The 144,179-nt window shown below is 40.8% G+C and overlaps 1 protein-coding gene across 7 annotated transcripts; it reads right to left on the bottom strand.

Moving 5' to 3' along the window:
* Positions 1 to 36,252: 36,252 nt before the first annotated feature.
* LOC104590755 (FAM91 carboxy-terminus protein) lies at positions 36,253 to 132,537 on the bottom strand. Of its 7 annotated transcripts, none has more exons than XM_010249500.3 (12): positions 132,232 to 132,371; positions 131,979 to 132,166; positions 130,881 to 131,031; positions 125,355 to 125,472; positions 124,519 to 124,615; positions 101,263 to 101,369; positions 74,200 to 74,322; positions 68,881 to 69,034; positions 68,259 to 68,319; positions 67,244 to 67,626; positions 42,539 to 44,168; positions 36,253 to 36,964 (listed from the first exon to the last, which is right to left on the bottom strand). In XM_010249500.3, the coding sequence occupies exons 3-12, from the start codon at positions 131,006 to 131,008 to the stop codon at positions 36,709 to 36,711; spliced, it is 3,057 nt and encodes a 1,018-aa protein (XP_010247802.1). In that variant the 5' UTR covers positions 131,009 to 131,031; positions 131,979 to 132,166; positions 132,232 to 132,371; the 3' UTR covers positions 36,253 to 36,708. The 7 variants fall into 7 exon arrangements, with proteins under 7 accessions (XP_010247802.1, XP_088747404.1, XP_088747403.1 ...); XM_088891278.1 differs by having other exon boundaries at positions 131,979 to 132,101; XM_088891277.1 differs by lacking the exon at positions 131,979 to 132,166 and adding an exon at positions 131,155 to 131,225 and having other exon boundaries at positions 132,232 to 132,348.
* Positions 132,538 to 144,179: the final 11,642 nt, after the last annotated feature.

The raw sequence follows: 144,179 nt of genomic DNA, 5'->3' as shown, positions 1-144,179 counted from the left end.
CTAGGAAGCAACATGGCCTGCATAATGTTGATACTTATACGGCACTATCTACACAAATAGGAGCACTCAGTAAGAAAATTGATGAAACGCAGATAGCTGCCATGCATGTGCAGCCTCTTACTTGTGAATTGTGTAGGGGAGGCCACATCAGTACTGACTGCCATGTTGGCAATCAGTTTAGGCCATCTACTGAACAAGTCAACTATGTCAACAATTTGTCAAGACACTAGGGTTACCAGAGTCACCATACCTTTCACCCAGGATGGAGGGGACTAACAAAATAAGTATTAGAACCACAGTCTTCCCTAATTATTTGGACAATCGAAATTCAGATTTGAGCATGAACTATTGGAAATAAAAACTAGAAAAAGAAAATAGAAGCAAGGGTGATCATTAACCAAATATGCAATGGATGAAATCGCTAGGGCTTTTGGTCCACCTAACCAATGTAATGAATATTAATGGACTTGATTAAACAAGGTTATTTGTCATTCCCATAAGCTGAGGTCTTTCCTATTTTATTTAATATTCTCTCTCGAGATATACTAAAATTACGTCCATCAGGTAACCCATCAATCTCTCGAGTAGAGCTCTCAAGATGGAAATGCATTAAGTCCAAGAAAAACCATTAAATTCAGATGAATCATGTATATATATATATCTCTATATACCATTCAATTCACACTATGAATTATTCAGTCAATTATGTGAATTCCACTCTCGATTCATTCACATAACACAATTCAATTAAGAGGTGGCCAAGCTCTTAATTGCATTAAGCACAATAATTCATAGACTATATGGAAATCACAATCTTGGATAAATCATAAAGATAAAAATATATTCATTAACATGGTTAGGCTTTCCATAGTCCTAGGAAGAAACAAGTCAGTTCATGATAAAAGAATTAAAGAAAACAAAGGGAAAGAAATAACTCATGAATTCGCCCAAGGTGCTGAGATCTCCTCTTCTTGCCGCCACCTTCTTCTTGAAGTTTCTTGAATTCTTGATTTGTTTTCTCCTTTCTAGATAGATAGCTCAGTTCAGTTCGTGATCCCCACCAGAGATTGAGTGATCCTAAAGCTGGTCCGCCCCCTCCTTTATATAGCTTAAAGGGGAGGGGGTGGTCTCCTACTTCCTCTTCAAGTTGATCTTACAAAAATAGAAAGTCCTATCCTAATTCTACTCTTATCTCTTTATCTAATGAACTCAATCCCTTTATCTCTCTAAGATTACATCAAGAATTTAGATCTAGGAGGACTCTTCTCAGTTTCTTGTTCTTGGATTCGTATTAGACCTCCTTTGCGAATTGGGCTTCAGCCAGGCTTTTCTGCAAGTTGGGCTTCAGCTGCGAATTGAGCCTTCGTGCGAATTTTCCACGACTTCGGGCCCAGATTTGACTTTGACGCAAGCCGAATCAGCGAAATCCCAAAACATGAAAGTTGTGGCTTTGTCTCTTATCTTTCCTGTGGGTCTTGAATCAGCACAATCGGAGTTAGGATACGCGAGTTAGGCCCAGATTACTGAACGGTGCTGAAACTTTGAAAAATCATCTGATTTGATTTCTTTGCTCCTGGTGCCTTCTTTCATGCCCTGAACCAAAATACAAGGAATATGAGTCCTATTAAGTGCTAATTAATTATGGAAGATAGAATATTTGGGGATAAAAATGTGATAAATTCTACTCTCATCAAATTCCCCCTCACTTAAACCTTGCCCGTCCTCGGGCAATACAAAACTCAAGAAAAATTAAAACAGGAACAAACTAACTATCCTACTGATTTTTAAACTCAACTCCCTTTCATCTTTGTCCACAAATATTCTAGGTTAACTATTGCAAACCGTTGAATCAACACGACCAAGTCATACACGACTCATTCATCAGTCAATCCAATTTTTGCTACGGCCAACCAGGTAGTAAATCAGGGAAAACCTCTTTTTTTTTTTTTTTTTTTTTGAGTGAGAGAATTGTATGCTCCATCATACTGTTGAATTTGCTGGATAGTTGGTGCATTTTATGCTCCATCCTACTATTGAATTGCTTGGTTTGTAGCAGGATTTTATGCTCTATCCTACCATTGAATTACTTGGTTGGTATGTGAATTTTATGCTCCATCCTACCAATTGTAGCAATGGTAAAACAACTACCCCATTTACTTAAACCTGAATTTAGGACTAACTTAACTGGAAATGGCTTTAGATAAGTCATGTACCCCTTGATAGTACCTCATTTTTTTTTGTTTTAAAAGCAAATGCAGAAAGCACGACCTAAATCAAATTTTAAAACACAACCTAAATTCTACCCTAAATCCTAAATCCCCTCCCCCACACTTAAAACTTACATTGTCCCCAATGTGAGGTTAAATGCAAAGAAAGGGCCGAAAAACTAAACTAGAAATGTAAAAACAAAAAGAAAAAGAAAAAGCAAACTTCCTTATCATAAACCGGATCCTCTAACTCTCGTGGTCGCATCTTTCGGTGTGCTCCCCTTCCATCCATCATGGGCGGGTTCAAATATGGAATAGGGGCCTGCAAAACAGAGGGTAACGGTCTCTTATTAGAAATCAGCAACATATGAACCTTACCTTGTCTTGGCTTGCACCCTTCCTGGCCAGCCTTCAAATTGTTCAAAACCTCCTTAGCTTCCTCATTCAAGAAAGCTTTCAAGACTCTTTTAGGGTAGGGGAGAGGAAGTTTAATAGCATCTAAACTCAGTTTAGGTGTACTCCCTATGATCTCCTTTTACAGATCGGCCACATCAGCTTCCTTATCATCCTTCTGGGTTTCACCAATTGTCTTCCCGCTTCCTAAACCTATGGCATTTACTTGCTCTTTTTCATTCTTCTCCGTATTGTTGGGCAGCCGTTCCTCTTTTCTTTCCGATAACATATGCACAATCTGCCCCACTTGAACTTCTAAGTTCTTAATCGATGCTTCTGTTAGACAGTTTTGTATGCCCTTAGCTTCAATCCGATTTGATGTACTTTTGTTATTTAGTGGAAATAAATAAAGTGCATGTTTGATTCATGTTGTTTGGTTTAATTCTGTGTAAGACCCTAAAACTGGACACTTATAGAGACTCGTGTTAGTTTTAAATGTTCACAGCCATTGGATAAGTCTGGGGAGATTTATCCTGCCAAGGCTGATACTGGTGTGCCACCAAGTGTTGGGATGGCCTGTCTCGGCCACCAGGGTAAAACCCAAGGCACATGCAGTATGGGATTACTCGAATACTTGAACTGGACCAGATTTCTAGTATTGCCTTGGACCTTGGAGATAGATGGGCAAAACTGGAAAGTTACACTTGACCCCTAGAATCGATTATGACACTTCACTAGGTGTCGGATCGGGCTGTCTTTGATATGCCAATCAGTGAGATCCTTAGATGGGGATCAAAACCTGGGTATGTTGGGACAGTCTGAGAATTCATCTGAGTGGGTGATCATAGTGACAGGATCAGCCCCTTTGTCGGACAAAGGTAATGATCGGGAATGCACTCTCTCTGATGGAAACCAAACTGCTAGCAGTTGATTTCAATCGTTGGAATTTTGTTTTGCAAAATTAATATATTTATATATATATGTACGGTTTCAAAATGTTTGCAAATGGTTTTAATTCCCGGGATCCATGTGAGTGGAGAGTGCGGCACTGTTCCTTTCAGCCGAGGGAGAGGTCCTCTCTTGTCGAGCAGTGCTTGATCATTAAGGGTTGAGAGGTTAAGTGTAAGACCATTTAGGATAATACCTGATGGGCTAATCTTGCACCTGCCGATAGTCCCTGGGTTTTTATAAGATGGCTTGGCCCAGGGACCACTTAATGTAAGTGTTGGGCCCATAGGGTCCATATGATGGACTCAGGGGTTCATTGAGTTTTTCAGTAAATTCGGCTGGGTCTTGTAACAAAGGCTGGGCCGAACCCATGTGGCCCATGTGGCTGGGCCGACAGCAAGCCTTCCGTTCAGCCCCAAAGACGCCTAAACCCCAACATGAAAGAAATGGTAAAGGCAAAAATAATTAAGCTATTAGATGTCGAGATCATTTATCCTATTTCTGACAGTTCTTGGGTAAGCCCCGTGCAAGTTGTGCCCAAAAAAGGGGGTATGACTGTTGTTCTAAATGAGAAAAATGAACTCATCCCGAATAGAATTATCACCGGATGGCGTGTATGTATTAACTATAGAAAGTTAAATGATGCCACTCGGAAGGACCATTTCCCTCTCCCATTTATGGACCAAATGTTAGAGAGGCTAGTCCGGCATGAGTATTATTGTTTCTTGGATGGATATTCGGGATATAACCAGATCCCAATTGCACCAGAAGACCAAGAAAATACCACTTTTACTTGCCCATATGGTACCTTTGCATACCCGAAGGATGCCCTTTGGATTATGCAATGCCCCAACAACTTTTCAGCAATGCATGATGTCCATATTTTCTAACATGGTTGAAAAATTTATTGAGATCTTTATGAATGATTTTTCAATTTTTGTCTCTTCGTTTGATCCATGCTTGAATAATCTGGAACAGGTGCTTACTAGATGCGAAGAAACACATCTTGTGTTGAATTGGGAGAAATGTCATTTTATGGTGCAAGAAGGCATAGTGCTTGGGCACAAGATCTCTCATAGAGGTATAGAAGTCGATAAGGCCAAGGTGGAGGCAATTGAAAAATTGCCACCCCCATCATCTGTCCATTCTGTGAGAAGTTTCTTAGGGCATGTCGGCTTCTATATGAGGTTTATTAAGGATTTCTCAAAAATTGCCAAGCCACTATCTACCTATCTACCTTGCTTCAGAAAGAAGTGCCTTTTGAATTTTCACTTGAATGCCTTCGTGCTTTCAACACCTTGAAAGATAGATTGATCCATGCACCTATCATAGTAGCACAAGATTGGACCCTCCCATTTGAATTAATGTGTGATGCAAGTGATTCTGCTGTAGGTGCTATTTTGTGACAAAGAGTGAACAAACATTTTCAGCCAATTTACTATGCTAGAAGAACCTTAAATGGACCCCAACTCAATTACACCACCACAGAAAAGGAGCTGCTAGCAGTAATCTTTGCACTTGACAAATTTCATTCATATCTGATATTGTCCAAAGTTGTTGTATATACAAATCAGTTGGCATTACGGCACTTGCTTACCAAGAAAAATTCAAAACCAATACTGATCAGGTGGATCCTTCTACTACAAGAATTTGATATTGAGATTAGAGACATGAAGGGTGCTGCAAACCTGGCTGCTGATCATCTCTCCCGGTTAGACAAGGTAAGCTCAGAAGAGGAAATAACCAGCAACATCCGAGAAGAATTTCCGGATGAACAGCTGTACTCAGTTTAAGAATACACATCTCCTTGGTATGCTTATTTTGCAAATTATCTAGCTGCACAAGTCATTCCTCCTAACCTATCATATCAACAAAAGAAGAAATTCCTTTATGATGTAAAATACTATATATGGGAGGAATCCTTTTTATATAAATTATGTGCAGATCAGATCATAAGGAGATGTGTCCCTGAGGAGGAGATGGAGTCGATACTCCAATTTTGCCATGATAAAGAAGCAGGAGGTCATTTTGGAGCTAGCCGCACCGCAACCAAGGTTTTGCAATCAGGTTTTTATTGGCCTACATTATTCAAAGATGCCCATAGGTCTGTATCCACATGTGACAAATGTGGATAATTTGCAAAATTTTAATCTACGAATTTTGAGCGGATTCAATCCGATTTGATGTACTTGTTAGACAGTTTTGTATGCCCTTAGCTTCAATCCGATTTGATGTACTTTTGTTATTTAGTGGAAATAAATAAAGTGCATGTTTGATTCATGTTGTTTCGTTTAATTCTGTGTAAGACCCCAAAATTGGACACTTATAGAGACTCGTGTTAGTTTTAAATGTTCACAGCCATTGGATAAGTCTGGGGAGATTTATCCTGCCAAGGCTGATACTGGTGTGCCACCAAGTGTTGGGATGGCCTGTCTCGGCCACCAGGGTAAAACCCAAGGCACATGCAGTATGGGATTACTCGAATACTTGAACCGGACCAGATTTCTAGTATTGCCTTGGACCTTGGAGATAGATGGGCAAAACTGGAAAGTTACACTTGACCCCTAGAATCGATTATGTCACTTCACTAGGTGTCGGATCGGGCTGTCTTTGATATGCCAATCAGTGAGATCCTTAGATGGGGATCAAAACCTGGGTATGTTGGGACAGTCTGAGAATTCATCTGAGTGGGTGATCATAGTGACCGGATCAGCCCCTTTGTCGGACAAAGGTAATGATCGGGAATGCACTCTCTCTGATGGAAACCAAACTGCCGGTAGTTGATTTCAATCGTTGGAATTTTGTTTTGCAAAATTAATATATTTATATATATATGTACGGTTTCGAATTGTTTGCAAATGGTTTTAATTCCCGAGATCCATGTGAGTGGAGAGTGCGGCACTGTTCCTTGCAGCCGAGGGAGAGGTCCTCTCTTGTCGGGCAGTGTTTGATCATTAAGGGCTGAGAGGTTAAGTGTAAGACCATTTAGGGTAGTACCAGATGGGCTAATCTTGCACCTGCCCACAGTCCCTGGGTTTTTATAAGATGGCTTGGCCCAGGGACCACTTAATGTAAGTGTTGGGCCCATAGGGTCCATGTGATGGACTCAGGGGTTCACTGAGTTTTTCAGTGAATTCGGCTGGGCCTTGTAATAAAGGCTGGGCCAAACCCATGTGGCTGGTGTGTAGATCAATGCTTGGGTCCCACGCCATACAAAGAAGCCCCATTGGGCAGCAGATTGGAAACTAGTTAAACACTGAACACTTAATGGGCCAAAAGCCCATTTCGAGCTGGGCTGATATGATCACCCATCTATGGGGCGAATCTGAGATTAATGTTAGTAAAACGATAGGGCCTTTAAGATAACCCCCTATCCAAATACAGATTTGGATTGGGATAAATCCTAATTAGGAGGTTTCTTAATCAAGAAGAAAGGAGGAGAAACCCAAGAGAAATATATCAGATTTCGAACCAAGGGTTTTAGTCAAGAAAACTCCCTGCAATTTGAGATAAGATCTCATACAAAACTCCAGAGAGAAGAGAAGAAGTTCAGCCATCTTTGTCCTAGGAGTTCTCCTCCAGCCGCCGCCATTCCCTCTTGCAAGATTTGATCTTTGCAGCAATAGGGAGTCAAGAAATCAGTTCTTGACATTAGTCTTGCGAAAAAGACTAAGAAAGATTCAGTGTTCAGAGTTTCTAGAGGATTCTTGCGAAGGATCCAGTGTGTAGGACGCACCCTACTGGTTCCGTTCCATCCACAGCTGTGTCATCTTCAACAGGAGTGGATCTTGGTTTCTTCTTTGGGCGTGAACACCAACTTTGGGAGATACTGCTTCTCCGGATCAGGTATATAGCCTTTTGCTTTTTGGTTCAGATATGGTTCGATCATGGTTCAAATAAGATCCTTGAATATAGTATTCTAAATTCAGGGAATATGATTCCCAGTTGGGAGAAGGTAGGAAAATTTTTGAAATTCGCCCACCCATTCTGCAACCTTTTGGCGTCCATTAGATGGATCCTACCATTCTTTCAGTGGTATCAGAGCCACGGGTTCGAATCTTGAACCAAAAGAAAATCAGATCTGACCCTGCGCAGATGGATAGGAAATGTTCTGCCTAGATTTGCGCATATTGCTTTTTTTTTTTCAAGAAACGGTTTCTTGTTAAGCGCGATTGATCTGAAATTAATTTTTGTTAAATCCAAAATTTATTTAGAATTGTTCTTTATTTATTTAGAGTCTGGACTCTAGTAGATCCGCCATCCGGGGTAAAAGCAATTGGTTGCAAATGGATCTACAAGAGGAACAAGGGCCCCGATGGCAGGATTGAGACCTACAAAGCTCGTTTGGTGGCGAAAGGTTATACTCAAAAAGAAGGCATCGATTATGAGGAAACCTTTTCGCCCGTGGCCATGCTTAAATCCATTAGGATCCTGGTAGCTGTAGCACCGTACCATGACTACGAGATTTGGCAGATGGATGTCAAAATCCGCGTTCCTGAATGAAGATCTTAATGAAGATATCTACATGCAGCAGCCGCAAGGCTTCATTGCTGCTGGTCAAGAACACATGGTATGTAAACTCAATAGATCCATATATGGACTTAAGCAGGCTTCTAGGAGTTGGAACATCCGTTTTGATTCAGCCGTCAAAACGTTTGACTTTGAGCAAAATCCGGATGAGCCCTGTGTTTACAGGAAGTCTAGTGGGGATAAGATCACTTTTTTGTTGTTGTATGTGGACGATATCCTACTCATTGGGAATGATGTAGGAATGTTGACTTTGGTCAAAGTATGGCTGTCATAGCAGTTCTCCATGAAAAATCTTGGAGAAGCTTCATATACACTGGGTCTTCAACTCTATAGAGATAGATCGAAGCAGATAATTGGATTATCCCAAGCTGCTTATATTGACAAAATTGTCAAAAGATACAACATGGAGAACTCCAAGAAAGGAAACATTCCTTTCAGGCACGGAGTCACTCTCTCCAAGAAGATGTCTCCCCAAGACTTCTGAGGAGATTGAGGGCATGAGAGACGTTCGCTACGCCTCAGCCGTAGGGAGCATCATGTATGCCATGTTGTGCACTCGCCCGGACATTGCTCAGGTGGTGAGTGTGGTAAGCAGATTCCTGGCCAACCCAGGGTAGGAGCATTGGATGGTAGTTCACTACATGTTCTAGGGTATACCGATGCCAATTTCCAATCGGATCCAGATGATAGAAAGTCTACATCTAGGTTTGTTTTCACAATTGGATCGTGTGTTGTTTGTTGGAAAAGCAGCAAACAGGAGTCCACTACAGATTCCACCACCGTGTGGATGAAGAAGTTCGTTCATGAGTTGGTAGCCTCGCTTGTGGCAATGTACTCGGCCTCGGTCGTGGAGTCTACAGTGGACCCCTGTTTGCTGCTTTTCCAGCAAACAGCATACGATCCTATCGTGAAAACATATCCAGATGTAGACTTTCTATCATCTGGATCCGACTGAAAATCGGCATCAGTATACCCTTGGATCTGTAGTGAGCTACCATCGAATACCAGACAAAACTCTTTTGTCCTTCGAAGGTACTTAAGTATATTTTTCACAGCAGTCTAGTGCTCCTGCCCTGGGTTGGCCAGGAATCTGCTTTCCACACTCACTGCCTGAGCAATGTCAGGACGAGTGCACAACCTGGCATACATGATACTCCCTACAGCAGAGACATAGGGAACGTCTTTCATGCCTTCAATCTCCTTAGAGGTCTTGGGAGACATCTTCTTGGAGAGAGTGACTCTGTGCCAGAAAAGAACATTTCCTTTCGTGGAGTTCTCCATGCTGTATCTCTTGACTATTTTGTCAATGTAAGCAGATTGGGATAATCCTATTATCCGCTTCGATCTATCTCTATAGAGTCGAAGACCCAGTATATAGGAGGCTTCTCCAAGATCTTTCATGGAGAATTGTTGTGAAAGCCATACTTTCACCATAGTTAACATTCCTATATCATTCCCAATGAGTAGAATGTCATCTACATACAGAACCAAGAAGGTAACATTATCCCCACTGTACTTCCTATAGACACAGGGTTCATCCAGATTCTGCTTAAAGTCAAACGATTTGACAGCAGAGTCAAAATGGATGGTCCAATTCCTAGAATCTGGCTTAAGTCCATAAGTGGATCTATTAAGTTTACATACCATGTTTTCCTGACCAACAGCAACGAAGCCTTGCGGCTGCTGCCTGTAGATATCTTCAGTAAGATCTCCATTTAGGAATGCAGTTTGGATATCCATTTGCCAAATCTCATAATCATGGTATGCTGCTACAGCTAGCAGGATCCTAATCGATTTAAGCATTGCCATAGGCGAAAAAGGTTTCCTCATAATTGATGCCCTTTTTCTGAGTGTACCCTTTCGCCACCAGATGAGCTTTGAAGGTCTCGACTCTACCATCGGGGCCCTTCTTCCTCTTGTAAATCAATTTGCAACCGATTGCTTTTACCCCGGAGGGCGGATCTACTAGAGTCCAGATTCCATTGGTCTCCATTGAGGAAACAGTTAGGGAGAGAAATTAAGGCCCTTCGATCAGATTGAGGTGGCGAGTATCTCTCTGACGAATTCAGGGACTACTTAAAAGACAATGGGATAGTGTCACAATTAGCTCCTCCTGCTACACCTCAACTCAACGGTGTTTCAGAGAGGAGGAATAGGACCTTGTTGGACATGGTCCGGTCACTTCTCGTACGCTCAGAATTGCCCACATCCTTTTGGGGATACACATTAGAGACTGCTATCTACGTGCTGAATCGGGTTCCAACCAAATCAGTTCCGAAAACTCCATATGAACTTTGGACCAGAAGGAAGCCAAGTGTAATACACTTGAAGATTTGGGGTTGTCCTACACACGTTAAAAGAACAAGTGTGGACAAGTTGGAATCTAAAACCAGTCATTGCCTGTTTATAGGCAACCCAATGGATTCGGTGGGTTATCTATTCTATGACCCAAGTGAGCAGAAAGTGTTCTGCAGTCGAAACACCCAATTCTTAGAATCCGAATACATCCTGGACACCCATCGTCAGGAAATAGTTCTTGATGAGGAGAGCTCAGGAGCAGTGGGAGATGTCCCACAAGTTCCAGGTAATGACCAACCTAGAAGGTCCACCCGGGTATACAGACCACCAGTCCGATATGGTTATGACCAGGATAGTTACCTGGTGGAAGCCTTAACTAGTGAAGAGGATCCCGTGACTTACGTGGAAGCTATGTTAGACATAGACTCCCAGAAGTGGGTGGAGGTCATGAGAGCTGAGATGGACTCGATGGACCTCTGGAGTAAAAGCAATTGGTTGCAAATGGATCTACAAGAGGAAGAAGGGCCCCGATAGTAGGATTGAGACCTACAAAGCTCGTTTGGTGGCGAAACGGTATACTCAGAAAGAAGGCATTGATTATGAGGAAACCTTTTCGCCTGTGGCCATGCTTAAATCCATTAGGATCCTTCTTGCTGTAGCAGCATACCATGACTATGAGATTTGGCAAATGGATGTCAAAACCGCGTTCCTGAATGGAGATCTTAGTGAAGATATCTACATGTAGCAGCCGCAAGGTTTCATTGCTGCTGGTCAAGAACACATGGTATATAAACTTAATAGATCCATATATGGACTTAAGCAGGCTTCTAGGAGTTGGAACATCCGATTTGATTATACAGTCAAAATGTTTGACTTTGAGCAAAATCCGGATGAGCCCTGTGTTTACAGGAAATCTAGTGGGGATAAGATCACCTTTTTGTTGTTGTACGTGGACGATATCCTACTCTTTGGGAATGATGTAGGAATGCTGACTTCGGTCAAGGTATGGCTATCATAGCAGTTCTCCATGAAAGATCTTGGAGAAGCTTCATACATACTGGGTCTTCGACTTTATAGAGATAGATTGAAGCGGATAATTGGATTATCCAAAGCTGCTTATATTGACAAAATTGTCAAAAGATACAGCCTGGATAACTCCAAGAAAGGAAACGTTCCTTTCAGGCACGGTGTCACTCTTTCCAAGAAGATGTCTCCCAAGACTTCTGAGGAGATTGAGAGTATGAGAGACGTTCCCTATGCCTCAGCCGTAGGGAGCATCATGTATGCCATGCTGTGCACTCGCCCCGGACATTGCTTAGGCGGTGAGTGTGGTAAGTAGATTCCAGGCAAACCCAGGGCAGGAACATTGGACTACTATGAAGAACATACTCAAATACCTTCGAAGGACAAAAGAGTTTGGTCTGGTATTCGATGGTAGTTCACTACAAGTTCTAGGGTATACCGATGCCGATTTCCAGTCGGATCTAGATGATAGAAAGTCTACATCTGGGTATGTTTTCACGGTAGGATCGTGTGCTGTTTGCTGGAAAAGCAGCAAACAGGGGTCCACTGCGGACTCCACAACCGAGGCCGAGTACATTGCCGCAAGTGAAGCTGCCAAGGAAGTCAAGAGTTCAGCCATCTTCGTCCCTGGAGTTCAGAGAGAAGAAAAGCAGTTCAGCCATCTTCGTCCCTGGAGTTCTCCTCCTGCCGCCGCCATTCACTATTGCAAGACTCGATCTTTGCAACAATAGGAAGTCAAGAAATCAGTTCTTGACATCAGTCTTGCAAGAAAGACTGGAGAAGATTCGGTGTTCAGAGTTTCTAGAGGATTCTTGCGAAGGGTCCAGTGTGTAGGATGCACCCTGCTGGTTCTATTCCATCCACAGCTGTGTCATCTTCAGCAGGAACGGATCTTGGTGCATTCTTTGGGCGTGAACACCAACTTTGGGAGATTGATTAGGAGATGGCTGATCTGATCTGCAGATAAGATAAGGGTTATCCCTTATCACTTAAAGGGACATATAATCCAAATATGATTTGGATTAGCAACTCCTAATGGAATTAGGAGCTGATCCCTTTAAGATTATGAAAGAAAGAAAGGGGCGATATAGTTAGTGATGGATGTTCAATTCTCTTCAGAGCTGAAAATGACAAGAAGAGAGATTTCTGCACCCTGCGAATTCTATCTTGCTGCCTCCTTCCTGCCACCGCCATCACCTTCAGTTCGATCTCCAGTTCTTGGGAGAAATCAAGATCTAATCTTGATTCCAATCTTTTGGGAAAATATTGGTTGGAGCTGTACTCACCAGTCATCCAGTTGATTCTTGCATAGGGTCAAGTTCTTTTGGAAGAACATTGCTGATTCTGCTCCATCCTGCACTACGCCATCTTCAGTGGGAGCAGATTTTGGATCCTTCCTTGGGCGTGAACACCTCCATTGGGAAATATTGTTTCTCCATATCAGGTACATCCTCCCTCCTACTCCTTTTGGTTCTGATCTGATTTGGTTCATGGTTCAAGATTGATCATTGAAAATTTGTTTTCTAAAATAGGGAATTCGATTCCCTGCAAAGATGGGAGAATTTTTTTTGAAATTTGCCCTGTCCATTTCGCAAGACTTGGGCATCCATGTGATGGATATCCCATCCCTTCAGTGGTATTAGAGCCAGGTTCAAATCTTGAATCAATTTAATTCAGATCTGAACCTACGCAAATGGGCAGAAGGTGTTATACCCGATTTGCGCAGATATGGGTTTTGGGAAATTTATTCCCAAAATTAATGGGCGAATAATCTGAAATTAATTTTATATAAATCTGATTATTGTTTAGAATAGTTTTTTATGATTTTCTTGATTTATGGGCTGTTCGTACAAGAGGAGATCAAATTATTGGTTTGCGCAGGGAACCTGCAAGATTTGTAGTTTCTTGATTTATTCGTTACATTTGGTTTGTAAATAATTTTTTTTTTTATTTTTTAGACTCAATGTATTAGGTATTCGATCTGATGTAACTATAATAGAAATTAGGTTTTCTATTTATTTTATTTTTGGTTCGAAGATGGCAGCGCAAGGACGGAGATTTCGTAGATGGGACATTCGCTACCTGCGATTTGCAGTTTGTGAAACTGCATTCTATGATCTAACCTCTATTTTGTAGGATGGATTGTATGAACAGCCCTGGATTGACTGATTCTTGTTTTCTTTTATTAGTTCTTTAATTTCAGATTATTTTCTTGAATTAAAGATTTAATTAAAAATCAAACCCTAGACCCATTCGAACCAAGATTGGTTCAAATTGTTTGGACCGAATCTAGGGTTCGATTAAGGCTGTATATCAGCCCTAATTTTTGTTCAAATGGGCCTAATGATTGATAATTAATTGAATATTTAATTTGGCCCAACCTGTAAGGCCCAGTTTTAAATTGTTAAAACTGCCAAAAGCCCACTTCAAAAGAACAAGCTATATGGGCCAAACTGGGTAACCCTAATTCAGCCCATATACCTAGATGATATTAATTGTTAATATTATGGATTAAAATGGGCTTCGGATGAGCTTTTACAGATAATTAATTGATTGGATCAATTCCTCCCTGCATGTGATGTATGGATATGTGATGTGCTACGTTCATGGGCCATAAGTGCTTGGCCCATGTAAATTGGATAGTGGCTCTTGCACACACCATGGCTGAACTCACATCATTGCCATGGTGTCCCTCTTGGTCATTGGATGACCTCCCTCAATGGTGGGCCCCACACCTCCTGAAGAGGTTACGTGCGGAACGCAAGCCGATTAAGGCCCACCGAAATCTGGACTTTGGTTTGACCTAAAATAAACTAGGGCGTAATTCTTGTTCCCTCCAGTAAATATGAGTGCACGTGATAGGGAGATTCATATGATGAACTCTCTAAAGGCCTTCCATCATTAGCATGAGGATGGGTCCCTCAGTAATGAGGAAACGCACCAAAAAATGGGCTATCCATTTGCTGTTGGGCTTGTCTAAGTGCTTCATAAGATGATAGGGGCGTCATAGACCGATGTGGGAGGGGCTTCACCAGAAAATGGGAACTCTCTCACGGTACCTTGGCATTCACGAATATGATGGGTAAGCACTCATTGGACAGAAAGGTTTACCTAAAAACGGCTCTGAACCTTGTCTGACAGAGGCCAAAGGGAAAACTCATATGATGAGTGGATATGATCCTTCACAGAAAGGTGGTGGGGTTTTGCAGGTGAAACAGTTGGCTCCATGCACCCTACGTGGTTTCCCACATTTCCAAAGACAAATCGCTGTCTCCGTCCCTGAGAAGGAGGGAAAACTCAAAGATGAACAAATGAGAATGGTTGTGGACTGATATTTGCTGTTTTATCAGAAAATGGCAAACGGACAATTTGCAATGCTTCTTGACGACAACAAGCTTAAAGGCCCAAACTATGCCGACTGGTACTATAACCTAATTCTGGTTTTAATATCTGAAAAATTGGACAAGGTAGTCAAGTCTCCTGCCCCGGAACGTCCGGGTGATAGGGCTTCTGAAGCCCGTAGGAGAGAATTCCAAGATTGGGAGGATAAAAACTCCCTAGCCCGCTGCTATGTCGTTGCTTCTTTGGACAACTCAATACAGAGGCAGTTCGATCAGATCGAACTCGCTAAAGACATATTGGACAGTCTAAAAACAATGTACAAAGAGCAGAACCGTTCTACTCGCCAGAAGGTCTTGAAAATGTTCATGACCACTCAGATGTCCAAGGGGCAGAAAGTTCACGACCATTGTCTTCGGATGATGGGATACATTAACGAGCTAGAAGCCCTTGGATCCAGGCTAGATCTTGACACTCAAATAGATGCCATTCTGAACTCCTTGTCCTGTTCCTTCAATGGGTTCATATTAAACTACAATATGAACAAGCTGAATGTCAGTGTCCATGAGTTGAGCAATATGTTGCAAAGGGCCGAGGACTTACTTAAGAAGGATGAGCCTGTGGTGATGCTTGTTGAAGCTAACAAAATGGGCAAGAAAAAGAGGAAGGCAAGGAAGCCTCAGAAGAAGACTACCAAGCCCAAGAAGCAGAAGAAGGACAGGACAGCAGATGCATGTCACTTCTGCAAACAAACCAGCCATTGGAAGAGGAATTGTCCTCAGTACCTGGAATCCAAGAAAGGTAATTTTGAATCTTGTGTCATAGAAACTAACTTATTGGTGGCTTTTGCATCCTGGTGTATTGACTCCGGGGCTTCAACTCATGCGTGTAACTCACTATAGGGGTTCAAGGTAAGCAGAAGGCTGAATGATGGAGAAGTGATATTCTACTTGGGGACTTTTGCAAGCGTTGCAGCTATGGCAATAGGCACCGTAGAATTAATATTTAGACAAGGAAATATTTTTCTTAAAGATTGTCTTTTTGTGCAAAATCTAAGAAGAAATTTGATTTTTGTCTCAAAATTGTGTGCGGATGGATATTCTGTCTTTTTCAATAATACGATTACGATTAAAAGAAACAATAAATTCATCGCATATGGGGAATTGGAGAACGGTCTCTATGTTCTACATCCTTCTCTAGAAATTAACATAGCCAAAACTACATCGGCCGAAATCCCCAAGAAAAGAGCACGTGATACAGTTAATCCCACGTGCCTATGGCATTACCGACTTGGCCATATCGGTATTAACCGAATCACAAGACTGGTAAAAGATGGTCTTTTGGATTTTCTAACTGTAGAAGATCTTCCCACTTGTGAGCCTTGCCTTCAGAGTAAGATGACAAAGAGGCCATTTATCGGTAAGCCTGAAAGATGTACAGGCATGCTTAACTTTATACATACTGTTGTATGTGGTCCTCTAAGTGTTAGGACCCGTAACCAACACATATATTTCATTATATTCACCGATGACTATTCTCGGTATGGTTATGTGTACCTAATGGGACATAAGTCTGAATCCTTTGAAAAGTTCAAAGAGTTCAGACAAGAGGTTGAGAAACAGTTAGGGAGAGAAATTAAGTCCCTTCGATCAGATCGAGGCGGCGAATATCTCTCTAACGAATTCAGGGACTAATTGAAGGTAAATGGGATAGTATCACAGTTAGCTCCTCCTGCTACACCACAACTTAACGGTGTTTCAGAGACGAGGAATAGGACCCTATTAGATATGGTTCGGTCACTTCTCATCCATTCAGAGTTACCCACATCCTTTTGGGGATACACATTAGAGACTGCAATATACGTGCTGTTCCGGGTTCCAACCAAATCGGTTCCTAAGACTCCCTATGAGCTTTGGACTAGAAAGAAACCAAGTGTACGACACTTGAAGATTTGGGGTTGTCCGGCTCACGTTAAAAGAACTAATGCAGACCAACCCACTGTATGAGTTGTATGCCCTATTAGACAATTGTATGCCCTTAGCTCCAATCAGAATGATGTACTTATGACATTTATTGTAAATGAATAAAGTACATATTTGATTCTTGTTCTTGTGGTGTGTTTCTATGGAAATACCCTTAAACTAGACACTTAATGACACTCGTGTTTGTTTAAAATGTTCACAACCATTGGATAAGTTTGGGGAGATTTATCCTGCTAAGGCTGACATTGGTGTGCTGCCAAGTGTTGGGGTGACCTGTCTTAGCTGCCAGGGTGAGACACAAAGCACATGCAGTGTAGGATTACTTGAAACCTTGAACCGGACCAGATTTCTAGTATTTCCCTGGACCTTGGAGATTAGTGGGAAAAACTGGAAAGTTACACCTGACCCCTAGACTTGATTATGATACTGCACTATGTGTTGGATTGGGCTGTCTTTGATATGCCAATCAGTGAGATCCTTAGAGGAGGTCAAAACTTGGGTATGTTGGGACAGTCCGAGAATTCATTTGAGTGGGTGATCATAGTGATAGGATCAGCCCCTTTGTCGGACAAAGGTAATGATCGGGGATGCACTCTCTCTGATGGAAACCAAGACTCCCGGCAACCGATTTCAATCGTTGAGATTTGTTCTGCAAAATATATTTTATATGAGATATAAAAGTATATATATGTTATGGCTTCAAATTGTTTGCAAAAGGTCTTAATTCCCGAGATCCATGTGAGAAGAGAGTGCAGCACTGTCCCTGCAGCCGAGGGAGAGCTCCTCTCTTGTCGGGCAGTGTATGATCATTAAGGGTTGAGAGGTTAAGTGTAAGACTGTTGAGGGTAATACCTTTTGGGCTAATCTTGCATCTGCCCACAGCCCCTGGGTGTTACAAAGTGGCTTGGCCCAGGGACCACTTAGTGTAAGTGTTGGGCCCATAGAGTCCATGGGATGGGCTCAGGGGGTTGACTGAGCTTTCCAGTGAATTCGGCTAGGCCTTGTAACAATGGTTGGGCCGAACCCTTGTAGCTGATGTGTAGATCAATGCCTGGTTCCCATGCCATACAAGGAAGCCCAACTGGGCAGCAATTTGTTAGGCTAAGTGAGCACATACTATTAATGGGCCTAAAGCCCATTTTGAACTGGGCTGATTTGATCAGTTAAAGAAGGGGCAAATCTGAGATTGGATTAGCAGATAGGATAGGGTCTTACCCTATCCACTAAGAGAGTCCAAATCTGAATACAAATTCAGATCTGAAAACCTCATAATTAGATTAGGAGAGGGCTGATCTAATTTGCAGATAAGATAAGGATCTATCCTTATCTCTTAAGGGGAATTCAGATCCAAATATGATTTGGATCAGAAAATCCTAATGGGATTAGGAGCTGATCCCTTTAAGGTTATAAAAGGAAAAGGGGGAGAAAACAACACCTAGTGAGACTGAGCTGTTTTCTCCTTGCCGCCTCCTTCCTGCCGCCGCCATTACTGCTAGTTCGATTTCCTATTTCTAGCAGGAGTGATCAAGATTGAATCTTGATATCAGTCTTTGGAGAAAGGCTGATCTGATGGTGTGCTCACTGCGTCCAGCGAATTCTTGTGAAGGGTTCGGTTCTTTTGGAATTACATTGTTGATTCTGCTCCATCATACACTGCGCCATCTTTAGTGGGAGTAGTCTTTGGTTCCTACCTTGGGTGTGAACACCTCCATTGGGAGATACTGTTTCTCTGTATTAGGTATACCCCTCTCCTGCTTTTGGTTTCAGATCTAGTTTGGTTTATGGTTCAAGATTGATCCTTGAAAATGCAGATTTTCTAAAACAGGGAATGTGATTCCTAGATGAGGGGAGAGGAAATTTTTGAAATTTTGCCCAACCTACCTGCAAGGTTCGGCCATCCATATGATGGATCTCTAAACCCTTTAGTGGTATCAGAGCCATGGTTCAAGTCTTGAGCCGAATTGATGCAGATTTGAACCTGCGCAAATGGGCAGAAGGCGTTCTACCTGATTTGCGCAGATTAGGGTTTTTTCTGGAAAATTGTTTTTCAGATAGAGGGCGAATGGTCTGAAATTAAATTTTATAAATCTGAATTTTATTTAGAAATGTTCTTTATAATTTTCTTGATTTATGCGTTGTTCGTACAACTGGAGATCGAGATCTTGATTGGTGTAGAAAACTGCGATTTTGCAGTTCCTATTTATTTTGGTCTGTAAAATAATTTTTTTTTTATTTTTTAGACTGAATGTATAGGATTCTATCTGATGTAATATTAATAAAAATTTTAGGGTTTCTGTTTTATTATTTTTGGATCAAAGATGGTGGTGCAGGAAGGAGATTTCACAGATGGGGATATCGCAATCTGCGATTTGCAGTTTATGAAACTGCATTCCGTGATCTAACCTCTGTTTAGCAGGATGTGATGTGCGAACAGACCTCTTTGACTAATTCTTGCTTTTCTTTGATCAGTATTTAATTTCATATCACTTTCTTGGATTAAATCTTTAATTAAAGATCAAACCCTAGACCCATTCAAACCAGATTGGTTCAAACTGGTTGGACCAAATCTAGGGTTCGATGGAGGCTGATTGTCAGCCCAAATTTCCCACTGATGGGCCTAAGCATTGATAATTAATTAAGAGTTTAATTCGGCCCAACCTGTACGGCCCAGTTTTAAAAGCCCACTTTTGCAAGAAAGCTGTATGGGCCGAACTGCTTAACCCCTAGTTCGGCCCACATGAAGGAATGGTAGGATCCATCTAATGGATGCCAAAAAGGTTGCGGAATGGGTGGCCGAATTTCAAAAATTTCCTACCTTCCTCCAACTAGGAATCGTATTCCCTAAATTTAGAAACCATATTCAAAGATCTTATTTGAACCATAATCGAACCAGATCTGAACCACAAGGTAAAAGGGAGGATTATACCTGATCCGGAGAAGCAGTATCTCCCAAAGTTGGTGATCACGTCCAAAGAAGAAACCAAGATCCGCTCCTGCTGAAGATGACATAGCTGTGGATGGAACGGAACTAGCAGGGTGCATCCTACACACTGGATCCTTCGCAAGAATCCTCTGGAAACTCTGAACACCGAATCTTCTCCAGTCTTTCTTGCAAGACTGATGTCAAGAACTGATTTCTTGACTTCCTATTGTTGCAAAGATCAAATCTTGCCAGGGTGAATGGCGGTGGCAGGAGGAGAACTCCAAGGACGAAGATGGCTGAACTGCTTTTTTTCTCTCTGGAGTATGAATGAGATCTAATCTCAATTCGCAGGGAGTTTTCTTTCACCAAAACCCTAGTTCGAATTCTGATGTATTTTCTCTTGTTTTTCTCCTCCTTTCTTCTTGATTAAGAAACCTCCTAATTAGGAGTTATCCCAATCCAAATCTGTATTTGGATAGGGGATTATCTTAATCCTATCTGCAGATTAAGTTGGTTTACTCCTGATCTTATCAGGAGGTTACCGGATTCAAATCTAATTTGAATTTGGTCTCCTGGAGTGGATAAGGTTAAAGGCCCAATCCTTTTACTAACATTAATCTCAGATTCGCCCCACAGATGGGTGATCATATCAGTCCAGCTCGAAATGGGATTTTGGCCCATTAGATGTTCAATGTTTAACTAGTTTCCAATCTACTGCCCAGTTGGGCTTCTTTGTATGGCGAGGGACCCAAGCATTGATCTACACACCAGCCACATGGGTTCGGCCCAGCCATTAATACAAGGCCCAGCCGAATTCACTGAAAGACTCAATAAACCCCTGAGCCCATCATATGGACCCTATGGGCCCATCATATTTGTGGAAAAAGATGAAGGAGAGTTGAGTTTAAAAATCGTTAGGATAGTTAGTTCGTTCTTGTTTTATTTTTGTTTAAATTTTGTCTTGCCCGAGAACGGGCAAAGTTTAAGTGTGGGGGGATTTGATGATACCAAAAAGAACCCTATTTTTATCCCCTAATATTCACTCTTTTACATCAATTTAGCACTTAAATGGACTCATTACTCTTGTATTTCGATTCAGGGCAAGAAAGACGGCAATTGGGAGAAAATAGGGCAATTTGGATGATTTTGCACAGTTACGGCAACAGTCCGTAATCTGGGCACAACTCTCACTTCCAGACTCCGAATTCGACAATTCAAGAGGCATCAGAAAGATGAAAGAAAGGCCCACAACTTTGATGTTTTGGGTTTTAACTGATTCTGCCCGCATCGAATATGACACTGGGCCCGAAGTCGGAGCAAGTTCGCAGTCAGGCCCATTTCACAGCTGAAGCCCAATTCGCAGAAGAGCCTTGTAGCAGCCCAACTCGAATTCAAGAGCCAAGAGTCCCAATTTCGAATGTAACCTCTTGAGAGAGAGTCTTATCAGATCGAAAGTCTTGAATGTAATCCTATCAAGATAAGAAGATTGGATTACATCACTAAATAAGAGATAGGATAGGATTAGTTCAAAAACAGATAGGACTTTCTAATTTGAAGTTAATCTCCTAAAAGGAGTTGGAAAGCAGCCCTCTCCCTCTGCTATATAAAGAGGGGGGCGGACTAGCTCTAACATCACTCAACTCAAGATCCAAGAGATCACCAAGCAACTCAAGCTACCAAGAGAGAAGTTCGGCCACAAAGAAGAAAAGCATGGAGGGTTTGAAGATCACGAGCAGCTAAACTTCTATTTTCTTGTTCAAGGGGGGAGGTTCGGTTGAGTCATTGTGAGGTTCTGTATTTAATTTAAGTTATTTTTTTCTAATTCAAGTATTCATTGATTCTTGTGCATATTTTCATTGGATGTTAATGTTAATTAGTCAGACAAACTGAATTAATGTTGATTTTCCTACTGCTATCCATGATTTCGGTGATCCATAATTGTCATGAATGTACAAGTAGAAATTAGGTTAATATCTTTTTGGGTCAATTGTTCGTGACAGCCTTTAACCAATGTATTGACATGGTTTAACCTAAGGGAATCGATGGAACAAGATTCGATAATTGCAGCTATCTCAATTATTGTTGTTTTGGTTTAACTATTTTCACAAAGCTTAATGCTATCACTAACTGATATGGAACGCTATCGTACCCAGTCAATTAGTGATAGGTGTTGATCAAATGCAAGGTTTGATCAGTTGAACTAGGAAAACACAAGGTTTATTATGACTATCCTAATAAATCTAAGGTTAAATGCTTGAATTGCAAGATTACCAGGGATACCTATGATCAATGGCCAATTGGCTAAACTGAACCCCTCAACCAGATTTCGGTAAGACTAATTTCTCTTGTTTGTTTAAGTTTGTTATTTCTTCTTTTAATTTCAGTATTTAATTTTCCCATAGTAATATTATCCATTCGGCTAAGAGATTACTGTTAGCTCCCTGTGGGATTCGACCTAGTACCACTTTTACTGCAAATATCTTATTGTCGGACTAGTACTAATTTTGAGGGCTTCGACAAACCCGTCAAAATTTTGGTGCCGTTGCTGGGGAGCAACTTTAATTTCTTAGCTATTACCTTCTTTTTGTTAACCTTCTTGTTTTATGACTCGAGCTTCTCAATGAGGTGAACTCGAGTACAACCCCAAAATAGAGAAGACTACCCGTCGTTTAAGGAAGGAGGCGAAACAAAGGAAGGATTGTTCACCTAAAAGGGTGAATTCAGATTTCAATCTACCAACTTGTGATCAACCCATCTTCAGAGAAGGAGAAAGAATGGCTGATAGAGAGAGGACATTGAGGGAGTTGGCTGCACCGATTATGAACCAACAACCCTTATGCATAACATATCCCACTCTTGAGGTAGCTTTTGAACTGAAATCTGGTTTAATACAATTATTGCCTATTTTACATGGTTTTCCAGGTGTGGACCCTCATAAGCATCTAAAGGAATTCCATGTTGTCTGTTCGAGTACGAAGCCCCAAGGTATGACCGAGGACCAGGTAAAACTTATAGCCGTTCCATTTACTTTACGTGATAAAGCAAAGGATTGGTTGTATATGCTTCCTCCCGGTTCAATACGCAAATGGGATGAGATGAACAAGATATTTTTGGATAAATACTTTCCTGCATCCCGGGCTGCAAACATAAGAAAAGAAATATGTGGAGTTCGGCAATTTGGTGGTGAGACGCTATATGAATATTGGGAAAGGTTTGAACAACTTGTTGCTAGCTGTGCACACCACCAAATACCCGAACAACTGTTAATCCAATACTTCTATGAAAGGCTCCAGCCCATGGATAGAAGTATGGTAGATGCAGCCAATGGAGGAGCTTTAGTAAACAAAACACCCGAAGCGGCCCGGGATCTCCTCCAGCCATGGATAGAAGTAGGGTTTTGCAGTTAACTCTCTGCAATCTGAGATAGGATCTCATCTTCCCTAAGTTGAAAACTGCATTCATGCCATTTTCAGCCTTAGGGATCTCCTCCAGCCGCCGCCACCTTGCTGCATAGGTCGAACTCCATTGAAGTGGAAATCAAGAAATATGTTCTTGATATCAGTCTTTGCTGAAAGGATGATCTGGTTCGGTGCTCTAAGCCTTCAACGAGCTCTTGTGAATACTTCGGTACATGAGACGTACACTGTTGGTCCTGCCCCACCATCGCTGTGTCATCTTCAGCGGGAGTAGATCTTGGATCTTTCTTTGGGCGTGAACACTGACGTTGGGAGATTTTGATTCTCCGTATCAGGTATAACCCTTCCCTTGATCTTTGGTTTAGATCTGGTCTGGTTTGGTTCGAGTAGATCCTTGAATATTTAATTCTAAAATAAGGGAATGCGATTCCTAGTTGGAAGAAAGGTAGGAAATTTTTGAAATTCGCCCACCCATTCCGCAACCTTTTTGGCATCCATTCGATGGATCCTACCATTCTTTCAGTTTTGGTGTCCAATTCAAGATTTAATTCAATAATAATGATCTGAAAATAAATTAATTCAAGATAATCAAATTATCAAGAAACTAAAATCAGAGGGCTGCATAGTGATTTTCTTGGATATCCTGCAAACCTACAAAGAACAGTTAATCGCAAATTGCAAAATCTATTTCTTCAAAATCACAAAATATAGAACTTGTTTTTGCGAAAATTTCTTCTTTTCTGTTGCACGCTCCAGCGATCTCCAGATGGGAAAAATCTATATCTGCAAAATCGCAAAACGCGGAACTTGTTTCTGTGAAAATTTCTTCTTTTCTGTTGCACGCTCCAACGATCACTAGATGGAATTAAAATAGAAAAACCTGATTTTTCTATTATTACATCACATCAAAATCCTATACAATTTGTCTAAAAATAAAAATAAAAAATTATTTACAGACCATAATGGAATAGAATAGAAATCGCAAGGTGTGCCAATCTTGGCACCATAAAGATTTGATCTCCACCACATGTGCAGCCCAAAAATTCAAGAAAAATTCATAGAACAATTCTATAAATTTCAAAGAATAATAAAGATTTATTTTCCAGATCATCTGCCCATAATCTGGGATCCAATTCCCAGAAAAAAGCGCTAACTGCGCAAATCGGGTAGAATGCCTTTTGCCTATTTGCGCAGATTCAGATCTATTCTAATTTGGTTCAAGACTTAAACCTGGCTCTGATACCACTGAAGGGATGAGAGATCCATCATATGGATGACCAAACCCTGCGGGAAGGTTGGGCGAAATTTCAAAATTTCTCTCTCTCCCATTTGGGAATCACATTCCCTATTTTAGAAAAGTGCATTTTCAAATATCAATCTTGAACCAAACCGGATCAGATCTGAAACCAAAAGGGAGGAGAGGGATTTACCTGATACGGAGTATCAGTAACTCCCAATGAAGGTGTTTACGCCCAAGGAGAAAACCAAAAACTGCTTCCACTGAAGATGACACAGTGTGAGGTGAAGCAGGATCAACAGGACGGCTCTTCAGTAAGAACCAAATTCTTCAGCAATAATGGGGTAGAGGGCTGGTGAGCACGACTTCAGATTGCTTATTCTACCAAGAAACAATATCAAGAACAATTCTTGATCACTCCCACAAGTGGAGATTGAACTGGGTAGGGGCTGCAACAACAGGGAAGAACTCTGCAGATTGTTGTGCCTTGTCTGGTGTGTTTTGCATGTCCGCCCTACTCTCTTATTTATAGTCTTAAAGAGACAACCTCCTAATCTGATTAGGAGTTTCCTGATCCAAATCATTATTTGGATCTGGACTCTTTAAGTGATAAGGATAATCCCTTATCTTATCTGCTGATGTGAAAAAAATTACCATATTTTTATCCCTAAATATTCATTCTTTTACACTTAATTAACACTTAATTGGACTCATTACTCTTGTATTTCGATTTAGGGCAAGCAAGAAGGTGACAGGAGGGAAACAAGGCTAATCGGATGATTTTGCACAGTTTCGGCACTATTCCGTAATCCGGGCATAACTCTCACATCCGGACTCTGATTGGGATGACTCAAGATGCATCGGAAAGATAAGGTAGAACTCCACAACTTTAATGTTTTGGGTTTTGACAGATTCGGTATTCATCGAGTTCAAACTCGGGCCCAAAGTTGAAGCAAATTCGTAGAGAAGCCCAACTCATAGATGAAGCCCAATTCGCAGAAAAGCCTTGTAGCAGCCCAATTTATTAAAGAAGCCCAACTCGAATTCAAGAATAAAGAGTCTTATCAAATTTAAATTTCAAATGTAATCCTAGAAAGATAAAGAAGATTGAGATTACTAGATAAGAGATAGGATACGATTAGATCAAAACTAATTAGGACTTTTTATTTTTGAGAATGAACTCCTAAAACGAGTTGGAAACAGCCCCTCCTCCTAAAGCTATATAAAGGTGTGGGGGGGGACTAGCTTTAGGCATCAATCAATCAATCAATCCATCTTTGAAGCAAAGAAAGAAGGAGGAAAAGAGGAAGGCGGCGGCAAGGAGAAGACAAGCTCATAGATCTCAGCTTCAAGGGCGACATCATGAGTTCTTTCTTACCCCTTATTTGTTTTATTTCCTTTATTATGAATTAATTTATTTGTAGCTAGGGCTGTGGAAATCCTAACCATGACAATGGATTGATTTTTATTCTGATTTATCCAAGATTGTTATTTTCATATTGTCTATGAGTTATTATGCCTAATGCGATTAGGAGCTTGGCCACCTCTTAATTGATTTGGTTTATATGAATGAATCGAGAGAGGAATTCATATAGTGGACTGAATAATTCATAGTGCGAATTGAAAGGTACATAGGAATATATATACATGATTCATCTGATGATATAAGTTTTTCATAGAACTTACTGCATCTCTATCACGAGAACTCTAGTCGAGAGATCGAAGAGTTACTTGATAGAGGTAGATTTGATATATCCTGAGAGGGAATATTAAATAATTTTGGAAATACTTCAGCTTATGAAAATTGTAAATTATCTTGGTTAGTCTAATAAATTAATATCCATTGGAATGGTTAGGTGGACCAAAAGTCCTAGCACTTCCAATTAGATCGTTGCAAGTTTTGTCATTGATTGCCCTTATTTTTATTTCTTTTTTTCTTCTATTCTTAATTTTCAGTAGTTCTTATTGTTAGATCTGAAATTTGGTTGTCCAAATAATTAAGGAAGGCTATAGTTCTAATACTTATTTTGTTAAATCCTCGTGGGAACGATATCTTTATACTACTTGATAACTAGTGCACTTGCTAGGGTTATATAATTATAGCTATCAATCTGCAACTTAAGATCAGCTTAATCCTAATTAAATTAGGAGTTTTCTGATCCAAATCTTTATTTGGATCTGGACTCTTTAAGTGGATAAGACTTATCCTCTTATCCTTATTTACTGATTCAAACCCAGATTCGCCCCTATTTAATTAATCTAATTAACCCAGTTCGAAATTGGGCTTTAGACCCATTAAGTTTATGTGCTCATTTAACCTCTTAACGTGCTGCCCAATTGGCTCTCCTTATATGGCGTGGGACCCAAACATTGATCTACACATCAGCCACATGTGTTCAGCCTAGCCTTTGTTACAAGGCCAGGCCGAGTTCACTGTAGGAGACAGTGAACCCCTAAGTCCATTACCATGGGCTCTTAATGGGCCCAACATTTACACTAAATGGTCCTTGGGTCCAGCCACCTTATGAAAACCGGTAGTTTAGGTTTCCATCAGAGAAAGTGCATTCCCCGATCATTCACTTTGTCCGAAAAAGGGGCTAATCCTGTCACTATGATCACCAACTCAGGTGAATTCTCGGACTCTTCCAAAATACCCACGTTTAGACCCCCTCTAAGGATCTCACTGATTGGCTTATCAAAGACAACCCAATCCGACACCTAGTGCAGTATCATAATCGAGTATAGGGGTTAGGTGTAACATTCCAGTTTTGCCCATCTATCTCCAAGGTCCAGGGCAGTACTGGAATTTTGGTCCGGTTTAGGGTTTTAAGAAAACCCACACTGCATGTACCTCAGGTCTCACCCTAGCAGCTGAGACAGCCACCCCAACCAACTTGGTCGTACATCAGTGTCAGCCTTGGTAGGATAAATCTCCCCAAATCTATCAAATGGCTGTGAAGATTCTAAAATAACACAAGTCTCATATGTGTCCACTTTAAGGGTATTACACAGAAACACACCATAAAGTGGAGGTTAGCCTCTCCATGATGGCATTATAGGGTAAGCCAATCTTCACGATCAGGAACTCTATCATCCTTGTCACCTGCTGGGGCTCCGTCCCTATTGTGACCGATAGGGAAATCTTACCCTTCGGTTTGACGATGCTACCAGAGAAGCCGACTAGTGGGGCATCTACTCATTGGAGGAGCTCTGGAGATATCTTCATCTTTTCAAAAGCTTCGTAGAAATGGATGTCGGCTGAGGAGCCACTATCAACAAAGATCCTATTGACTACGAAGTTCGCAATGATAGCCGAAACCACCAATGCATCATCATGGGGGATAGCTACCCCCTTCAGGTCCTCGTCCGTCAAGGAGATGAAGGGGTGAGAGATCCATCATATGGATAGCCGAACCCTAAAGGTAGGTAGGGCAAAATTTCAAAAATTTCTCTATCTCCCATGTGGGAATCACATTCCCTGTTTTAGAATATCTGCATTTTCAAGGATTAATCATGAACCTAAACTGGACCAGATCTGAAACCAACAGATATGAGAGGGATATACCTGATACGGAGTAACAATAACTCCCAACGAAGGTGTTCACACCTAAGGAAAACTCCAAAGACTTCTCCCACTGAAGATGACACAGCGTAGGGTGGAGCAGAATCAGCAGGTGGTTCTTCACAAGAACCGAATCCTTTAGCAAGAATTCGATGGAGGGTATGTGAGCACAACTTCAGATCAGTTTTTGACCAAAAACTGATATCAAGAACGCTTCTTGATCGCTCCTACAGGTGGAGAATGAACTGGCAATGGTGGCAGCAGGAGGAGAAGACAAGAGCAGAAGATGGCACAGTCTTACTGTTGCTTTCTTTCTCTCTTGTATCTGAGATTAGATTGAGTGTGTTGGGGTTCGCCCTCCTCCTCCTTTTATAGCTTTAAAGAGAGCTCCTAATCTTATTAGGAGTTTCCTAATCCAAATCCTTATTTGGATCTGGACTCGCTTTAAGAGATAAGGATAATCCTTTATCTTATCTACAGATCAAGATCAGCCCTCCTAATCTCATTATGAGCTTCTTGATCCAAATCTCTATTTGGATCAGGACTCTCTAAGTGGATAGGGATAACTCCCTATCCTATCTTCTTATCTAAATCCCAGAACCGCCCCTCTTTAATTAATCAAATTAAACCTGTTTGAATTGGGCTTTAGGCCCATTAAGTCCATGTGCTCATTCGGCCTCCAAACTGCTGCCCAATTGGGCTTACTTGTATGGCGTGGGACCCAAACATTGATTTACACATCAACCACATGGGTTCAGCCAAGCCTCTGTTACAAGGCCTGGCCGAATTCACTGTAATGGACAGTGAACCCCTGAGCCCATCACCATGGGCTCTTAATGGGCCCAACACTTACACTAAGTGGTCCCTGGGCCAAGCCACCTTATAAAAACCCAGGGACTGTGGGCAAATGCAAGATTATCCCATCAGGTATTATCCTCAATGGTCTTACACTTAACGTCTCAGCCCATAATGATCAAACACTACCTGACAAGAGAGGACCTCTCCCTCGGCTGCAAGGAATAGTGTTGCACTCACTACTCACATGGATCCCTGGAATTAGAACCTATTGCAAACATTTTGAAACCATAATATATATATATATATATATATATATATAAATATATATATATATATATAAATATATATATATATATATAAATATATATGTATATCCGTATATAAATATATTTTGCAAAACAAATTTCAACGATTGAAATCAACTGCCGGTTGTTTTGGTTTCCATCAGAGAGAGTGCATCCCCGATCATTACCTTTGTCTGACAAAGGGGCTGATCCTGCCACTATGATCACCCACTCAGATGAATTCTCGGACTGTCCCAACATACCCAGGTTTTCACCCCCTCTAAGAATCTCACTGATTGGCATATCAAAGACAACACAATCTGACACCTAGTGCAGTATCATAATCGAGTCTAGGGGTCAGGTGTAACATTCTAGTTTTGCCCATCAATCACCAAGGTCCAGGGCAATACTGGAATTCTGGTCCGGTTTAGGGTTTCAAGAAAACCCACACTACATGTACCTTAGGTCTCACCCTGGCAGCTGAGACAGGCCACCCTAACCATCTTGGCGGCACATCAGTGTCAACCTTGGTAGGATAAATCTCCCCAGATCTATCTAACGACTGTGAACATTCTAAAGTAACATGAGTCTCATATGTGTCCAGTTTAAGGGTATTACACAAAAACACACCATAATAACATGAATCAAATATGTACTTTATTCATTTACATTAAATGTCATAATGTACATCATTCTGATTGGAGCTAAGGGCATACATTGTCTAACAGGAGAGGGGTTCTTGCTTTTGCTTCTTGGGGGCCAGCCCCTGGATGTTTAGGTGCCTGGTGTAGGCTTCGCGATCCGAGGCCAAGGCTCCACCTGAGGCTGTGCCTCCCACTATGACGTCAATGATGCCTTCTGCTTGCTGGTGTTGCTGCTACTGTTGTTGAGAGGACGAGGTGCCAGCCTCACCTCCAACGTACTGCTTGAGGTGGCCCCGACGAATGAGGGACTCTATCTCGGTTTTGAGATCATAGCAGTCCTCGGTGTCGTAGCCGGTGCCTCTGTGGAACTTGCAGTATTTTGTAGGATTCCCCCGATGGGGGTTCTTCTTCAACTTTTTGGGCCACTTCATAAATTTCTCCTACCCGATCTGCATCAAGATCTACGTACGGTTGGACTTGAGTGGCGTATATTGATTATAAGCCAAGGCTGGGGCCAAAGGCTTTCTGTTGTTGTTGCTGCGGCTCTGGTCCCCATTTTTTCTCTTCTTCTCAGGGGCTCCATCTTGGTGCTCTGCGCCCCTCTCATGGGCGTCCGTGGCCAAGGCCTCCTCAACCGCAATATGCTTCTGAGCCCTTTCTAGGAACTCTAGCTTCATCTTCAGTTGCCTTTTGGCCACAAAGAATTTGAGGGCAGAACCAGGGTGGAGCCCATAGATAGCAGCATGCATGGAGATCAGGGGTCGAGGTCACGGACCTCAAGTTCTTCTTTCTTGAAGGGATCAATGTATGACCATAAGCTTTCCCCTCGCTTCTGCTTGACAGTCATCAGCAAGACAACACTCTTTTGAGGGTGATGGCTACTGATGAAGCACGTGAGGAACATGCAAGAAAATTGCTCCCATGAGTTGATGGACCGAGGTGGGAGGCTTGAGAACCACCGCCGAGCAGCTCCCTTAAAGGTTGCCTAGAAAGTTTGGCACGTCAAGGCGTCATAGTACCCATATAGGATCATGAGTGCCCTGAAGCTCTCTAGGTGGTCATCTGGGTCAGAGCTCCCGCCGTACATCTCCAAGGCGGGAAGCCTTGAAGTTCGAGGGTAGAGGCTCAGTGACGATATTAGGGGAGAAGGCATCCATTCTCCCTTGGCAGGAGCTTTGTCCGGCCGAGGTGCCGGTTTGGCCCTTTTTCACCTATTTGAGTTTGGATTTTATAGCTTCGAGCCAGCACGGAGTTTGGCGAACATGGGGTCGGGCATGGCCTGCGTGCCACCCTAGTCTTCATGAACACAGTGGTGTTCGGCACAGACTTCGGAATGCTTGGAGTTGAGACCGCGTGCTTCGCGTTTAGAGTGGCAGTCGTTAAGGACGTCCCGGAGGTCCAAGATGTGAGGGGAAGAGGCTCGACGCTGACCCTCGACCCTGGACTGGGCGCTGGGGCAATCGCAGCACTCACCTTCGTCCCTCGGATTGGCCCTTCGGCCTCGGAGATGCTGTTCGAAGGGCTGACGGCTATGCTCTAATCGCTCCAGATCCTCCTCCCTTCAGCTGGGAGGTCTAAAAGTGCTGGAGCATGGGTTGGCCGAACGACTGCTGCCAGACTCTGAGGGCTCGGCCCGCTCCGCGTGGCCAAGGCTGGGGGCCGACTAGGTGGTGGACCTGTGCCGACCCGGCTGTGTTGACTCCCCGGTGGGGCAGTCACCTTGGGGGCAACCTCCTACTAGGGGGAAGTTCTGCTTGACTCGCTGTGTCAAATATTCCAAGCGATCGAGCACGGCCTGGAACTATTCACTAGTGACAAGATTTTGCATATTTCTCGTTTTTCGTACCATGTTGATTGGTCAGAGCTCGGGGATTTGTTAACTTGCTATAGTTCTTTCAGGGAATGTATCAATGTCGTTCCCACAGGCCACACCAATTGTTGGTGCTCGAAATGGCTGAAGACAACAAAGTAATTTCGCCCTTGGACTTCGAAGGCTTTAAGGACATGGAGAGGTCACTACTGAGGCCAAGGCAGGGTGAACCCCGAGTACGGTAGAAGCCAAGGGTAGATGACCAAAGTATTGCAAGGCAGAAACTCAACAGAGGCCATGGGTGAGAACTCGAGGCAGAGTCTCCAACGGTGAAGTTAGTACAGGGTACGAAGGGAGAGTACCAGGACAGGATCCTGATGGATAGTTCTAGACTAGAGTCACGATAGCAGTTATTGCAATAGCTATTATGACTTTAGGTGTAGGTCTTGAGTTTTTATAACCCCTATACATGGAGGGGGTACACCTATTTATACTTGAGCTGCCTGGAGGTAGGTGGAGATGAACGCCTGAGATAGGAGCCGTACGAGGGCCTGTAGTGGGTTTGGCAGGGTCATGTGAGCGCATCGCTGTTGGCTCCGTACGATGGGGGCAGGGTAACCCTTGTTGTATGCCTTTAGCTTCAATCAGAATGATGTACTTTATGAGTTTATTGTAAATGAATAAAGATACATATTTGATTCATGTTCCCTTGGTATGTTTCTGTGTAATACCCTTAAACTGGACACTTAATGAGACTCGTGTTAGTTTAGAATGTTCACAGCCAGTGGGTCGGTCTGGGGAGACCTATCCTGACAAGGCTGACACTGTGGTGCCACCAAGTCGGTTGGGGTGGCCTGTCTCAGCTGCCAGGGTGAGACCCTAGGCACATACAGTGTAGGATTAATTGAATCTTTGAACTGGACCAGATTTCCAGTATTGCCCTGGACCTTGGAGATTGATGGGCAAAACTGGAAAGTTACACCCGACCCCTAGACTCGATTATGATACTACACTAGGTGTCGGATTGGGCTGTCTTTGATGTACCAATCAGTGAGATCCTTAGCGGGGGTCAAAACCTGGGTATGTTGGGACAGTCCGAGAATTCATCTGAGTGGGTGATCATAGTGACAGGATCAGCCCCTTTGTTGGACAAAGGTAATGATCGGGGATGCACTCTCACTGATGGAAACCAAGACTGCCGGCAGCCGATTTCAACCGTTGAGATTTGTTTTGCAAAATATATTTTATATAAGATATAAAAGTATATATGTATGGTTTCTAAATTGTTTGCAAGAAGGTTTTAATTCCCGGGATCCATATAAGTGGAGAGTGCAACACTGTTCCTTGCAGCCGAGGGAGAGATCCTCTCTTGTCGGGCAGTGTATGATCATTATGGGCTGAGAGGTTAAGTGTAAGACCATTGAGGATAATGCCTGATGGGCTAATCTTGCATCTGCCCACAGTCCCTGGGTGTTACAAGGTGGCTTGGCCCAGGGACCACTTAGTGTAAGTGTTGGGCCCATAGAGCTCATTTGATGGGTTTCAGGGGGTACACTGTCTTCAGCAGTGCATTCGGCCAGGCCTTGTAACAAAGGCTGGGCTGAACCCATGTGGCTGATGTGTAGATCAATGCTTGGGTCCCACGCCATACAAGGAAGCCCAACTGGGCAGCAATTTGGAAGGTTTTTGAGTACATAACCTTAATGGGCCTTAAGCCCATTTAGAACTGGGCTGATTTGATCAGTCATTTAAAGGGGGCGAATTCTGAAGTGGGTCAGCTAAAAGGATTGGGCTTAAACCCTATCCACTCAGAGAGTCCATGATCTAAATAAGATTTAGATCTGGAAACCTCCTAATTAGATTAGGAGACAGCTGATCTTATCTGCAGATAAGATAAGGGTTATCCCTTATCACTACGGGACTTCTAACCCAAATATGATTTGGATTAGCGGCTCCTAATCTGATTAGGAGCTGATCCCTTATGAGATTATAAAAGGGGAAGGGGGCGGCAGCCTACTACACAACATCATCAACAGCATTCTTCTCTTAAAGAAAGAGAGATTGAGAGATTTCCTGCATACTGCGAATTCTCTCCTGCCGCCACCTTCCTGCTTTTGCCATTCCTTCAGTTCGATCTCCAGTTCTTGGGAGCAATCAAGATTGGATCTTGATTTCAATCTTTTGTGAAAAGATTGGTTGGAGCTGTACTCAAGTCGTCCAGTTGATCCTTACGAAGGATCACGTTCTTTTGAAGAACGTTGCTGATTCTGCTCCACCCTGCACTGTGCCATCTTCAGTGGGAGCAGATTTTGGATTCTTCCTTGGGCGTGAACACCTCCATTGGGAGATAGTATTTCTCCGTATCAGGTATTATCCTCTCCCACTCCTTTTGGTTCAGATCTGGTTCAGTTTATGGTTCAAGATTGATCCTTGAAAATATGATTTTCTAAATAGGGAATACGATTCCCAGTTGAAGGGAGAGATAAAATTTTTGAAATTCGCCCCTTATTCCGCAATCTTTGGGCGTCCATAGGATGGATCTCTCATCCCTTCAGTTGTAGTGGATCTCATTCTCTGATCTGCACATGGGTTGGGCCTCCCAGCTTCAAATGGGTTGGGTTGGGTCACCCCACATCACTTTAGATCCATTTCTGTATAAATCTAGAGTCCTCTCTATCAATGTTTTAAATTTCGCAACGTATCAGCCGATATGGGCCGATACGTATCATTTCAGAAGAGTTTCGATACACGGAACATGTCTAATTATAGGGTTTCGTATTTTTTCATCTGTATCAAACCAGTACGGGTCCGTATCGGCTTTGTATCGGGCTGTTTTGGGTATGTATCGGCCGATACAATCCGAAATGCACCGATACATACCCGAAATGAACCAATAGGCATTATGTATCAGTCAAATTTAACTTCTTTTTAAATTTAAACTTAATTTATCTCTTCTCCCTCTCATTAATATCAAATTTAAATTTAAATTTAATTTATCTCTTCTCTCTCATTAATATCAATTTTAATTAAGTCTTAAAGTTTGGGACGTCACTAAATGCTAATATAATTTAATTAAACGCTCATTTAAGGTACATTTGATTACAACATTTAATAATGTCATTAAATGTTATTCAAGTGAAATAACTTGTTAAAAATCACAAACCAAATGTAAGAAGTTTAGAACCCAAGTCTTTTGCTTATAAAAATAATTAATTAACCATTATGCCAACATTAATTACTTATAAGAAAGACATGTTTTTTTATACTTAAAGTAGTCTTTCTTACCTTGTTGGATGTTTCCTGACAAATGCTATAAATTTGATTATTAATATTTATATAATAATAAGATGAATACAAGTTATATTGATTTGTTAAAAATTAAGGTATATATTAACTTGTATACATAATAAATATTAACTAATAAATGATTTCAAAAAATTATTAACTAATAAATATTAGTATATATACATACATTTTAGTTTTATTATTTTTCAATGGTTACTAATTATATCCCGATACTTTATATAAATCATTAAAGAATGGATTTTATGTTCAAATAAATTAGTTATACTCACATAAAACTCATTTTTATTATTGTTCATATTTTTAAGGAATTTTTTTTTTGTTTTTCGTCTAGTGTATACATGCGTATCTTGATTTTTCGTCTATATCTATACGTTTCCAAAGAGTATCTCGATATGTCTCTTAAAATTACATTTCCAATACTTCAAACCTTGCTCTCTATATAAAGGGGAATAACTCTCCCTAGTGAGGGAGACAAGACAATATCAGAAAATCTAGGACCATGGCACCAACAAAACCTATCAAATTAGTTCATGTATTTGGATACATAAACTAAAATGGCATTGGTTTATTTCTTAATGGGCTATGCTTCTGGCAACTTGGTAGGCAGACCTTGCAACTTTCATGTTACCAAATTAGCGGAAAAACTAGAATGGATGGGTCAAAAATGAATTCGTTCAATAACCTAGGAATAACTCCAATAGGTGACAAAATGAAAGAAAGTGAACTAAAATAATTTGGATACATGCATAGAAAAACACAAAAAACCTACCAAATTAGTTCATGTATTTGGATACATGAACTAAAATGACATTGGTTTATATCTTAATGGGCTATGCTTCTAGCAACTTCGTAGGCAGACCTTGCAACTTTTCATGCTACCAAATTAGCGGAAAAACTAGAATGAATGGGTCAAAAATGAAGTCATTCAAGAACCTAGGAATAACTCCAATAGGTGACAAAATGAAAGAAAGTGAACTAAAGTGATTTGGATACATGCATACAAATGCCAGTTTAAGGGGCTAGAAGGATTTAAGTGCTCATAATTTAAAACTGGATATGACATCAAATAACAATGACAAAATAGGATTCATGTAGAGAGAGAGAGAGTGAGGCTAGGATAATGATGACAATGATGGTGATTTCTGAGGTATCCAAGTGCATTCTAATTTCTAATCATTCCTCCATATTATTGAATTTCTTAAGCTCATTCTCATTCTCAGAGACATCCTAAATTTGCAAATCTGATACTCTTTCAAATATCAATATGCAAATGGGTTCAATTATAACACCGAAAGACATGATACTGGAAAAACTCGTAACCAATCAACCGTTGCTAGCCAATCAGACGTATTTATCAAATTTTTTTTTTTTTGATCAATACGTATTTATCAAAATTCACGAGGTCAAAACCCTTTCGGTATCATGTCTTTCAAGCAGCACATGTTTTACCATTTAACATTGATCCTAATCATTTTCTGATACTTTGATCGAAACATCAAATCTTGGCCCTACATTATACCAATCTCCTGTCTAGTTAAAACTATCTCAAAAATGGTTCAAATGAGGGATTTGCACTTTCCTGCGTAAGATTATCATGTTGCAATCATACAGAAATGATAAAAAAAATGTAGACATAATGTAGCATCCCCTACTTAGCTTCCTAATGATATTAGTTACAGTGGTAGGCCATCGATAGATGGGAACATTATAATGTTCTATAGTATCCAATTGGTTGGGCCTCATTAGAAGATTACATGAACTGCTCACTACAGATGTTATTAAATTGGGTGTATATAATCACCAGATGATTTGGGTCTCTCCCGCACGTTTTCTACCAAGCAAGCAATTGAGAACATATGGCTTCTTCCAAAAAGGAATAGAAAGAAGAATTTTATTTGCATCAATCAAGACCCAACAACATTGCCGTCTATGATGGACGTCATTCATCACAATTGGGCCGATCTCTTTGTTGATATATCAGAACCACAAGTGCAAGAATAAGGTTATATCATGAGACCCTACTTGTCTGGAGTGATGCTGAGGCTGCTGAAGCTTCAGCTATCAAGGAAACTGGTTGACGAGCCTGCAGGCAAGCACCTATGTCAAATGGGTGCAAAAGAGATCCATCAAACAAGAGATTAACCCCTGGCAGGACAACTTCCTTGCTATCAGCATCGTCTGGCTCCACTTTCATTGTACTCACAGGAAGTGATTCTTCAATAGGCCTTGTGGCAGCTTCATAGACAGGAGTGAGAGCATATGACCTGCAATATAAATATTCTAGAGTCAATTTTTTCATTTTTTTTTCTTTACTTCTTATATAGTGATTGAATACTATCAAAGGATAATGGTGAATCAAATATTTTAAGCGGTTTGACCGATTTATTCTGAGTCAATTAGACCTTGTAAGCTTCAACAGATTAATAGCTGAAGTGTAAATGCATCTACAAAATCTTTCCACCTGTAACATTAACTATGCAGTTTCTGTTTCTAGCTATAGCATTTTACATTGATCACATGAACTGTCAAAGATTATGTTATGTAGCAAGTAAACAAAGGTATTATTGTCCTTTGCTCTTTTTATTTGTGGTTTGTCTCTTGTATCTTTCCCAACTTGAGTAGGGGCAGATTGGACATTTTACAACATAATGGATGAATGGGAAGAAGAAACTTGACTTCCATTCAAATTAGTCTAAAACTCTTGCTTCCCTTTTCATCACTGCATGGACAGAAACAATACCATATTCTGAACTTCAGAATATGGTGTTCAAGATTGCAATCTCATCTGTTTTTTCCTGCTATCTTTTTTGATCATTTCTATTACCACTCAAGTCAGTAAGGACTGTGATCTCCTCTCCTTTGCTCTGGTTGCACTCACTATGGGTGACTGTTGTGGTGTGTACCCTCTCCTTTTCGTCTCTGCATGGACAGAAACAATACCATATTCTGAACTTCAGAACATGGTGTTCAAGATTGCAATCTCATCTGTTTTTTCCTGCTATCTTTTTTGATCATTTCTATCACCACTCAAGTCAGTAAGGACTGTGATCTCCTCTCCTTTGTTCTGGTTGCACTCACCATGGGTGACTGTTGTGGTGTGCACCCTCTCCTTTTCATCTATGCATGGACAGAAATAATACCATATTCTGAACTTCAGAACATGGTGTTCAAAATTGCAATCTCATCTGTTTTTTCCTGTTATCCTTTTTGATCGTTTCTATTACCACTCAAGTCAGTAAGGACTGTGATCTCCTCCCCTTTGTTCTGGTTGCACTCACCATGGGTGACTGTTGTGGTTCATGTGGTGGTGTGTACCCTCTACCGAGGGGCTGATGTGCAGTAGACATGTATCAACTGCTAGTGTTGGTGATGCAAAACAATTCAGTCTGTAAAGTAGGATGTTCTATGTGTGTCTGGTAGCTCATTATTGGTGATTAAGTGTTGAACAGCCTACAAATAGACTGCACTACGTGTGAATGAAGAAAACATTCAGACCTATGGTTGGAATTGTCAACTGGTTCCCCTTCTATTATTTACTTTCTTGTGATTGAAGAGTACTGGTTTTGTGGTGTGTCAAAAATCATGGCAGCAGCTAGAAGTGGTAATGATGATCAAAAATGAAATGTAATGGTCTCCTCTGATTACTAAACATGAGCAGATGACCTCAATTAAACTGAACGCAGAAACCATAGTTTTCAAGGTGCCAAGGCAAGGCTGGGCGTTAGGGGGGGTGCCTTGTTGCCTAGTCACCTAGGCGATGGATTTTTTTATATAGACAACATAGATCCTAGGGTAGTTCCCTAGGTACCATAGCCATATTTCCTTAATAATTATTCATAATTTTCATAAGAAAAGTATAGAGTTCATGTTAAAGTATAGAAAATGCGTTGATTAGACAAAAATTTAAGTTCTTCCTTGTTTGTTGGTTCACGTTTTAAAGTCTTTGAGGGTTCAATACAGCATTTAGCAATGCTTGTATTCATTAAATCCTAATAAATAAGAAAAAATAAAAAATAAATTAGTATATAAACACAAAGAATGGATATTTTAGTTTAATAGTAGTGCCAATTTTATAATTATAACGTCAAAAAATAAAGAATAAAAAAGTATTTTACAATACATAGTACAAAACTGCTCAGCGATTAAGCGAGGCGAGCCTCAAAGGGCGCCTTGTCGCCCTGGTGTCGCCTTGACAACTATGGCAGAAACTTTATCTTTCGCGGGAAAAGTCCATCAAGATATTTTTGATAGCCAAAGGTAAACTCATGTACTTGAAAGATGATCAACCTTAGCTGATTTGATTGGGTAGTGAGTCTAGTGACTAGTGAGTGGGAGAAAGAGAACGCTGAAATTATGGCATTACTTGTGGAATGACATGGAGCCTAAAATAAGTGTCAATCTCACATTTGTATACATAAAAAAGGAGATATGAGATCTGTTCGGATACTGCCCAAACAGGCTTCCCTCCTGAATCAGATTAGACAAGGGAAAGGGATGAGAGAGAGAAAAAAGAACTTGGTTGAGGAAATTTTTATATCTTCTCCATTTTAGAGTACAGCCATCTCTTTTTATATTGCTCCTCTGCTTGAAATAGTCATGTGGCCTTATTACAGCTAACTAGTCACTTGCTTCTTGATTGGTTACATGTAACTGAGTCTTTATTAGTTGCCAAGTGTACATTTGTAATTTTTGCTGTCTTTTTTTCTATTAATTTGTCACCAAGTGTACATTTGTAATTTTTCACCTTATTTAAAATATCCTAATATATAAGTTAGTGTGGGTGCCGCCATAGACAACTTTTGGCAAATATTATTCTTTTTTCCTTTGTTGTTTTTCTCCTCTCTTCTTTCTTTCTCTTTCATTCTTAACACTCTCAAACAACTATTTATATTAAGTGTAAGGAATTACAAGTACGCCTAGATGGGTGCCCAAATAAAAAAAGGTTAAAGATAATCAAGCCCTCCTTCACATACAAACATATCCTCAACACTCCCCCCTCAAGCTGATAATAGATATCTACCATGCCCAGCTTACTTAGATAATTATCAAACTTTGGCTTGGGAACTCCCTTGGTGAGACATTCAGCAAATTGGTCTTCTGACCTCACAAAAGGTAAGCATATATCTACACTGGCTATTTTCTCTCAAATGAAGCATCTATCCACTTCAATGTGTTTTGTATGGTCATGTTGGATAGGATTCTGAGCTATATATATAGCATGTCTTTCTTGGGACATCAGCTTGAACCTTCATCTCTATAAGCAAGTTGTTTAACCATAGTAATTCAGATACTCCATGAGCCATTGCCATGTATTCTGCCTCTACACAAAGCAGGCAACAAAAGATGGCTTTTTGCTTCTCCGTAACACTACATTGCCACCCACTAAAGCATAATAGATAGAGGTAGATCTCCTATCATCCACATATCTTTTCTAATCAACATCAATGTAAGCTTCAACCTTCATCCCATGGTTGGAGTAAAGCAATCCTTACCAAGGCATCACTTCAGATAAGCAAGAATCCTATTGACATCTTGCAGGTGGGAAGTTCTGAGCTTATGTAATATTGACTCCCCACACCAATTATATAGGATATATCAGGCCTAGTCAAGAACAAGTAACGAAGACAACCAACAAGTCTTTGATAAACACCTCTGTTTGGAAGGATATCCCAATCATCACCACTTAACTTATGATTGGGATCAATTGAGTTTCAGTTGGCTTGCACCCCAATTTTCCTACTTATTGAAACAAATCTAGGACATATTTTCATTTTGAAATAAAGATTCCCGTCTTTACTGATCAAAAAAAAAAGATTCCCGTCTTGAATCTTGCAACTTCGATCCCAAGAATATATCTGAGATCACAGAAGTCCTTCATCTCAAACTCAAAACAAGGCAGGACTTCAACTTAGTAATTCCACAGAGGTGTCATCCCCAATGACTACAATGCCATCAATATTACACTATTAACATAGTCACACAGCCATCAACCCACTTTATGAATAAGGTACCGTTAGGCTAAGATTGTGTTCATCCAATCTTCAAGACTACCTTTTGAATCGGTCAAACTATGGTCTAGGAGATTGCTTTAGTCCATAGAAAGACTTCTTTTGATGGCATACTTTCCCTTCACCATTAAGAAACTTGCTCCTAGGGGTAGGTCCATGTAAACCTCCCCTTGAAGATCACTATTAAGGAAAACATTCTTCACGTTTATCCAATACAACGGCAAGAATAGAGTAGGTAGCAAGGGACATAATCACTCAAAAAGAGTTCGGCTTAGCCATAGGAGCAAAGGTCTCCTATTAATCAATAAATACCATAGGTTTGGGTATACCCTTTTGCTACCAACTAATCTTTAGATCTTTTAATTGAACCATCAGTCTCGTGCTTAACCATATACCCCACTTGCACCATATTGGAACTTTATTCTTAGGAAAAGAAGCAATACCCCAAGTCTAGTTCTTTATGTGAGCCTACATCTCTTGGTTCATAGCTTCCTTCGATTGAGATGATTGCACTACCTCTACGACACTGTGAGGAATGGGAACAGAAGAAATGGAGAAAATGTAGGCATAGTAGGATGGTGATGGGGCATCATAAGAAACATAATTAGTAATAAGATAGTTGGTGCATTTCTTTTTACATTTATGGATAGGAATAGGAAGATCAAGTTTAGAATTCAAGACATCAGGTTCAGTAACAGGAGTAATAGGAGGTTCAGAACCAACAAAAGGTTTTTTAAGTTCAAGATTACGTGACTTTGGGTTGTCTTGTTATTTAAAAGGTGTGCCTAGGCACACAGATGAGGTGCAATTTAGGGTATGTGCCTCACGTAGGTCCTAGGGACAACACTTTCATAAGTCGTGTGCTTGGTGCACCTAGAGCTTCATCCCAACCATGCTCCTTTCAAAAATGTATTGATTTTCTCTTATTTTTTGTGCTTAGTATCTAGGCTAGGGGCTTTGCCCCCGGACCGCCGACCAAGCCCCTCAAGGCAAGCCCAAACTAGTCCATATTAGGGTCTAAAATTTTTAGTCCCTATAAAAGATATTTTAAAAAGATACTTGTATTCTTAATCTCCATAAAAGCCCAAACATGTCCATATTAGTGTCTTTTGAAAATTTCTTTTATTAGGATGAATGAATGAACAACATCCGGAGTGGAGAGAACCCCATATTTGCTAATGTTGCTGATTCATTCATCCTAAAAAAAGATATTTTTGAAAGACAATTAAGTCATAAAAACATTTTTATAAGTCATAGTGCCCCACATATATAGAGGGTATTCTTGCAATTTGGCTTTTCTTCTTCCACTATGGAGGAAGTGACACCTTGGGACCCATAAACCAATTCCCACCTTTCATTTCCATTTTTTTCCTTTTTTCTGTTGGATCTGCTACCTCTTTTCCATATATCAGTTTTTTTTTCAAGTATTAACATTCTGGTGGAGCAACAAACTGTTCACTTCAATTTTCCCAAAGCTTTATATGAACTGTACACCTAAAAATTCTATGCAAAAACTGTTACAGATTTTAACCATCCTATCTGTGTTCTCAAATGAGATCACCTGATAGTTCTAGATAGTCTGTTGCTACAGTAACTGCAGTAAACTATATTATAGAACTATAGTTTTATTTACTGCACTGTATAGCTGCATCATGTTTATGTTCTATTGCCTACAAAAATGAGGATGTTCCTACACCTTCACCAATATGAATTTTCTGAAAGTCAAAGAAGGTATCACATAAGCAAATCCCGATGCAAAAATTGGTGACATGGAGAAAAAACATTTTAGCGATGTGAACATGTATAGTAGAAAGTTTATTAATAATTCACCTGAGAATGCTACCATCAAAACTTAGAACTTCAGTCCGGCTACGCTGCCGATTAGCAAGTTTCAACCTCTGGTGTTCACTCAAGGCTCCAGAAATTGGAGAAGAAGGGTCCAAAAGTGGATTCCACCTTCCACTTGCATAATTAATAAGTTGGCGAGATGATTCCTTAGATTGTTCTCTATGGTACAGAAGTTTAGCGGTAGGACCAGTTGCTTGATACTCTGTGCAAATATCACGCAATCTTTTCCTTAAACCTTGCATTGAATCATGATGGTCAGTTAGTGAATCTGTCTGAAGTAATTTTGATGAAACCACTCTTTTGCACATATTGCTGCATAGTTTTGGACTAAAAAGTGGAATCCCAAATTCCACACTTAATGGAACCCATTCATAGCTTTCACTATCAGCTGAAAAGTAGTTGCATTCTCTTTCTTTGTAAAGTTTTAATAGACGAATATAACCTATTGTCCATAACTCTATCTTATTTGATAGATCAGCTAATAGTGAATTTAACTTTGAACTTTCCTCTGCACATAATCCAATCTCATTCCCTATCTGAGCAACGGAACCATCAGAGTTCTTTAATGGTAACGGAATGTCCAGAGTGGTGATCCTTCCAGATGCATCAAGATCATTTTTGCTAAGGGGATGCACCAGTACGGCTGAGCACTTGAGAAGTGAGTTTAAACAATGTAAAAGAATATTTCCATTCACTAAATTCCCTTCAAACTTGCCTCCCAACCCTCCAACTGTTGACCCATCCCAAGACCATATTAGAGCTTTTTCACAGTTCGCTAATGGTGCAGGAAGCAACCGCAAACATTGCCCCTTCATCAGAACAACTGACAAAGGCCCACTTAGCACAGTTGAATAAAGTACCAGTTTCATCCAAGGTGTCATGGATGAGTAAGATGGTGGACCAAAGTGAATAGGACCTGTAGGTCCAGGTAAGACTGATGAAGAAGGAAGAGGAACCATGGATACAACAATATCATAATCACGATGAAATAACCGATCTAATGTTGCAGGTGCAAGAGCAGCCAAACTTTCACAGCGGAGAATATCTACACGATATTTCCTTTTTCTCTTTAAAGTTCCTTTTCCATTTTCTGAACTATCAGTCAAAATCAAAGTATCATCATTCTGAGACCTAGAATCTGGTTTTATGACCTCACTGGAGTCACCATTATCTTCCAATAAGGTAGCTGAAAGTGATTCATCATTTCCACTAACAGATTCAAGTACAGCAGCACCATCATGAGTTATCCCAGAACTGGTCAAATCAAGAATATTCTCAACATCTGTACCAGTGTCATTTCCACCGGAATTGCTGGATTCTTCAGTTATACTAATATTAGCCGGAAGAGATGTAGCGTCCTGGCCATCATGATTGCTTGAAGATAGTTTTTCTATCTTATCACCAGTTTCTTCAACAACAGCATCTTTACCTACTCCACCAGATTGTAGGCATTCCAGAACACACCGAAGACTGAAGGCATGATTTGCAAATTCCTGCAATTCTCCTTCAAATTTAGCTCCTTCTAAAGTAGTCAAATCCTTGCAGAGTTCCTTAATACTGGCATCACCAAGTTTGCCTGCTTCATATAGTGTCACAGCATGAGATTTCAAACCTGCAAAAGACATTTGAACAGGAAAAAAGAAAGAAGGGGTCAAACTCAGGTTCTTAACTTTAGTGACTTTGAATATTAATCAGACAGAAAACCCAGGTTCTTAACTTTAGTGAGAATGGGCCGAATGGGCCTTAGTGTTTAAAGTTATGGGCCTTTATTTGTTTTCTTTAATTATCTTTTTAGTGCTGGCTGCCCCATTAAGGGCATCCATGTAATTGTACTTAATTTTAGAATTAAGTTAATATAAGGTAATCAAGGGAGCTAAAGATAAGGGGTCAAACTCTTCTTTTCTCCCTTCCCTTCTCTTCTCTTCTTCTTCAACAGCCTACTGCTGAAACCTCTTCTCTTATTTCCTTCATTTTTCTTCTTTTTTTTCTATATTTTCTGAGTTATTGCAGGTGTATTTCACAACTTGGTATCAGAGCGGGTTCCCACTTTCAAGTTGTGAAGGTTTTCATCCTTATTGCAGCCCAATTAGGAGGGTTTTTGGAGAGGTTTGTGGAGGTCTTCATCCTTAGTTGAAGCCCAAGGCAGGTTCTTGGAGATTTTTCCCGAAAACCCTAGATAACTGTTGAAATCTTGTTACAGGTCATAGAGACAATTTGAACCAGGTGACCAAAGGTAAGCCTTTGAGAGGAGCGGTTGGAGTTTCTCTCCTCCCCATTTTGCCGGGTTCTGTGAAACCCTATTTTTGGGTGTTGAAGGGTTGTTCTTTGCTTAGAACAATAAATCTAACCTAGTAAAACCCTAATTTGATTTTCGTTTGCATCTATATGGACCAAATTGGAGAAGAGACTAAATATTCCACAAATCCCGAGTTTGGACATGGGGGTCAGTGGAGAATCTTTTTGGGGCTGTGACTACTATGAAGTTAAACCAATTATTTAGCCTAGTCTCAATCCATTCAATTACATGTGTGCAGTAGAAGAAAATGGGGTTACATTACCGGGAGTCAGAAGAAATCGGAGGATGATCCTACTTATGAAAGGTGGATGCAAGAAAACTACACAGTAGTGGAATGGTTAGTGAATTCTATGCAACCACACATTAGTCAGGATTACCTATGGATGGAAACTGCAAAAGAAGTGTGGGATAGTGTTACGGAGACCTAGTCCCAAAAGCTTAGTGTTGCTCGGGCCTACAAATTGAAGCATGAAGTGAATAATCTAAGACAAGGGGAGAAGCCCTTAGCCGTCTATTTCTCTGTGCTGAAATCTCTTTGGCAAGAGATTGACTTGATGGAAACAGTTGCTTGGGATTGCACAAAGGATGCAGAAATATATAAGAAGTTGGTAGAGAGAAATCATGTCTTTGAGTTCCTCACCGAATTCAACTCAGAGTATGATATTGTGAGGCAAAATGTTTTAGCAAAGGAAAAGGTGACTTTGTCTTTGGCATATGCTATGGTGAGCAGTGAGGAAAGAAGAAGACAAGTTCAGTCTGTTGAGCCGCAAGTTGATCACTATGCCAATGCCGAGATGAAGCCAAATGTTAACACTAGGAAGAAAGATGTTATCAATGAATACTGCAAGACGCCTAAACAAACCATAGACACCTGTTGGAAGTTGCATCCAAAACACATTCCTGCTAGAATCAAGAAAGAAAATGGTGGAAAAAGGTCTGAAATTGGAAAAGGGGGAAATGCAAATGTAGCCACCTCCTCACAAGAGGAACAAGGACAAGATGGAGAAAAGTCAATAGGGGAACAACTTGCAGCCGCCAAGGCTGAGTATGAGAAGTATGGCCAAATAATCAATCATTTGGAATCCACTGCCACAACTCCTTCAGAGAGTGTTCCCTCCTCAACCTCAGGTATTTGTGTAATTGCAAATCATGCTTCTATCTCAGGTACTCATAAAACCCCTTGGATAATTGATTCTGGTGCTTTAGACCATGACCAGTGTTTCACAATTATTTGCCTCTTACCAACTAGTCAGGATAAGATATCCCTTGTTGATGGTTCTCTTGCCCCTATCATGGGAAAGGGAGACATTAAAACTTCTCATGCCCTAACCTTATCATCTGTTCTTGATGTACCAAAACTTAATACCAATTTGCTTTCAGTTAGTAATTTGACTAAACCACTGAATTGTACTGAGGCCTTTTTCCCTTCCTATTGTGTTTTTTCAAGACATGATATCTCAGAAGGTGATAGGGAATGGCCATGAGGCGAATGGGATCTATCTATTAGATGTGCCTGAGCAGAGCCAAGTACAACCTAAGAGAACTACTTTTGTTTCTATGTTCACTAGTCATATTATGTTATGTCATAATCGTTTGGGTCATTTGTCTTTTTCTTCATTGAGTCAATTGTTTCCAGAATTATTTAAAGGAATTAGTCTATCGAGTCTACATTGTGACTCATGTGAGCTCTCAAAGCATTGTAAGAATACTTATCCTTCCATTAATAAAAGATCTATTGTTCCATTTAATATTGTTCACTCTAAGGTGTGGGGGCCTTACCATTTACCGTTTATGGGTGGCTATAGATATTTTATCCTGTTTATTGATGATTGTTCACAATATACCTGCATTTACCTTATGCGCTCTCGTGCTGAAGTGCATAAACTTGTGCAACAGTTCCATGAACACATTCTCACTCAATTTGACACCCGCATCAAAATATTCCAATCAGACAATGCTAAGGAATATTTTGAAAAGGACCTTACCCCCTATCTTGAGAAGGGGTTATCCATAGAGTTCTTGTGCCCGCACTCCACAACAAAATGGAGTAGCGAAGAGGAAAAATAGACACGTGCAAGTTTCAAGGAGCATCCTGTTTGCTACCCATGTTCCTGTTAAGTTTTGGGGTAATGCAGTTTTAACGGCTACCTATCTTATTAACCACATGCTTTCTCGAGTCTTGGGGTTAAAATCTCCTTTTGGAGTCCTCTTTCCTGATGTTGAGATTTTCTCTATTCCTCTACAGATCTTTGGTTGCACTTGCTATGTTTATATACCCAGTTCTAAGAGAGATAAGTTTGAACCCAAGACATAGAAGTGTATCTTCCTTGGTTATGCCTCTACACAAAAAGGGTACTGTTGTTTTAATCCTATTAATGGCATCAGTTTTGTCTCCATGGATGTCACCTTTGCAGAGTCAGTTCCTTTTTATAGTCGTCCTTCCAAGGGGGGGAGATTTCCTGAGTTGTTTTCTTCATCTATTCCTTTGCCGACTCCAATTGAGTCTTGTGTCAAGCCCTCCACAATTACCCCCATTCCCGTGGAGGGATCTTCTCCTTTGAGGTCTTCCATTGCTGATCCTCACCCTCCTCCTGCTAGTCCTCCAATTTCCACCACTCATCCTATTCTCTAGAGGTGGCACTGGCGACAAAGGCTAAGACAACCACAGGTTGGTCCCAGACCTTGACCTACCTATTGCTTTGAGGAAAGGTAAGAGGAAATGTACAGCTCATTGTATTTTCAAACACCTTTCCCACAGCTTGTTGTCCCCATCCTATTATGCCTTTCTAGCTTCCATTTCCTCTCAACCCATCCCAAAGTCCGTTTCAGAAGCCTTAGCCACACCAGAATGGAGGGATGCTATGAGGACTAAAATAGAAGCAGTTCATAAAAACAATACTTGGGATATTGTTGACTTGCCAACTAGGAAGGAACCTGTTGGGTGCACGTGGATTTTCACTATCAAGTACCATGCAAATGGGTCAATTGAGAGGTATAAGGCTCATCTTGTTGATAAGGAATATACCCAAGTATATGGGATAAATTACACCAAGACTTTTTCGCCAGTTGCTAAAATGACTTCGTTGAGAGTTCTTTTATCCTTAGTAGTGAGTTGTGATTGGCCGCTTTATCAATTTGACGTTAAGAATGCATTCTTGAATGGTGATCTCACTAAAGAGGTATATATGTCCCTTCCTCCTGGTTATATGGTAAGGAGATGCAAGAAAAGGTGTGCAGATTAAAGAAATTAGTTAATGGGCTAAAACAATCTCCACATGCTTGGTTTGACAGGTTTAGGGCTCCTCTTGTTCACTTTGGTTACACTCAGACTCAATCAGATCATACCTTCTTTGTTAAGAGGAGTACACTGGTGACATTCTTTATTGTTTATGTAGATGATATTGTGGTTACTGGAAGTGATATAGAAGTTAGTGTTGTCAAGAAGTTTATCAGTTCTGAACTTGAAATAAAAGACTTAGGGGAATTGCGGTATTTCCTCAGCATTGAGGTTGTCAAGTCCAAAGAAGGTATCTTTATTTCTCAACGGAAGTATGTGTTGGATCTTCTTACTGAGATCGGGAAGCTTGGTGCTAAACCTGCCTCTACCCCTATTGATGTGAATCGTAAACTCTCAGGTAATGATGGAGAACTTTTAGCTGACAAGGGAATTGTCAGAGATTACTGAGAAAACTTCTTTATCTATGTATGACTCGTCTAGATATTTCATATGTTGCAAGTGTCATCAGCCAGTTCATATATTCTCCTAGAGACACACATATGGCTGCTACAGAAAAGGGGTTGTGTTACCCTAAGGGAACCCCCAGGAAGGGTATATTGTTTGCCAAACATGGCTACACAAAGGTAGAAACATATACAAATGTTGATTGGGTAGGTAATGTGGATAATAGGAGATCCACATCAGGATATTGTGCTATGGTAGCCGGAAACATTGCTTCCTAGAGTAAAAAGCAGTCAGTGGTTGCTAGATTTTCGACTGAAGCAGAGTATAAAGCTATGGCCCATGGGGTCTTTGAGTTGTTATGGCTTGGATCTCTTCTTAATGAGATGGGTGTTCCATGTGATGAGCCATTGATGTTGTATTGTGATAACCAGGCTGCTATTAACATTGCTCACAACCCAGTTCAATACGATAGAACTAAGCACATTGAGGTTGACAGACACTTTATACAAGAGAGAATGGCTTCATGAGAGGTGTGCTGCCTTCCTTTGATTGTATCAAAAGAGCAACTAGCAAACTTCCTAACTAAGAAACTCCCTAAAGCAAAACTTCAACATTATGTAAACAAGTTGGGCATGATTGGCATGTATGCTCAGCTTGAGAGGGAGTGTAGTGAGAATGGGAATTGGCCTTAGTGTTCTTTATTTCTCTTAAGTAGTGTTTAAAGTTATGTTTAGAGTTTATGGGCCTTTATTTGTTTTCTTTAATTATCTTTTTAGTGATGGCCGCCCCATTAAGGGCATCCATGTAATTGTACTTTATTTGTTTTCTTTAATTATATTTTTGTTCGGTTATAGCTAAATTTAGAGATTTAAAAGACACGCCTAGGTGCACAAGAGAGGTGCATTTTAAGGTATGCACCCCGCCTAGGCCCCAGGCATAGCACCTTCAAAAGGCACATGCCTAGTGCACCTTGCACCTTAGCCCAACTTGCTTTGAGAACACCCACCCCCACCCATTTGCTAGTGTTATTTATTTATTCATCCTAATCAAAGATATTTTTAAAAGATAATTAAAATTATAAAAATCATTTTTTGTAGAGATTAAGAATTTAAGATCCAAATATGTTTGGGCTTGCCTCAAGGGGATTGGTATAAAGGCGGCTCGTAGAATTAAGGATGAAAGAAGTTTAACATCACTTTTTTTTTATGAATAAGATGTTTAGCATCACATTAGCTAATTGAAATAATGCAATTGGAAAAGCTTTATATGCTATTACATGTTTGAATAAGCTTTATATGCTATTTTTTATTTTATTTTGGCAATTTTGACTTTGAATAATTTTTATATAATGTTTATATATTTTAATTAAAGCTAATAGGCGTTTATAAACATTTAGATTAAAATTAAAATTTGAATAATTTAATTAATACTATTTTTAATATTTTTCTTTATTTATTTTAAACTTTTGCATTTTCTGCAATTTCTTTTTGATTTTATTTTTTAAATTTTGTGCCTTGCTTCAAAAAGGTGCACACCTTGCCTTGTGCCTTGCACCTCGGATGCAAAATGGCCCTTGTGCTTTTTTTTGCACCTTGCGCTTTTAAAACATTGGCTTCATTACATTCAAACCATTCACCAAGATAATCCCTGGTGAACACAGGTGTCTGGATATGATAGCTTGTTGTCATCTTTGAACAGCATAATATATTTACTGAACAAATGGATGGAAAAGACACTGGATACGAAAATGCTTACTCTCTTATTTGATCAGAATATATTCACCAAAAAGATGGATGATAAGGTGAGGATATGGTTTTTTGATAAATAAGATGAGGATATGTTCCACAATAGAGGTTACATTACCTAATCACTCGTTTTAGTATTTAGGTTTCTGCAACCTATTTTATTAAGAGGATTAGAACTAAATCCTCTTAATAACCCAATCAACTGTAGATCAATATCAAAGTATCAGCATTCAAGACATTACAGATCATCCAAAACAGACTAAAACTGGATTCTACCTCTCAATTTCAGTGAATCAATATTTTAGGCATGTCATGTTCATCCATAAATGACAGGGTTTTCTTTTTATTTCGTTAATAATTAACAAGTATAATAATGATTTGATTATGAGTAATGGAACATTCCCACTGTTCTAGGCTCAGTTGTAATTTGGGTCATTGTAGAATGGGGTCGCACCTTGCGTCCCTATCGGCATAGTTTGTCTTCTAAATATTGATGTAATCCTTTTTCTAATAAAATGCTATCATTTATCAAAAAAAAATGGAACGTTCCCACTGCAACAACAATGTATGCTCAACTTCTCATAGTCAGGATCTCAATACAAAAATCAGGAACTCCATCTACAGCAACCATGAGAAGAGGTGGTCAGGTACAAATTGAAGAGGCTACAAGAACTAGGAGCAGGCCAAAAAGGACTGGGGCTGAAGTAGTTAGAAATGACTTAAGGATCCATAATTTAACAATAGATATAGTTGTTATAATGCGTGATTAACTATGTGGGCTTTTTCCTCTTTATGTTATTATTTTTATTGCTTTATTGGGGCTGAAGCTATTCAGCCAGAATTAGTTGTTTTTATTTGTTATTACGTATGCCTCACTAATCAGCGGCACATCTGTTTTTTGTGTATCCTTATCTCTTTAATATAAAATCTTGGAAACAACCTCTCTGTATGTGCAGGGGTTATCAGTGTTTTAAAAGCGCAAGGTGCAAAAAAAAAGTGCAAGGGCCAATTTGCGCCTAAGGCGCAAGGCGAGGCATGCACCTTTTTAAATAAGGTGCAAAACTACAAAATAAAAAGCTAAAGAATCAGAAAAAAAATCAGAAAATTCAAAACAAATGCCAAAAAATAATAAAAAAATGGAAAATTTTCAAAAAATATTAAACATAATGTTAATAAAAAATATAAACTTAAATTTTAAAATAAATGTTTTAAAAAACCTATTATCTAAAATTAAAATACATAAACATAACATGTAAAGCATATTCAAATGAAAATTTAAAAATAAAAGCAATCATATAAAGCATTTTCAAGCATGTAAAACCCACAATCTCTTTTTTTCCTTAATTGCATTGCTTCATGTAGCTAATGTGATGTAAAACATATTGCATTCTTGATTCTATGAATCACTTTTGTACCACACCCCTCAAGGCAAGCCCGAACAAGTCTACGTTAGGGTTTGAAATTCCTATTTCTATCATAAAAAATAATGATTTTATAACTTTCATTGCCTTTTAAGAAGATATTTTATTGCAATGAATGAATGAACAACATTAGCAAATAGGACCAGGCGTGCGCCTTTTGAAAGGGGTGCACCTAGGACCTAGGTGAAGCGCATACCCCAAAATGCGCCTCGCAGATTCGGTTCGGAGGGGCCGGTTTAAGGGTCCGTCCACCCCCTGAACCAGTCAAAACCCTGATACACCCTCTGTAGGGGCATATCGGGAACCTCCCGATACGATACATATCGGCTGATATGGGCCGATACGTATCGATACTTTGAACCTTGATCACTGGGGGTAATGCTGCATACATCTGTCCCTCCCCAGACCCCATATTGGTGGTGGGAGCCTCGTGCACTAGGCTGCCCTTTCTTATCTCTTTAATATAAAAGTCACTTTAGAGCCGACTGAGAGCACACTTGCTGCCCATCTATTTTATTCTCTCTTCTATTGTCTTTCTTCTCTTTGCTCTAATCTCTATTGCAGGTATAAGAGCACTAACAATCTGATTCTGCTTGTTCCAATGTATTTCTTCTCCTTTTCTATCTTCCACCTTCTTATTTTTTTTCTGGTTACTGGTTAAGAAGCCCTTGATTTGATCGATATATACAAAAGGACCTGTATCTAGGGTTTCCCTTTGGGCATAGGGACCAAAGAGGAAGTTTCCTGCCTGGTGCATGCCCCACTAGACCTTGTTTACAGGCAGTAGCAATTCGCCTACTAGAGAGATCTGTTTAGAACAGATCAAAGAGGACTGAGTAGACAGTCCTAGATTAAGCCGGGAGAAGAGTTTCTACCAACTACAGCAGAAGAGTTTTCTCAAATACTTCCACATTCACCACTTTTTCATTTTGAATTTTTCCAGAACTTTTGTTAACTGACCTCACTTGACCAACTGTCCTTCCTATTTCTTCATTTTGCTCCTTCACACCTCCAGCATTAGTTTTCTCTTCCTCTCTCTGAATAACTTGACTTTGCCCTGTCCTTCCATTTCTTACTGACAACTCTCCAGTTGTAAAGAAACTTGTTTTCCAGTATCCCTTTGATTTCACAATTTGAATCTATTGCAAGACCCAACTCCAAAAACACCATTCTTTAGCTGTCAGAACACCTTTGTCATGTACACCAAATCACCATTGTTTACTCCTTTTGGTTTTTCAAAACCTAGTTGCACACCAGTTCCATCAATTAAAACATTTCAAGCCTTCAGCCTACCCAAATCATTGCCCAACTTGCTTAAAAACACCTCTGTCACAGATTCATCAACTTTATATGCTGACCTAACCTCCACATCTTCCGATTCATTCAACCTTCAACAGCATCGTCACCATTATCAACAATAACCGCAACACCTCTCCCACCGCTATCTTCACTGATCAAGGTTCCAAGTATCATTCGACCAGCCACTTCATTGTATTTAGATTCATCCTCTTCCTGACATGAATATTTTCTGTTCTTCTTACCCAATAAGACCCCTTTACAACCTTTCAAAAACTTCAGACTCTGAGACCTCCTCACCTTCATTCCTTGCCCCTTGATGAGAGTAGAATTTATCATATTTTTATCCCCAATTATTCTGTCTTTTATACTGAATTAGCACTTAATTGGACTCATATTTCTGTTCAGGGCATGAAAGAAGGCATCAGGAGCAAAAAAAGACAAATCGGATGATTTTTCATAGTTTCGACATCGTTCAGTAATCTGGGCCTAACTCGCGTATTCGAACTCCGAATGGGCTGATTCAAGATCCACTGGAAAGATAAGAGAAAAATCCACAACTTTCATGTTTTGGGCTTTCACAGATTCGGCCTGGATCGAAGTCAAATCCGGGCCTGAAGTCGCGGCAATTTCACAGGAAGGCCCAATCCGCAGCTGAAGCCCAACTTGCAGAAAAGCCTGGCTGAAGCCCAATTCGCAGAGGAGGTCTAATACGAATCCAAGAATAAGAAACTGAGAAGAGTCCTTCCAGATCTAAATTCTTGATGTAATCTTAGAGAGATAATAGGATTGAGTTCATTAGATAAAAAGATAAGATTAGAATTAGGATAGGACTTTCTATTCTTGTAAAGATCAACTTCAAGAGGAAGTAGGAGACCACCCCCTCCCCTTTAAGCTAGGACCAGCTTTAGGCATCACACAATCACTCACTTCCTGATTTGAATCAAGAAGAAAAGAAGCAATCAGCCAAGAATTTCCAAGAATTCAAGAAACGTGGAGGAGGAGATCAAGAATTCAAGAATCCCCAAGAACAAAGTGGCGGCAAGAAGAGATCTCAGCACCATGGGTGAATTCAAGAGTTCTTTCTTTCCCTTTGTTTGCTTTAATTCTTCCATCATGAACTGATTTGTTTCTTGTTAGGACTGTGGAAAGCCTAACCATGATAATGAATATATTTTTATCTCTATGATTTTTCCAAGATTGTGATTTCCATATAGTCTATGAATTATTTGCTTAATGTGATTAAGAGTGGCCATCTCTTAATTGATTCGGTGTATATGAATGAATCGGGAGAGGAATTTATATACTCGACCACATAATTCATGGTGTGAATTAAATGGTATATAGGGATATATACACATGATTCATTTGAATATTTGAGTTTTTCTTGCACTTAATGCATTTCTATTATTGAGAACTCTAGTCGAGGGATCGAGGGGTTACTTGATAAAAATAGGTTTAATATATCTTGGGAAAGAATATTGAATAAAATTGGGAAAAACTTCAGCTTATGGGAATAACAGTTAATCTTGGTTAATCGAACCTGATGATGCGCAATCCGGCCGGTCTTAGCTGTCAACGACCTTGCCTCCGAACTGAGTAGCAGGGAACCAGAAACGAAGGAGATGAGGAAGCTCTGGGGGGAACCCGGTGTAAAGGCTCCGAAGCTCAAGTTAGAATCCTTCAAAGGCAAGATAAAACCAGATAGCGCAAAGTTTGCATACCTCTTCTTTGGGGGGGGTGGAGAGCCTTTTATAACCACCTCGCGCACTCACTCCTAGACTTCTGTCAGGTCGGGTATGATTACTTCCGTGCTTCTGCCAGTTCGGGTGTCATCGCCCCTGCTGGGGCAGAACCGTCACTGCTCTTTTTGTCGGAGCCGTCTCTGTAACTGGAGATGGCGGTGGCAGGTGACGGTGGCAGGTGGCCGTTGAAGTGCGGCCGTCAAGCGTCAGATCCCAAGTCAGTCAGGTGCGCCACCCCTGGATACAGACTCCTTCGGTGTCAGGTATGTTGTGGTTTGTCCAGTTCAATGCTCTGGAGGCGAAGTGCTTGGAGCGGTATGCGAGGCGAAATCTTGAGTTCGGATAGGGGAGTGTCCCGAACTGCCATGAGACGGGCCAGTTCGGGTCACTGCTTTGTGTGGCTCGGGACCAAAGGGAGAGTTCGGGCTCCTCGTAGGGAGTTCGAGCTCCTCTTAGGGAGTTCGGGCTCCTCGTAGGGAGTTCGGGCTCCTCGAAGGGAGTTCGGTCTCCTCGAGGGGAGTTCGGACTACTGGTCTCTTCCCTTTGGTGTTTGCACCCTGGGTACGCTGCTTCAAGTGCCGAGCTACTTGTTTTTTGCCACGTGGCGTGATTGCGAGGTCAGGCCAAATCTTCCTTCATCAATTGCCCCCCACTCCTCGTGCTAAGGGTCTTGCCCTGGCGCGGGGAGTTCGCAAGGTGTCAGGTAGATTTGCCTTGCACTTTGAATCTTGGTTCTGACGGCGCGAGGTGCGTTGTCAGGGTTCCTTGGGTTTCTTCGAGCGTCCAAAAGGCGGGAAGCGCGCCGGCCTGCCTAAACGCTAATAGATGTGGCGGCACGCACTTTATTTCGAAAAAAAGCGCACCACTTGGGAGGCGCGATAGCGGGCGTCTTTTCAAATTTGAAAAAGACGTGCCGCTGCCGCTTTTATTGAGGAGACGTGCGCTGGCGTTCCGTCGGTTTCGAAAAGATGTGCGCCAGCGCTCTGTCAGTATCAAAAAGACGTGCGTCAATCACGTTTCGGTCTAAGGGGACGTGCGGTCAGTGCGGCTGTAGGCCGTCGGATTGGCTTTGATCTAAGTCGTCGCTTTTCGGTCACTGTGAGTATAAATAGCGGGGGGGACCCCAGTTGTTGTCACTTCTGTATTTCTCTTGAGCTTGCGTCCGAGTTTCAGCTCGCATCCAGTTCGCGTCCAGGTTTTTTCAGTTCGCGTTCAAGGTCTTCCGCTCGTCCGAGCTCCTGTTGTCTACAGCCTTTTTCCGGGTGAGTACTTTCCTGGATCCCATCTCACTCCCCGATGTCTTGCTTGGATGGCTGAGATAGTCCTTTCAGCGGGTCTGATGCAGGTTCTACGAACCGAGTTGCATCCCTCGATAGCCCTAGCGAGTCGGAGGTAGAGCTCGAAGAAGAGTTCGAACTCGTAGGCCGAGGCGCTTCGGATAGTTTGGCGTCCACCTCTCGTCGGGGTCGGATGTTAGACAAGTTTGGTCCTTCGACCATGACGCCCGAGAAGCTCCAATCCCTCATTACCTACTATAACTTGCCCGGGGAGTACGCTTATTTCATACCTTCGGGTAGCTTTCCTTGGGAACACGGTCCTGATGAGATCGTGATATTCCGGGAACAGCTCGCCGCGGGGCTGCGATTGCCTTTCCATCCCCTCCTTGTCGAAGTCTTGAACCACTTCGGCGTGACGGTCGGCCAACTTCACCCGAACTCCATTCGAAATTTGGTGGGGACAATCTCCTTATTTTGCGAAGAGAGCTTTCCGTTGGACTTGGAGATTTTTTCTTCAATCTTGATGCTTAAGAAGCAAGCGGGTCCCCTCCCCGGGCGTAGGCGGGCATACTACCTGTCTCCTCGCCCGGGCTTTAAGCTTTTACATGAGCTCCCCAACAAGGTCCCAGCATGGAAGCGGGACTATTTTGGGGTGCGAAGTGTGCTGGGGTGGCCGTTTCAGACCGGGTGGGGGATGGCCGCTCCTGACTCCGGGGTCACGCTTGACAACGAGACGGCGAAGGGCCTCCGGCAATGGGTGTGGCTTGGGCTGAAGTGTCAACAGTATCTGACGGAGGCCAAGCTCATTGCGGCCAACCTGAGTTCGGGTAGGTTCTTCACTTAGAGATTCTGTCTTGTTGTTTTTCTTGCTTTTTACTGATGGCGAACTTCTTTTCGCAGGTGTGATGGATTCTCGAGGGACCCGGGGTGGGCACTTGTTCCAAGGCATGAAGAGGAGAAAGCGGGTTGCCAAGCGAACTCACGCCGAGATGCCCCGGGATGCGGAGCCCGAGGTGCCGAACTATCAGCCAGAAGATCTGCCCAAGGAGTCCGAGATGGTTCCTTCAATGCAGGAGCCCGCAGGGGGCCCTTATGCTGAGACTACCTACACAGGGGCTCCTACATACTCCGATGCTCCTACTTACTTCGGGTCTGCTCATACGCGAGCTGGGCCCTCGGGCTCGGGGGCCCCGGGGGATTTCAGGAGTGTGTTGTCGCCGACCCATGCTCTTCAAAAGAGTAAGGAGGCTATTTTCCCCGAGTAGGTTGCGGCGTGGACTGATCTCCCTCTGCATCAAGTGGCCTGTCGTGCCGTTACCCATGCCATGGTGGTAAGTGTTCTCCCTTTTTTAGAGCTCTTTGGCTTTCGTTTTGTTGGTTCTTTTGATCACTCGGTTCCTTTTGGTAGGTGAATTCTTCTATTCACGCCTTGGCGGCTCAGGTGGAGAGGAGCTCGAGGTAGGCGCGAGCTGCCGAAGAGGCTCGTCGTGCTGCCGAGGAGGCTGCTCGTGCTGCCGAAGAGACTGCTCATTTTTCACGAATCAGGCAGGCGAGGTCTCAGAGAGATGCCGAGGCCATGGGAGTGGTGGTGAAGCACATGGCGGACTTGAGGCTGGATCTGCAGCATCAGGTCGAGTACCTTCAGGAGGACATCAGGGAGAGGACGCAGATCTTTTCTCAAGGTATCGAAGATGCCAAGAAGAAGGCTGTCGATGAGTACATTGCTTCGCCGGGCTTTGATGATCTGATGGTGGATTCATACAGGAGGGGTTTTTAACTAAGCCGGTGGATGATCCGGAATACGTACCCCGAGCTCGATATTAGCGCCATATCCACTTCGCGCATAACTCAGGAGATGGCCAATGCTGCTGACGGTGAGCCAGACTCCGAGGGCGAGGCGGGGCCTTCGGGTATTGTTGAAGTGCCTTCTGATAATGAAGAAATAGCTCCGAGCTTGTAATTTTTTTTTTTTTTTTGTACTATCTTACTTTTAAAATGGAATGACTTTTGCTTAAGTGTTGGTTGTTCTTTCTCCCGAACTGAGCATATTTGCCGAACTAATCATATGTCGATCTGTTTCCTGTCCGGGCTACCGCACTCGCACGGCCTGTTTTGGTGGTGATTTTATCCACTTTGCTTGGCGGTCTATAGGTAGTATCGCCTTAGGTTGACGATGTTCCATGCTCGGGGTACTTGCTTTCCCTCTAAGGTTTCGAGCTCATATGCCCCCCCGAGTGCTTTCTTTACTCTGTAGGGTCCTTCCCAATTTGGTCCGAGTTTTCCCACGCCGGGTTCGGGTACCATGATCTTACGGAGAACCAGGTCGCCGACGCGGAAGCTCCTCTTCTTTACTCTGGCGTTATAGTACCGAGCTACCTTTTGTTGGTAGGCCGCAGTTCGGATGTGCGCGAGGTCTGTTACCTCGTCCAATAGGTCAAGGTTGGTGCGTAACTCGTCTCCGTTTGTCTGCTCATCGTATGCTTCTAGTCGCAGCATAGGTACTTCAATTTCCGTCGGGATTACCGCTTCGGTGCCGTAGGTGAGGTTAAAGGGGGTCTCTCCTGTGGCGGTTTTTTCCGTGGTTCGGTGAGCCCATAGAACACTTGGTAGCTCGTCCGCCCACAACCCTTTAGCTCGGTCTAGTCGTGCTTTCAGTCCGCGGAGGATGGCTCTGTTCATTACTTCTGTTTGACCGTTTGCCTGCGGGTGTGCGACCGACGTGAAGTTCTGACGAATTCCCATACTTTGGCACCATTCTTGGAACTTGATATCCTCAAACTGTTTGCCGTTCTCGGAGATCAGTACCCGAGGTAGCCCGAAGCGACATACTATGTTCTTCTAAAAGAAGTTCTGTATGTTTCGGGCTGTAACTGTTGCCAGAGGTTCAGCTTCTATCCCACTTTGTGAAGTAATCTACTGCCACCACTAGGAACTTTCTCCCACCTGTTGCTGGCGGGAATGGCCCCAGAAGGTCGATGCCCCATTGTATAAAGGGCCATGGACTGGTGAGGTACTTGAGGTCGGCAGCAGGCTGATGGTGGATATTGGCATGCTTCTGACATTTCTGACAAGCTCGACGGCCTCTGCCTTCATCGTTGGCCAGTAGTATCCTTGTCGAAGTGCCTTTTGAGCGAGGGCTCTGCCCCCCAGGTGTCCACCGCACAAGCCTTCATGAGTGTTGCGGAGTACGAGTTCGGCTTCGGCAGGTCGCAAGCAACGCAGGTAGGGGAGTGTGTAGGATCGTCGATACAACCGTTCGTCTATTATAACGTATTTGGCTGCCTGGCGCTGCACCCTCTTGGCTGCATTGCGGTCCGCAGGGAGGGTTCCATCTAGCAGGAAGCTCGCGAGTAGGTCGATCCAGCTCGACTCTACTTCAAAGACGGGAGCGACCTCTTCTGCCCCATCGAGAATGCTGGGCCGAGGTAAGTCCTCTATGTACACGGTTCTCATGGCGTTGTGACTCGTGCTGGCTAGCCGGGACAGGGCGTCGTCCTCAGTGTTCTCTGACCTCGGGATTTGCCTGATGAAGTGTGATTGGAAGTTGAGCAGAGCCTCCTTTACTTTTGCCAAGTATGCAATCATAGTGAGCTCGCGTGCTTCGTACTCGCCTGTAACTTAGTTGACCACAAGCTGGGAATCACTACAGATAACTACGTGCTTTGCTCCAACCTTGTGTGCTAGGTTCAGCCCGGCTATCAGTGCCTCATACTCCGCCTCGTTGTTGGATGTTGCGAACTCAAAGCGTAGTGCGTATTCCAATTTTGTTCCGCTCAGGCCGCGTAGCACTATTCCAGCCCCGCTGCCCTGCTGGTTCGAGGAGCCATCTACGTGAAGGATCCAGGGCTCCTCATCCCAGTTCGCGTTTGGCCTAACCAGGAGAGATGCTACACTGGCTGCTACTTCACGGGGTTCAGACTCTATTGGCTTGGGAGCTCTGAGCTCGCCCAAACTAGGGATCTCGGGCTCGACCGGCTCAGGGGCTTCGAGGCTAAACGTGCACTCGGCAATAAAATCTGCCAAGGCTTGGGCCTTAATAGCAGTTCTTGGCTTGTATTGGAGGTCGTACTCATTGAGTTCGATGGCCCATTTCGTCAGTCGACCGGAAACCTCGGGTTTGAGTAAAACTTGCCTCAGAGGTTTGTCAGTCAGGACGATGACGGTGTGAGCCTGGAAGTACAGGCGGAGTTTCCGAGCTGCTATCACCAGTGCGTATGCTAGCTTTTCTATCTGCGGGTACCTTGTCTCTGCTCCCTGGAAAATTTTACTAACATAATAGATGGATCGCTGGACCCGGTCTGTTTCTTTTATTAGTACCGAACTGACCACTTCGTCGCTTGCCGAGAGGTACAGTTCTAAGACTTTGCCCTCCTCGGGCTGGGCTAAGGTTGGCACACTAGCGGGGTAACTTTTTAGCTCGTCAAACGCGAGCTGGCAGTCTTGGTTCCATTTGAACCCTTTGCCTTTGATTGCTTTGAAGAAGGGTAGGCAGCGGTCTGCTGATTTGGACATGAAGCGGCTTAGAGCGGCTATGCGGCCATTTAGCCTCTGAACTTCTTTTACTTTCCGGGGTGGTCTCATATCTAGGATGGCTTTTATCTTGTCTGGGTTGGCCTCAATACCGCGCCGGTTGACAATGTACCCTAGGAATTTGCCCGAGGTGACACCGAAGACGCATTTGTTCGGGTTCAACTTCATGCTAAATTGACGCAGGATTTGGAAGACAGAATCTAAGTCTTGTATTAATTCCTGTGAAAACTGTGTCTTGACGACCATGTCGTCTACATAACATTCTATCTTCGTGCCAATCAAGGGCCGAAACAGCCTATTTACAAGTCTTTGGAAGGTTGCCCCGGCATTTTTTAATCCGAAGGGCAAGACCTTGTAGCAGTACTGGCCGAACTCGGTTATGAAGCTGGTTTTTTCCTCATCGGACTGGTCCATCCTGATTTGGTTGTAGCTTGAGTAGGCGTCCAGGAAACTTAGCAACTCATGTCCCGAGGTCGCGTCCACTAGGCGGTCAATTCTGGGGAGGGGGAAGCAATCTTTCGGGCAAGCTCGGTTCAGGTCGGTGTAATCGACGCACATGCGCCACTTGCCGTTTGCCTTTTTTACCAGCACTGGGTTGGCCACCCAGCTCGGGTAATGGACTTCCCTTATGAAGTCTGCTACGAGGAGCTTCTCGACCTCCTCGTCGACTTCCCTCTAGCGCTCTGGGGCTAAGTTGCGTTTCTTCTGTCTAACGGGTCTGACTACAGGGTCAGTATTAAGTTTGTGAGTTATCAGGCCGGGGCTAATACCGGGCATGTCGGTCGCGGACCAGGCAAAAATATCTAAATTTGAAGTAAAAAACTCACCAGTTCGGTTCGTAGGGGTTCCTCGACGGAAGCACCGATCTGTAGTGTGCGAGCTGGGTCCGTAGCCGAAGTCGGGACTGCGACCGTTTCCTCTGTGGGCGAAGCTCGTTCCTCGCCTTGCTCCGCAAGCCGCTCCAGTTCAAGGTCGTCGGCCACCTTGGTTTTTCCCTTCAGGGCGGCAACATAACACTTGCGGGACTCGAGCTAGTCGCCCCGCGCTACCCCCACACCGAAGTCTGTAGGGAACTTCATGGCCAAATAGTAGGTGGAGACCACCGCTCGTAGGATATGCGTGATTGGCCGCCCTATTATGGCATTGTATGGGGAGAGGGTCGCGACCACCAGGAAATCATGGTTGAGTCTGACCGCACAAGGCCATGTGCCGACTTCCACAGGTACTATTATTTTTCCGAGGGGCCTAACTTCCTCTCCGCTGAAACCCACCAGAGGAGTGTTCGCGGGCTTCAGCTCGCTCCTCTGTAACTGTAGCTGCTCAAATGCTGATTTGAAGAGGATGTCCACTGAGCTGCCCGAATCTACGAGTACGCGTCTGACCTCGAAGTCGCTGATCCTTAGTTTAATGACAAGCGCGTCATCGTGGGGGTAGTGGACCCCTCGCGCGTCGTCTTCCGTGAAGAAGATTGGTTCTTCGGTCTTTGGTCTTTTTGGGGGGTTCCGTTCCTCGAGAGCTGCTTCGCAAACTGAAGCCCGGGCCGTTGCCGAGGTACACCCTGCTACCACCAAACCTCCCACAATTACATGAATGGTTCCCCGAACTGGCCTCTCTTCCGGAGGCTGTCACTGCAACGGTTCGGCAGGTCTGCTACTAGATTCGGGGGCATCCTTTTCGTGCTCCCCTTGCCGACCTGCCTTATTGTTATTATTGTTATGCTGTACAAAAGTTCTTAAGTATCCGCGACGGATGAGTCCATCTATCTCGTCCCGGAGATTATTACACTACTCGGTACTATGACCGTGGTCTCTATGGAAACTACAATACAAATTCTTATTTCTCTCGTTCGGATTTCCCTTTAGGCGAGGTGGCCACTTTACGTATGGGGCGTCCTTGATCGTCATTAAGATCTCGGTCCGCCTCGTGTTTAATGGCGTGTAATCCGTCCGAACTGCTAGGGGAGCTCGAAACGACTGGTTCGGCTTCGGCTACCAGGCCGGGTTTTTTCTGTCAGCTGGGTTGGAGGGCTCGCCTTCCCTCTTTCTTTTCTCGTTCCCGCTTTCGGTTCGTTGGTTGATTTCTTCCTCTGTCCTCATGAACTTGTCCGCGAGCTTGAGGAATTCGGCCACGGTTGCGGGCTGGTTAGCTACCATGTGCCATTTGAACTCTTTATGCGTTACTCCTCTCTTGGCCGCCGCGAGTTGCACCGCAGGGTCTAACCGCGGTATCTGCAAGCATGCTTCATTGAATCGCTTGATGTAGCCCCGGATGGATTCTCCTTCCCTCGGGACTACTCCAAAGATGCTTTCCTCTGTTCTAGGGCACCGTTTGCTGGTGACAAAGTGTGCGGTGAAGACCTGCACGAACTGGGCCCAGCACTTTATCGACCCGGGGGCCAGGTTCCTGTACCAAGTGCGGGCTACCCCCCTGAAGGTGGTGGTGAAGGCCATGCACATGCACGATTCGCTGGCCCTGGCGAGTGCATTTGGGACTAGAAAGCGTCAACGTGGTCGTTGGGGTCGAAGGACCCGTCATACTTGTCCAAAGGTGGGAGCTTGAAATCTCTGGGCAAGGGGACCGCCAAGAGTTCTGATGCGAGGGGGGAAGGAACTGAGAGAATCGGGAGAGCTCCTACCTCGTCCGAGCTCGTCTCTTCCTTGCCTCTAATCTCTGACAAGACACGGTTGGCAGTTCGGCGACTTCACCGGCGCCTTCGTTGTTGAGTGGGCCTGGTACTGGCACTGCTGGCCTCCGTGTTGCCGAGCTCGATGGGCCCGGAATGCTGGTAGTCTGCTGCCAGGGCGCCGAATCGGTTTTCCGTGAGCGGGAACTCGGGCTTGGAGCACCGAGGTGCCGATCTTGCGGGCGAGGTTCCCAACCCGCCTGCGAGCTGCGAGGCGGGGATGATTTTTCTCTCTTCGGCCTGGGGACGAGGCCTGGCTGTTAGGGGAGTTCTGGGGCCGGGGGGCCTTTCCTTGGTGGGGGCGTCCATCCTGTGGGGAGGCCTTAACCGGCCTCGGAGCAGGGTGCCGAGGTGGAAGTAGTGGTTGGTTCAGCGGCAGTTGGGGGAACTGCTGTTGATAGTGATACTGGGAGATGTTGTGCAGTACTTGGTGCTGATGAAGCTGGTGTTGCTGGAACTGTTGCATTTGGGCTTGCATTGCCCGCATGCACTGCATCAGGTCGTCCAACCGGTTTTGGCTGGCTGCCAGGGGGACGGCAGTTGGTTCAGTAAAAGTTGTCTCAATAGGGGGAGGAAAGGGGATGCTCGTGGCAGGAAGGTTTACAGGCGCCACTGCTTGTGGCACATTCAAGCTGGGGATCCCATCCACCGAAAGGGGGATGGCGAACTGTCCAACGCACACCACGGGGACTTGAAGTTGTTCCCCGGTGGTGTTTGTCTCCGTGCCACGTCCGGCGTTGCTGGAAGAAGCCATGAGTGTTGGGTTTTCTGAAGAAAATAGGTTATGAGAGTTTGGAGGGAGGCTTTTTGAATCGTTCCCACAGACGACGCCAATTGATGATGCGCGATCCGGCCAGTCTTAGCTGTCAACGACCTTGCCTCTGAACTGAGTAGCAGGGAACCTGAAACGAAGGAGATGAGGAAGCTCCGGGGGGAACCCGGTGTAAAGGCTCCGAAGCTCAGGTTAGAATCCTTCAAAGGCAAGATAAAACCAGATAGCGCAAAGTTTGCATACCTCTTCTTTGGGGGGGGTGGAGAGCCTTTTATAACCACCTCGCGCACTCACTCCTAGACTTCTGTCAGGTCGGGTATGATTACTTCCGTGTTTCTGCCAGTTCGGGTGTCATCGCCTCTACTGGGGCAGAACCGTCACTGCTCTTTTTGTCGGAGCCATCTCTGTAACTGGAGATGGCGGTGGCAGGTGACAGTGGCAGGTGGCCGTTGAAGTGCAGCCGTCAAGCGTCAGATCCCAAGTCAGTCAGGTGCGCCGCCCCTGGATACGGACTCCTTCGGTGTCAGGTACGGTGTGGTTTGTCCAGTTCAATGCTCTGGAAGCGAAGTGCTTGGAGCGGTGTGCGAGGAGAAGTCTTGAGTTCGGATAGGGGAGTGTCCCGAACTGCCATGAGACGGGCCAGTTCGGGTCACTGCTTTGTGTGGCTCGGGGCCAAAGGGAGAGTTCAGGCTCCTCGTAGGGAGTTCGAGCTCCTCTTAGGGAGTTCGGGCTCCTCGTAGGGAGTTCGGGCTCCTCGAAGGGAATTCGGTCTCCTCGAGGGGAGTTCGGACTACTGGTCTCTTCCCTTTGGTGTTTGCACCCTGGGTACGCTACTTCAAGTGCCGAGCTACTTGTTTTTTGCCACGTAGCGTGATTGCGAGGTCGGGCCAAATCTTCCTTCATCAGAACCCATCAATATTCATTACATTGGTTAGGTGGACCAAAGGTCCTAGTGATTTCATCATTTGCATATTCGACTAGTGATCACCCTTGCTTTTATTTTCTTTACTCCAGTTTTATTATCAGTAGTTCTTTCTCAATTCCAAATTTCGATTGTCCAAATAATTAAGGAAAACTGTGATTCTAATACTTATTTTGTTAAATCCCCGTGGGAACGATATTATTATACTACTTGATAACTAGTACACTTGCTAGGGTTATATATTTATAGCTATCACCCCTAATTAACAATTTTGTTCTAACAACAGTTTGTACCTTCTGTAAGAGCTCTGTATCAATTGATGCCAGTGCCAAGACACCAATTAACAATTTGTCCTAGGGTAATTCCATAACCATATTTCCTTAATAACTATTCATAATTTTCATAAAAAAAAGTATAAACTTCAAGTTAAAATATAGAATATCGACATATTCATGAGAAGAAAAAGAAGAAAGAAAAAAAATTCAAAAAATATAGGGGCTAAACCCCTATTTTTGTGATAGGAAAAGAAGAAAAGAACGGGTGGAGGAAGAAGAACAAGAACAAGAACAAGAACAAGAAGATGTGAAAAAATAAAATGCATTGATTAGACAAAATTTTAAGTTCTTCCTTACTTATTGGTTTAGGTTTTGAAGTTTTGAGGACTCAATATAGCATTTAGCAATGCCTATGTTGATGAAACCCTAACAAATAAAAAATTAATAAAAAGATAATAGTATATAAACAAGCAAAATGAATATTTTAGTTTAATAATGTCTATTTTATAATTATAATCTCAAAAATTTCAGAATATAAAAGTATTTTATAACACAATGTACAAAACATCTCAGCGATTAGGTGAGATGAGCCTCCAATGGTGCCTTGTCACCTAGGCGTTGCCTTGACAACTGATAGATAAGTTTTCCCACATCCCACAAGCTTCCTGTATCTTCTTGGATCATCCAATAGCTCCCCCTCACTATTAGTTACCTTAGTGTTCAGGTCAATAGGAGATTAGGAGTTTCAATTGGCTTGGCCCTTAGTAATCTTGCTTCTTCCAGAAAATCAAGTACATATTTCTGCTGTGAGAGGAAGATTACATACTTAGATCTTGCCACCACAATCCCAAAGTACATAGCTGACCCAAGTCCTTGGTTAGGAATTTGTACTACAAAAATGGTTTCAACCCATCTATTCCTTGAGTATCTCTTCTATGATAATGATTTCATCAACATATACCACAAGAATAATGTTGCCAAATAAAGTATCTCTACTGAAGACTGAATGATCAATATAGCACTGATGTAATCCAAACTCCATTACCACACTATCAAATCTATCAAACTAAGCATATGGCAACAATTTCATACCATAAATTTCCTCTTTCAACCTTCACACCTTTCCTGCACCTCCCCCCTATTCTCCATATAAACCTCTTTTTGAAGCTCACCATGAAGGAACGCATTCTTGGTGTCAAAATGTAACAGGGAGCATTTTAGCAACCAAGGAAACAATTACTCATAAATAATTCATTTTGGCAACCAAAGAGAAAGTCTCAATATAGTCAATCCCATATGTCTGAGTGTACCCTTTAGCTACCAACCATGCTTTACACCATTCAATACTACCATCAGGTGACCTTTAACAATGTAAACCTATCTACACCCTACAGCTTGTTTGTCGGGAGGCAAGGAAGTCAGCTCCCAGGTATGGTTAGAATCAAGAGAATGAACTTCAACCATCACCTCCTAGTCAGGGGAGGCAAGGGCTTCTGGACAAAACAAGGAAACAGACATAAAAAAAAGAAAGACGAGAAACAAGTTGTTGAATGGAAGGAGACAAATAAGCAAAAGATACATAATGGGAAATAGGATAATCTTTACAAGTCTAATGATGGCTCAGCAGAAGCTGGAGAAGACCATTGTAATTGAAAAATCTGATGAAATTTCCACAGGTGTTCAAACATTGGTTGTTGCATCCTCATACATATCCATAATTAGGTTCACATACAATTTGCATTCCTTTCCCATCCAAACCCTACTTGATATCTACATTCTACTCTAATTGCTTCAGCAATAGTATAATTAATCTGTTTCAGTACCCCAATTTACCATAGTATAGGAAACAATAAGGCTCATAAGTTCTCAAATGACAATTTATGTGACTGAATGAACAAAAAAAAAGTCCAACAAAGTGAAAAAATAAAAAAGAAAGCACACATGGTACAAAGACAAAAGACAGTATCTAAAAAATGAACATAAAAGAAACATAATTAGGATGGGTAGGAAGAGCATGCACAACTACCACTTGAGCGAGCATACCAGGGGAAACAGAACCCATCATGAGATAGGATGTTATATTAGCATCAACAACGAAAGCTAAACGAGCATGGCCAGAAGATGGCCCATAGTTTTCTGCCCCAAGATAATCTCCTTGCTGAACAGTATTGCCATCAGTTGACATGTTTGTTGAGCTTACACTACAATGAGAACCATCTTCATCATCGCTGAGAATGGTACTAGGAGATCCAGGTATGCTTGAATCTTGGAGAACAGATGCTGGATCAATTACTTTTACAGCCCAGCCCAGTCGACAAGCAAAAGATGCAGCAGCCTGGAGCTGTGAAAGGTCAGCTTGTAATGTTGCAGCCAGTTCAGCAACAGTTGCATTTTCACTTGAAACAACAAAAACAGCATAGAGTAACCTGGATAAAGAATTTTGAAGTGTTAGTATGAATGTTTTCTGAACAATAAATTATCAACTGCATGAAGATAATGGATCTACTGAGAATGGCATTGTTCTTGCCATGTTTTCAGGCCCAATAGGAGTGGGTGACTCTCTCAGATCCGAGATCCACGCAGTTATGGAAGGAATCCAGAAAGCTAGGCAGATGAATATCAAAAAAACTCATAATTGAAGGGGACTCGGAGGTGGTGGTAGGATGTCTGAAATAAAGACAACAGTGGCTTATGGAATTACAGCAATGTGAGGAGGAAATTTAGATGGCTGGTTCGAGAAATGGAAGTTAAAGTCACCTGGGTAAAAAGATCAGCTAATTCTTTTACGGATGGGTTAGCTAAACAAGGGGTGGAGAGGGAGTCAATGTTTTGGTCACAGTTGTAATCTTTTTTTTTTTTTTTTTCAATTCCTCCTTCTCTTTCTCTTTTTTCCTTTTTTCCTTTCTTGGGCTCAAACTGTAATTGGAACATAAGAAAGTTTGTCTTCCTCTTTGTAATTATTGAGATTATCTAATCAATTGTGTTATTGATAAAAAAAATAATGGATCTACTGAGGGTCCACCAGAAACATCCAGAATAAAGAATCATAAGAACTTACTCTTCAATAGGATCTTCATAGGACTGCTCCCTATTGGAAACAAAACCTTCCAGCCTAGAAACTGAATCAGAGTAAGCATTAAGAATTTTGAAGGTGTAATTTAAAAAGAACTCAAATAAGTTTAAAACAAAGAATTCCAGAACCCACTTTTGGCTGTGTCCCTATACTGGGCACAATATATTATGGCATGTTATGAGTTGCATACAAGGGAAATTGATGAACATGGATTGATACAACTCAAGAAAGCCGTATGCCAAATAAAGAAAAAATAATGCATTCAACCAAGCTACAAGCCCTAGCTATCAACCATATAACACACTAATGAGTTTTAGCAGGAAAACCACAGCAAATAACTAAGTTATTATATGTTGTATTTCATTAGAAAAAAATATGTCCTCTGAAAATTTTGAATGTAGTTCAAGCATTGCAGTACATGTACAAGTTTATATATTTCACATTATATAGGCAAATATACGGCAATAATCCACAGAAGATACAACATTCTAAGCATCATAGTTTAGTGGTTAGTATAGATAATTTAGCAACTGATCAATAACAATAGTAGAATTTTAATTCAGGAATCATACTGCTTGAAACAAAAATATGAAGATATACAGATTACCTTTAAAGCGATCATCAGGATACACAGGGACATCAAAATAGATCAAGCCTCGTCGGTGAAGGCCCCTTGCAATGTCAGGATCAAAAAGAACAAAGGAATTTGCTTCCTCCTTGCAGACTTTGTCTATAGTTGCCATTTCTTCTTCAGTAAGTTTCTAGAGACATTAGGTAAAATAAAAAATATGAGTAATTTTATGTCATTTGAATGGAAGTTTGATCTATGAACACAAGATACATGTATGAATTGTGTAGAGACTGAGAAGATCTAGCCGCAGGGCTATTTTTGTACTTTTACTTCTCTTTGTTGTATAACTATTCTTTGTACTCTTTCTTTTGTACACTAAGGGAAGATTTGTCCTTTTATCTTTTTAATATATCTTTTAGGGTGTCGACTGACACATGGTGTCACACCCACCAAATCTGTTGTCTCTTTCTTTCTCTTTCTGAACCTTCAACTTGACTCTAACATGGTATCAGAGCAGGTCACGGATTGATCTACACATCACATCTCGTTGAACATCTCAGTCATTACTGGTTCAAGAACTCTCTAACAGTATTTGAGAAGTTCTTAAGTGTCCTTTAATCTTCTTCCTAGATTCACTACAGATCTGAACTTTACAGATCTTTTTCCTGGACTGCTGCACCATCGGATTCACCTTTCTTCTTAGATCTCCTTGTAGAAACATCAGATCAGCCTGAAATCTTAGATCTAGTGTCACCCAGAGCAGATCTACTGAATCCCTTTGGTTTGGTTTGGATCGGTTTTGACTTTGAGGGGTTGCATCATGGATTCTAGGTTCAGTCAAAACTAAAATTGTTATTCCTATGATAGGGTACAGGACAGCCTATGAGATGTACCAGTATCTCGAGAAAGTTATTCAGCAATCGAACACCTCTAGGTAGTATCAGATAAAGGTTGATATCTTCTCATACTATCAGGGAAACAAAAAGGTCCAAGAATATTATGCCGGATTCATCAATCTTTGGACAGAATATGAGTTAGTTTACATGGGAAATGATCCTTCAGACTGTTGCTGAAGTACATGAAGGAACACTTCGACAAGAGAAAAATTATGCATTTCCTAATGCACCTACAGCCTGAGTTTGAAGTTGTCAGATCTAATATCCTGAGCCGAGGAACACTTCCTAACTTATATACTAGTAGAAATTTTGAGAGCAGAAACCAGATTGACTACACAGACTACACTGAATGGAAGGAAGGATTCCAACATTGATGTTTGTCTTCCTGGCAACTAAACCAAAAGGGAAGGACTTCTATAAGGTACAATGTTATGAACGTAAAGAGTATGGGCACGTTGTCTCCCATTGTAAGAAGAAGAACACATGCACATATTGCAAACAGGTCGACCATATTATTACCGAATGTCCTACCCGGCCTCAGAAAGGTAGTGGATCAAATCAGAAGAAAGGAAGCTACAAGGCCTATTAGACTGCTATAGATGGTTCAGATGCCTTCTCCTCTTATTTCTATGGCTGGCCAAAACGACACCTCTAGCGGCATGTCTGAAGAACAGATTTGACAACTCATGTCCTCGATCATCTCTTCAGCCTTCCCTACTATTGGTTTGTCTAGTAAGTTACTGATCTATTGCCCTTCACCAAACCACCTCTAGTAATATTGACTCAGGAGCCTCTAACCATATGATAGGGGCCACTCTCGGTCAGTATCCCAAACCCCACCTTCCAAATAAACATATTATCACTGCCAATGGTGAATACTTGGTTGTGATGATTTGTATTTATTTACCTTTAAGTTATCTTTGTTTCATTTGTCCAAAACTTTATTTCTACCTAAGCTTACCACCAATTTGATTTCTATTGGCCAACTTGTAGAGGAAGTTAACAATGTCTCATTTACTTCTGATGGTTGTTTGATACCGGACCAGCAAACTATGGAGGTGAAGGGGAAGGGGCGTAGGCTGGGAAGACTATTTGATTTGGAATTTAAAATGAATAAGATTGCACCTGCTTCTACTTTGTGTTTGCTTTCTACTACTTCATGCTTTGAATCTTTTAATTGTAACAATGATTGGCATTTGTGGCATAAAAGACAGGGCCATCCATTTTCTAAGAAACTTGATCAGTTATTTGCTTCTGATAGTTTACTTGTTTCTATTGTTTCCTTTAAGAATGTGAATAAAGATTGCATCACTTGTGGTTTGTGTAAGAGTCATAGTTTACCTTTTCCTTCTCAATTTGAGCATGCAACAGTTCCTTTTTATTTAATACATAGTGATGTCTGGTCGTCTCCAGTTGTCTCATGGCTGGGATATAAGTACTTTGTAACCTTTATTGATGACTGCACCCGTTTCACTTGGGTTTATTTTTTTCGAAAGAAATCTGAAGTGTATACTGTATTTAAACACTTTCACACCTATGTTACTACCCAATTTGATGCTCAAATATGTGTGCTACAATCAGATTCAGGGGGAGAGTATATTGATGGGGATTTCCAAAATTATTTAAAAGAACATGGAACTCAACCCCAAAAATCCTATCTAGGCACCCCACAACAAAATGGGGTAGCAGAAAGGATGAATGGGCATATCTTGAGTGTAGTCAGAACACTTCTACAAGATTCTCATGTACCCTCTTGGTTTTGGGTGGAGGCGGCCAGCACTGTTGTGTATCTCATAAATCGTCTTCCTCATCTGTTTTGAATAACTCTTCTCCTTTTCAATCTCTCTTTCACAAACCCCCAGACCTATCCATGCTCAGGGTTTTTTGTTGTGCTTGTTTTGTTCACCTTCCACCACATGAACGCACAAAGTTAACTACACAAGCAGCTTTGTGTGCCTTTATGGGGTATAGTTTTGAACATATTCCTTTGTTATGATCCTTCTGTTCATCGTATTAGAATCTCTTGTAATGTAGTTTTTCTTGAAAATGTGTCCTTTTTTGAACATATTATAAAATTCCTAGCTCCTTCCATTTCCTTGTTGCATAGTTTTGATTGTATAGGTACCTCAGATATTCCTTTGTCACCTCTACAACAACTTCAAACCTACTTCAGAAAGCAATGGCCTTCTTTAGTCTCAATGCTCTCCTCTGCTCTGCCACCAGTTGCTGATCTAGTCACTCCAATTGCCTCAATAAGTGTACCTGACCTTCTCCTTGAACCTACTGCTCCCACTTTACGCCGTTCCTCTAGAATTTTTCACCCACTTGACCGTTATGGTTTTTCACCAAACCATAGCTCATTTTCCGTTGTTTTATCTACCACAAACATTCCAAGATCTTACTAGCAAGTTGTAGCAAAACCACACTGGAAAGATGCCATGGATTCTGAGATTCAAGCCCTTCTTGAGAATGACACCTAGAACTTGGTCAGAGCTCCACTTGAGACATCTCTCATAGGAAGTCGATGGGTCTTCTCTGTGAAACTAAAATCCGATGGAAGCCTAGACACATACAAAGCTAGGCTGGTTGCACAAGGCTACAAATAGGAATATGCGATAGACTTTGAGGAGACCTTTGCTCCTATAGCTAAGATGACCACTGTACGACTTCTAATAGTTGTATCTGCAGCCAAGCAGTGGACAATCCATTAGATGGATGTCAAGAATGCTTTTCTCCATGGGGAGTTGAAAGAGACAGTCTATATGAAGCCCCCTCCTGGATATTGTACAAATCCACAGCTCGTTTGTTGATTGAAGAAGTCACTTTATGGCCTAAAGCAAGCTCCTAGGGCTTGGTTTGAGAAGTTCAGATCTATCATCACTGATGTTGGCTTTATCGAAAGTTCTTCAGATTATTATTTATTCATCTTAAGGTGGAAGCAGGGAGTAACAATATCACTCCTCTATGTCGATGATATTCTCATTACAGGGGATGATACAGAAAGAATTGCTAGGCTACAACAGTTACTCAATGAGTCCTTTAAAATGGACTTGGGGCCTTTGACATAGTTATTAGGACTTGAAGTGAGCAGAAACTCTCGGGGCCACTTTCTTAACCAACAAAAGTATGCGGCTGATCTCGTTAAACTAGCAAATCTTAGTGACTCTAAGATTGTGGATACCCCACTAGAACTGAATTTCAAACTCAACAAAGATGATGGTTCTCTTCTTGAAGATTCTACCCTTTATCGTCAACTAGTGGGCAATTTAATATATCTCACCATGACTCGGCCAAATATATCTTATGCAGCTCAAATAGTGAGCCAGTTTGTGTCTTCACCAAGACAACCTCATTTATCTGTAGTTCTTTGGATCATTAGATATGTGCGAGGTACTCTGTCACACGGGATATTCTCTTCCTCATCCTCTATTAACCTAATGGCTTATGTGGATGTTGATTGGGTTGGATGCCTTGACACCCGACAATCCATTACTGGCTGGTGCGTATTCTTAGGCAACTATCTTATCTTGTGAAAGTGCAAGAAACAAGCTACTGTGTCCAAATCTTCAATTGAAGTTGAAAATAGGGCTATGTCTTCCGTGTGTAGTGAGATCATATGGCTTCGGGCTCTTCTATTTGAAATACTTCATGAACCACCATCGTTTGTTCCTTTCTATGCAAACAATGTCAGTGCAATTAAAATTACTTCCAACCCCGTCTTCCATGAGCGCACCAAACACATAGAAGTTGATTGCCACTTCATCCGCGATCTCCTTCTTGAGGGTACCATATTTCTTCCTCATGTCTCGGGCTCGGCATCTATTTCTCATGGACAAATTGATGCTTATTCCTAGGCATCAGTTTGAGGGGGAGTGTAGAGACTATAAGAAGATCTAGCCGCAAGGCTATTTTTGTACTTTTACTTTTCTTTGTTGTATAACTATTCTTTGTACTCGATTTCTTTTGTACACTAAGGGCAGATTTGTCCTTTTATCTTTTTAATATAAATATATCTTTTAGGGTGTCGACTGACACATGGTGTCACACCCACCAAATTTGTTGCCTCTTTCTGAACCTTCAACTTGATTCTAACAAATTGCATCTCAGAAACTAATGTTAGAGTAGTTTATTTACATGAGCACCCTATTCTTTAGGGCAGAAAACAGATCAGATCAAATTGGATATATCTACTTCCAAATTTAATTTATTAATATTTACATTCAAAATGAATTTGCATCATATTCAAACGATACCATATCAGATTGGTGTGGGATCCATATTAGATCCAATAATAAACAGATAGAGTTCAGATCATCTTGAATTTGAATTTGGAAAAGAAGATAACTTGCAAATGCCTACTTTTGTTTTTCTTTGTCTTTTAGATTTTATCTTTCTCCTGTTATTGTATTTGAACCAAAACTCATTACAATTCAAAACCAGAATGAGAAGCATGACAAACCTTAAATTCTTCCAATGTAAAGTTAACAAGGCAAACTCCCCACCATGGTTCAATTGTAAAGTCAACTGGTTGTGTAGGCAATAATTCTTTTGCAATTGATTTGTTCAGCTTCCACATAATTTTCTGGCAGCGCCAACAGACCAAAATGGTTATCAAGACAAGAAAACAAAAAAAAAAAAAAAATAGCCTATGTCAAGGTAGACCACATATAGCTGACATTCTGCATCCTAAAAGTAGAGGATTAATATTGCTTGTAGAATTAATTAACAAAACATAAAATACAAGTAATGAATTGAACATAGAGCTCATTATATATAACTAATAAGCATTATGACAGAAATAGAAGGGAATATTTTTCATAACTGCAAGGACCATATCAAAGTAGTGATTTTACTAAAAAACACCCTAGGACAGGGATGAGATCTATAATCTTTTAAGTACATGATTTGGAGTGCTTGCTTAGAATTTAGAAATTACTAAATAGAAAAAAAATGACAAGAAATTAATGGAATAATCTAAAAACAATTATATTTTCTTTAAAACAGAAGAACAATTATAATTCCATACAAAGGAGAAAGATAGTTTAGGGAACTTTTCTACGGAATGCAGCATTGCTTCAAAGGTCATGGTGAGAAGTTAAACTTTGAGTATCACTACAAGATAACATTTTCTTTATCAGTAACAAAAGAAGTCAAAAATAACCACCATCAAGCCCAAACAATAAAAGCATTACATTTATGACCTGGTTTCCCAATATTTGTGGTGGGAATGGGACCCAGGGGAAATTAGATCTTCTTACCAGTGTTAGCCTGTTAGATGAAGAATTCTACACGTCATTCTTAAAAAAGTATAACATAAGTGAGCAATGGCACGAAAATAAGGTTGAGTGTGATCAATGGTGCCACAACCAACCTCTTTAGGAAGGTGTGCTTTAAGGGGAATTTTCCATGTGGACAAATTTGGTGTCACCCAGCCCCCTCAAAGGAGGCATTTATGGTATGAACAGGTTTCATAGGTAAGCATCTAACAAAGATCATAGTTTTCAAGGCACCAAGGGGAGGCTAGGCGACAGGGGGGTGCCTTGTCACCTAGTCGCCTCGGCAATGGATTTTTTTAAGTAAAAAATACATTCCTAGGTAGTTCCCTAGGTTCCACAACCATCTTTCCTTAATAACTAACCCTAAGAAAATTATAAACTCCATGTTTAAGTTTAGAAAATCAACATATTTATGAGAAGAAAAAAAAGAAAGAAAAGAAAATTCAACAAATATGGGGACTGAACCCCTATTTTTATTATAGGAAAAGAAGAAGAAGAAGTAGTGGAGGAAGAAATGTGTTGATTAGACAAAACTTTAAGTTTTTCCCTTACTTATTGGTTCAGATTCTGAAGTCTTTGAGGGTTCAATACAGCAGTTAGCAATTCTTTGTGTTAATTAAACCCTAACAAATAAGAAAATAATAAAAAGAAATTAGCTTATAAACACAAAAAATGAATATTTTTGTTTAATGATGTCTATTTTATAATTATAATCTAAAAAAAGTGACAATATAAAAGTATTTTATAAGACAGCATACAAAACTGCATGATGACTGGGCGAGGCGAGCCTCCAAGGGTGCCTTGTCACCTAGGCGTCGCCTTGGCAACTATGACAAAGATAATCTGATCTGTAGAAGAATAGACCTCCCAAGCAAGGATCAAATGCCATGTCAACAAAGTGGTTGAATTGACTAATCACCTCTTTGTTCACTGTAAAGCATGCAGACTTTTGGTGAAAGATGGTACTTCCAGCAATCCACAAAGGATGTTTTCAAGTGTTCAAACTAGAAAAGGCCAAATAAAGTATGCAAATCCCAAGCTCCTGTTCTCTAATCTTTCTTGGCTCCAACTAAAAGTATCAAACATTTGAAGACCTTTGTTCACTGTAAAGCATGCAGACTTTTGGTGAAAGATGGTACTTCCAGCAATCCACAAAGGATGTTTTCAAGTGTTCAAACTAGAAAAGGCCAAATAAAGTATGCAAATCCCAAGCTCCTGTTCTCTAATCTTTCTTGACTCTAACTAAAAGTATCAAACATTTGAAGACCTTTGTTCACTGTACATGCACAATTCTTTCAAGAAAAGAGTTTGCTAAAAGTAAAATGAGCAAATTTCAAGCTCTTTTTCTCTCAGATTTCTTGTGCTACCAACTAAAAAGAGTAGATTATCTGGAGATGCATAAAGAAAGCTTAGTTCTGTAATCAGTTCGGAAGGAGAGAAATGCAGAAAGAGTTTTCCAAGATAAATGGAACCATCTGGAAGGTTTGATAAAATGTCATACATTTGACGATGTGATGGAACCACACCCCAACACTGCATATGAATGACCAGCCCAGGCCTAGGTTAATGCCCCAAGTGCACCCACCAGGCCCTATCAATCTCCCATGAAGTTTGTTTACAGGAGGAAGCCATGTCATCCAGTTGGTTAGGCTGTTCGGCTAAGAACATGTTGGCTACAAATCTGGTACGTAGAGGTTGTATGAGTATTAACAGTGGTGCTGCAAATATTAAGAAAGAAATTCCCTTAAATCCCTCTTCTCTCTCATTCTTGTCTAAGGACGTAGAGTCCCCTTCAAGAGACACCTGAGTTAAGAAGTAACAAAACAAATTGGTATTAGAACTGCAGATCATATCAATCCTTGGAAGATGACCAATACTAGATCGGCAATAGTAGAAGACAATAGATCAATTAGAGAGAGGCCCTCACAAGATTGAAGGCAATTTGAAGGAGATCAATCAGGCGCTAACAACAGTGATGTTGCAGTGTGAACACTTGCTACCCCGTGGAGTGGAGAATGACCAGGAGACATCGAGTATTGGAAGTATCAGGTGAAGAAGAAACTTCACCAGAAAATTTGCCAAGCTGGACTTCCCTACATTTTCAGGTGAGGACTCAATTGCCTCAATCTACCTGAATGGAGAGCCACTTTCTTGATACAGAAGCCCCATCCTCAGGTCACATGGTCAGACTTCACGGAATCTCTATGTGTGAGGTTCAAACCATCAGATTTTAAAGATTATGATGAAGCCCTTCCCAAATTGAAACAGACTGGATCTGTACGTGAGTATCAAATCGAAGGGAGAACATACATGCCTTAAGATGGATAAGAAGGCTCTAGTAGGGAGTTTAGTGGATATCTTAAGGGAGGAAATACATGCCTTGAAGTTAAGGGGTGAAGACCTACAACAACCACGGTCACCACAGGTCTCATGTGACTGTAGGAAGAAAAATTAAATTAAATGCGATGGTTCAGCCAGCCAGTTGGCCTGATTCTGAAGACCCCAGTTCACCAAGTGGACCAAACTGGACTAAAGAACCACAGTCCCACCCATACTGCCTTATAAGAAACTCACATGGGCCGAGATGCAAGCCTGACATGAGAAAGGCCTGTTCTACAACTGTGAGGAGAAATTCACCCCAGGCCATAGGTGCAAGGCCCAATAGATTTATTTTCTCGAAATAGATGACCTAGTGGGCGTGAATTGCCAAAAGTTTCACTACAAGCTACAATGGGCATTGGCTCGCCTCAGACCATGAAGATTGAAGGTAATCTGAAGGGTTGACCCATTATTATTCGAATAGACAACAAAATTACACTAAATTTCATCTCCCATGGCTTAGCCAAGCAACTAAGTTTAGACTTATAGTAGACTCAAACCATTCTTAGTCCATTGTGGCAGACAGTAACAAACTGTCTTGTGATGGCTCATGCAAGACCATTAAGCTCAAGGTATAGAACAAAGAGATTGAGGTAGACCTCCACCCCCTAAACTTTATTTTTGCGGATATGGTTTTAGGCATTGAATGGCTACATCAATTGGGCCATGTGCTATGTGGACCCATCTTACAATGGATATCTCCCTGGATGGAGTAACCTACCAGCTAAAAGGTTACCGGGATAAAGCATATTAGACAGAGGCTAACCTGAAATGTTGCCAATGGCTGAGACAGCTGAAACACATGCATTTTGGGGTGGTAACAACTGGGTAATAATTATGTTCACAAGAGAAATACAACCCAGTGGCAGAAAACCAGTTCACCAACATGAACAGATATTGTAACAGTATGCTAAGGTCTTTGAAGACCCTAAGGACTAGCATCTGTCCTGGCCAAGTGATCAAACATCCCCCTTCTACCAGGAGCATCCCCAACCAATATAAAGTCATATTCAAGGTTCGATACAATATGAGTTTCGGTCATATCGTATCGGTACTTAGAAACAGCCAATACATACTTTTTTTTAGTTTTTTTTTCAAAGTTTAGTTTTTTGGGAAGCTTAGAAGATATTTTTTATTATTAAAAAATTGGGGGTCCGAAACACCTGGAAACAGGCGTTTCGGACCGTATCCTTTTCAACAGATACGATACAATATGCCCCATATCGGGCATATCTTATCGGTACTTTGAACCTTGGTCATATTGCTACCCGCACTATCATAAGCCTGAGATTGAAAAGATAGTGTAGGAACTCCTTAGGAAGGGAATGATACAACCAGCACTAGCACCTCATCCCTGGTGCTATTTGTGAAAAGGAAGGATAGTTCTTGGTGATTTTGTGTGGACTACTGTGCTTTAAACCAAATTACAATCCAGAACTGGTGGCCTATTCCCATTATTGATGAACTTCTGGGCGAATTAAGTGTTGTGTAGGTTTCTATATTGGACTTGCAGTCCAGGTACCATCAGATTCAAGTTCACCTCAGTGACAACTCCAAGATCGCTTTCCATACACATGACAGCCACAATGAGTTTCTTGTTATGCCTTTTCATCTATCAAATGCCCCTTCTACATTTCTGGCTCTCCTGGATTATATATTTTTGCTATACTTGTGGAAATTTGTCTTGGTTTTCTTTGATGATATTCTTGTTTATAGCAATTGACCAACTCATTTGGAGAATCTCACCATGACTCTTGGCCTGTTTGAGGCCCACCAGCTTTATGCCTAAAGGTCCAAATTCCCTTTCGGACAGTGGGAGGTCCACTATCTTGGACACATTGTGCATGAAGGGAAGGTCTTAGCGGATTCAGATAAGATCGACAGTATGGTTACATCAACACAGCCAACTTCCATTAAAGAACAAAGGGGGTTCTTGAGTATCATTGGTTACAGTAGGTGCTTCATACAAGGCTATGGGCTCAGCGATGCCTCTCATTCAGATGCAAAAGAAGGACAATTTCAAATAGACCAAAAAAGTCCAAAGTGCATCTGATTGTCTCAAGATATTTGTTAATTCTCCACCAGCCCTAGCCTTACCAGATTTCTCTAATAACTTTTAAGTGCAATACTTCTAGGCTCCGTGTCCTATTTCAGCAAGACTTTGTCCTCCAGGCCCAATCCAAGTCCACTTATGAAAAGGAACTCATGGCTGTAGTTCTCGCAGTTCAAAGTGGCATTCTTATCTCTTGGGCTGGTGCATTATCATAAGGACAAACCAGAGAAGACTCAGGCATCTCTTGGACCAATACAAGCTGATGAGGTATGAATACTGCATTGAGTACAAACCAGGTAATACAAACTCAGCCACCAATGCTTGTCTCGAAGGCAAGAGTTGCACCAATTGGGTGTATCTAAGCCCACTTTTGCTCTCTTCAATAAAATCAAATAAGCCCAATCAGACCCTTCATTGCAGTCCATCAGAGTGTTATGGTCACACCAACCAGCAGCGCACTGCGGCGCAGTCATAGGCAGCAGCACGCACAGCTGGCCGCACAGCAGCAGGCACCGCTTGGCAGCGCCGCACAGCAGCACGCACCGCCGACAGCGCGCAGCACGCACCGCCTGGCAGCACGCAGCACGCACCGCCCGACAGCGTGCAGCACGCACCGCCTGGCAACGCACAGCACGCATCGCACGGCAGCACCACTAGGCAGCAGCACGCACCGCACGGCAGCAGCACGCACCTCACGGCAGCAGCACGCACCGCATGACAGCAGCACGCACCTCACGGCAGCAGGATATGGAGGTAACCGTCTTCCAAGCTTATATTGATGGCATGGATTTTGTGTTCATGGACAGCCCTATGTTTCGCAATATTGAGGAAAATATATATGGGGAAGGCCGAGAGGATATTTTAAAACACATGGTTCTCTTCGGTAAGGCTGCTCTTGAGGTTCGCTTCTGTAAGTTTACCCAGTGCGTTCCTGTGATCCACAATATAGCACACCGGGGCCGTGGCCCAGTGCGCGATTTTTGTTATGTGGATCTTCCACAAAACTACTTCAAACTATATGACCCAGGAGGTGGGGAACACTTCAATGTCCTTGCGGCTGGCCTGAGTGCAGCAGATCGTGTAGTCACTGTAAGCCATGGTTACGCCTGGGAGCTGGAAACTAAAGAAGGTGGCTAGGGTCTGCATCAAATAATCTAGCTTTATGCACCGAGCTACGAGGCAGCCCCTGTTGTTCATGCTGTTGGTGGACTGAGAGATAGTGTGCAGCCGTTTGATCCATTGGCAGAGTTCCAAGCCCCGTATCCGGAATTCGAGCTTGAGGACAAGCTCGTTGTCCAGGAGGGGTGTAATGTTATGGTCACACCAACCGGCAGCGCACTGCGGCGCAGTCATAGGCAGCAGCACGCATAGCTGGCCGCACAGCAGCAGGCACCGCTTGGCAGCGCCACACAGCAGCACGCACCGCCGACAGCACGCAGCACGCACTGCCCGGCAGCGCACAGCACGCACTGCCTGGCAGCGCGCAGCACGCACCGCACGGCAGCAGCACTTCAGCAACACGCACCGCATGGCAGCAACACGCACCTCACGACAGCAGCACGCACCTCAAGGCAGCAGAACTGCGAGACGTGCGCACCGCCTGGCAGCAGCAGTAGGGCGGGGCCCACATGACAGCTCATCAGGCTGGGCCCACACTTATCTTACCACATCAGCTCTGCCCGCCAACTCACCGCCAGCTTACCTTATCCCTTATCCCTTATCTTATCATCCTTATCTTATCTTATCCTCTTAATTAAGAGTTATGAGTTTTAGTTTGAGTAGGAAATTAGGAGTTTTAGTTTGAGTTGGATTACCCTAGCCTAGCCGAATCCAACAAGGAATTCCCTTCTGTAATCTCCTATTTAAGGAGCTACGAATTGAAGTAAGGCATTCAGTTTTCCAGTCAAGAAAAGAGTGAGGAGAGTTCGGGTGGTCTCTTGGACAAATCACCCCAAGGGAGAGTTCGGGTGGTCTCTTGAACAAATCACCCATTCAGTTTCCGCAATAGGGTCTGCACTCAAGGGAAGGCGCAAGGGAAAGCAGGGCTTTCTCACCGAGGACCGACCTGTGACGAGATCGTACGCGCGGGCCCATAACACATAGACCGTTGGGCCCAGGACCCATCTCTGATACCAAGTTGTCAGGTGGTTGACTTCATTTTGTACTACAAGAGTCGGTTCGTGGTTGGGCCCTATCAGAAGTTATATTTCCTTTATGTTAATTGTCAGCAGGGACTATATTTGTAAATTTTTCTTTATTTCTTTATTACTTAAGTAGGATCATAATTGTGATCTTACAATTTAAAATAAGACTACTAAAATTGGGCAAGCAATTGAGAACAATAGTTAAGTTCAATATCTTCCACTCCTTAGCCCTAGTTTTCTTCTCTCTTATTCAGTTATTCCTATACAAACCTGAACTGTTTCTGACTTATTATCTTCATTATTTAAGACTATTTTAGGTCTTTTTTTCGGTCCAATCACATGGTATCAGAGCTCCATTAATCAACCTGGTCTATCCTTGACACTATAAATTGCTTTTTTTCGTTTGTCCTTCTTTTAAGGTAAAAATAAAATTCAATAAAAGAAAGATAAAAAGTACAAACTGAGAGGGAAGAGACATCAACCAGAACAAGAGAAACGAAAACCATAACTAGAGCAGAAGCTAATCATCACCAGATGAACAGATCTTTGAAAACCCCCGTCTTCCAAAGATCAACCCCCAGGACTTCATTCCTGACTTATGCAACTTCTGGAAACATAAACGAGATCAAATCATTTTTTTCTCTCTCTCACAGATGCATCTATCTGGGCTGGCATCCTCACCACACTCCAATCTAAATCCTGTCTTCTTCCTCAGCCACCCCTCCTCTCTCTGACATCTAATTGTTAGACAGTGTATTGCCCTTAGCTCCAATCAAATTGATGTACATTTAACATTTTTTGTAAATGAATAAAAGTACATAATTGATTCATGTTATATCTGGTATGATTATGTGTAATTACCCTTAAACTGGACACTTATGAGACTCGTGTTAGCTTAGAATGTTCACGGCCATTGGATAGACCTAGAGAGGTTTATCCTACCAAGGCTAACACTAATGTGCTGCCAAGTCGGTTGGGGTAACTTGTCTCAGCTGCCAGGTTAGACCCGAAGCACATGTAGTGTGGATTTTCTTGAAACTCTAAACAAAACCATTTTCCAATTATGCCCTGGACCTTGGAGATAGATGGGCAAAACTAGAAAGTTACACCTAACCCTTAAACTTGATTATGGAACTGCACTAGGTGTTGGATTTGTTAGACAGTTTTGTATGCCCTTAGCTCCAATCAATTTTGATGTACTTTTGACATTTAATGTAAATGAATAAAGTGCATGTTTGATTCATGTTGTATGGTATGTTTCTGTGTAAGACCCTAAAATTGGACACTTAATGATACTCGTGTTAGTTTAGAACGTTCACAGCCGTTGGATAAGTCTGGGGAGATTAATCCTGCCAAGGCTGACACTGGTGTGCTGCCAAGTGTTGGGGTGGCCTGTCTCAGCTACTAGGGTGAGACCCAAAGCACATGCAGTGTAGGATTAATTGAATCTTTGAACCGGACCAGATTTCCAGTATTGCCTTGGACCTTGGTGATTGATGGGCAAAACCGGAAAGTTACACCTGACCCCTAGACTCGATTATGATACTGCACTAGGTTTCGGATTGGGCTGTCTTTGATATGCCAATCAGTGAGATCCTTAGTGGGGGTCAAAACCTGGGTATGTTGGGACAGTCTGAGAATTCATCTGAGTGGGTGATCATAGTGACAGGATCAGCCCCTTTGTCGGACAAAGGTAATGATTGGGGATCCAATCTCTCTGATGGAAACCAAACTGTCAGCAGTTGATTTCAACCGTTGGAATTTTGTTTTGCAAAATTTATATATATGTATGGTTTCAAATGTTTGCAAATGGTTTTAAATCCCGGGATCCATGAGCAGAGAGTGCAACACTGTTCCTTGCAGCCAAGGGAGAAGTCTTCTCTTGTCGGGCAGTGTTTGATCATTATGGGCTGAGAGGTAAGTGTAAGGCCATTTAGGGTACACCTGATGGGCTAATCTTGCATCTGCCCACAGTCCCTGGGTTTTTATAATATGGCTTGGCCCAAGGACCACTTAGTGTAAGTGTTGGGCCCATAGAGTCCATGTGATGGGCTCACGGGGTTCACTGGGCTTTCCAGTGAATTCGGCTAGGCCTTGTAACAAAGGTTGGGCCGAACCCATGTGGCTGATGTGTAAATCAATGCTTGGGTCCCACGCCATACAAAGAATCCCAACTGGGCAGCAGTTTGGAAGCCTATTGAGAACTTAATACTTATTGGGCCTAAAGCCCATTTCGAACTAGCTATTTTAATTACCCACTTAAAGGGGTGAATTTCATATTCAAATAAAGATTTGAATCTGGTAATCTCTTGATAAGATCAGGAGTGGGCTGACCTTATCTGTAGATAGGATTAAGATAATTCCCTATCCAAATACAGATTTGGATTGGGACAACTCCTAATAGGATTAGGAGGTTTCTTAATCACTAGGGAGGAGAAACCCTAGTCTTGATTTACTAGAATTCGAACCAAGGGTTTTAGCACATTCTCCTTCTGCAGTTTGAGATAGGATCTCAGAAACCCTAGAGAAAAGAAAAGCAAATATGCCAATTTCAGCTCTAGAGTTCTCCTTCAGCCACCGCCGCCATTCACTGCCTAGTCCGATCTCTCTGAGAGGGAAAGATCAAGAAGGTGTTCTTGATATCAGTCTTTACTGAAAGGCTGATTGTGTACGGTGCTCTTCGCTTCCATCGAATTCTTGTGAAGAATTTGGTTCGTAGGACGAACACTGCTGGTCCTGCTTCAGCATCACTGCGTCATCTTTAGTGGGAGCAGATCTTGGGAGTATTCATTGGGCGTGAACACCGACGTTGGGAGATACCGATTCTCTATATCAAGTATAACCCTTCCCTTTCTGGTTGGTTCAAATCTGGTTCGGTTTTGGTTTGATTAGACCCTTGAACATTGTATTCTAAAATCAGGGAATATGATTCCCAGTTTGAAGGGAGGAGAGAAATTTTTGAAATTTGCCCACCCTATTCCGCTGCAATCTTGGCGTCCATACGATGGATCTCTCCCTCCTTTCAAGATTGGGTTATCTTTGATATGCCAATCAGTGAGATCCTTAGTGGGGGTCAAAACCTGAGTATGTTGGGGTAGTTTGAGAGTTCACCTGAGTGGGTGATCATAGTGACAGAATCAGCCCCTTTGTCGAACAAAGTGAATGATTAGGGACAACACTCTCTTTGATGGAAACCTAAACTGCCAGCAATTGATTTCAAACTTGCTTGATATTTGTTTTGCAAAATATATTTATATAAAGATATATATATATATATATTATGTTTTAAGGAAAAAGTTTTGCAAAGGTCTTAATTCCCGGGATCCATCCGAGCAGAGAGTGTGACACTGTACCTTGCAACCGAGGGAGAGGTCCTCTCTTGTCGGGCAGTGTTTGATCATTAACGGTTGAGAGATTAAGTGTAAAACCATTTAGGGCTTTTATACCTGATGGGCTAATCTCACTTAAGACCATAGTCCTTGGGCCTTCATAAGGTGGCTGAACCCAAGGACCTTTTAGTAATAAATATTGGGCCTATATTGATGGGCTCAAGGGTTCACTGTGTTTAGTAGTGAATTCTGCCAGGCCTTGTAACGAAGGCTAGGCCGAACCCATATGGCTTTTGTGAAGATCAATGTTAGGGTCTCACGCCATACAAAGAGAGCCAAGTTAGCCAGCAATTAAGAGGGAAGTGAGCCTGATGTCTTAATGGGCATAAAGCCCATATCGAATTGGATTAATTATTTAGGCAAATTAGGGTTTAGATCTGGGTTTGGATCAGCAAGAGAATAAGATAAGTGTTATCCACTTAAGAGTTTAGATCCAAATAATGATTTGGATCAAAAGAACTCCTCCTAATAGGATTAGGAGAGCTGATCCTGAAGGCTTATAAATAGAGGGGACGGACTGCATTGTTACTCACTTTTCTACACTCGGTTCTCTCCCTCTGTTCTTGCCGCCCTACCCTATTCGATCTCTAGTTCTTGGACTGATCAAGATTGGATCTTTATTCTGATTTTTGCCAGAAAAATCAGATCTGAATTCGTGCTCACACTCCCTTGCCTGATCCTTGCTAAAGGATTGCAGTTCTTGTTGAAGGATTGCATTGTTGATCCTGCTTCATCTCAAGCTGCGGCATCTTCAGTGGAAGTAGGTTTTGGTGCACTCTTTGGGTGTGAACACCTACTTTGGGAGATACACATGTGGATTTCGTACTAGGTATTGCTCTGTCTTTTTTTTTGTTTCAAATCTGGTCCGGTTTGATTCAAGAACAAAATGCAACTTTTTCTAAAACTGGGAATACGACTCCCGGAAGGGAGAAAGAAATTTTTGAAATTTCGCCCAACCACCCTGCATGGTTCGGCCATCCATATGATGGATCTCCCTTCCCTTCACTAACAACCCCTTCATTCTTCATCCACCAAATCCTCTTCCCCTCATCGCCTTCCTCCCACGCCTCCCCCCCTAAAGCTTTTTTGTTGCTATTCTCTTCTGTCTTACACCTCTCGAGCTGTTCAATTGCCTTCAAAACTACATTCTCACCTCCACCTTTCTCCTCAGTCAATTCCTCCTTTGAAGACTTCTCCCCTTCAAGACTGTTGTGAGAATGGGCCGAATTAGCCTTAGTGCTCTTTATTTTTATTTTAAGTAGTGTTTATGTTATGTTTGTTAGTTATGGGCCCATTTTGCTTCTTTGATTATTTCATTAGTGTTGGCCGCCCCATTAAGGGCATCCAAGTAATTGTACTCGTTCTTAGAATTAAGATTAATAAAAGTGATGCAAGGGGGCTAGAGAGAGGGGTTCAAATTCTCCTTTTCTCTCTTCCTTCCTCTTCTTCTTCCACAACCTCTTTCTGAAATTTCTTTCTTCTTCTTCTTTCTCTTTCCTTCTTTTTCTTCTATTATCTGAATTATTGCAGGTCTAATTTTCAACTTGGTATCAGAGCAGGTTCTCCCTTTCGATTTTTTCTCCTTTCTTTGCCCATACACAGTGTGTATGGAAAACTGATCGGTTTTCAACTAGCTACTTATGCAGCCCACTTAGGAGGGTTTTTGGAGAGGTTTTCAACTAGCTAATTGGAGAAATCAAGTTACAGGTCGTAGAGACAATTTGAACTAGGCGCTTGGGGATCAAAGGTAAGCCTTTTGATTTCTATTGAGGGCGGTTTTGATTGGATTGAGTTCTAGAATCTCTAGAAGGGGCGATTGAAGTTTCTCTCTTTCTCCCCATCCTATGGGGTCCTGTGAAACCCTAATTTTGGGGGCTTGAAGGGTTATTCTTTACATAGAAAAGTAAATCTAGCCTGGTAAAGCCCTAATTTGATTTTCGCTTGCATTCATTTACTCAATGGAGCAAACTTGAGAAGAGACCAAATATTCCACTGATTCTGGGTTTGGACATGGTGGGTTAATGATGAATCTTTTTAGGGTTGTGACTACTGTGAAGTTAGATGGGACCAATTACATAGCCTGGTCTCGATCTATTAAGATACATGTGTGCAGTAGAGGAAAATGGGAAGAAACCGGAGGATGATCCTACCTATGAAAGGTGGATGCAAGAAAACGACACAATAGTGGGTTGGTTAGTGAATCCTATGCAACCACACATTAGTTAGCATTACCTATGGATGGAAACTACAAAAGAAGTCTGGGATAGTGTCACGAAGGCATATTTCCAAAAGCTTAATGTTGTTCGGGCCTACAAATTGAAGCATGATGTGAATAATCTAAGGCAGGGGGAGAAGCCCTTAGCCGTCTACTTCTCTATGCTGAAATCTCTTTGGCAAGAGATTGATCTAATGGAGACTGTCGTTTGGGGTTGCACAAAGGATGAAGAAATATATAGGAAGTTGGTGGAGAGAAATTGGGTCTTTGAGTTCCTCACCAGGCTCGACTCGGAGTTTGATATTGTAAGGCAGAATGTTTTAGCAAAGGATGACGTGACTTTGTCTCAGGCATATGCTATGGTGAGCAATGAGGAGAGCAGAAGACGGGCCCAGACTGTTGAGCCGCAAGGTGATCACTGTGCCAATGGTGGGATGAAGCTGAAGGTTAACACTAGGAAGAAAGATGTTATCTGTGAATATTGCAAGAAGACTGAACACAAAAAAGACATGTTGGAAGCTACACCTAGAGCTCATTCCTGCTAGACTCAAGAAAAAAAAGGTGGAAAAAGGTTTGGAAATGGAAAAGGTGGAAATGCAAATGTAGCCACCTCTTCACAAAGTGAACAAGGACAAGGTGAAGAGAAGTCAATGGGAGAACAGCTTGCAGCCGCCAAGGCTAAATATGAGAAGTATGGCCGAATTATCAGTCATTTGGAGTCCACTGCTACAACTTCTTTAGAGACTGTTCCTTCCTCTGCATATGCTCACACAGGTATTCGTGCCACTACCCATCATGATTCCATCTCAAGTACTCATAAAACCCCTTAGATAATTGATTCTAGTGCTTTTGACCATATGACCAGTATTTCACAGTTATTCACCTCGTACCAACTCCTTTCTGATTGGGATAAGATATCCCTTGCTGATAGCTCTCTTACCCTTATCACGGGAAAGGGAGACATTAGGTCCTCTAATGCCCTGACCTTATCATCTGTTCTTCATGTACCTAAACTTAATACCAATTTGCCTTCAGTTAGTAATTTGACTAAATCTCTTAATTGCAATGTGACATTTTTTCCTTCATAATGTGTTTTTCAGGACATAGAATCTCAGAAGGTGATTTGGAGTGGCCATGAGGTGAATGCGATCTATCTGTTAGACATGCCTGAGCATAACCAAGAAAACTGCTTTTGTTTCAGAGTCCACTAGTCGTATTATGTTATGTCATAGTCGCTTGGGTCATTTGTCTTTTTCTTCATTGAGTTGGTTGTTTCTAGGGTTATTTAAGGGAATTAGTCTATTAGGTCTTCATTGTGAGTTTTGTGAACTCTCAAAGCATTGTAAGAACACTTATCCTTCAAGTAATAAAAGATCGACTATTCCTTTTAATATTGTTAACTCTGATGTGTGGGGGCCTTACCATTTACCATGTATGGGTAGCTATAGATATTTCATCTTGTTTATTGATGATTTTTCATGATATACGTGGATTTACCTTATGCGCTCTCATGCTGAAGTGCCTAAACTTGTGCAATAGTTCCATGAACACATACTTAGTTTGATACCCACACCAAAAATTTCTGATCAAACAATGCTAAGAAATATTTTGAGAAGGACCTTACCTCCTATCTTGAGAAGTTTGGGGTTGTTCATCAGAGCTCTTGTGCCCGTACTCTACAACAAAATGGAATAGCGGAGAGGAAAAATAAACACATTGTGGAAGTTGCAAGGAGCATTCTTTTTGCTACCCATGTTCCTGTGAAGTTTTGGGGTGATGCAGTTTTAACAATTACCTACCTTATTAACTGCATGCCTTCTCGAGTCTTGGGGTTAAAATCTCCTTTTAGAGTCCTCTTTCCTAGTGTTGAGATTTTCTCTATTCCTCTATGGGTCTTTGGTTTCACTTGTTATGTCCACATTCTCAGTTCCAAAAGACACAAGTTTGATCCCAAGGCTCAGAATTGTATCTTCCTTGGTTATGCCTCCACACAAAAAGGGTATTGTTGTTTTGATCCCATTAGTGGCACCTAGTTTGTCTCCATGGGTGTCACCTTTGCAGAGTTGGTTCCTTTTTATAGTCGTCCTTCTAAGGAGGAGAGATCTCTTGAGTTGTTTTCTTCATCTCTTCCTTTTCTAGCTCCAATTGAGTCTTGTGGCGAGTCCTCCACAATTACCCCTATTTCCGGAGTGATCCTCTCTTTTGAGATTAACCTGCTCCTCCCCCTCCTCCTGCTAGTCCTCTAGTTTTTCCCACTCATCCTAATCTCCAGAGGTAGTACCAATGGCAAAAGCGAAGGCAAACACAAGTTGATCCCACACCTCAAGTTGAGCCTCAGGTGCTTCTAATTACTGAAGAGAGGACATGTCCATCACCTCCTCCACCAGCACCCCCGTTTCTAGACCTTGACCTACCCATTGCTTTGAGAAAAGGTAAGAAGAAATGTACAGCTCATTGTATTTCCAAACACCTTTCCTACAGCTTGTACATAAATGCCAAAATTTCTTCCCTCTTTTGCATATATGCCAAAATTTCTTCCCTAACTTCTTTAGTGCACTTAGTACATCCTTTAACATTCCTCCTACCACCAACAATGTGCTCTTTTTCCCTATAGATTCCTCCATTAGTCACTTTTCCACAGAACTTGCAAGTGACTGAGTTTGTATTATTAGGGTCTTGTAGAGAGCAATACTTCCATGCTAGATCCCTCCTACTAATTTCATAAGAAGTATTGCCTTCATCAGTATCTAGTTATACAAAAAAAAGAAGAAAACTAAATTAATATTTAATAATCAATCAAAATAAAAATATAGAATGAAACTAAGTCTAAAACTCAAACAAACTAAAAGTCTAAAACTGAAAGTCCAAAAAGAAAGAATGGGAAAGAGCCCTATTTTATTGTTTTTAAATGAAAACATCGTGACAGTGGTTCAAAGGCCTGTTTTAGAGTAAAAACAGTGACGGGGTGGATTGTGGAGCCCCTGTTTTTAATGTAAAAAAGCTAAAACAAATATTGGAAAAAAAGAGAGAGTGGAGCCCCTGTTTTAGTGTAAAACAGTGCAAGGGAAGGAGCGGAACCCCTGTTTTACTGTCAAAACCAAAAAAAATTGGAAAGAAGGAAAAGAAGAAGAAGAAGAAGGGTTTGGGGCAGAGCCCCTGTTTTAGTGTCAAATAATACAAGGGAAGAAGGAGAAGGAGGAGAAGAAGATGGGGGCAGAACCCCTGTTTTCAATATAAAAAGTGAAGAAAAAATTGGAAAAGAAAGGTTGGGTAGAGCCCTTGTTTTCGTATAAGATGTGGAGAGAAAGAATAGGTCGACTGTTGTTGTTCTACTGTAAAAAACAGTGAAAGAATCAAAGAAATAAAAAAAGAAACAAAGAAACAAGGGGTGGAGCCCCTGTTTTACTATCAAAACAAAAAAGAATGGAAGAAGAAGAAGAAGAAGGCCTAACCTAAACCTGATGATTGGAATTTGTCATTCGACTAAGACTATGGGAGTCCGAGAGTCTGAGACGTTTGGGTTCATTGTTGAAAGCCTTGCATGGAAAATCTTTTGTTCTCTCGATATGGCATGTATTTTCTCTCTTTCAAACTTGGGCATACCATATATAATATTTCAATACATAAAAAGGAAAGTCATGTACAATTAAAATGATATATAAAATTAAATTTAAAAATAAATAAAAAACAATGGATAGCTTAAATAGGCGCTCACCTAGGCCACCTGGCACCTGACCTTAGGCGTAGAGATGAGCGCCTTTCTAAAGTCTAGCCACCTTGACCCATGCAAGGCGCCTAGTCTAGGCCTCGCCTTGCGCCTGAGGCACGCCTTTTAAATCATTGTCCCAATCCATCCCAAAGTCTGGTTCAAAAGCCTTAGCCACACCAAAGTGGAGGGATGCTATGAGTACTGAAATGGAAGCCCTTCATAAAAACAATACCTGTGATATTCTTGACTTGCAAGTTGGGAAGGGACCTGTTGGGTGCAAGTGGGTTTTCACTATCAAGTATTGTGCAGATGGGCCAATTGAGAGGTATAAGGCTCATCTTGTTGCTAAGGGATATACCCAAGTATATGGGATAGATTACACTAAGACCTTTTATCCAGTTGCTAAGATGACTTCGGTAAGTGTTCTTTTATCCTTAGTAGTGAGCTATGTTTAGCCTTTGTATCAGTTTGATGTTAAGAATGCATTCCTAAATGATGATCTCACTAAAGAGGTATATATGTCCCTTCCCCCTAGTATATATGGCAAGGAAATGCAAGGTAAGGTGTGTAGATTGAAGAAATCACTCTATGGCCTAAAACAATCTCCACATGCTTGGTTTGATAGGTTTAGGACTGCTCTTGTTCAGTTCGACTACACTCAGACTCAATCAGATCATACCCTCTTTGTTAAGAAGAAAGGCACACTAGTGACATTCCTTATTGTTTTTGTAGATGATATTGTAGTTACTGGCAGTGATACAAAAGAAGTTAGTGCTCTCATGAAGTTCCTCAGTTCTGAATTTGAAATTAAAGATTTAGGGGAGTTGTGGTATTTCCTTGGCATTGAGGTTGCTAGGTCCAAGGAAGGTACCTTTATTTCTCAGCGGAAGTATGTGCTAGATCTTTTTACTAAAACTAGAAAACTTGGTGCTAAACCCGTCTCTACCCCTATTGATGTGAATCATAAACTCAGCTAATGATGTAGAACTTTTAACTGACAAGGGAGTGTTTCAGAGATTACTGGGGAAACTTCTTTATTTATGTATGACTCATCCAAACATTTCATATGCAATGAGTGTCATCAGCGAATTCATGCATGCTCCTAGAGATACACATAAGGCTGCCACATAAAGGGTGTTATGCTATCTTAAGGGAACCACTGGGAAAGGTATATTGTTTGCTAAACATGGACACATGAAGGTAGAAGAATATACAGATGCTGATTGGGCAGGAAATGTGGATAACGGGACTCCACATCTGGACATTGTGCTATGGTAGCCGGAAATATTATTTCTTGGAGAAGCAAAAAGTAGTCAGTGGTTGCTAGATCTTCAGCGGAGGCAGAGTATAAAGCTATGGGCATGGAATTTTTGAGTTGTTATTGCTAAGATCTCTCTTTAATGAGATGGGTGTTTCATGTGACAAGCCACTAATGTTGTATTGTGATATCCAAGCTGCTATTAACATTGCTCACAACCCGGTTCAGCATGATAGAACCAAGTAGAGGTAGACAAACACTATACAGGAGAGAGTTGCTTCATGGGAGATGTGCCTGCATTTCATTGCATCAGAAGACCAGCTAGCAGATTTTCTAACTAAGGGAGTCCCTAAGGCGAAGCTTCAACATTATGTAAGATAGCTGGGCATGATTGACAACTATGCTCAACTTGAGGGGGAGTGTAGTGAGAATAGGCTGAATGGGCCTTAGTGCTCTTTATTTATGTTTTAAGTAGTGTTTATGTTATGTTTGTTAGTTATGGGCCCACTTTCCTTCTTTTTGCTGTTCAGTCATATTACTCCAAAGAGTTAATCTATTAAACTCTTTTGTGTACTCCTTCACACTCTTTTCCCATTGCCTTAAATTCTACACCTTTTGGTAAGAGTTTGCTCATAATCTGGTGGTAAGGATTGGGATTTCAGCTTCACTTTTCTTTCTTCATTCATTTCTTTTCAATCAAAATAATTTTCAATGGTGTTCAACTAGTCTAGAAACTTTTCAAGTTCCAACTCACCATCAAACTCGTTAATATGAAGTTGAACACCATGACCTTGATTGGATTGTAAAGCTTGCACTATTCAGTCTTCCCACCACTGGTTGTTATTCCTTTCATGTTGATGACCTTTAGGTTGCTCAATGTCTTCACTTGATTCTTCACTAATAATGTCAATGGGTTGTTCATCAACTCTAGGAGCATGTCTTCTTCTTCCTAGCCCCAAATCACTTGCTATGTCACCATCCCTAGCAGCATTTTGAACTACAAGTTGAGCAAGATGCTCAATCTATTCTTGTAGCCCTATTATAGCCTCTTGGAAAACCTCTCCAGTGACATGTTGTGGTCTTCTACCAACCCTACCACGTCCACCCCTTGCAGCCATAATAATATAGCAAAAAACAAGGAGATGAACTTTGAAGCAAACCCAAGGAAAGAACTAGCTCTGATACCACTTGATGTGGATAAGAAAACAAATTACATGCAACACTTCAAGTATACAGCAATAAGCACATGAAATACCAAGCTGAAAACAACAAAACAAGTTGGATTTCAGACCTGAACCTGAAGTAAAACTCCTAGACAGTTCTGCTACAGTAACAATGGCAACAAGCTGTCCTCCAATGCGGACACGCAGAAATAGAGGGATTGGAATGTAACGAAATAGGTCGACTCCTCAAGTCTCATGCTCCCAATACTTGAAAACCCTAGTTGGGGCTGAGCTACAGAAACAGCCCCCTTCTCTTTTATAAGACCCAATGACTTATTGAAAAAGCCAATTAAAACATTTACACATAAGCCCCTAAAATGTTTCCCTCTCACAAGCAACTCCTTAAGAACAAAACTAACTTCAAATGAACCTCCAAAAGATAACTTTTGTTACAAAAAGACCCAAGAGACCAAAACCCAATAGATGTGCACCCAAATACCCCTAATCAGAATCTAAAATATAAAATAACAAAAATACCCCTAGTCCCAAATTGTCAACAAAGCTACCCAAAACCAACAATTTGGAATCCTACTACAAAAACATGCAAAATAGACTACATTCACCTTTTTTCTTTTTCTTCTTTTTTTTTCTTTTTTTCTCTTTTTTTCTTTTCGTTTTTTGGCCTCATCATGGGCCCAAGTTATGGGCCTGTTTTGCATTCTTATCATTTTTATTGAGATAGCTGCCCTACTAAGTGCATCCTTGTTATTGTACCTAAATTACAATTAGATTTAATATGTGTTTTAGGGGGCTAAAGAGAGGGACGATTAGCTCTCTTCTTTATTACTCTTTCTTACATTATCTTCTTCCTTCTTCTGAACTCCTTCTTCCTCTTTCCTTTTCTTTTCTCATGGTTTATTTTCAAATTTATTGCTGGTACAATTTACAACTTGGTATCAGAGCAAGTTTCCATACACAGTTTGTACAGAGAATTGATTGGCTGATTGATTGACAACTTATAACCCAGTTTGGGGGAGGTTCTTGGAGAAGAATACACTCTTAGATTGAGGTCCAAGACAGGTTTCTTGGAGATTTTCCCGAAAATCCTAGCTAACTAGAGAAATAGAATTTAGGGTTCTAGAGACAATTTACAGCTAGCACTTAGGGATTGAAGAGAAGTTTTTTGACCTACATTGAGATCGGCTTAGGTTGAAAAGGGTTCTAGAGTTCCTGGTAGGAGTGGCTACACTTTCTCTCTTTCTCCCGGGTTGTCGGGTTTTGTGAAACCCTAGTTTTGGGTGATTAAGGAGCACTTTTCACTTTAAATCAATGGTTCTTAATTAGTAGTATCCTATTTTTATTTTTGTTTGTTTCCATTTAGCCAATGGAGCAAAGTAGAGGTGAGACAAAGCAACCTACAGAGACTAGTTTTGGACAAACTCTATTAGGAGCAGTAACCACAGTGAAGTTAGACGAAACCAACTATTTAGCATGTCCTCAGTAAATAAATATCCATGTCTGTAGTAGAGGGAACTAGGGGTACATCACTAGGAATACAAAGAAACCCAAGGAGGATGCCCCTGCCTATGAGAGGTAAATGCAGGAAAACTACATAGTTGTAGGATGGTTAATAAATTCCATGCAACCTTATATTAACCAGCACTACCTGTGGATAGATACTATAAAGGAGGTGTGGGGTAATTAGTTCCATTGATGATTATTCACATTTCACATGGACATATCATCTCTTTTCTTAATAGGAGGCAATGAGTTTCTACAATGTTTGCTTAACTAACAAGTAGAACATTCCAAAGATGACAAAGACATTGACTTGAACAAGTCTAGAAACAAAACCTTCAATGAAACAAAGGACAAATGACCTAAATGACAAAGACATAGGAAAATCTTGTCTTTATTACAATGACTCGTATGTAAACTGGACTGACTCAATAAATCAGTTCTCATAGAAGTATCAAAAGCCATTGAATCCAAAATGTAGAGTCCACCTATCATGCAACCTCCACCAATCATTCTTCCCAAAGTCAAATCTTGAAACACATAACAGTTAGGGAAAAAGGTTACAAAACAGTTTAATGACTTGATAATGTAGTTAATAGATAGGAGATTAATAGGCATCTTTGATACATGGTAAACATCAGACAAGCTTAGGCCAATAGGAAAGGAGACAACTCCCTATCCAACAATAGAAAAACAAGAGCCATCAGCAAGTTTAACTTTTTCTTTTCTAGACAAAACACAATAAGAATAGAGAAAGAGAAGACTTACCAATCATATGGTTTGTGGCACCTGGATCATTGATCTAGGAAGACTGAGAAGGAACTGAGAAAACATGGAAAGCAATTGCTCAGTTACCTGAATTTGCTGCATACAAGGTGGATGGAGTAATAGAAGTTTCCTCAAACTATATACAAACATGCCCAAACTATTCAACCTGATCACATATGGTACTTAGAAAACCTTCCTTAGGTACAGAGACTAGAGGCTGAAAAAGAATGCTACCCTAACTTGGTTGTTGACTATCCTAACTAGTCATAGAAGATCCAATATTAGCTACATTAGGTCCTTTGTTCTACTTCCCTTGTGACTTCTTAGGCTTGTTAATCAAATCCCAACAAAACTCCTTGTGTGACCAAACCATTTACAATGGATACACCAAAACTTGTTTGTCGCCTCCTCCTTTCCTTTGTACCTAGGGGTGTCAATGGACCATATTCAGGTTGGACCCCGTCCAGTTCACATCTATATTGGATGGATTGGATAGTCCAAATTTTAATCAGGTTGGACTGGACCACTTTTTATTGTCCAATATAATTAGCAGACCGAAATGGACAGACTACATTTATTTTTAAACTGTCTAAAAGTCCACTGAAACCTTGAAGGCTAAAGCTCTCGACATTTCATCATTTGTCTCTTCGAAGTTAGTCTCTCTCTCTCAAACCCTCTTTCAAATGCCTCCTCTCAAACATCACCCATTAACAAAATGGTCATCCACTTTGCATTGCTGCTGACATGTTTTTGGTGGAGGTGTAAATCGGGTCGTGCCACCCATGGCCTGCCACAGCCCAACACGATAGAAAGCAGGCCATGCTGAGCACGGCACAATCATACAAGTCATGCCGGGCCTAGGGTTTCAAGTCCATGGGCCAACACAGCATGACATGACTGCATGTGTCGTACCATCCGCAGCCTGCATGCATAAAGTTGCAATCAAATCAAACTCAGATTAGATGCAACAAAATCCGCATCTAATCCGATTACTGAGAACCTCCATCCTAATCTGATCGAAAATCCGATTGGATTTAAAGATTCGGATTTGAATTCGAATCCTAATGGACTCTGATTGGATTTGGGTTTAATCCAACTCTGCTATAAATTTTCTAAAATACTAGAAAAATTAAAAATTTATTTATTTTTCAACTTTTATATATAATAAATTAATATAAATATAACATACTAAATTTATTATATAAAATTTATATATTTAATATTAAAACTAATAAATATTGTAATATAATCGGATCGATGGAGTCAAATCTAAATCTAATCCAGTTACATAAATACATCATCCTAATCCGAGATAATCAGATCGGGCCCCAAATTTTCGGAGGACTAGCCCAACCCACAACACAGCACGAGCCCATGTGGGCTCGGGCCGTGGGCTGTGCTGGGCTAACCCCCCACCCCCTGAAATATCCTAGGGGTGGGAAGCACGGCCCAGCTCGGCCCACAGGCCTACATGGCATGACCCAATTTACACCTCTAGTTTTCAGGATGGTTGGTCGAGGTCACTGACGACTTGGGTATAGTTCATTCCATCTTCAACATTGGTGGTGATTATGGCATGGCTATCTACTTCTTGTGGTCTCACCTCCCTCACTGCCAAACAAATTCTCTCAAGTAGGGGTGTCAATGAACCAATTTTGGATTGGATCCAATGCGATCAAACCTTATCAAATCAAATTTGGACAACCCGTTATAATTATTGGATTAGGCCATTCCAAATTACATTGGTCCATATTCTTATCAGTTTGAATCGGACCTAAACCAAATTCCCAATAATCTGATCAAAAGGCCAAACCTCGTCCAATTTGAAATCGATCAAAACTAAAGCTAGCATAAAGTTACAAAAGCATTTTTACGAAAGCACTTTTATGAAATTACTTATGTGAAAGCACTTTTACAAAAAAACTTTTCTTCATTCACTTTGGATTGGATTGGATTGGAACCAATCCGATTGGATCGGATTGGAACCAATCCGATCCATTTGCATTTTAATTGGACTGTATTGGATTGGAGCAGGTGTTGTAGTTTTTTTATATATTTTCTAGGTTGCTCATGTTATTTTGTTGTTTGATTCAATTTGGACTAGATTGGACCAAATCCGATTCATTTGCATTTTATTTGGACTAGATTGGACTTGGTTTGTATGGATTTGGACTAGAGTAGATGGACCAGTATTGGATTGGACCAAATCCGGTCCAATTGACAGCCCTATTTGTACCACACCCTTCTTGTTGTCACTTTTAGACAATAAAGCAACCCACTCCCCTCACAAGGATTCATAGCAACTCTCCTAGTTTCCTCACGCTGCACCGAAGGAAAAACTTCCTCAAGGACTGGAAGCTCCTTACCACCCAAAATCTGAACCCAAATAGGCTCGTAAACAGAGTTTAGACCAGCTAAAAATGCAAACACCCTTTCTTAAGAGAGTTTTTTGCATGCAAAAGCATCCCCTTCATTTTTTCAATCTAAACACTTATATCCAATTCTTCCACGTTGAAGTAAGAGCTGAATATGTGGCTGCAAGAGACTTCTCTTCTTGTTTCAATGCAACTCACTCCACTTGGAGTTGGTAGATCCAAGCAAAGTACCTTTGTTCAAAATATGTGGACTTTGCTTGGTCCCAAATTTCTTTGGATGTTTTAGCCCACATAAATTCTTTCTAAGAGCAGGCTGGATTCAAGATGTAAGCCAAGACATAATAAGGTAGTTATCTTGTCCCCACTTCTCATACTCAGCCTCTTCAATTGTAGGCCTTTTAGTCTTCCCAATGAGGTATCCTAACTTCCCTCTGGCTCCAATAAACATCTTCACACTCTTGGACCACTCCAAGTAATTCAGTCCATCAAGGACAATAGATACAGGAAAGCCAACACTCTTGGACCATTCCAAGAGACAGAACTCTCTAAGGACATTGTTGAAACACAACTATTGGAGAATCCAAACTCCCAAAATGGTCAAAAACAGACTTTTCTGGGCACACAGTCACACAGCTATAACAGTCCAAGGTAACAGCAAGAAAAACGAACAAGGATGGACAAAAAACTGGAAACAAACACTTACTCGAGGGGTGCAACCACTTGTACCAAGTACTCACTGTCACTGAGAACCACTACTGCACACACAGCCTAGTCAACATGCAAATAACACTTCAGTTTCCACTGGGAAAACAAGAGACATAAAGCCGGTCACTTGGAAAAACTCATTCTAATAAACAAAATACCCCCCAGTCAACTTCCAGAACCATTCTTAGGCATAATAGCGTTCAACCAATCTTCAAACACAGTCCAAACTGTTAGAGTCAACAATCAGGGGTATTTGAGTCATTTCATAGTGTTTTATTCTAGGTTGATTTGTTTGTTATGTTTGAGACTGAATAGGGTGTCACATACATAAAGAGGGGCACAAAGGTCATTGTACTTTAAATTAGAAGTCTATATATTGTTATGGTTGGCTGGGAAGATAGATTTTTCTCTCTTCTGAGAACAGCCGAACCATCTCTTCATCTTCTCCCCTCTTTTCCTCTTCTTCTTCTCCTTCTTTCTCTCTTCTTCTTTCTCTCTATTTTCCTTTTATTTCAAGAAATAAATCAGGTCTGATCGAATAACTAACATGGTATCAGAGCCCAGATTTTCTTCCCCGTTTTTTTTTTCTTCCCAGCACCTTCAGCACATCGAGTTTTAGGTTTTTTGTAGTCGGCCTCTATTAACAGGTATGTGTAAGAAGTGATTTTCTGGATATTTCTTGCTAATGGAAGTGAGTGATAGGTGTGGAAACAGTGCTGAAACCTGTTACAGCACATGTTTCAGAGCTTTTGTCTGTGTTTCTTGTTGATAGAAGTGGGTGATATGTGTGAGAATAGTGCTGGAAATTAATTACAGCACATGTTTTGGTCGTAGTTGAATGGTTGCGGTATAGTGTGGTGTTGTGAAGTGATGTTTTTTTCTTTAACCATGGCAACCCTAGGACAGAACACTGATCAAAAATCCAATGCTATGATTCCCCCTGATTTTCTGAACGTACAAATGACTTCCATCAAGACGAATGGTGAAAATTATGTGCCATGGGCCAAGTCAGTGGAGGTCTTTCTTAGAGCCAAGAAAAAAGTGAAACATGTGAAGGAGGAAAAACCCTCAACTGATTCCCAAGGGTATAGTGATTGGGAACAAGAAGATGCACAAATTATGACGTGGATAAAGAATAGTATGGAACTCAAAATCATTGTGAATTTCATGTTTCTTGATACAACTAAGGAGATATGAGATTATGCCAAGAAACTCTATTCCAAACAAGATACTATACAAGAGTATATCAGCTCTATCAAGAATACTTTAATCTGCAACAAGGAAATCAGATACTTGAGGACTATGCTAATATGAAGAACCTTTGGAATGAGCTGAATATCTATCATCCCTTGACACCATATGTTAAAATTTAGCAGCAACAAAGGGAGCAACTAGATGTGACCAGAATTTTAGTAGGTTTGAAGGCTGAGTATGAACCAGTTAGGGCTCAAATTCTTAAAGGATATGCTCTTCCCTCTCTTGAGGAAGTGTTTGCACAACTTCATAGGATTAATATTGGGTCTTCAAAGAGTCCCACAGTCTCAGATAGATCAGCCTTTGCAATGATGAGAGAGGGAGGCCAAGGAAGTAGAGGAGGTCATTGAGTCCAGGCAGGTTGTGGTCTGAATATGTATCCTCTTGATGATAGAACTGTTCATTAAGAAAGGAAGAAAAAGGAGGAAATTAGATTTTCTATGACAGATTAATGCTCTCATACCATGCAATCAATCATAGAATAATCAAGGATGGAAGATGAGAGAGAGAGAGAGGAAAAGAAGAAAAAGACAACAAACAGATTTTAGAGAGAAATTGAATGGGTTAGTGGCGGATCCCACTTCACCCTACTATATTTTATCAGTAAATAAATAAATAATTACAGAATGGTCCCTGGAAGAAAAGGAAAATAACAGGAATCCCTATGTGCCTGAAACATTCATAAAAATACCCCTGACAACAATTAATATTCTTCATGAAGAGAAGATTTTATCTTTTTTTCAATTAATATGCATGGTGATTGGCATAAAACCTAGAGAACTAACCCAAAATTTTGATTTTTTTTTTCTTTTGAGAATTCATCACTGTGGCAAAACCTAGGTGCCTGCCTAGGCAACTAAGTGCCATACCGTGCACACTATCAGCTAGACACCTTGACAATATGGGGAAGGTATGTTTGATATCCAGGTAAACAGATACCCATTGATCAACCAATTCAAAGGCGCTGCCCTTGTCACATTGACATGCCTTTTTCCAAGGAGAAAACTAGGGCATAACAATAGATGAAAACATTCCACAATGGCTCCAAGTGGTTTAAAGTACTATTTGGCACTTTACACATGCAGTTTAAAGTGGGAACATAGCAAGGAGAAAAACAAAAGAAATTATCAAAAAATGGATAAAAACCAAGATATCCAAAACAAACATATCAGATTAGTTATGTTCATAAAACACTGATGTGGAGCCCTTGTTTTATCATCTAGTTTAAACGATACTGCTCATAGATGAAATACACAATTCTGCTTATAGATACTGCTCATGATTTAGCATATTACTATTACACCATTGACCCATACCTTGGATCTGCACTTGTTCATGATATCAATAAATTCATTTCTTCCAATTCCTGTGAGCCTCAATGCATCTGCTGCACTAAAATTAGGGATGCTATCATAAGGTTGCTCTGCAAGGAATATTAAATGCATGAGAATGTTGTCAGTTCTTCAGCATATGATATGAACCAAATAAGGATATCCCAAGGTGATGATACTCTATCAAGTGCAAAAATCTAATGAGATGTAAACAAAAAAAAAAAAAACATTAAATCTTTCATTTAAGAAAAAGTATGAGAACAAGAAAAAATAGCAAACAAACACGGATTGTTAAACAAACAATACAAAGTAGGGAGGGAAGTGAAGCCCACATAAAATGACTTTTTGGTGTAATTTAAAATAAAGTTGTCCTAGAACTGGAAAAATGGTGCTTCTTCACAAGTTGCTTATCTGTCTATGGTTGGTCTATATGGTGTTTTAAGAGCAATTAGGCAGCAAGATATTTTAGTCTTCTCTTCTTTAATTAAGGACACTCCAGTCCATATTTTATAGTAAACAAGGATATAATTTAAATTGAAGATGAATAATATATATACCCGTCTGCCTGTTAGGCAAGATTAAGTCTAATCTCAATTGAACAGAGCAATAGGGTTTGCTCTTCTTCTCAGCCTATGGTTAGTGATTTTTTTCTTCTTGTCATTGTCAAATCACTGTTCTAACAGGCCACATGGTTTCAGAGCATTAACCAAACCTGGTTGTTGCTTTTTCTCTTCTCCTCTCTCTATTCAATCTGCTTCCCCCTCTTCTCTCTGTTTCTTTTCTGGTTCTCTAAGAAGATCTGGAAATTGGATCAGGGCCAACTGCTTTTCAGGGAAGCTTGTGATGGTTCTAACCATGACTATGTCTATGTGTATGATTATCATTTGATGATGTGAGACCATCTATTAGGGCAATCCAAGAGCAGTAATGTGACTGAAAGTGAAGAGAAGAGGTTGTGAGAAATGAAACATATGTGTGCCGTACACATGAATGAATTAATTGGGGCTATAAAGAAATTGTTTCTGGACTGTCATCCTTGTGAACTTGATTTGAGCAATCTATGACCTGTTTGCAGCAATTTATTTGATTGACCCACAACTACTCTTGTGGATAGTATATTGTTTTAAGGTTTTTTTATTGGAAGTTTGTTGAACCAAGGTAGAAGACTTTATCTGTAGCATCCTTTTGTGAACCAACCCTGGTGTAATTCCTTTTTGATCAGCTTTGGTCTTTTTCTTTTCTCTTTTTTGTTCTTTTTATTTATTTATTATTTTTCACGAGATGGAGATGAAATTCTCTCCTCTAGTGTCAGAAGATTTCTTTCAAGCACAGATGACAACTATTAAGTGGAATGATGCAAGTTATGCCCAATGGGCTACATCAGTGGTTCTAATCTGAAGTGGAAAAACCAAGGACTAGTTTGAAGGGTGATAAAGTTCTGATCTGCACTAAAATTCTGTTAGTATTAGTATTAGAGAGATATCAGAAGGGATACTAGAGAGAATAGGAGAAGAAGAAGAGAAGAAGAGAAAAGAGAAGAAAAGGAAAAATCTGGTTCGAACTAGAGAGCTTGATAACCCTCTCTAGTCGGCCAGGTTATATTTATATGTTTCTATTCAATAATCAAAAGACTATCATGTCCCTACTTAAGTATGGGACACATCAATTAACATAAACATTACACATCAGCTTTAAAAATAAATAGAAAGACTAAATTACCCCTATACAGTCGACACTAACACTCCCCCTCAAGCTGGTGAGCATATATCATATAGTCCCAGCTTGTTACATATGTAGTCCACTCTTCCCTGACTCAACCCTTTGGTGAACAAGTCTCCCATTGACTCTCTGTGTTAACATATGTAGTATCTATCACTCCACTAAGCACCTTCTCTCTCACAAAGTGACAGTCAACTTTTATATGCTTTGTTCTCTCATGAAACACTGGATTAGAAGAGATGTGCATTGTAGCTTGGTTGTCACAATAAAGCTTCATTGGAGTGTCAATTGAATATCCCATCTCCTATAGAAAATTTCTCAGCCACACTAACTCACAAGTGGTATGTGTCATGGCTCTATATTCAACTTATGCACTGCTTCTTGCCACAACTGTTTGTTTCTTACTTTTCCATGTCACCAGATTACCCCCAAGGAAAGTACAATAACCTGTAGTGGATCTTCTGTCAGATACAGAACCAGCCCAATCAGCATCAACGTATCCCTCTATTTCAAGATTTCCTCCACTCTTATATATCAAGCCACGACCAGGAGCTCCCATCAAATACCTTACAATCCTTAGAACTGCATCCCAATGCGGAACCCGAGGTTTCTACATAAACCGACTCACCACACTAACTGCAAATGAAATGTCTGGCCGAGTAATGCTTAGGTAGTTTAGCTTACCCACCAACCGCCTGTACCTTCTAAGATCTTCAAACTCCTCACCCATATCACTGCTCAACTTGGTATTTGGTTCCATAGGTGTTTCAGCTAGTTTGGCACCTAACAATCTTGCTTCTTCCAACAAATCAAGAGCATACTTCCTCTAGCACAAATTAATACCATGCTTAGACCTTCTACTTCTATCCCCAAGAAGTATTTTAATTTACCAAGGTTCATTGTTTGAAAGTACTCCTGTAGAAAGGTCTTCAACCTATCAATCCCCAATCTATCACTGCTAGTAATGACAATATCATCTACATAAGCCACCAGTAAGATCTTCCCAGCATGCAAATCATGACTGAATACTAAGTGATCAACTTGACACTGTTTCATGTCAAACATCTTTATCACTTCACTAAATCTACCAAACCACGCATGGGGAGATTGTTTAAGTCCATAAATGGCATTCTTTAGTCTGCACACCTTACCATCCTCCCCCTAAGCAACAAACCCAGTGGTTGCTCCATATAGACCTTCCCAAGGAGATCACCATGTAAAAAGGCATTCTTGATGTCAAGCTGAAATTAAGGCAAGTCATACATAGCAGCTAGAGATATCACAACACAGACTGAACCAATTTTAGCAACAGGAGAGGTCTCCGTGTAATCAACACCATATGTTTGGGAATACCCTTTAGCAACCAATCTAGCTTTCAACCGCTCTACACTACCATTAATTAAATACTTAATAGTGTATACCCACTTACAACCGACAGCCTGCTTACCAGGAGGGAGCGTGGTGAGATCCCACGTATAATTATGAGCTAAGGCAGAGAGTTCTTCTTGAAGGGATGAGAGATCCATCACATGGATGGCCGAACCGTGCAGGAAGGTTGGGTGAAATTTCAAAAATTTCTCCCATCTGGGAATCGCATTCCCTATTTTAGAAAACTGCATTTTCAAGGATCAATCTTGAAACAAAACCAGACTAGATCTGAAACCAAAAGGGAGGAGAGGGATATACCTGATAAAAAGTAGCAGTAACTCCTAATGAAGGTGTTCACACCCAAGAAGAAAACCAAAACCTGCCTCCACTAAAGATGACATAGTGTGTAGTGAAGCAGGACCAGCAGGACGGCTCTTCAGCAAGAACTGAATTCTTCAACAAGAATGGAGTAGAGGGCTGTTGAGCACGACTTCAGATTGTTTCTTCTACCAAGAAGCAATATCAAGAACAATTCTTGACCACTCCCACAAGTGGAGTGTTAGACAGTTTTGTATGCCCTTAGCTACAATCAAGAATGATGTACTTTATGAATTTATTGTAAATGAATAAAAGTGCATATTTGATTCATGTTCCCTTGGTATGTTTCTGTGTTATACCCTTAAACTGGACACTTAATGAGACTCGTGTTAGTTTAGAATGTTCACAGCCAGTGGATCGGTCTGGGGAGACCTATCCTGACAAGGCTGACACTTTAGTGCCACCAAGTCGATTGGGGTGGCCTGTCTCAGCTACCAGGGTGAGACCCTAGGCACATACAGTGTAGGATTAATAGAATCTTTGAACCGGACCAGATTTCCAATATTGCCCTGGACCTTGGAGATAGATGGGCAAAACTGGAAAGTTACACCTAACCCCTAGACTCGATTATGATACTACACTAGATGTCGGATTGGGCTGTCTTTGATGTACCAATCAGTGAGAATTCATCTGAGTGGGTGATCATAGTGAAAGGATCAGCCCCTTTGTCGGACAAAGGTAATGATCGGGGATGCACTCTCTCTGATGGAAACCAAGACTGCCGGCAGCCGATTTCAATTGTTGAGATTTTGTTTTTGCAAAGTACATTTTATATGAGATATAAAAGTATATATTATGATTTCTAAAATGTTTGCAAAAGGTTTAAATTCCCGGGATCCATATAAGTAGAGAGTGCAACACTGTTCCTTGCAGCCGAGGGAGAGGTCCTCTCTTGTCGGGCAGTGTATGATCATTATGGACTGAGAGGTTAAGTGTAAGACCATTGAGGATAATACCTGATGGGCTAATCTTGCATCTGCCCACAGTCCCAGGGTGTTACAAGGTGGCTTGGCCCAGGGACCACTTAGGGTAAGTGTTGGGCCCATAGAGCCCATAAGATGGGATTTAGGGGGTGCACTATCCATAATAGTGTATTCGGCCAGGCCTTGTAACAAAGGTTGGGCTGAACCCATGTGGCTGATGTGTAGATCAATGTTTGGGTCCCACACCATACAAGGAAGACTAACTGGGCAGCAGTTTGGAAGGCTAATTGAGTACATAACCTTAAATGGGCCTTAAGCCCATTTTGAACTGGGCTGATTTGATCAGTCAATTAAAGGGGGGCGAATTCTGAAGTGGATCAGCTGATGGGATTGGGCTTAGACCCTATCCACTTAGAGAGTCCAAGATCTAAATCACATTTAGATCTGGAAACCTCCTAATTAGAGTAGGAGATGGCTGATCTGATCTGCAGATAAGATAAGGATTATCCCTTATCACTTAAAGGGACTTCTAACCCAAATATGATTTGGATTAGCAACTCCTAATCTGATTAGGAGCTGATCCCTTTAAGATTATGAAAGAAGAAAGGGGCGCATATAGTTTTCTGTGATTGAGGTTCAATTCTCTTCAGAGCAAAGAAATCACAGAAAGAGAGATTTCCTGCATACTGCGAATTCTCTCCTGTCGCCTCCTTCCTGTCATTGCCATTCCCTTTAGTTCGATCTCCAGTTCTTGGGAGAAATCAAGATTTGATCTTGATTCCAATCTTTTGGGAAAAGATTGGTTGGAGTTGTACCCACAAGCCATCCAGTTGATTCTTGCAAAGGGTCAAGTTCTTTTGGAAGAACGTTGTTGATTCTGCTCCATCCTTCACTGCGCCATCTTCAGTGGGAGTAGATTTTGGATCCTTCCTTGGGCGTGAACACCTCCATTGGGAGATATTGATTTTCTGTATCAGGTATATCCTCCCTCCTACTTCTTTTGGTTCAAATCTGATTTGGTTCTTGATTCAAGATTGATCCTTGAAAATATGTTTTCTGAAATAGGGAATTCGATTCCCTGCAAAGATGGGAGAAATTTTTGAAATTCGCCCTATCCATTCCGCAAGATTTGGGCGTCCATGAGATGGATATCCCATTCCTTCATGGAGATCGAACTGGGTAGGGGCGGCAAAAACAGGGAAGAACTTTGCAGATTGCTATGATGTCTTTAACTGAGGAATTCGCCCCCTTTATTTATTGCCTTCTCAGCATCAGCCTCCTAATCTAATTAGGAGAGAGATCCTTAATCTAAATCTGATATTTGGATATGGACTCTTGAATGAATAAGACCCATCTTATCCTTAAGCTAATCCTAATCAGATTATAAATCCTATCTTGCCTCCTTTCAATTAACTGACTTAAGCCCAGTTCGAATTGGGCTTTAGGCCCATTAAGTTTATATGCTCACTTAACCTCTTAACCTGCTACCCAGTTGGCTCTCTTTGTATGGCGTGGGACACAAACATTGATCTACACACCAGCCACATGGGCTCAGCCCAGCCTTTGATACAAGGCCTAGCCAAATTCACTGTAGGACACAGTGAACCCCTGAGTCCATCACCATGGGCTCTTAATGGGCTCAACATTTACACTAAATGGTCATTGGCTCTTAATGGGCTGAACCCATGTGGCTAATGTATAGATCAATGCTAGGGTCCCATGCCATACAAAAAGAGCCAATCTAGCCAGCATTTAAAGGGAAAGTGAGCTATGTGGCTAAATGGGCCTAAATCCCATTTCGAGTTGGGCTTAATTATGTTAATTAAAAGGGGTGAATTCTGGTTTATAATCTGATTAGGATTAGCTAAAGGATAAGATAAGTCTTATCCATTTAAGAGTCCAGATCCAAATATCAGATTTGGATCAAGAAACTCTTTCCTAATTGGATTAGGAAGCTGATCCAAATAAGGCTATAAATAGGGGGCGAATTCACCGGTTTCATACACTCAGCAATCTGTAGAATTCTCCTCTAGTTCTTTCCGCCCCTACCCAGTTCGATTTCCACCTTTGAATCTGATCAAGAATAGTTCTTGATATTGTTTCTTGCTAGAATAAACAATCTAAAGTCGTGCTCACCAGCCCCTTGCGTGATCCTTAAGTGGATGTGGGTTTTGGTCACCTCTTTGGGCGTGAACACCTACGTTGGGAGTGGGAGTTACTGTTATTCCGTATCAGGTATATCCCTACTTGCTTCCTTTTGGTTTCAGGTCTGGTCCGGTTTGTTTCAAGAACGAACCTTGTAAATACAATTTTCTAAATTAGGGAATAGGATTCCCGAAAGGGAGAAAGAAAATTTTTGAAATTTCGCCCATCCTCCCTGCAAGATTCGGCCATCCATATGATGGATCTCTCTTTCCTTCAGTATTTGTGCTCTCATTGGTTCATATTCAAATTCCAGCCCTACTAAAAATTTGGTCACATCTAGTTGTTCTCTCTGCTATTGCTGAATTTTAATATCAAAAGTGAAGAGATGGTACACATTCAACTCATTACGAAGGTTCCTCATGCTAGCATAGTACTCCTCAAGACTCTAATTATCCTATTGCAGGTTAAACTACTCCTGATAAAACTGAGACACTCAAATAGTGTTGTCTTGTCCCGAATACAGTTTCTTAGCATGGTCCCAAATCTCCTTCACTGTATCTAGGAACATGAAATTCACACTGATCTTGGGCTCCATACTTTCCATAACCAGGTCATAATCTGTGCATCTTCTTGCTCCCAATCACTATACTCATGAGACTCAGTGGAGGGTTTTTCTTCCCTTACATGCTTCACTTTCTTCTTAGCTCTAAGAAAGACCTCTACGGATTTCGCCCAAAGCACATAGTTCTCCCCATTCAACTTGATAGAAGTCATTTGAACATTCAAGTAGTCAGTGGGAACTATCACACTAGATTTGTTTTCACTGTTGTCTCCTATATCTGATTTTTTTTTAATTCACTTCTCACCACACTACACACTAGTAAAAACCACCTACAATCACAGTTTCAGCAACACCCATCACTGATTTCTTCACTCTCCACACCGCAAAGCTAGTAAAAACCACCTACAGTCACAATTTCAGCAACACCTGTCACTGATTTCTTCACTCTCCACACCAAAAAACTACCACACAACTACCTGAATACACACCATAACACTAGCAACTCACCAATCACTCGACCCCCACTGAAATACCCACATAATCCACCTATTTAATCACCACAAAAGCAACCTGCACTCGACTGTCCACGGCACCACCTGAAACAGCCCTCTTCTCACTATCGATTGGGGGGGGGGCCACCTACAAACCACTGCAAACACCCACCAACCTACTGACCGAAGCCATGAAAACCTCCAAGAGTAAAGGGCAACCACTCCTTTTCAGCCCCTTTCCCTATCTCCATATTGAAGAAAAAAAAAAAAAACACTAAGCTGAATGGCAATAAAAAGAGAATTCTGGGCAGATCTGATTTTGTCACAGTTGCTCTAATACCATGATAAAGTTCTGATCTGCACTAGAATTCTGTTAGTATTAGTATTAGAGAGATATCAGAAGGGATACTAGAGAGAATAGGAGAAGAAGAGAAAAGAGAAGAAAAGGAAAAATCTGATTCAAACTAGAGAGACTGGTAACCCTCTCTAGTCGGCCAGGTTATATTTATTTGTTTCTATTCAATAATCAAAAGACTATTATGTCCCTACTTAAGTATGGGACACATCACTTAACATAAACATTACACATCAGCTTTTAAACATAAATAGAAAGACTAAATTACCCCTATACAGTCGACACTAACAAAGGGAAACCATGACCAGATGCACCCTACTATGCTGAACGAGTGTAGGAGGATGCTGATAGGTCCCAGTCAGCAGCTACGTGTATAATGCTCTTCTTAGGGTAAGAACAAACCACAAAACTTTATTTGACTTCAACTACCCATCCAAGCTGGTTGGGTGGTGTTTAAATACAAGAAATTCTTAACTGCCTACCAATAAGATAGCCCCTAATTAAGGGATTAGCCTTCTAACTAGTTGGCCGATCCCTATGCCATAGCAAAATAACAAACTAACAACAATAACAAACTATTTGGCCGAGATATTCTCCAACCAGTTATTGACCCATTCGAAAGCAAAAAAGACAGAAACAGGAGCACGTCTACACGTCCAGCATCACTCCATGTACCTCGAATTCTTCCTGGGCAAACTAGCAGACCTTCTTAACTTATCATTGCCCCCCCCCATTAAGTGGAACCTTGTCCTCAAGGTTCAAAGTGGGAAACCAATCCAGTAGCTCCTTGTGTGTTTTCCCACGTAGCTTCTTCAATGGGTAATTTCTTCCATTGGACCAGGCTTTCCTCAATGAAGAGCTTGCTTTTTTCACCCATCTTGTGTCTATAATAGCTTCCGGTTCAGCAATGATTTCCCCATCATTTGTTATAGGTGGCAAAGTTGTGCTTGTAGCGACGTGATCACCAACATATTGCTTTAATGAAGACACGCGAAAAACAGGATGAATCCGGGAACCTCCTGGTAACTTAAGCTTATAGGCAACTTTTCCCACCTTCTCTTCAATTGTATATGGACCATAGAATTTGTTGGCCAACTTTTGGCAAGTTCTTTGGAACACAGTTTGTTGGCGATATGGATGCAATTTAAGGAAGACCGAATCACCCACTTGGAATTCAATATCACATCTCTTTGAATCAGCTACCTGTTTCATTCTGTTCACAGCCACGTGTAAATTGATCTTGAGTTGTTGGAGAATAGCATCCCTTGTGATAAGTGTTTGATCAACTTCGTTTACTGCTGAAGATCCGACTTCATAGTGGGGAATGTTGGGTGGCAATCTTCCATAAAGTGCTTGGAAAGGTGTCATTCCAGTGGATATATGGTAGGTGGTATTATACCAATACTCTGCCCAAGGGAGGAAGGAAGCCCACTTGCGTAGCTGTTGAGATGTGAAACATCTAAGATATTGTTCGAGACATCGGTTTAATACCTCAGATTGTCCGTCGGTTTGTGGGTGGTAGGAGGAGCTCATGTTGAGTTGGGTTCCTGACAATTTGAAGAATTCCTTCCAAAAATTGCTTATGAAGATGGGATCACAGTCACTGATGATCGACCTTGGCATTCCATGCAGCTTGATCACTCCTTTAATGAATTTTGCAGCCATTATCTTGGCAGTGAAGGGATGTGCTAAAGGCAAGAAATGCACATACTTTGACAAATGATCGATGACAACCAGAATTGTATTGAATCCATTAGAAGTCGGCAAGCCCTCTATGAAGTCCATTGTGATATCCTCCCAAACTTGGCATGGAATGGGTAGGGGTTGAAGGAGACCAGCTGGTGATTGTGTGGTTGCTTTATTTCTTTGGCAAATGTCACATGAAGCCACATACTCTTTGATAATTTTATGCATCGATGGCCAATAAAATTGCTGAGCCAGCCGCTTGAATGTTCACAAGGTACCTGAATGCCCACCCAAGGGTGAGTCATGGAATTCATGTAAGAGTTGAGAGATGAGGTTCGAATTTGGAGGGATTACAACTCTGCTAGGGTGCCCAGGAAGAATCCAAGGTACATGGAGTGATGCTGAACGTGTAGACGTGCTCCTGTTTTTGTCTTTTTTGCTTTCGAATGGGTCAATAACTGGTTGGAGAATATCTCGGCCAAATAGTTTGTTATTGTTAGTTTGTTATTTTGCTATGGCATAGGGATCGGCCAACTAGTTAGAAGGCTAATCCCTTAATTAGGGGCTATCTTATTGGTAGGTAGTTAAGAATTTCTTGTATTTAAACACCACCCAACCAGCTTGGATGGGTAGTTGAAGTCAAATAAAATACACATAGCTGCTAACTGGGACCTATCACCTAGCCAACTAGAAGATCCAAAAAATTCAAATGAAACACTGAAAAGGACACTGATGAAATACATGTGAAAATCCAGCTCCTCCATTTCTCCCCAAAACCCATTCTCCTCATCACTTCCTCCAGAAATCCCCACTCCACATGATCATAGGCTTTTTCTAAATCAATTTTGCATATCATCCCCTTCTCCCCCACTTCTAATTTTGGAATCCACACACTCACTTGCAATCAACACCCCATCCAGAATTTGTCTTCCTTGGACAAAAGCCATCTGAGTTGGGCTCACCACTGAATGCAACACATGTTTTAACCTTCCCGCCAACACCTTAGCTAGAATCTTATATGGGCTGCAAATCAAACTGATCGGCCTGAAATCTCTCACTCTCACAGCCCCATCCACCTTTGGGATGAGGGAAATGAAAGTTGCATTAGCCAACCTTTCCACACATTTATCCTCCCAAAATTCTTTAAACAAAGCCAGCAGATCTTTTTTGATTATATCCCAGCATGTTTTATACAATGATACAATCCAATATTAAAACCATCTGGGCCCGGAGCTTTGTCTCCTTTCATCATTTTAACAGCCTCCCAGATCTCCTCCTCAAAACCTCTCTCCAACCAATCCCTAACCCCTTCCTTCACTTTCCCAAACTCCATCTCCCCAAGATGACATTTCTGGAGAGGCAAGCTTTGTATAACCTCTCATAGAAGCTTCTAATCTCTTCTGCAATATCCTTCGAATCATCAATAATTCTTTCCCCCTCAATCAATCTGAATATTGTATTCCCTTCTCTTCTTCCCCTTACCATTGCTTGGAAGAAAGATGTATTTTTGTCTCCCTGTCTAAGCCACTGAATCCTCGCCTTTTGCCTCCAAAAAAATTCCTCAAAATGGATTAGCCTTTCCAGCTCCTCTTTCAGCCTCTCTTTCCATCCTCCCCACTTGAAGCAGGTTGTCCTCCTCCTCCAACCTATCCAGCCTAGCCATTCTTTCCAAAACCTCCTTCTTTCTCTTCTCAACATTCCCAAAAATTTGGACACTCCAACTTTTTAAATCTTCCTTTAAAAGCTTTAGTTTCTTCATAAATTTGTATATGGCTGAACCCTCCACCTCATTTGAGATCCATCTTCTCTCCAAAAACTCCAAAAAATTTGGATGTCCCATCCACATACTCTCAAATCTGAAAAGCTTGGGCCCCTTCAACCTCACGAACTCCCTTAATAAGATAGGTTTATGGTCTAAGATAGAGAAGCAAGAGTCCTGGATCAAATTTTCAAACATTATCTCCCACTCCTGGTTGAACAGAAATCTGTCCAGCCTCCTCAGGGTTGACCAAGTGAAAATGGAACCCAACAACCCCGGCTCCCCCAACTCATTCCTTTAGATGAAATCCCCGAAATCCCTAGATGCCCCTAACCATCTTCCATCTCTCCCACCCTTCATTTCCCCAAGCCTCCTTACCACATTAAAATCCCCCCCATCAGCCAAGGAACAGCCCCTGACATATGAGCCTTCTCAAGTTCCTCCCAAAGTAAGGATCTCTCCCTATCCAGATTTGGGTCATACACATTTGAAATCATCTACCTTTATTCTTGAACATGTTCCAGCACAACTAAAACAGAAAATTGCCCTACTGAGAATTCTACCAACTTCAACAGGTCTGAATCCCAAATCAAAATCAGGCCTCCAGAAAGACCCTCCGAAACCTTGCAAACCCAATCCCTATTTCCCAGACCCCAAATTTTATTGATAACCTTCCAATCTACCTCCTCAAGCTTAGATTCTTGAAGCAGCAACATTTCAATTTTGTAACTTCTAACAAAGTTCCTAACTACCTCCCTTCTCTTAGAGTCTCTTAAACCTCTAATATTCCAAGAACAGATTCTCATGAGTCATGACTATCTTCCTCTTTTTTTTCCTGCTGTCTTCTCCCCCTAAGTCAAGTTTTTTCTCTCCCTTCTTTCCTTCTTCCTCCACCTCCTTGAAAGCTTCCCTAGCAAAACATCCCCCCCCCCAAGAAGAGAAGGCCCAAAAATATACTAACTTTCACCTCTGCATCTAAAACTTCCTCCGAGTCCCCCCCCCCCCAATCAATCTTATGTGTTTCATCTATCTGTATCAGTTCCTTCTCTTCCCCTTCTCCCTTCTTCTCTACCAGTTTCGTCCTATATTTTTTCCTTTTATACACCTGTTTTCTCCCACATTCCCCACCTTCTTCGGCTTCCTCCCCTTCTTTCGTCACCTCAGTCTCTTCACTGCTGCAGACAAACACTTCTCCCTTCCCCATCAATTCTCTATCAAACTCCCCTCCCCAGTTCTTAGCCGAATGAGATCCTTCCTCTCAGTTCCTGCCGTCCTCTCCTCTCTTTCTCCCTCACTACTTCCCCCTCTACTCCTCTTGAGATGCCTGACTCTCCCTCACTGTCCTCCACCATCTTCTTTTTTAAACTCTTCCTTTGTTTTTCTTTCTCCCTTACTTCTTCCCCCTCAAATTGCTGGACCTACACACCATGCACTACCTCCTGGTTCTTCTCAAACTCCTCTCCAAAAGATTCAAAGTTGAGAAGATGTACCTGGGAGAAGGGAGCTATGTATTTGGAACCCGTCCACTGACCTCCGGCAGCATTCCTCTATCAATTGGCTTGATTGCTTCCCATCGTCATCCTTACAGCTCCTAGGATAAATTCCGCACCCGTCATCTTCCTTTGAGGGAATAGGCTTCAAAATCTTTCCGTCGTTCCTTGCATTGTCCGTCTTTCTCTTCGTCTCCCCCTTGTTCTTTTTCCTTTCCCCTGCTGATTTCCTACAAGCCACTACTCCTTCCTTCTCTGCACTGTTGAGTTTTCTTTCTTCTGTTACCTTCTTTGAATATTTGTCTTCTTCTCCATCACTATACACGTACTTTGTGGTGCAGCATACAAAGCCATCCGCCGTCTTGCTCTTCCCAATATGGTGGATGATTCGAACCAATTTTCTTTGGCTTCTATTTTGTGCTTCTTTCTCCCTTGCAATTTCTTTCTTCTTCTCCATCACTATGCGCATACTTTGTGGTGCAGCATACAAAGCCATCCACCGTCTTGCTCTTCTCAATATGGTGGATGATTCGAACCAATTTTCTTTGGCTTCTAGTTTGCGCTTCTTTCTCCCTTGCAACTTCTTTCTTCTCTGTAATTTCCTTTCCAGACTCCGACCAGTTCAGTTGCCCTCCTCCGGTCCTTCGATCTTCAAAAGTTTTTTTATCGTGGTTTCCCATTTTACCCTTGACAATCCCACAAGAGATATTTAAATCCCTTTCTTGTCCTCGATCTGACAATTCGCCTCCTCTATTATCCTTACCATTGTCCAAATGGTCCCCACTCCCTTTAAATTCCTTTCTTGTCCTTGATCTTCAATGCATTCTCTGAACTTGCCTAAAGCATTTCCAATCGCCACGAAAGTCTTCGAACTCTATGCATGTAACGGTGTACCATAAACGTTATTCCAAACCGGATCAAGATCTTCACCAAGCTTCGCTAAAGAAGGGGACCATTTATCCAACCGCAGCTCTGGGAACTTGCTATCTCCATATCCCTCTCGCTCTAAAACTCTCTCCACTTGGTGTTTCGGGGAAGCCTGTACCACCAAGGGCTGAAGCTTTTGCTTAGTTGATTGTGAGAGGGTACATTCTAACACAGAATAACTTGAAACTTAGAGGGTTGCAGTTTCCAAGTGGATGTGTTATGTTGTGCTGATGAGGAAGATGTGTCTCACATTTCGTTGTTAGACAATGTATGCCCTTAGCTCCAATCAGCTTGATGTACATTATAACATTTATTGTAAATGAATAAAAGTACATATTTGATTCATGTTATATGGTGTGTTTCTGTGTAATACCCTTAAACGTCTCACATTTCGTTGTTAGACAATGTATGCCCTTAGCTCCAATCAGCTTGATGTACATTATAACATTTATTGTAAATGAATAAAAGTACATATTTGATTCATGTTATATGGTGTGTTTCTGTGTAATACCCTTAAACTGGACACTTTTATTAGACTCATGTTAGTTTAGAAAATTCACAACCATTGGATAGACCCGGGGAGGTTTATCCTGCCAAAGCTGATACTAATGTACTACAAGTCGGTTGGGGTGGCTTGTCTCAACTACCAGGGTGAGACCTGAAGCACATGTAGTGTGAGTTTGCTTGAAACCCTGAACCGGACCATTTTACAGTTATGCCTTGGACCTTACAGATAGATGGGCAAAACTAAAAAGTTACACTTGACCCCTAGACTCGATTATGGTACTGTACTAGGTGTTGGATTGGGTTGTCTTTGATATGCCAATCAGTGAGATCCTTAGAGGGGGTCAAAACTTGGGTATGTTGGAGCAGTCCAAGAATTCACCTGAGTGGGTGATCATAGTGACAGAATCAGCCCCTTTGTCGGACATAGTAAATGATCGGAGAATGCACTCTCTCTGATAGAAACCTAAACTACCGGCAGTTGATTTCAAATTTGTTGAAATTTGTTTTGCAAAATATATTTATATAGAAATATACATATATATTATGGTTTCACAATTTGTTTGCACAAGGTTTTAATTCCTGGAATCCATGTGAGCAAAGAGTGCAACACTGTACCTTGCAACCAAGGGAGATGTCCTCTCTTGTCGGGTAGTGTTTGATCATTATGTGTTGAGAGGTTAAGTGTAAGACCATTTAGGGATAATAAACCTGATGGGCTAATCTCACATCTGCCCACAGTCCTTGGTCCTTCGTAAGATGGTTGGACCCAAGGACCATTTAGTGTAAATGCCAAGCCCATTAAGAGCCCATATTGATGGACTCAGGGGTTCACTATAATCAGCAGTGAATTCGGCCAGGCCTTGTAATAAAGGATAGGATGAACTCATGTGGCTTATGTGGAGATCGATGATAGGGTCCCACGCCATACAAAGAGAGCCAAGCTAGCTAGCATTAAAGGAAGTGAGCCTGAAAGCTTAATGGGCCTAAAGCCCATTTCGAACTTGGTTAATTTGATTAATTAAATAATGAGTGAATTTGGGTATGGATCAGCAGATAAGGATAAGAGGATAACTCTTATCCACTTAAAGAGTCCAGATCCAAATAGAGATTTGGATTAAGAAACTCCTAATTGGATTAGGAGAAGTTGATCCCGATCTACAGATAAGATGAGGGATAAGCCTTATCACTTAAAGAGTCTAGATCCAAATAAAGATTTGGATCAACAAACTCTTAATCAGATTAGGAGATTAACTCTTTAAGTTTATATAAAAGGAGGGCGAACTGCAAAAACACACACAGTTTAACTAACCTTTCTACATTCAATTCTCTCTCTCTCTCTATTCTTGCCACCCTACCCTGTTCGATCTCCACCTCTTGGAGTGATCAAGATTGGATCTTGACATTGTTTCATGGTGGAAGAAACAATTTTAAAGCTATGCTCACATCCCTGCATAATTCTTGCTAAAGAATTTGGGTTCTTGCTAAAGAATCCCCTTGTTGATCCTGCCTCACCCTAAGTTGTGTCATCTTCAATGGAGGAAGGATTTGGTACCCTCTTTGGTCGTGAACACCTATGTTGGGAAGAGATTTTTGCGTGGATTCTGTATCATTTATTCCTCTCCCTAATCTTGGTTTCAGATTTGGTCTGCTTTGTTTCAAGAACAATCCTTGAAAAATATAGCGTTTTTTAAACTAGGAATAGGATTCCTGAAATGGTGAAAGAAATTTTTGAAATTTCACCCAACCTCCCTGCATGGTTCGGCCATCCATATGATGGATCACCCTTCCCTTCATTTGCTCTATTGCAACTTTTCATACTCAATTTGGTCCTATATCTTCAATTTATTCAAGGTGGTTAGGAGCCCATTGGTTGATCCGACTGAAATTTTCAACTATTGGCCAAGAATCCAAGGTGGAGTTAAAGTCAAGATCCTTTGGACATGTATTCCTTTTGCGGTTTGTTGGGAAATATGGAAGGAAAGAAACAAAAGGATCTTTGAGGAGAAAGAGAAAAGTATGGAAGAGCTGGTAGCTGTTATTAGTCCAACAGTTATTGGTTGGGTGCTCTTGCTTCCAAAGTTTCAAGGACTGCGGAAAAAAGACTTTGGAGCTGAATTTTGATTTTCTCTGAATTCTTGATACGATTGCTGAGATTTGTCTTGTTTCAGAAATGGTGTTCTTTTTTTGTTCTGTGGCTTTACATTTGTATAATCTGGAGTGGGTGACATCTTATCACCTCGTTATGTACTGTTTTTCCTTTTAGGAATAAAATTTCTTTTTATTTATCTTCCAAAAAAATCCAAAACTCTCCAAAGATCTCTACCAACCAAATGATTTCAAGTAATAGTAATCAGCCACTCAAAACCCAATACACCCTACTCATCCTAGTAGAAAATGGATCATGGAAGGGTGGAAAAACAAAAAATCGTGCTGATGCCAAGATGTGAATCAATCCAAAGAACAAAGTTGAAGATAATCTAATGTTTATGCAAAAAAAAAAAATCAAGTAGAAAAGATTTGGACCAGTAGAGGACAGAGAAGAGAGAAGAAGAAAATAGGTTGGGGAAAAGACAAGATCATTGTCTGTCTCACAGTCCCCACTAAGTTATATTCTATCTCATTATAACATGAACTTTATTGACAAGTCTGCCACTAGTCAGAGGCAGCAATAGAAAGAAAAGACAAAACAGCCCAAGTATGCTCATTAGATATTCAGCCCAATAACAAATAAAATAAATAAAAGGCCCATAAAATCATAAAGGGGAATATCAAAGAGGGGTGATTCACTGGAGACATCACAAGAGACAGAAGCTGGAAGGGGAATATCAAAGAGACAAAGCTTCTCCCTCTTAGAAGGAACTGGCTCCGCGAATGTGACATCCATGGAAACAAACTAGGTGTCACTAAGAGGATTATAACAGTAGTAACCCTTCTGTGCGATGGCATAACCAAGGAAGATACATTTCTTGGCCTTAGATTCAAATTTGTGTCTTTGAAAACTGGGAATATGCTCTATGCACATAGCAAGTACAACTACACACTCTGAGAGAAATAGAGAATATGTCCTCATCAGGAAAAAGAAGACTAAAAGGAGGTCTGAACCTAAGAACCCTTTAAAGTAAATGATTAATCAAATAGGTTGAAGTAAGAACTACACCTCCCCAGTATTTTATAGGAACATGGGAGACAAAAAAATATGCTTCTAGCAATCTCAACAATGTGTCAGTTTTTCCTTTCAACTACCCCATTACAAGGATGCCCCTAATAGGGCAGCTGCAAGAATAAATAATAAAAAGGGACCTTGGGCCCATCACAACTAAAGCCCATAAATCATAAATAAAATAGAAGAATCAACTAGAGTTGCTTGGTCCAATATCTCAACATGACTTTTCATTTTACTCTTTTTATATGGCCTATGATTACCAAAGTGCCCCTCCCATATGTTTTAAACTTAAAAACATTTTTTTTGTCTTAAATAACTTGGAATCACCAGGTAAGTTGGTAAGTTAATGGAATATTAAAATTATAAAAAACAAAAAATAAATAAATTCCATACTAAATATAACTGTTAAAACAGTTAGTTCTTTATGTATTATGGGCCGCAGGGGTACTGTGGTCTTTTTACCCTTTTTGTGTTGCCCTATTATATAAGAAAAAGCTGGCGCCACCAGCACAATTTTTGCCTCTCCATTTTTTGTTTCTCTCTTCTTCTTTTCTCTTCTCTCGTCTCTCTCTTCCTGTCTCTGCTTCTTCCCTTCTGTTCTTTTTTCTCTACCCAGAAAACATGGTATCAGAGTGGGTTCTGTGGGCCTGAAGACAAATCGAACCCTGTTTCTCTTCCTCCTCTGCTGTTTTTTCTAGATCAATCAAAGGAAAATCAGACAAAACTGATCTGAGAGGTGTTTTTACCTTTTTTTTTTATTTTCTTCTTGGCGGTGTGCCAAGACAGAGCTGTTTGCTCGTGGTGACAGAATGCTGTGAAGATTTTGGGTGGTGTTTTACACCTGTAAGGATCGTGTGATCCTTCCTGTACCCATATGGGCAATGTTTACAGGTCAAGAATGATTGGTGGTGACTGCAATAACAGAGGTAAGTCCAGTTTGGTGGCTATGGTCATTGTGTGACCTTTCTTGAATGAATAACTGTGACTGAAGGACCTTCTCCTTTGTACTGTGACGTTTTTTTTGGGGGATAACCTAGCACTGTGGTTGCACTCTTTTTTGGTGTTGGATTGTTGTCAGATGTGTGAATTTTTTTTCTGGTAAAGTTTGTCTCAGTGCTGTCCGATACCAGAACCTACATTTGTGTGTTTGAGACATCTGGTCTGTAGTTGGAAGTGCTTTTCAGTTGTCCTTTTTTTCCATGACCTCTGAAGATACAGCCACCTCAGGTATGTCTTCCAGCTATAGTGAACTAGGTGGGAGTGTTGACATGACCTTCCCCATGGCTGTTGTTCCATTAGATGGCCTCAATTATTTGGAGTGGTCAAGAGGGATTAAGCTTTACATTATAGCAAGGGGAAAAATTGGGTACATCAATGGGAGAATTAAAAAACCAAGGTCTGGGAGTGCTGAACACGACAAATGGAAACAAGAGAATAGTATGGTAATGTCATGGTTACTTGTATCAATGCTCCCACAAGTAAGGAGAAATTTTATGTGAGCTGAGACTGCTGCTGAAATTTGGGAACAAGCAAAAACAACCTATTCAGAACAGTGACACTATGCGAAAATATATCAACTGCAAGCTGTGTCTACTACATGTAAGCAAGGGGAAAGAAGTCTTTCCATATATTACTCAGACCTGACTTCAGTTTGGAAGGAGTTGGATCACTACCAGAATGTGAATTGGAAATGTGAAGATGATGCCAAAGCCTACAAGACTCTAGCCTCCCAACAGAGGGCGTTTGCCTTTCTACTGGGACTGAACCCTATGTATGAATCTATTAGGGTTCAAATCCTTGGAAGTAAAGACCTCCCTTCAGTGCAAGAAGTTTATGCTTTAGTGCAGTCAGAAGAAAGTAGAAATGTGATGAATACTTCTGAGGGGGAGCCAGTTGCTTTGATAGCTAGGGGTGGTACTAATGTGAATGGCAACAACCCTTTTAAGAAGGGTGGTTCCAAAACAAGGGTGGAAGATAAGGACAAACTGTGGTGTACTCATTGTCAGCAACCTAGGCACACTAGAGAGACTTGTTGGAGTCTTCATGGGAAGCCGAAGTGGGCTCTAGAGTTGAGCAAAAAATCAACTGATCAAAATAAGAAGCCAATACAGCAAAGCCAAAAGAAGTACAATTCAGCAAATGTGGCAACTCAAGAGACCTCATCCCCCACTGTACCTCACGATCGCCCTACTGGTTCTGATCCAAAGGAAGAGATTATCAATTCCTTCTGTGATCATTTGGAATTGTATGGTAGGACACTTCATTAGATGGACTCAGGTCCTACACCATCTACCTCTTTTGCATCTACATCAGGTAACTCTGCTACTGCCTTCCATGTTTCATTTCACTCATCTGAGTCTCCTTGGATCATTGACTCTGGAGCCTCAAATCACATGACGGGTAAGTCCAATTTGTTTCAAGCATATAACCTCCTCTCTGGGAGAGACAATGTGAGACTAGCTGATGGGTCCCTCTCTTCCATTGTTGGTCAATGAACCATCTCTCTGCCTTTTGGCCTCACTCTCTCTAATGCGTTACATGTTCCTAAGTTACCTATCAATTTACTTTCTATTAGCAGTATTACTCATTCCTTAAATTGCTCAGTAACCTTTTTCCCTTCTTATTGCATCTTTCAGGATTTGACCTCCAGGAGGATGATTGGTAGAGGTAATATGGTGTAAAGCTGGTCTTGTTGCTTCAAAGTCTATGAGTCACTCTAGTAAAAAGCTTATTTATGGCATCGTCGTCTTGGTCATTTGTCTTTTGAGTCTTTGAAGATTGTGTTTCCAGAGTTATTTAAGTCTTTGTTAGTAAATGAGTTGCAGTGTCAAACGTGTCAGTTGAGTAAACATTATAGAAACTCTTTTCCAGTGAGAAATAAAAGATCTTATTTTCCTTTTCATATCATCTACTCTGATGTTTGGGGCCCTATTACACTACCTTCTAAGACGGGATATAAATATTTTATCACATTGATTGATGACTATTCTCGATACACTTGGGTTTATCCAATGCGATCCAGAGATGAGGTACCACAGATTGTGCAAAATTTTTAGCGCATGATATTTACCCAGTTTCAAACTGAGATCCACATCGTTTAGTCTGACAATGCAAAAGAATATTTCCATAGTGATCTTACAGAGTTTTTTGCCTCATGCGGTTCTCTTCATCATAGCTTTTGTGCTAAAACACCTTAACAAAACAGTGTTGCTAAACGAAAGAACCAGCATCTTCTTGAAGTTGCTCATGGGTTGTTATTGCACATGAATGTTCCTAAACGTTTGTGGATTGTAGCCGTTACGTCTGCTGCATATATTATCAACCGTATGCCATCTCGGCTATTAGGGTACAAGGCTCCACATCAATTGTTGTTTCCCAAGGCCCCTTGGTTCTCCATTCCTATGTGTGTTTTTGGTTGTCGATGCTTTGTCCATAATTTATCTCCTACTCGTGATAAACTTGACCCCCGTGCTATCCCATGTGTCTTCTTGGATTATCCTTCCTCTCAAAAGGGCTATTGATGCTTTGATCCGGTTTCTCATAGGTATTATGTTTCCATGGATGTCTCCTTTTTTGAGAACGTTCCTTTTTTTCCTATTTCTCCTCAGGGGGAGAGTAGGGTGGAAGAGAAACGCGCTCAAGCACAAGTTCAGCTCCCTCCTCTTCCTGATCCTCCTCCATTTCGTGTCTTCTTTCGTCGTAATAAGGGTCAACAAAGTTCAACAACTGCAGAGCAACCTGAAGTTATGCCACCAATCTCATCAGACTCTCTAGAGGCAAATCTTCCTCACCCAAGTATTCTTGTTCCTATTGATATGTCTGATCCTATTGATGTTGATGATTCTGCTATTAATAATTTGGATGTTCCTATTGCTAAGAGAAAGGGTGTTAGATCTTGTACTACTAAGCATCCTATCTCCCATTTTGTTTCCTATAATCATGTTTCACCCTCTTTTTGTGCTTTTCTTACCTCCATTGACAGTGTCTCTATCCTTAAGAATGTGACAAAAGCCTTATCTATACCTGAATGGACAGGTGCAATGAAGGAAGAAATTGATGCCTTACATAAAAATGGCACTTGGGAGTTAGTTGATCTTCCTAGAGGAAAAGAACCAATGGGCTGTAAGTGGGTGTTCACAGTTAAACACAAGGCTGATGGTACAGTGGAAAGGTACAAGGAAAGATTGGTAGCAAAAAGGTTTACTCAAGTGTACGGTGTGGACTATGCAGATACTTTTGCGCATGTTGCCAAGATGAATTCCATTAGAGTCTTCCTATCTTTGGTAGCTAATTTTGATTGGGATCTTCATCAACTAGACACTAAAAATGCTTTCTTGAATGGTGATTTAGAAGAAGAAGTGTACATGACTCAGCCCCAGGCTTTTGTGCAAAAGGTAGTGAGGAGAAGGTATGCAGGTTGAAAAAATCTTTGTATGGACTAAAGCAATCACTGCGGGCCTGGTTTAGCAAGTTTCACTTAGCTATTCAACAGATAGGGTTTAAACAGTGTCAATCAAACCACACATTGTTCATGAAGAAAGATGAAGGAAAAATTGCAGCCTTAATTGTGTATGTTGATGACGTAGTAGTCATCGGTGACTGGACAGCAGAAATACAGAAATTGAAAGAGTTCTTGGCCACACAATTTGAGGTGAAAGATCTAAGTCCCTTGCGTTATTTCCTTGGAATTGAAGTTGCTCGCTCCAAAAGGGGGATATTCATCTCTCAAAGGAAATATGTTCTTGATCTATTGGAGGACACTGGGAAGTAAGGGGTGAAGCCGGTTGATTCACCTATTGATCAAAATTACAAGTTTGGTGACAGTCAGGGAGAACCTATAAAAAATGTAAAGCAATTCCAAAGACTTGTTGGCAGGCTCTTATATTTGTCCATGACCAGACCCAACATTGCTTATGCTGTGAATGTTTTTAGTCGATTTATGCATAATCCTAAGACTACACATCTTGAAGCTGCTGAGAGAATTCTTAGATACCTGAAAAAGTTCTCAGGTGCTGGTTTGTTGCTCTAGAAACATGAGCATTTAAAAGTTGAAGTGTACACAGATTGGGCAAGGGCAATAGATGACAGGAAGTCTACAAGTGGATATTGCACTTTTGTAGGAGGAAACATAGTCACATGGCGAAGCAAAAACAAAATGTGGTAGCTAAGTCCAGTGCAAAAGCGGAGTATAGAGCTATGTCCCATGGAATTGTTGAGGTTATGTAGATAAAAAACATGTTAGGTGAACTGGGATTTACTGTTCATAATCCCATGTCACTTTATTGTGATAATAAGGCTGCTATCAACATTGCAGCCAACCATATTCTCCATGATAGAACTAAACATATTGAGGTTGACAAGCATTTCATCAAGGAGAAAATCGTAAGTGGAGAAGTGTGTAGTCCCTATGTTAGCTTTGAAGAACAACTTGCAGATATCTTCACAAAGGGCTTTCATCATCTATGCACAATAACTTGTCACAAGTTGGGCTTGATTGACAATTATGTCCCAACTTGTGGGGGAGTGTTAAAACAATTAGTTCTTTATGTATTATGGGCCATAGGGGTACTCTGGACTTTTTACCCTTTTTGTGTTGCCCTATTGTATAAGAAAAAGCTGGCGCCAGCAACACAACTTTTGCCTCTCCATTTTTTGTTTCTCTCTTCTCTCTTCCTGTCTCTGCTTCTTCCCTTTTGTTCTTCTTTCTCTACCCAGAAAACAATAACATATCAAAGCAATGGAAGGAGAATTATATAATGCCCTCTTACCATTTTTCATAACCTCAAAGATCATGTCACAGTAATATCTGAAAGGTGACACCCGCATTACTCGACAAACGTATTCTGCAAGGTGATATGGAAAGAGCTGCAAATATTGTAATGATAAACTCAATTTATCCAAGAATTGGGAAATAATAATAGACAGAAAATCAAGATAAGAAAATAACAAAATAATGAATTATCAGACATTTGTAAATTAAATATTAGTATTTAAGATTACATGCTAAACATCAGAATCAATACTGCAAAAACAAATATAAATAAATAGGAAGACTTTTTTATCAATAAAAGAATCAATCTATATTCCCTCCGGCACTGGAACTCTAATGCTCTTCCCAAGCTCTGAGCCACAGTAGCAGAGATCCTTCCCTGCTAGATGAAAGTGAACTTCTTGATAGTTGCCAAGCATCCCCGAGGCACTCATGGTGAAATGGCATTCCCAATATAAATAAATGGGATGATAAAACCAACTGAAGCCGTAAGTTCAGAATAAAACAGATATGATATAAATGATTTACTGTTTATGAGCCCAATCATCCTAAATTCATTAGTTGAAGAGATTTCATAGAGGCATTATGGTTGGTCATTATGAGAATCATGCTAAAGTAGGTGACTGCAGATTCTTCTGCAAAAACAAAATATATCTAGTACACTCATTTTGGGTATTCTGTGTTGTAACAAAAGGTAATACACTTAATTAAACATTACAATGAACAGATAAACAAACCCTGTGGCATGATTTACCAATAAAAAAAGAACACAGTGGGATGATCAACTATTCTGCTATTGTAGTAGAACAAAGAATAGTTGGGTTCAATCCGCACCGCTAGATTCTTACGCAAGTAACGCATCATCTCCTCATAATATTCGCTTTCTTTAATTACTTTGCGAGCGAAACAGGTATTCCATTGAAGTCGTTTCTTTATGCAATGTTCTACTACCCTATGTGTATAACAAAGGTGTTAGCCAAATTAATCAAAAAAGATTACTAAGAACATTAGAAAAAGAAAACAGTAAACCAGCACAATATTAAGTTTTACATCACTAAATAATGTGATGATATGCTGAAAAAGAATAGCCTACATGACTTGTATAGGAAACTGTAATGGAAAACTTAGAAAATAAATTCACAATATGATAGTTGGATAGCAAAAGAAAACATTTGAATTGAACCACAGAATCAGTTAGGAATGAATTCCATATAGCAGAAACGTTTCATAATTGCAACTACAAAACATGTAGTCCTAAAGAAAGGAGAAACAATAACAATAGATAGGTTATTTTTTATGAATAGCTTTGAACTTCATTGATTAATAAGAAAACAGTGAGTACAATATAAAGATACAATCAGTGAGAGATAAACCGTTTTATTTCTCCCCTCAAAAATCTTCCATTGTCTTACAGTTGTGCCCAAAAATGTTCATCACTTCTCACCCCTTGTTTAGCTAAGGTGTCGATCATGGAATTTGCACTTCTTTTGATCCATTGTAGTCTCACTTCCATGTCTTTTGTTAGCCACCTAAATTTCTTCTTTTCATTGTTATAGTTCCACCAAATTGCCTCTTCTCTTTCTAGCCATCCCATAACCAACTTTGAGTCTCCTTCAATGGTTAGATTTATAATGCTCAATATCCTTGCCCTTTGTACTTCCTTTAGCGTTGCCATAATTTCAGCCCTTAGTGAGTCACTTACACCAATCGGGCTTGAACAAAAAGCTATTATTTTGCCCTCATCATTTCTTAAGACACCTCCCGTTCCTGAATTCCCGGGGTTTCCCAAACTACTCCCATCAAAGTTGAGCTGATAAACCCCCTTCTCGGTGGAGACCATTGAGGATTGATAACAGTCAACCTAGTAGACAAATCAGCCACTTCCTTCCAACTTCTTACAATGTCATCCATTGAGACATTGGAGAACAATGCCAATGGTTTCAACCAATGTGCCACTCTAATCATAATAGTTTCTTTGCTTCTTTCCCTCTTTTTTTTTTGTATTTTTCTTTTTGAAGGATAAAAAGGAAATTTCAATAAAACTGAAAAACAGGCATTACATCTCAGAAAGATGGTTGTCTAATTAACAAACCAACTACTAATCAGAAATTACACTGAAAAGGAATCAAAATTACAAGGATTCAACATTCAACTACTAATCAGTCAAGCTCTGGAAGACTGAGAGCCCAAGCTGCAATTAAGTTGCCCACTCCTGCTAGAAAATATTCAATATTATTTGCCTTGTCCACAAAAACTCTTCTGTTTCTCTCTTTCCAAATGAACCAGCATACTGCAAATGGATACAGCTCCACAGGATTTTGGCTTTCTTACTTACTCTGATTTTCAGCCACTTGGAAAATAGCACTGCTGGGACCAAAGGATGAAAGACATTCTCTCCAAACAGGAAGGAGAAAAACTTCCACATGAAGTTTGCCACACTACAAGGGAAGAATAAAACACTCTTTATGAGTGTGATTATCCCACCCAAAGATAGATACTTGGCTTTCCATCTATCTAGCCTCCCCTACCTTCCAGCACTTGTGCATATTGTCTCACTTCCTCAACACTTAGGTTCCCAACTCCTATCAGTAAACTTTTCTCTAAATTCACCTTCAGACCAGTCAGCATCTCAAAGGTTCAAAACTTGATTTGCTAAAGCATCTAGGAATATTAGTGTATCATCAGCATATTGTAGGTGAGAGATACACAGGCCTTCATGTCCGACTAAAGCCTTCTAACCACCCCCCTGCACTCCTTTCTTCATGATTAGGTTTAGTGCTTCCATGACTAAAACAATAAAGGGTGAAAGTGAGTCCCCTTGCCTCAACCCTCTAGATGCTTCAAAAATTTTTCATGACACCCCATTCATTAACAATGAGGAGGCTGATGAAATGCACCTATATATCCACCCTCTCCAAACCTCCCCAAACTCCATCAACCTTTGCATCTCCTCCAAGAATCCCCATTCAACATGGTTGTATGCCTTCTATATGTCTAACTTACACACCAAGACTAATCTTCCACACTTAACCTTGAATCTATTCATTCACTAGCCACCAGCACTCCATCCAAAATTTGCCTTCCTTCTACAAAAGCCATCTAATTTTCCCCTATCACCTCCTGAATTACCTTTCCCAGCCTTCCTGCCAGCACTTTTGCCAACAGTTTATAAGGGTTGCTTATCAAACTAATTGGTCTGAAGTCCTTTATGTACAGCACTTTTGCTTCCTTACCTCTTCAAGAAGATTCTACCTTCCTAACTTCCTACTATATACAAATGGCCATCAACCTACAATTTGCAAACAAGTTTGAGAATAACAAGTGGTTTGCAGCTTTTTTAATGGACACAAGTGATTTGGGGCTTCAACCCATTAGATTGATAAAGAAGGACACTCTAGACAAATGGTTATGGACCACTTATGGAAATATTATGTATGGCTCCAATCGGAATGATGTACCTTATCACATTTATTGTAAATGAATAAAGTACATATTTGATTCATGTTATTATGGTGTGTTTCTGTGTAATACCCTTAAACTGGACACATATGAGACTCGTGTTAGTTTAGAATGTTCACAGCCATTGGGTAAGTCTGGGGAGATTTATCCTGCCAAGGCTGACACTGATGTGCCGCCAAGTTGGTTGGGGTGGCTTGTCTCATCTGCCAGGGTGAGACTTGAGGTACATGCAGTGTGGGTTTTCTTAAAACCCTGAACCGGACCAAAATTCCAATATTGCCCTGGACCTTGGAGATTGATGGGCAAAACTGGAATGTTACACCTGACCCCTAGACTCGATTATGATACTGCACTAGGTGTTGGATTGGGCTGTCTTTGATATATCAATCAGTGAGATCCTTAGAGGGGGTCAAAACCTAGGTATGTTGGGACAGTCCGAGAATTCATCGGAGTGGGTGATCACAGTGACAGAATCAGCCCCTTTGTCGGACAAAGGTAATGATCGGGGATGCACTCTCTCTGATGGAAACTAAAGACTGCCGGCAGCCGATTTCAATCGTTGAAATTTGTTTTTGCAAAATATATTTATATAAAGATATACATATATATTATGGTTTCAAAATGTTTGCAAAAGGTTTTAATTCCCGGGATCCATGTGAGTAGAGAGTGCAACACTGTTCCTTGCAGTCGAGGGAGGAGAGGTTCTCTCTTGTCGGGCAGTGTTTGATCATTATGGGCTGAGAGGTTAAGTGTAAGACTATTGAGGGTAATACCTGATGGGCTAATCTTGCATCTACCCACAGTCCCTGGGTTTTTTAAAGGTGGCTTGGCCCAAGGACCACTTAGTGTAAGTGTTGGGTCCATTAAGAGCCCATGGTGATGGGCTTAAGGGTTCACTGTCCATAACAGTGAATTCGGCCAGGCCTTGTAACAGAGGCTAGGTTGAACCTATGTGGCTGATGTGTAGATCAATGTTTGGGTCCCACACCATACAAGGAAACCCAACTGGGCAGCAGTTTGGAAGGTTAGTGAGCACATAAACTTAATGGGCCTAAAGCCCAATTCGAATTGGTCTAATTTGATTAGTTAAAGAAGGGGGCGGATCTAGGATTTGGATCAGCAGATAGGATAGGGAGTTATCCCTATCCACTCAGAGAGTTCAGATCCAAATACAGATTTGGATTTGGAAACTCCTAATAAGATTAGGAGGGCTAATCTAATCTGCAGATAAGATAAAGGCTTATCCTTATCTCTTAAAGAGAAGTTCTGATCCAAATACAGATTTGGATTAGGAAACTCCTAATGAGATTAGGAGCTCTCTTTAAGGCTATAAAAGAAGGAGGAGGGCGAACCTCCAGACACAACATCTCATCACAACAGATCTCAGATCACAGAAAGAGAGAAGACAGCTACAGTAAGACTGCGCCATCTTCTGCTCTTGCGCCCTCCTCCTGCTGCCGCCATTGCCAGTTCGATCTCCACTGTAGGAGCGATGAAGAAGAGTTCTTGATATCAGTTTTTGGAGAAAAGCTAATTTGAAGTTGTGCTCACATACCCTCCATCGAATTCTTGTTGAAGGATTCGGTTCTTGTGAAGAACCTGTTGATTCTGCTCCACCCTACATTGTGTCATCTTCAGTTGGAGCAGTCTTTGGAGCTTTCCTTGGGTGTGAACACCTTCATTGGGAGATATTGTTTCTTCGTATCAGGTACTTCCCTCTCCTACCTTTTGGTTTCAGATCTGATTCGGTTCTTGGTTTAAGATTGATCCTTGAAAATACAGATTTTCTAAAACAGGGAATGCGATTCCCAGATGGGAGAGAGAGAAATTTTTGAAATTTCGCCCTACCTTCCTGTAGGGTTCGGCCATCCATATGATGGATCTCTCATCCCTTCACCATCAACCTGCAATTTGCAAACAAGTTTGAGAATAACAAGTGGTTTGCAGCTTTTTTAATGGACACAAGTGACTTGGGGCTTCAACCCATTAGATTGATAAAGAAGGACCCTCTAGACAAATGGTTATGGACCACTTATGGTAATATTATGTATGGCTGTTCAACTTGATGCAAGAACCAACTCAGACCTTAGGGCCGGCCTCTTCTTCAGACAAGTGGAATAGTAACTTATCAAGAAAGAGCATCTAAGAAGTGCATGCTTCAACTCTCAAAAAAGAGAGGTCCATTCTCAACTAAAAATGTTAAGTTCAAATACGTGACAACTTATCAAACAAAAAGTACCCAGAGAAAAAGTTCTTTCAAACCCATGTTCTCCTTCTTTGTTCAAATACAACAATTAGTTAACATACCCATAAACCCATGGTATTTGAAATTCTTCTTTGTTCAAATGCACATTTAGTTTTTTTTTTTTTTTTTTTGAAAAAAGTTTAACCAAATTTCATTAAACTAGAAGAGAAAATATGAGAGGATGTACATTACAGGGGAGATCCCCAAAGAGATTATAAGGGAGGAATTCTGTCACTATACAGATTTTCTAAGTGAACACCTAGTTACGTTTTTTATTATCAGCATCAAATACACTTCCAGTTAACAAAATCATAAACCCACATTCTTTCAATTTCAAATACCCAGGTACAATTTTCTCAGCCCCAACTGTATTTATTTGTAAAACTGTATATTCAGATTGGATCAAGCAATATTCAGATTCAATCTGATTAAGAAACAGATCACAGTTTTAAACCTGATCCAATCAGATTATGGTTAAATAGATATCTTGAATTCAGCTAAAATCAGATTTGAATTTGAATTGGAATAAGTCAGATCCATTTGCAGCCCTAATCAAAGTACATTTTGATGAAAGAGAATGGAGAAAGTACCAGGAGGAGAGAGTTATTTAGGATACAATAATGAAAAGGAAATACATCAGCAAATGCAATTCCAACCTCCTATGCCATTCTTCTTTAGAAGACAGAGTTGCTTGAAGTCGTTTCGGAAGATTCTCCCAGGGGCATTCTTCCTTGATTGACTTTAGAAGGAGTTGTTCCTCAATTGTTGCTGGAATGTGTTGCATTATAAAAAGTGGCAATATTCACCCTGAATATAAAAATTGGAGAAATAAAAAATCCATTTTAAGCAATTCAGAACAATATCATGTTTAAGAACATATGAGGTGGAATTCAATCTCAAGTCTCCGCTAAAACCAGCCAAAGACCTTGCCATCAATATTCTAATCTATTGATGGATTAAAATAAGTGTAGAACCATATATGACAGCATCATGCAGGTTACCTAAAACAGAAGTTTACAAAAAATACAATGAGAGCTACATTGGACCAGAAATGAAATAGGCATCTTGAAAGATAAATTAACTAAAGTATGACATGCCAAATGGGCAAGCAAGTCCAGGAGCTTTACTGGATTTCACAACTTTAGACATCCAAGAATGCAATGCACATACAAACCACATGAAACAAGTCAAAAGAAAACTATAAAGAGACACACCTAAGTAAATAAGCCACAAAACCATACTGCCAGAGCTTTCTGGGTTTTCAATGATAATGGGTAGGCTGTGCGTTTTTACAGTAACCCAGATCAATCTTCCTAGAGTCCTAAATGATTGAATTGAACCGAGATCAAATCAGGGTAGCTTCAAAGTTGATATAATAATTGAGTCCAAAATCTAAATGCCTTCCGGTACGCAAAGAGATAACAAGGGTGGAATTCTAGACAAATTCGAATTCCAGCTAACGAAGAAAAAGATCTGATCAAACTTTAAACGGCGTTACGTTGAATAATCAATTGAACTAGAACCCGAGGAAACATAGCCAGCGCCAACAAATTCTCTTCCAACGGATTTTAGTATCGTTCTGAGAGATTGAAGACTCCCCCGTCAACCCTACAACTTTTGACCAATTTTTCTTCACAGAGGTTCAACAAATTACACGAATGCATTTATCCTGAACTAGAACTTCAATTTTAGGAACTGGATCAAACCACATTTTTGATTAAAAAGAAGAGAAGAAAATGATCAACGGAACTTACCTAGATTTTCTGGAGAAGTCTATAGAAAACAAGCATGGATGGATCTAATTCTAAGGTCTGAGTTTTTCTTCCAGTCGTGAGATTTGGATAGAAATCTTCAGAATTCTTCTCAATTCCCACAAGCTTAGGCGTGAGTGAGATTTGGAGAGAAATATTCAGAAATTTCAGAGTTCTTGATTTATGGATAACTGCAGAAGAGAAGAACTCCAATTGAAAGCCTGAAGGAGGAGGAGAATATAGGAGGCAAACAAACCTGTTAGGAGTAGAGTCACCGTCGTAGGTCGTGGAGCGCCGTAGATCGTCGTAAAGTTGCCAGCCGGAACTTGAGGACGAGAGATGGGACGTCCGGTAGACTGTTTTTAGCACCGAGTCACCAACAAGGGAAATAAGAAGAAGAAGATTGGCGCTGTGTTACGAGTAGAACCGTAGAGGATTCGATTTCATTTTTGGAGCCAGAGATGTTCTCAGCTGACTGAAGCCCAGTGAGGCTGCGAGGGGGTGCTCATTAAAAAATAAAAATGAAATTGAAAAAACCAAGGTGAATCGAACCGATGAAAGCAAACCTAAAAATCCGATTAGCCAAATTTATTGATTTGGTTTCGGTTCGGTAATTTTCAAAAATTGAAAGCATCGGTTTGGTTTCATTATATTAGCGGGGACCGATGTACAGATTTTGTTAAGCAAAAGATAAATAATAGAAATATATAAGGATAAATAACATTTTTTATATATTTTAATTTTTTTAATAATTAATAATTATTTGTATTTTATATATTATGTTTATAATTTTTTATAATACAAAAATAATAATAATAATAAATTTCAGCTAAATTAATAGTTTAATCTTTAATAAATAATAATAGTTTAATATCCAATAATTATTAAAAATTTATAAAAAAAAATACATAATTATTGAAAATAAATTTATAACAAAAATACAATAAATATGATAATTACAAAAATAACAAACTACAATAATTACAGAAATCTAATAAATACTGAAAGTATATTAAATTAATAAGTAAATAGTATAATCTTCAATAATAATTCAATATCTAATAAATAGTAATCAATATATTACAACAAAATTGCATAATTATTGAAAATAAATTTATAGCAAAAATACAATAAATCCAATAAGAACAATAAATTAAATTTTAAAAAGTTAGATAACAAAGTTTAATCTCTAATAACTATCAAAAATTTATTGTAAAATAAAAAATGAAACTAGATTTATAAATAATTATTGAAAATATCTTTATCACAAAAAACAATAAATAATTACTAAAAATAAAATAAATATTAATTTTAGTGTGTGTTCCAAAATTTTTTATATTTTTATGTCTTTACAAATTTACTTTCAATGTATTGCCTACTCTTCCATAATTTAAATATGCTTTTCATTGCAAGAATACAAATGCACAACACAACATATTGCATACTTTATTATCCAATACTACTAATCATCTACAAAACGCAACAACTCAAATGGAAATAGCTTAAGAGCCCCAAGCATCAACAACAATGCAAAGCCTTGTGGCATCAACAATAGTGCAAAGCTTTGTGGCAACAACAACAAGCCTCACACAATGCACCAAAACAACAACAAGGCAAAAGCCTTGTAGTAGCGTCCACAAGCCTTACATAATACACAAAAACAACAAGAATGTTGAACCCTATGGCAATGCCCATAGGTCCCATAGGCCCCATAGGCCTTATACAATGCACAAAACCCTATGGTAAAGCCCATAGGCCTTAAAAACAAGAGAGTGGTTAAAAAATGTTTATATAGCGTTGTTTGATAGCTAGGCGCAATTAGATGTTGTTAGATAGTGTATACCCTTATTTCCAATCAGATTGATGTATAAATACATTTATTGTAAATGAATAAAAGTACATTATTGTTTAATGTTGATATTGGTATGTTTCTATAAAATTACCCCTTAAATTAGACAATTATGAGACTCGTGTTAGCTTAGAATGTTCTCAACCATTGGATAGACTTTGGGAGTTTATCCTAGCAAGGTTGACACTGATGTGCTGCCAAAGAAGTTGGGGCAACTTGTCTCAGCTGCTAGGGTTAGACCAAAAGCACATTCAGTGTGTTTGGCTGAAACACTGAACCCGGACCATTTTCTAGTTATGCCTTGGACATTAGAGATTGATGGGCAAAATTGGAGAGTTACACATACCCCCTATACTTGATTATGGTACTACACTAGGTGTTAGATTGGGATATTTTTGATATGCCAATTAGTGAGATCCATTGAAGGTCAAAACCTGGGTATGTTGGGGCAGTCTAAGAATTCACTTAAGTGGGTGATCATAGTGATAGGGTCGGCCCATTTGTTGGACAAAGTGAATGATAGGGCTTACACTCTCTCTGATGGAAACCTAAACTATCGACAGTGGATTTCAATTATGTTTGAAATTTGGTTTTGCATATTATGTTTTATAAAAAAATGTTTGCAAAAGGTTTTAATTCTCGGGATCCATCCGAGCAGAGAGTGTGACACTGTACCTTGCAGTCAGGGGAAAGGTCCTTCCCTGTCGAGTAGTGTTTGATCATTATGGGGCAAGAGGTTAAGTGTAAGAGACCATTACACGGCTGATTATTTGATGGATTTTATCTTACTTAAGTCCATTATCCTTATGTTTTCATAAAATGGCTGAATTTAAGGATCATTTAGGTGTAAATGTTGGGTCATATTGAGCTCATAGTGATGTGCTCAGGGGTTCATTGCGTTTAGCAATGGATTCGGCCAAGCCTTTTCACAGAGGTTGGGCCGAACCCATGTGGACTTATGTGAGGTCATTGTGGGGTCCCATGCCATACAAATTAGGCCTAAGTTGGCCAAGCAACACCCTTGGGTCGTGAGCCTTCTACCTAATGGGCCTAAGGCCCATAATTAATATGATAAATTAAGTTGTCACATGACAACTTAAGTTGTTATGTGACATGGGGCAAATCTGGATTTGGAAATGGGTATTGAACACTCGTCATCTTAAGAGGATAAGGCTTATCTCTTAATAGAGTCCAAATCCAAATTAGATTTGTATAATCTTCTAATTTGATTAGGAAAAATGCTCCATAAAGAGATAAAAGAAGAAGAGAGCGAACTAGACTAGAACACCTGTCTCTATTTTGTTCTCTCTTCTTCTTTTTGTCTCCCAAGAAACCCTAGTTTGATCACAACTATTTTGGGACTGATAGAAATCAGTTTTCTTCTGATTTTTGCAAGAAAAATCTAGAGGAATTTCATGCTCACATTTCCCTGTTCAATCTAAGCAATTGGATTGCAGTTCTATTGAAAACTATGTTGTTAAATCAGGTTCAGGAATATACTGCGCCATCTTTACTGGAGGCTGGTTTTAGGACTGTTTTGGGCATGAACCTCACCTTGGGATCAACAACCAATTTTAAATTGAGGTAACCAACCCCAAGCATCTAACGACTACAATATTTAAAGCACCCAACATAGTAACTCAATCACTTTCTGTATGCTAAAAAGAGTCATATTAAAAATAGAAGCAATTGCATATTCATGTTACTCAACATTCAAATGCCAAATACTCAATTATTAATCATCGTTGGACCAATATTATATAGGAAATTCATACTACATTTTTATGTTGCGCTCGTATCCATATTATATAGGAAATACAAGCAATTGCATATTCATGTTACTCAACATTTATGTTGCACGAATTTACTTGTTGAGCATATGTGCAAATACAATACTAAGTAACCAATTAATTCCTAAATCACATCATATGCATTTGATGTCCCATTCCGATGCACCTACAAAATTTTCATAATGGTTGAACTATAACATAGTTGTTAGACAATGTATGCCCTTAGCTTCAATCAGATTGATGTACTTATTGACATTTATTGTAAATGAATGAAGTACATAATCGATTAATGTTATTATGGTGTGTTTCTGTGCAATACCCTTAAACTGACACTTATGAGACTCGTGTTAGTTTAGAATCTTCATAGCCGTTGGATAGACCTGGGGAGGTTTATCTTGTCAAGGTTGACACTAATGTGCTGCCAAGAAGGTTGGGGTGGCTTGTCTCAGCTACCAGGATGAGACCTGAAGCACATGTAGTGTGGGTTTAGAGATAGATGGGCAAAACTAGAAAATTACACCTAACCCCTAAAGTCAATTATGATACTACACTAGGTGTCGAATTTGACTGTCTTTGATATACCAATCAGTGAGATCCTTAGAGGGGGTCAAAACCTGAGTATATTGGGCAGTCTGAGAATTCACTTGAGTGGGTGATCATAGTGACAGAATAAGCCCCTTTGTTGGACAAAGTGGATGATCGGGGAATGCACTCTCTCTGATGGAAACCTAAATTGTCGGAAGTTAATTTCAAACTTGTTGAGATGTATTTTTGCAAAATATATTTATATAGAGATATACGTATATATTATGGTTTCACAAAATGTTTGCAAAAGGTTTTAATTCTCGGGATCCATGTGAACAGAGTGTGCAACACTGTACCTTGCAACCGAGGGAGAGGTCCTCTTTTGTTGGGTAGTGTTTGATCATTATGGGCTGAGAGGTTAAGTGTAAGACCATTTAGGGTTATACCTGATGGGCTAATCTCATATAAGTCCATAGTCCTTGGGCTTCATAAGGTGGTTGGACCCAATGACCATTTAATGTAAATGTTGGGCTTTTAAGAGCCCATACTGATGGGCTCAGGGGTTCACTGTCTTTAGTAGTGAATTCGGCTAGGCCTTGTAACAGAGGCTAGGCTGAACCCATATGGCTTTTATGGAGATCAATGATAGGGTCCCACGCCATACAAAGAGAGCCAAATTAGCCAGCATTTAAAAGGGAAAGTGAGCTAGCCATATGACTTCATGGGCCTAAAGCCCATTTCGAACTGGCTTAAGTGTATTAATTAAATGGGGCGAATTAGGTTTGTAATATGATTAGGATCAGCAGAAGGATAAGACATGTCTTATCCAATTAAGTGTCCAGATCCAAATATCAGATTTGGATCAAGAAACTCACTCCTAATTTGATTAGGAAGCTGATCATAAATAAGGGGGCGAATTCCACAGTTTACACATTTAGCATTCTATAGTTTTCTCCCTCAGCTCTTGCCGCCCCTACCCAGTTCAATCTCCACTCTTGGATCTGATCAAGAATAGTTATTGATATTGTTTTTTAGTAGAAAAAACAATCTGAAGTCATGCTCACACACACCTTATGTGATTCTTGCTAAAGAACCTCTTTGCTGATCCTACCTCAACATAAGTTGTGTCATCTTTAGTGGAGGCGAGTTTTGGTGACCTCTTTGGATGTGAACACCTACATTAGGAGTTACTATTATTCCGTATCAGGTATATCCCTTTCCCTCTTTTGGTTTCAGGTTTGGTTCGGTTTGTTTCGAAAACGAACCTTGAAAAATGCAGTTTTTCTAAATCAGGGAATACGATTCCTAGATGGAAGAAAGAAATTTTTTGAAATTTCGCACAACCACCCTGCATGTTTCGGCCATCCATATGATGGATCTCCCATCCCTTCAATATTAAAAGTCAAACATAACACTAGCAGTTATGATAATGGTATACATATAATATTCAATGTAAAACACAAAACAATTGAACAAATAAACCAGCACATTGGATGCAAAACATTCTATTACAATAATAGGCCAAACCTCATTATATGTAAATGTTTTTTAGTACAAAACCAATTACAATCACTATGACGAAAAGATTTTCAGTGATGTTCTACACACAAAGAGATGATGTTCTCAAGAATCTTCCGACAGTTGCATAGACGTTCCAAGTACGAGACATTGGAAGCTTCTTTTCAAGATTTGGCAATTAAAGCTTCAAGCTTGTGATATTACCTTTAAGCTCAAATATCTCTCCATCCAAGTATGCGATGGCCATTTCAACCATAGTCTCATTGATATCTTGAATTGCCATACATATCATATTTCTATAAATAATGAACAATTTGCACCACTTTTTTGAAGGGATGAGATATCCATTGTATGGACGCCCGAATCATGCGGAATAGAATGGGCGAATTTCAAAAATTTCTCTCCATCCTACTTGGAATCGTATTCCCTATTTTAGAAAAATCATATTTTTCAAGGATCAATCTTGAACCAAGAACCGAACCAGATCTGAACAAAATAGTAGGAGAGGGATATACCTGATACAGAGAAATAATATCTCCCAACGAAGGTGTTCACGCCCAAGAAATGATCCAAAGACTGCTCCCACTGAAGATGGCGCAGTGCAGGATGGAGCAGAATCAGCGGTGTTCTTTCCAAGAACCTAATCCTTCGCAAGAATTAGTAGGATGGCACGTGAGCATAGCTTCCTATCAGTCCCTTCACAAGGAACTGATATCAAGATCCAATCTTGATTTCTCCCAATGAACTGGAGATCGAACTGGTAGGTGAGGCGGCAGCAGGAAGGAGGCGGCAAGAAAGAATTTCGCAGGGTTGCTGAATTCTTCCTTCTGTGATTTCAACTCTGAAGATGATGTGAATGTATGTTTAATAAAGGCGGCCGCCCCCTCCTCCTTTTATAACTTTAAAGGGATTAGCTCCTAATCCCATTGGGAGTTGCTGATCCAAATTATATTTGTATCAGAATTCCCTTTAAGTGATAAGGGTAAACCCTTATCTTATCTGTAAATTAGATCAGCCTTCTCCTAATCTCATTAGGAGGTTTCCATATTTGAATCACATTTAGATCTGGACTCTCTGAGTGGATAGGGTTAAGACCTTATCCTATCTGCTAATCCAATCCTAGAATCGCCCCTTATTTAACTGATCAAATCAGCCCAGTTTGAAATGGGCTTTAGGCCCAATAAGGTTATGTGCTCATTTAGCCTTCCAAACTGCTGCCCAGTTGGGCTTCCTTGTATGGCGTGGGACCCAAACATTGACATACACATCAGCTACATGAGTTCAGCCCAACCTTTGTTACAAGGCCTGGCCGAATACACTGTTATGGATAGTGCACCCCCTGAAACCCATTACACGGGCTCTATGGGCCCAACACTTACCCTAAGTGGTCCCTGGGCCAAGCCACCTTGTAACACCCAGGGACTGTGGGCAGATGCAAGATTAGCCATCAGACATTACCCTCAATGGTCTTACACTTAACCTCTCAGTCCATAATGATCTAACACTGCCCGACAAGAGAGGACCTCTCCCTCGGCTGCAAGGAACAGTGCTGCACTCTCTACTCACTTGGATCCTGGGAATTAAAACATTTTTGCAAATGTTTGGAAACCATAATATATATATGTATATCAATATATAAATATATTTTGCAAAACAAAATTTCAACGATTGAAACCGGCTGCCGGCAGTCTTGGTTTCCATCAGAGAGAGTGCATCCCCGATCATTACCTTTGTCCGACAAAGGGGCTGATCTTGTCACTATGATCACCCACTCAGATGAATTATCAGACTGTCCCAACATACCTAGGTGTTGACCCCCGCTAAGGATCTCACTGATTGGCATATCAAAGACAGCCCAATCCGACACCTAGTGCAGTATCATAGTCGAGTCTAGGGGTTAGGTGTAACATTCCAGTTTTGCCCATCAATCTCCAAGGTCCAGGGCAATACTGGAAATCTGGTCCGGTTCAAAGATTCAAGTAATCCTACACTGCATGTGCCTTGGGTCTCACCCTGGCGGCTGAGACGGGCCACCCCAACATTTGGCAACACACCAGTGTCAGCCTTGGCAGGATAAATCTCCCCAGACTTATCCAACGGCTGTGAACATTCTAAACTAACACGAGTCTCATAAGTGTCCAGTTTAAGGGTATTACACAAAAATACACACAGGAACATGAATCAAATATGTACTTTATTCATTTACAATAAATTCATAATGTACATAATTCTGATTGGAGCTAAGGGCATACAACTGTCTAACATTTTTCAATGATTTATTCAACTTCAAAGTCCATGTTATCAAAATATCACATTTAATCCAACAAGTGCATTTAAACTAACTTATCTCCTTTATGGGCTTGTTTTTGTTAATAACTTCTCCTAGACCCCTTTTTTCCCAAAGTGTTGGTTATGGGATTTGATTCAATCTCAACACTGGAATAAGGATCAAACTTAAATTTGATAAATTGCATCAATGTGGAATTATTGAGTACAAAAACCATGATGCTATCAAATAATTTAATGTTTGATGCCCACTTTAGCTTGAAAATGATAGTAACATAATTCGCCAACGCCTTAGAGATTTTGTACTTCTCTTTATTGTATAGGCCTTAGATTTCCATATGATCCACCGCATCCACCAACAATAACACCATGTTCTAGTCCTTATATTCTTTCTCAACCTTGCAGCCACCTGCTTGTACTCCTTAGGGGGGCGTTCTTTCTATAGATTTTGAGGGGAGGGGGGAAGTTTGTTAATGGGATTTTGATTCCTATTGACCAAGAATTCCATGTTCTTTTTCATATTTATGTGGGGAACAGGGAAAGTTTATTTTCCTGGGTATGGGTAAATAACTTTCTCACCTTGGATGAAAGTTGCCAACACTTGAATGGGACAAAAATGCCCCTTGTAATAATGGATTTTTAAGGCTAAAATGGTCATTGCCTTATTTACATGGGAAATAAAAAGAACATGGGTAAATGCACCAACCCGGACCCGAGTAAATCTTTCCTATAAAACATTTACCTGGGTAAGTGCATTTACCCGGGTAAGTAACTTACCGAAAAGAGAACGGGACCTTAGTGCTACTTATCTTGTACCTACCATTGCAATCTCAGCATTACCATGTGGTGATGTATAACTTTGCGCAATAGCAGTAGATGTAGCTACAATGTCGCCTCCATGAACAGGTCTAACTTCTATAACGGTTGTACTAGTAGTGGTAGGGCTCTGAACAATTGAACAAAGACTCTGCACTGCTCTTCTCTAACACTTGTCACATCGCTAGTGACCATTTGTCTCATCTTACAACTCTTTAAAGTCGAGTCACTCATTGCAACAACATCAGACTTTTATATTACCCAATTGCTTGTGCTGGACACTAAAGTCTGCACTGCAACAATCTAAGCAACAGCTAAAGTTCTAACATTGTTTGACATTCATGTAGGTGGGCCAACACAGTGATCATAATTCATAACATCTGCTATGCATGTTGTGTTAGATAGTGTACGCCCTTAGTTCCAATCAGATTGATGTACTTATTGTCATTTATTGTAAATAAATAAAGTGCATAATTGATTCATTTTATTATGGTGTGTTTCTGTGTAATACACTTAAATTGGACATTTATGAGACTCATGTTAGTTTAGAATCTTCACAGCCGTTGGATAGATATGGGGAGATTTATCCTACCAAAGTTGATACTGATGTGCCACCAAGTGTGTTGGGGTGGCTTATCTCAGTTGCTAGGGTGAGACCTAAGGTACATGAAGTGTGGGTTTTCTTGAAACCCTGAACTGGACCAAATTCCAATATTGCCCTAGACCCTAGAGATAGATGGGCAAAACTAGAATATTACACCTAACCCCTAGACTCGATTATAGTACTGCGATAGGTGTCGGATTTGGCTGTCTTTAATATGCCAATTAGTGAGATCCTTGACCGGGTCAAAACCTGGGTATGTTGGGACAATCCGAGAATTCACCTGAGTGGGTGATCATAGTGACAGGATCAGCCCCTTTGTCGGACAAAGTGAATGATCAGGGAATACACCTTCTCTAATGGAAACCTAAACTGTCGGCAGTTGATTTCACTTGTTGAAATTTGTTTTGTAAAATATATTTATATAGAGATATACTTATACGTTATGGTTTCACAAAATGTTTGCAAAAGGTTTCAATTCTCAGGATCCATGTGAGTAGAGAGTGCAACACTATACCTTGCTGCGGAGGGAGAGATCCTCTTTTGTCAGGTAGCGTATGATCATTAAGGGCTGAGAGATTAAGTATAAGAGCATTGAGGGTAATACCTGATGGGCTAATCTTGCATCTTCCCACAGTCCTTGGGCCTTCACAAGATGGCTTGACCCAAGGACTATTTTGTGTAAATGATGGGCCCATTAAGAGCCCATGGTGATGGACTCAAGGGTTTATTGTGACCTACAGTGAATTCGGCCAGGCCTTGTAACAAAGGCTGGGTTGAACTCATGTGGCTGATGTGTAGATCAATGCTAAGGTCCCAAGCAATACAAAGAGAACCAAACTGGCCAACATATAATGGGTTAAGTGAGAAATATGATTTAATGGGCCTAAGGCCCATTTCGATATGGGTTTAAGTGATTTAATTAAAATGGGCCATTTTGGGTTTATAATCTAATTGGGATTAGCAATTGGATAAGATCGGTCTTATCAACTTGAGATTCCAGATCTAAATACAACATTTAGATTAGAAAATCTCATTCCTAATCAGATTAGGAAGCTGATCCTGAAAGGATTATAAATAAGGGGGCGAATTCTACAGAAAGAACACATTCTTTTCTGTTGTCTTTTCTCTCCCTCAGCTCTTAGCGCCATCCTAGTTTGATCTTCACCTCTTGGAGTGATCAAGAACCGTTTTTGATATTGTTTCTTGGTGAAGAAACAATCTGAAGTCGTTCTAACACCACCCAACTAGATTCTTGCTGAAGAATCACAGGTTCTTACTAAAGAACCCTTTTTGCTGATCCTGCCTCAACATACGCTGTGTCATCTTCCGTGGAGGCAGATTTGGTATCCTCATTGTGTGTGAATACCTACGTTGGGAGTTCCTTTTGATTCTGTATTAGGTATATCCCTCTCCATCTTTTGGTTTTAGATCTGGTCCAGTTTCATTTCAAGAACGAACTTTGAAAATGCAGTTTTCTAAATTAGGGAATACAATTCCCAGGTGAGGGAGAAAGAAAATTTTTTAAATTTCGCCCAACCTCCCTGCAAAGTTCAACCATCCATATGATGGATCTCCCAACCCTTCAATGGTATCAGAGCCAGGTTCACATTCTTGAACCAAATCAGACTTGATTGGAACCTGCCCAAATAGGCAGAATCGTTCTACCCTATTTGCACAATTTACAGTTTCACTGGGAATTGGTTTGCAGCATCTGGGCGAATGATTTGAAAATTAAATCTTCCTTTATCTACAATATTTAAAGAATTGTTCTATTTTTATTTCTTGATTTTTGGGTTGTTCGTATGGTGGAGATTGAACTTCTTATTGGTGCCAAGAAATTGCTTCCCTATTGTACTATTCTATTCATTCTTGGTCTGTAAATAATTTTTTTTTAATTCCTAGACGGAATTTATAGGATTTTTTTTTGATGTAATTAGTAGAAGATTAGGTTTTTCTATTTTTTTTTCATTGGAAGAAATGTTGGAAGCGCGTGGAGGAGAAGTTTTGCATAATCGAGTTTAGCCATTTGCATTGAACTAATATTTGTTTTATAGGGTTGTAGCCTTACGGACAACCCTCTGATTGTTGTTTGCTGATTCTTGATTGTCTTTTTTCAGCCTTTTAATTTTCATCTCATCTTCTTGAATTGATCTTGCAATAGACACCAAACCCTAGGCTCATTTGATACAGATTGGACCAAACTAGTTGAACCGAATCTGTAGTTCAATATGGACTGTTCTTAGCCCTAAATTTTTTATTATGGGCTAGGGGTTTGATGGCCCTTTGCAAGATGCAATTCGGCCCTCGCTGTAAAACCACAGTTTAATTAAGTTAAATTTGCATCAACCCTAATTTATCATAAATGCTATATGGGCCGAACTGCAAAACTGCTTTTTGCAGTTCAACCCATATACCTAGATAATGTTATATGATAATTTTATGCGCTTTAATGGGATGACACTAATTTAATCTATTTAATTGATTGGATCAATTGTGTTATTATTTCATGCATGTGATGTATGATGTGTGATTGAATCCTATACATTCAATCAAGAAAAAAAAAACAGAAATCCTAATTTCTATTAATTAATTACAACTTGATTGAATCCTATACATTCAGTCTTGAAAAAGAAAAAAAAATTATTTACAGACCGAATGAATAGAAACTGCAAAAAGAATTACGTAGACATTCTGTGCTGAATCTGCATCTCGATCTCCAGGTACGAACAACCCAATAAATCAAGAAATAAATAAAGAACAATTCTAAATCAATTTCAGATCTAAAAAATTAATTTCAGATCAATCGCCCCGCATCC

The sequence above is a fragment of the Nelumbo nucifera genome, chromosome 7, assembly GCF_055504915.1.
Source record: "Nelumbo nucifera cultivar China Antique chromosome 7, China Antique-T2T, whole genome shotgun sequence".
Classification (NCBI taxonomy): Eukaryota; Viridiplantae; Streptophyta; class Magnoliopsida; order Proteales; family Nelumbonaceae; genus Nelumbo; species Nelumbo nucifera.
The sequence above is the reverse complement of the archived record's forward strand: the minus strand, read 5'-3'. Positions and strand labels throughout refer to the sequence as shown.

Excerpts from the sequence above, each read along its gene's own strand:
- LOC104590755 (XM_010249499.3), bottom strand. The coding sequence starts at position 131,008 with ATGCAACACATTCCAGCAACAATTGAGGAACAACTCCTTCTAAAGTCA. Across the intron at positions 125,473-130,880 it reads AAAGAAGAATGGCATAGGAG|GGTAGTAGAACATTGCATAA; the intron begins GTTGGAATTGCA and ends TTATACACATAG. Across the intron at positions 68,320-68,880 it reads TCCTGATGATCGCTTTAAAG|TTTCTAGGCTGGAAGGTTTT; the intron begins GTAATCTGTATA and ends ACTCTGATTCAG.